Source organism: Gymnoscopelus microlampas (genome assembly GCF_963454915.1).
Source record: "Gymnoscopelus microlampas genome assembly, chromosome: 1".
Taxonomy (NCBI): Eukaryota; Metazoa; Chordata; class Actinopteri; order Myctophiformes; family Myctophidae; genus Gymnoscopelus; species Gymnoscopelus microlampas.
This window is the reverse complement of record NC_139962.1, coordinates 28,193,555-28,337,733: the sequence shown is the minus strand read 5'-3', so window position 1 is coordinate 28,337,733 and position 144,179 is coordinate 28,193,555. Positions and strand designations below refer to the sequence as shown.

The 144,179-nt window shown below is 40.7% G+C and overlaps 1 protein-coding gene and 1 long non-coding RNA gene across 3 annotated transcripts; both read left to right on the top strand.

Annotated features, from left to right (window-relative positions):
- Positions 1 to 32,746: 32,746 nt before the first annotated feature.
- Positions 32,747 to 37,819, top strand: LOC311063640. The gene is made up of 6 exons (XR_014602624.1): positions 32,747 to 32,827; positions 34,734 to 34,777; positions 34,970 to 35,100; positions 36,035 to 36,128; positions 36,218 to 36,279; positions 36,390 to 37,819. It is a non-coding gene; the product is annotated as an uncharacterized lncRNA (long non-coding RNA).
- A 10,506-nt stretch (positions 37,820 to 48,325) lies between these two features.
- On the top strand, positions 48,326 to 121,399 carry galnt18b (UDP-N-acetyl-alpha-D-galactosamine:polypeptide N-acetylgalactosaminyltransferase 18b). Of its 2 annotated transcripts, none has more exons than XM_084062974.1 (11): positions 48,326 to 48,809; positions 80,174 to 80,369; positions 81,582 to 81,748; positions 90,044 to 90,227; positions 92,176 to 92,373; positions 92,627 to 92,741; positions 106,879 to 107,064; positions 108,664 to 108,801; positions 112,992 to 113,087; positions 116,611 to 116,775; positions 120,550 to 121,399. In XM_084062974.1, the coding sequence occupies exons 1-11, from the start codon at positions 48,572 to 48,574 to the stop codon at positions 120,694 to 120,696; spliced, it is 1,830 nt and encodes a 609-aa protein (XP_083919100.1). In that variant the 5' UTR covers positions 48,326 to 48,571; the 3' UTR covers positions 120,697 to 121,399. The 2 variants fall into 2 exon arrangements, with proteins under 2 accessions (XP_083919100.1, XP_083919101.1); XM_084062975.1 differs by lacking the exon at positions 48,326 to 48,809 and adding an exon at positions 50,487 to 50,820.
- Positions 121,400 to 144,179: the final 22,780 nt, after the last annotated feature.

Genomic DNA, 144,179 nt, shown 5'->3' with positions numbered 1-144,179 from the left:
GCAGCACAGGCGGCAGAACATTGTTACATACAATATAGTTGCCATACTTGCCAGACACAGCGGACATAAATCATGGATAAAGAAAACAACGCCTCCTCCAAATTGAGCGGGTTCTTATAATAGCTGATACTGAGCAGTACAGTTGTTTACTGCTTGGCCCTCCTTTTTGGAGAGGCCGGCCATTTGTAAGTCCCTCAGAACAAACTTGTGCACGTGCCCGAGGCTACCAAAGATAAACACACACACACACACACACACACACACACACACACACACACACACACACACACACACACTCATTGGTTATATATAGAGCACATTTAACATTTATACACCGATATCTTGTCTCTCTCTGATGCAAGACCGCAGGTCTTGAGTGCAAGTATTCTCTGTTTAAATCAAACTTTACAGCTTTACCTGTACTTGTGGCTCCCTCCAACTTCATTTTGCCCCCCAACTGGAATGCCTGGAGCTGCCATCAATTAATAGTTCTTGTTAGCCTCCCTACTGTGTGTAGCCTCAGGGTTTGTATCGATGTCTGCAGTCAGACTGTGACTATTTTTGTAACCTACTCAACTGTGGATTCAGACAGCTCATTTTCCACATAATACAAGCATTCAAGTTACATTCACTACCACCCATCAAGAATTGCTTATTTACTGTAACATGACATGTTTTATGATAATTGATTTTGAAATGATATATTGATTGTTTGTGAGAATAAAATCAATATCATTTGAAAATCAATTATAATAACACCAGGCCCATTCATTGGTAGGGTGTGGTTTATAATCAACATTCAGGGGGAAAATTGATGAATCTAGGATTGTTCAGATTTGCCATAAAAATACCCTCACAATGAATGCAGGTATTTAACCACTTAAACCTTCCTATATCCTATGACCGTTGTCCCCCTAGGGCTCAATACTCGGTCCACTATTTTTTTTTCTCTCAACACCAAATCTCTATCTCAAACTATTTTCACTAAATGTTCTTCCCAAAATAGGGACATTAGGGTTCATGTTAAAATGTTGTCAATGCCACATGAATCCTACAGAGGAGTTTCATATATGAGCATTACCTATACGCCAATGTGTAAAATGGAAACTAAAGCATTAATCCATAAGACCCCGTCCAAACCACTTTATTATACCACAGTATGACATTCTGGTCATGTTTTAGTCCTACGTGAGTCATTCAAATTTGAGAGCAATTCCTGTTGCTAGAGGCAGCATTTCTTGTCAGTTCTATGAGCCCTGGTAGCCATTGACACACTTCACTGTATCCTACGGGCCCACCTATTTCCAGGTCTCTGTGTGTGGGGGTGTGCAGGTGTGTTGGTGCATGAGGGCAGCAAGGTGTGAGTGCAGTCCAATAAACTTAGGATGGGCTTGTAGTGTGTATTCAAATCCACAACATATGCAGACATTCACTGCAAAGTTCAAAGGACCTCTTCTGCTTGGCTGGTCTTTAACCTATTCAATCCGGGAATACATCTGTGTCATTTTAAGATTTCTTTGGCTATTCAAAAATAGAAGATCTAGCTCATAGCGTGGCACCGAGTGCCACGCTATGAGCTTGTAGATCTGCTATTTTTTTTAAATTGTGACAATTAATGCAAATCTTTGAATATATATATATTTTTAAAGCGAACATTTGTAACTCAAATCTTTGTTTCTGGGGGGTCCCTGGAACAAAACATTTTGAGATGGGGGTCCGCGGCCAAATACATAATCTAAAAATATTTTCTAAATCCTAACTGTATGTTGTTATATCAGTGGTGGTGCTCCAACTTTTCCTTGTGAAAAATTATATGTATTTGGCCGCGGAGCCCCATCTCAAAATGTTGATTTGCCCAAATTTTCCACGATTTTTCAAAAAATAGATCTACAAGCTCATAGCGCGGCAAAGAAATCTTAAAATGCACAGATGCGTTCCCGGTCTTAATGGATTAATACTCCAGACTCTGGGGACTGAAGAGGAGGGGGTGAGGGAGTAGCCAGGTAAATGAGACCATTAAGGTCATGGAAGTTCAGAGCTGAACAAAACACTGCTCAGTCAAGACACTGGGTCCTGGCAGGCAGTACACAGACGGAACAGTCCTAGAGGAGTATCGGTGTGCACTGGAGTCCTGGTAATGTAAGACCGTGTAAGATGTAAGGTAATGAAAGATAGCAAAGTCAGTTTTGTTAGAGGAACAGCAGCAATGTGAGTTTTTGATAGCCTGTGGATTGTGTCATTTGAGAGTAAAATGGCTTTCAATTTAAAACAATATTTATTCATTATCAGTGATGTAAATGTACAGTATGTTTCCACTCAAGTCTGAAACAGATCAAAACAGATAATTCAATAGAAGTAAAGAAAATTTTAAACAAAGAAAGAAAAAGAAGAAAAATAATACATGCTAAGATAATACAACAGTAACAGATCAAATAAATAAATAAAAATAAAAGCCAGAGCAGGCTAACTGAAAACATGTTTGAATGATGTAAGATTTGTAAAGGTACTGAGAGTTTCTGCCTCTCTGATATTGCCTGATAGGGCTTTCAAGAGCCGAAGGGCATGGAATATAATAGCTTTCTCACTACCTCTCTTGATCAAATACACAGTGGCGTTCCCAAATATAATGACAAAATTATGCTGAACAGAAATCCAATGTTTGACCTCACTGAGAGGAATATAACAAAACATAAGGTTACAGTAATATTCCTCTTAATGGAGTTGAACAATCAATTTACTTTGTGATATACTGTGGGCTAAACGTCGACGGGAAATGCTGAGATGTACCTGAGGCAGGCGGCAGGAGATCATATTAAATATTCCGACCATTTAAAAAGCTTTCTCTGCAGCTGCTTCTAGCTGTGGCTTGCATGACAGGATTACAATGTGACGACCCAGAATCTCAGCCACCACACACTTGTGTTTCTGATTGTTAAGGATATTTACATTTCTGCCTGATACATATCCTAGCAAAATCACAGTGCCTGCACATGCCCATGACTGTCGGTCAAGTGTGTTCATAGATGGCAGAGCAAAGAAGGTGATGAACTGTTGTCAATTGATAAAATGTTGGCCACATAGTTTAATCTTCATGAGTGATTTTCCCTTTTCCAGAGAATTGCACTGTTAGATCTGTTAGAGGAATACAACGTGCGCAGACCTAGAAAAAAGTTACTTTTATTAAATATGTTAATCGAGATACTTTGAATTTCACATCAAGATGACGACAAGACCTTCAGCTTTTTAAAAATCCCATCAAAGTTAAACCTTGATGTTTATTAATTGGTATTATTTGGCTGTGTCTGTTAATTCTGATTCACATCAATCTGGTTTGTTTAATGTTTTTCCCACTGACTGCACCATCCCCCAACCAGAAATTGGCGCATTATTGTGTCGTAGGGCTGGAAGATATTAGGAAAACATGTGATATACGATAACATTGTTGAATATTGCAATGATGATATGACTCGCAATAACAAATATTGAAGTGTACAGTTTAAATGTCTTTCTGCCTTAGGTTTGCTGCTAACATAGAACCCAGACAATGAAATGCCTACTGTATGCACACATTGAAAAGAATAAGAAGAAATAATGGATTACTGTATATTTCCATTCCAACAACATGTTTTTTACTAAAATCATTTGATTGGCAAATGGTTCAGCACCACTGCTGATGGACAGCGGTAGGTCACGCACTAGCACTTCTTTTTTTTTTTACAAAAGTGATGAAAGACCTGTTCTTATGGCCTATAGCCCTGAATCAGTCAATGTCATAACTTTACCAACCACATTAGGTACAAAGTACCTTCATTATAGCAAACTACTTTTACAAAGTAACTTGTTGTGTAGCCAGCTACTTATTTGAAAGAGACCTTTTTAATGGAGCTCAGTTACTTTTCTATGAAGTGTAACTAGTTGCTTCTTGCTACATTTTAAAGTAGACAAGGTAATCCAACACTGCTAGTTAGACAACCCTTAGTACAAAAAGAGCAGCTATATAATTGAAGTCCCTAAACCAGGTCTTAACCACATGCACCCAAGCGTCCCTATTCTGGGGGCGAACATTTAGGGTACGTTCGAAAATACAGCACTGAGCGCACTGGCCAATACAAACTAATAGGCGAGTGTGCTCCGGTGCGTAATTTTCGAACGCACCCTTGTTGAAAATTGCTGATCTGGCAGCTTGTAGATTAGCTATTTTCTGCAAAGAGATTTGGTGTAGCGGGGAAAGGGAGGGCAACATGTATAGACCCTGTGGGGGACACCGGTCAGCTTAGTGTTTAAGTAGTTAAGGTATCAAAGGCTATGACAGAACAAACTAGCAGGTCTGCAAAACCACTGAAAGAAACTCTTAAAGAGGAGAGAGCCAAGCAGGAAAAACTGTGCAAACTAAGCATCCATGGGGAAGGGTCAAGACTGAAACTGCCAAATTTTGCTGTCAAGCCTTCTGAACAGTGCCAGACAATTTCATAGTCAACGAGACGGCTACCATTGACTTGCCAACTGGCCGCAGCTGCCATATTACAGAAGGGCAAATTGGTCATGGTTCCAAAGAGTGATAAAGCTTCATTCACCTACAGCAGCAGCATCACTCCTCACTACCTCCTCACTAACCTACACAGGATCACGTATAGGTCAGCGGAATAAGTGACTCCTCTGTAAAGAAATGCAGTGCAGGCTATAAATATAAACAAGACTGACCTGAAATGTCATTTACAGCTTGGCTACCACTATAAAGAAAACAAGTGCATCTGTCTGTGAGCAGATGCATGGCGTGAGCCAACCGTGGAGAGACGTGGGGTACTGAACGAAGCCAAACAGTTTCTCTTCAGTACTTACGACACCATCAAAGGGGAGGAACTGATGGAGAGTGTGCGTAGAGTGCAGGCAGCGCAGGGTAAAAGGCAGCCTGGAGGGTCATCAATGATATGACTGGGCGGAAGAGGACAAAGGAGGGACAGGTCGAGGGACACAGCCCTGAGGAGAGGGTGTCGACCTGGTTCAACCACTTCCAAAGGCTTCTGGGCACAACAGCGGAAGGAGCTGAGGAAAATATACCAGCATTCCTCCAGAACCTGCACATCAATGATGGTCCCTTCACAGCCAGTGAGCTTGTCAGGGCGAAAGCCACAGTGAGGCAGGGCAAAAGTGCTGGGCCGGATGGCATACCCGGGACTTTAAGTACCTGGGCTCAACTCATCCGAGCAAGATCTTAAAGTGAGGAAGGCACTTGCATGGAGGGCCCTGAACGGCATGACCAGTGTATGGAACTCCAACCTCCCCCGTCAAATCAAACTCAGCTTCTTCTATGCAACGGTAGAGTCTGTTCTCCTCTATGGCAGTGAATGCTGGACCCTGAAGTCAACCCTGCAGAAGTCTCTAGATGGGTGCTACTGTACACCAGAATGTTGCGTGAAGTACGTAACATCAGCAAGAGTACACATGTTACCAACAAGACCTGTCTAGCCTGTCTAGTTAGTCGAGGGCCCTGACAGACCGAAGTCCGCCTTATTAATCTAAGGCCCAAACGTCGGCCTATCAAACACTAAGGTAGAAGGGCATGAACAAATCCTACATCCGTTCTAAGCACCTATACCCACCTTAAGGTGGAAGCCACGCCCAGGACTGTGTCATGGAAGACGACGCCACGTCCAGGCTGTAGAAAACAGCGAAAGTCGATGGAGACGACCAACTCGCTGCTGTGCAGCGAGTTGGTCGTCACCCCTTTGAAGAGGGCCCAGGACACCCCTTCGAGGAGGGCCCAGGACCTCGATACACTTCTAGTAGAGTGCGCCCTCAGACCGTCAGGCACTGGGGCTCCCTTACTAGTGTAGGCCAGGCAAATAGCCTCCACAATCCAACGGGAAAGTCTTAGTCACCGCCATGCCCCCTGGCCCAGGGCCCAAGGAGACGAACAGCTGGCTTGGACGGTTCAGGGCCGCAGTCCTCTGGACATACAGCCGCAGGGCTCTTACTGGACAAAGACAGTGCAGCCTCCGATCCTCCTCTGAGGCAAACGGAGGCGGATGAAAAGCCACCAGCTCAGTTGGCGTAACCACCGCTAGGTGGTTCTTGGGGACGAAAGTCGGGTTAGGTTTGAGAACAACCCTACTGCCATCACCTGCGAACCTCATGCACTCTGAAACCACCGAGAGGGCATGCATATCGCTCACCCGTTTCGCTGTTGTCAGCGCAACCAGGAGTACCGTCTTGAACGTGAGGAACTTTGGTTCCACCGTCTCCAATGGTTCAAAAGGAGGACGAGAGAGTGAGTCGAGCACCAGGACCAAGTCCCACGTGGGATACAAGGACTGTGAGACAGGATATTCACGCAACGCGCCCTTCATGAACTGGCACACGAGGGGCTGTCCCATGGTTTTCCCATTAAAGCCGACATGGTTGGCTGAGATGGCCCCCAGGTACACTTTGATCGTAGAGAAGGCATTCCGTATATCCAATCTAGGGAATGCCTTCTCTAGGAAAATCAGGATGTCAGCGACTGAGTTCTGGAACGGGACCACAACCGGGGACCGTCCCAGACACCACTCCTCGAACACACTCCACTTTGCCCCCTGCCGGAGCCACCAGCAGCACCGTCAGGCCTCGGAGCCTGATCCGTTTGTGGGGTGGATCAGCTCCAGTGGAGGGAACGCATAAAGCAGCCCCCCTGGCCATTCGTGCGCCAGGGCGTCCAGGCCCAGCGGAGTCTGACCGCTCATCGAGAAGAACAGTGAGCATTTTGCGTTCTCCTCCGATGCAAAAAGGTCTACCTGGGGCCGTCCAAATCTGATCCATATCTGGTCCGCCACCGCGGGGTGCAGCGACCAGTCTGGATAGCGAACCTTGCACCTGGACAGAAGATCGGCTCCTCTGTTCAGAAGTCCAGGTACATGAGAGGCGCTGATTAGGGGTGTGCCGATACACTAATTTCACGAAACGATACGATACGATATTTGGCTCACAACTTCGATACGATTTCGATACGATACGCACTTTTTTATTATGAAAATAAATAGGGGAGAAAAAAAGGAAATGCAAACAAATAATTCTGTTTCAGACATGCAAACTTGTAGCTTTTCAGCCGTTTTGAATCCAAATAGGGCAATAGTGTGACACCTGAGCCGAAAAAAAACAACATGTTGTCACCCTTTTCACCTCGGGGCTGTTTGCATGCCTGATTATTTTGATTGGTAAAAAAAAAAAAAAAAGTTTTTTTTTTTTTTCCAAAACGATACATATCGTCGCGAAAACGTATCGCGATATATCGCGGGACGATATATCGGCACACCCCTAGCGCTGATTGATTTCAGGTGCGTGTCGCACCACAGTATCAACCTCCGCGCCAGACCGTCCAAAGTAGGAGATCTCAAACCTCCTTGTTTGTTGATGTAGGCCATGGTCGTGGTATTGTCCGTCCTGATCAGAACGTGACAACCACCGATGTGGGGCTTGAAGTGTTTCACTGCCACAAAAAACAACTCTAAGTTGTTGATGTGGGCTGTCCTCGTATTGCGGTCCCACAGACCCCTGGCCGCCCGGCCCTCGCAAGTTGCGCCCCAGCCTGTCAGGCTGGCATCGGTGGTGATCATCTTCCTCGAGATGACCCTCCCCACCGGGACGCCCTCCAACAGAAAGGAAGATACTTTCCATTGTTGGAGGGATCGCATGCATTCCGCGGACACCGTCACGCGGGGAGAACCCTGAGTTGCCGGCATCCTGAGGGAGCCCATCCATCTCTGAAAAGGTCTCATGTGTAGCCTGCCCAGGCGTACTAGGGAAATGGCCGACGCCATAAGTCCCGCCGCCCTCATGCAGACCCTGTACTGGACCTTGTGTCCCAGTTGAAAACTGGCTAGACATCTCAGGAAGGAAGCTATAGGGAGGGAGTTAATGTGTGTGTGTGTGTGTGCGTGCGTATGTGTGTAAATGCGGAAGTCTTGCAATCAAAGATTTGACCACCAGGCGACGGCAGCTTCACTGTTCTACCACGGTTCTGGAGGCTTGGTTCAGAGTATGGGAAGCATTGGCGACCCCTCATTGGCTGGCCTTGGCTTTAGCCAATTGGGAGAAAGTGAGAAAGTAACAAGAAAGTGACGGCTAGTTGCAGCGTCTGTTGTGGTTGAAGAAATGTAAAATATATTTTGTATTTGTTTGTATTATAACCAATTTAATGCTTTTAGACTTTGTGAGTGAGTGAGTGAGTATGACCACTTGATAGCCTTAACTATCAACACCCACCCAGCTCAAGACTGCAATCATTACATAAACAGCTTTTAATACAGTGTTATGTAACTGAACTGAGATATTTTCCACAAGGTGGTGAGTAGTTTACACCCATGTTACAGCATCAGAAGTCACCCAGCACAGTAGGCCTACTTGGCCAGCGAATGAAAAGGAAGAGATAATGTAGGAAACCAGGGCTGACAATTACTGTACTTGAACAGTGGGAATACATAGAGCAGAGTGTATAGCTCTATCCCATGGGTATATGATAAGATAAGATCAAACATTATTGATCCTCACAGGGAAATTCTGGTGTCATAGCAGCAATAGAGAGAAACACAAGAGAGGTACAGATAAGAGTAGTAAGTCCAGGTGTGCTGTAGGATTTTGAGACAACCACAGATTATTGCAATAGTATATAAAACTATATAAAAAGTTAAGAATGTTTTATTTATTTACTATCAGTACTTTGTGCGCACTCATTTACCAATACAGAGGCAAATTGTATACCCTAAGAAAATATGTTTTAACCACTTTCAACCTGCCGTCCGTATTAAAGGTGAAAATTTCAAATGTAGGCTATTATAATTAATGTGCCTTCGGCTCATAAAGTTAGACAACTACGACATTACAATATGACATCCTAGCCCATGAGAGCTGAATGAAAAGTGCCTCTACTACCACGACTACTGTGTAGTCTACAACTACACAGTAGAGTCTACTGAGTAGACAATTTATGTCACTGGTGGTGAATTAAGCAATATTACACGAGAGGGTGTGCTTTACCGTCATTATTGGCACGCCAGTGATGCGGTCAGGAACGAGGCGAAGCCGAGTTCCGCCAGCATCACTGAAGTGCCAATAATGTAAGGTAAAGCACACCCTCGAGTGTAATATTGCGATTATACAACAGTTACCAACAAAATGTATTCATATTGTGGGGCAATTAATAATAAAAATGTTTCGCTATTGTCCGTTTCCCTGTAAAGAGAAGAGTTTTTGACTGAGAGACATTAAATAGTCCCTGTAGCAGTGCTTTGAGTTTGAGGCACAGTCTCATCAACACAGCTGAGCTATCAATGCTTGCGCAGTGGAATGAATTCCAGTAGGCTATATGCTCCGTCGTACGACCGTGTCACGCGGCCAAAATAACTGATCTACAAGCTGACAACGCGTTGTGAACTTGTAGATCGGCTATTTTGGCCGCGTGACACGGTCGTACGACGGAGCATATAGCCTACTGGACTGTTAACGAAATGGGAGTCATTTTACTTTACACAGGAGGATATTTATAACCTTCTAACCATTGATCAACCGTAAATCCACCAAATTAACAACATAGTCCATTTTGCATAGCTGTTTGTTCTCCGGTGGCGGCGGTGGGTCAGGCTACTGTGTTTGTTTTCCTACCGTGGGACAGAGTGACTTCACAGCACAGCTGTGCCATATAATGGTCTAATCAGGTGCGGACTGGACTGCACTGCGGAGTGATTTATTAATGTGATTAGGCCCGTGCTATGATGCTGGTTTGAAGCACGGCTAGAAAGCTATTTCAACCAATCAGATTGCTTGGTCGGAACTACCTGTTGTATAATAGAAGTTCTGATTGGGTTTCATGAATGTACCTTAGGTTTGGGTAATGATTTTCTATTTTCTTTTTTAATATAATGAGGTGTAATATACTTTCAACAAATCCCTCGAGAGCCATTTCTATGTCTGTAGGTGATAGAAATGGTCACAGTGGTTCCCAAACACTGGGTTGGGACCTATGCGTTTGGGTTGCAATGTCGCAAACCTATTTTTTTGGGGGGGTTGCAAGGAAATATTCCTTTTTTGTTTCGTACATTGAATTTGCTCAAATAAAAGATGAAAATTTAATTCCATAAATACATTTAAAAAATCATCTATAAGCTCTCAACGCATCACAGTGCAACGCATTGTGAGCTTGTAGATCGGATATTTTCACTAGTTTGGGTCCCGAGCAGATGCCAAATTTCTCTTTTGGGTCTCGAGCAAAAAGGTTTGGGAACCACTGCTGATCCTGTATCAGTCAATCACTTTTTCATTTCATGTTTCAACATGTACTTTAAATCAAGGCATGATGAAATAATGTGAATGATAGCAGCTGAAATTCATCCACGGCAGGTTTATGGTTTTCTGTTTTGTTTAGTTTTTTTATCCGCAATTTAATATGGATATAATAAATGGTTCACTGTTTTCTGCTACCCGGCTGGAAGTGACAAGTTGATTTATGGGACATGGAGAAACGATAATGGATTAATTAGGTTCTGAAGATGTACGGTTCAAGGTCACTGTCCAGTGTTTCCAACTAACTGCAGTACACTGTCCTCCCGTAGAGTGGAACTATCCACGTAGTGTAATGCTATTACAACAACTGAGGAGAAGCAATCAGTGGGAACTAGGGCTGCACAATTCATCAAAATGAATAGAAAATCAAGATTTTTATGCAATGCAATTATGTAGTCATGAAACTTTAACATTAATTCAAACAATTTATTTGGTCAGCTGTTGCGCCTTGCCTTCATCGCCTCATTATTACACAAGGCGTAATATAACCAGAACAAAGTACAAACCTCATACAAACCTCTCCCCAACCATCAGGCTCACAGAGGAACAATAAAATCACAGCAGTCATTACATAGCCTACAATTACACCACAGATATGGTACCACAGATATAAGTACAATGAAAATTTAAAAAAAAAAGTTGCATTTCTACTGCAACTTTCTCCAAAGTGCTTTACAATGTGCATTTACTTCTTTGTGGAGTTTGCATGTTCTCCCCGTGTCTCCTAGGGTAGGTACCCTCACAAAAAAACACGCAGTAATCCTGGTCTCTATACTGCCTCCCCCTGGTCAGCCGGGGCGCCTGATAGAGGGGAAAGGAACTGGTTGGAATAACATGTTCCTCCACGCGCTACCTTCTACTGGGGAAACTCTCCCCTGTCAGGTGATAAGCGGCCTGCTCACTCCTCATGTGTTGAAGGAAGCATGAGCTCAATTCGGGGCAGGGGGAGAGCAGCGCCCAGGATTACAGTTTAGGCATTGGCACTGGGTGAAAAAATGGGTTCCAAAAATCGTGGGATGAAAATGTAGAATTACATTCACGCACGCACGCACGCACACACGCGCACACACACACGTGCACGCACGCACGCGCACACACACACACACACACACACACACACACACACCGATGGCAGAAGCAACTATGCAAGGCAACAACCTGCTCATCGAGGGCAGTTAGGGGTCAAATGGATCAAAGCCAGGAGCTGGGGATCAAGAACCTTCCAATTTCAAGACAAGCTATATAATGCCAACAAAGTCTTGGGAGTGAGACTGTGTTGACAAAGCCGTTAAGACAATTATATATATATTATGACAACCAAAAATCCTCATTATCAATAATTAATAATTGTGATAATATAAAATGAGTAATGAGATTATCAATCAATCAATCAAGCAAGCAAGCATGCAAGCCATATTTGCTCAGCCACAGTGGCATGCAGGAACAGATTAAGACTTAAAACATAAGCTTTGGACTGATGACTTTAAACAAATCAAATGTAGCTCATCGTTAATGTATTCCTGAAAGAAGACAATATCATGTTTTAATGCTTTAGTTGTTTCATTGCAGGATCTCATAATGTAAGCCTTGATAGATAGATAATAATATTGTCTCAAAATGCTGCCCATACAGGATTTATTCTTTTAATACATTGAGCCCTCTTAGTGTTGAAAATGTATACATATCTTTTTGCTATCAGCTTCCTCTTCGTTGCAGTTATTTGCAGCAAACCCGTTGCCCCCCCACATTAATTTGACAGCTATGCCGTTGGGAAATGAGAAATAAGGGCTGTTCAGCTCTGTTGCTCTTTCATTCTCTTTTCCCACTGGTGATCCTTCCACTCCCACCCGTTACCTCTCCAGGAGAACGGGCTAAGGAACCTGTCACCTGTAGTAATCAGCCACTGCCACAGTTAAAGAAGAATGTGGTGGCTGTGGAAATCCCAGTGACAATTTAGGAATAGGAATACAGACTTCAGTGCGATGCTTCATCCCTCTCAACAAGCCATAATATCCCTCCTGCAGAGGCAATTAGCACCATGATCTTAGGCAGCATGGATAGGAAAGTACTCAGGGGGCTGAGAGAGAGATGAGTGGGGTTTTAAATACATGTGACCAGTGCTGTCCAGTGTTTGTGCTACTGGAGATGCTCAGACTTTGTGCAACACGTCTGAGTGACCCAGCAGGGAGCTTTGAGGGAGAAGCTACTTAGCTGGCTCAGCATGTCTACCAAACAGCCACCATTACGTCCCATTTGCAAACACAGGCACTTGGAATTGATGTTGTTGTGTCAGGGAGCCAATTTAGCTCGGCTGCAAAGTATGCCTCAAGGACAATACCATTTAGTTTGTCGACATGGATGTCTTTGCTATGGCTTTTCCGCAGCTGCATTTCTGTGATGTTTTTCTTTTTTTTTTTTTTTCTTTTTTCTGTTCTGTGTGAATAATGAGCTATCAATTGCCCCGAGGACAAGCAGCAAAGAGAGGGGTGAATATTCATCAGAGGAAAGAGACAGAGTTGAAAATTACACTCTGCCATCTTTAACAGTGGGAGATGTTTATCAGAAGTGCCGTCCTTGATGAAAGGCGAGTGTGTCAGCGTAAAACAGCCCTAATCAACAATGTTTCCAGGGTGTGATCCAGGATGTGGCCTCTACAAGACAGGTCTCTGCACAGGGAAACAAACTCATGTAGAGGACACCGCAGTGGAAAAGAGCCCCAGTAGCTGACAGGATAATTGAGAGTCCCTCTGTGGGCTGAAATGTGAACAAAATTACATTTCTGTTGTGATTTAGAATCCGCTGTTGTGATCCTGATCGCTCTCCGCTAGTCGGAGGTGCTGACTGCATGGTCATTCGATTGAATTACCCTTCTGCAAGCAAGTGCGAGCTTGAGGAACAAGATGACAGCAACACGGCAGTGTCATGACAAGCATAATTTTACGTTTGCAGAAGCTGCATTATTTTTTAAATATGATATATGATATGACTGATACACACTGTAGGCGAGATAGGATATGAACAGGAATAGATAGGATGCATGATGTTCTAACAAGCAGATAACAGTTGTACTTTAACAGTAAAGGTCATTACACACCAGCGATTATGATTATGCTGGTGTGCTTACACAACGTAACCACTAAAGCCATTCAAGTCGTTATAAGACAATAGCTAAAATAGACTATCTACAAGCTGTGTCTACAAGATGTGTCGCATCTGCTATTTTTTTTACAATTTTTCAAACATTTTGAGATAAAGAAAATGTTGCGTAAAGACTATGTACAGATAATGGGAAGAGGGTCAAGCCTTGTACATATTACAACTATTTCTACCTGCATTTCTCAAGAAATGGGCAGACATGCTATCTCTCGCCTCGTGTGAGGAGGGGAGGTATATATTTGTTATCTCAGCTGGTGTTTTACCTGCATAAAACAACTCAAAATCAAGGGGGCTTCCTGCAAACCAAATCTAATGTCCCATGTACTGTAGGAACAATATGTTTCCAGTATTATTTTACCTTATACAGTAATATCTTGGATTGTCAAACCTTAGACCTTCACCCTCCAGTCCAGGCTTGAGTTGTCACTTGGATATGAAAGGACCTCTTTACTCTAATCATCCCAAGAATATATCTCTCCTCGGATCATTCCTACTTGAATCACTGATAGATACCCTATTCATTATTCAAATCACACTGTTACTGCCTTTAATTTACAACCCCCCCTTTGGCCTTCTATCACTACCTCTGATCCCACTCTAAAAACTCTATTCAACCCAATTACCTTTAAGAACAGAAACTAGAAAAAGTGCTCCTCTGAGTACAGGTCAGCAATGTTTGGAATTCACCAATCAGGATGGCATATGAAAAATTGGACTGATCACATAACTAGAGATACTGTGTACCAATTTATGTGATGTTTAGACAAAATCTGTAGGAGTAATATCCCAAAAAAATGTTTTGCAAAAATCGCCGTCCTGGTGGCGCTATAATAGGCCGATGTCACAGGGAGTGTGTGTGCACAGTTTCACGTCGATCGGGCTAACAGTGCCGGAGATTAGCTGATCACAGACAGACACACGGATGGACGGACGGACGGACGGACGGACGGACGGACGGACAGGGTGCAAAACATAGTCAGCCGAGACAACAATAATTCACTTGAATGTCAAAAGCTTACTTCAGAAAACAGATCATGTAAATATATGTATTATTTTATCATCAAACTAGCAAAGAAAGGAAATCTCAAAGAATGCAAGAACTCGAGAGGCATAACCATACTCTATGTAGTGGGAAAGATACTTGGCAGGATTGTAGATCGCATAAGAAATGGAATCGATTGCAGGCTGAGAAAGGAACAAGCAGGTTACAGAAAGGCTAGGGGAACAACAGAGTTAGTCTTCATACTGTGAAACATCATTGAACAGGTTAATGAGTGGCAAGCAACACTATAACTGAACTTTGTAGACTTCCAAAAGGCTTTCGACTCTGTCCATCATGAAAGCCTGTTGATGATTATGAAGAATTCAGAGTCCCAGAGAAAATTGTGAGAATGGTTAGAACGTTTTATGAAGACTTCCAGTGTGCAGTAGAAAATCAAGGAGAAATATTTAAGTGGTTCAACATTAAAACCGGCATCAAACAAGGATGCAATATGTCAGGATTCTTGTTCTTGATTGTGATGGATTGGGTAACGAGAAGAACATTTAGACAGGGAGAAAATGGAATTGGATGGAAGCTGACATCAAAACTCGACGATCTGGACATTTTATTATTTTATGTTGATGTTTATCTTGTCACGTTTAGTGACCACGTCTTAAGACGTGGTCTGCGGCTAGCTACTGCTCCATCCTGTAGTACTGCCCAGTGAGACGTTCATCCCATTGACAGACAGACAGAAATGCATTACATGCATTACAATGATACTCCAGCAGCTTAAGACATTATACTGTGGGGATGTCGTGTCAGAGGAAGCACTATGTTTACTTTTATTCTGGACAGTGAGAAGCTTACAGTCACAGCAGTATTCTCTGACTTTTCAATAATTAAGCCCCACAGCAACAGAAATGGCAGAGCAGCAGCTATAGATGTTAATGTATGCAAGCTGGTCTCTGTACCCTGATGAGGTCAGTGAGAGCATTCTTTCACCCACTCACCTACAGTACCTCACAAGATAATTCAGGTCAAAGTAATAATTAAAAAGGTTCTCAGACTTGACATTTTTGGGGCTGGAAGAGGAGCTGCCTGTGTGCATGTGTAATTGAGCTGCATGTGCAATTAAATGTTTTAAAGTTTCTTATTTTTACAGTGTATCCAACCATAATTGCTGTGTGAATAACTAGGCACTATTCATAAGACAATGACACAAAATTACAACATTCCCAGCTAAATTATTATCTTGTTTCAGAGCCTTTCAACAGCATTCAAGTTTGTATGTCATTTGCAGTATTATACTGTAGTAAGCGGTTAATGAATTGAAGATGTGTCATATTTTTATGAATCCTGAGTTGAGGATGGAATCTAAATACAGTTTAAGCCTACACATCCCATATCTTACTGTCATGTCTTCTAAAGTAGGATTTTGCATGATTTCAGTCAAAATGGGATGTAATGTACTGTACCAATGATGCTATAGATTATTCTATAATAATAATAATAATAACTAGAAAAAGTGCTCCTCGGAGCACAAGTCTCCGCCAGGTCAGGTAGGTTATTATGGCCTCCTGGTGGCGCTATAATAGGCCAATGTGAAAAGGGTGCCATTTGTTCTTAGGCCTTGCACGGCAATCGGACACTGCATTCATGATTTGAGGCATTTTGTTCCAAAAATGTGGTTTGCTAAATTAGACCAGCTGGTGGCGCCATAACAGGCCAATGTGAAAAGGGTGGCATTTCTTCCTCGGCCTAGTGGGAATTAGCCTGGTAAACCCTCCCTCCGGAAATCTCATTTCCATTTGATTTCAGGAAGGAGTCTGGCCGGAACCGCCTTTCTCCAATAATCGCTCTGTTCGCCGAACCGACGAGCCTATCAGCGTCGTCGCTCATTGTTCTGTGATTGACAGCTTACGTTGGCCAATCAGGTGGCGAGTTCGAGTGAGCCCGAATGAAGCCGAGTGCAGCCTGAGAGCCGCCGAAAAAAAACGAACGGCAGCCATTGTTGTTGTCCGAGTGCCGTCACTTCTTAGTTTCGTTCTTAAAACGGTCTCAAACTTCTTTTTTGAGGCACGGAATTTACTATTAACATATCGTTTGGATAGAATTTTGTTGTTTAACTTCATATATGTGGTCAATTAATCATGACAGAGCCTATTTAAAAATATAAATTTAGAGAACCGGCAGGGGCGGGGAGTGACACGCATGTATCCCAATAAGGCAACCTATTTTCGGCATGGCCGTCCCAAAAGTCCCGTTGCGTCACATAGTCTGGAGCTCGTCAAAATGAACTGCTGATTGGCTGAAGGGGAAAAACGATCATTGGTTGAAGGGGTTGTCAGTCAACGGTATTACTACCGATTTGCGTGATTTTTGAACAGAATCTGAAGGAGTAAGAGCAAAAAATGTGTTTTACAAAACTCAGCCTCCTGGTGGCGCTCTAAAAGGCATACAGTATGTGAAAAATGCAGGGAAAAGGTTTTTCCTTGGCCTCGAAGGAGTGTGCAAAAGTTGCACGCAGATCGGTGCAGTTATAGCTAAAAACGTGAATCGGCCTGTTATAGCGCCACCATGAGGCTGATTTGAAAAATGTGGGGCAGAGGTTCTGCTGTGGCATCCAGGGAGTGTGTGTGCGCAGTTGCACAGCGACCGGGCCAACGGTGGCGGAGATTAGCTGTTAACAGACAGAAGGACGGACGGACGGACACACGGAAGGACGGACGGACGGACGGACGGACGGCAAAACATACTCTCTCGCCACGCCTTTCGGCCTGGCGGAGACAATAATAATGAGTCCAACCTCTGTAGACTCTCACCAGTGTGCTAAAGGTGTCTGACCTGAGCCACAAATAATATATGGGTCTGGATTTTTTTATGTGTATATCTGGGGGTTGAGTCCACTGCCTTCCATTTACAGTGCAACAGAGAATATAAACATTAAGGAGGACAGTAAGAGCCAATAGCCATGAAATAGGTACAAGCCTATAACCCCAGTTTTAACTTACCCTTAATACTTTGTGGACCCGGGTCTCCCAAGGGGTCTAAACTGTACAATGGGAGTTCCACCGCACCTCATGCCAAGTTCAGGCTGGTCCGGTCTCCGCATCTCATGGTGCAGGACTCGTAGGCATGAAGAAAGAAGGCACTGGAGCAAACTCGAACAATTGATTCCAATATTCACAGGGTTTAGGCAAATAAAACGTGACAATATTTCGATGTCACCCATATTTGCCTGCACCCTGTGAATAAAAGGCTTCAATTGTCCAGGTTTGCTCAGGTGCCTTCTTTCTTTGGCTCCAAACTGTTCTTGGTACCCACCTTTTTTCCCTCTACAGCAAATCTCTTCATCGAAAATGGCCACTCCACAAGCTCACAACACGTTGCGTCACTTTGCGTCATGTTGCAAGCTTATAGAGCTATTTTCGCGTTGTAGATCAGCCATTTTCCAGGATGTTCACCTATTATGACGTGCCCATAATAGAGACGCTAGGGTTCATAAAATGGTTAAAAGATTGAACTAAGTAAGTCAAAACATGCCTGACTAGTTCCAGTAGTGTCATAAAGTATTTATAGTGTGACTTTAGCAGATGATAACACCTTTTTCTCTGATACACCTACTTTAGTAAATGAGACAAACAAGTAAGACGCGCGAACGCTGGAAGCGAACGCAGCTCGAAAATATTGTATATTTACAGACTTTGTGTGTGTGTGTGTGTGTGTGTGTGTGTGTGTGTGTGTGTGTGTGTGTGTGTGTGTGTGTGTGTGTGTGTGTGTGTGTGTGTGTGTGTGTGTGTGTGTGTGTGTGTGTGTGTGTGTGTGTGTGTGTTTGTGTTTTGACTGTAGCTGCACTCTGGCGCACTCTGTTGGCCGCACCCAGGCAGTGCACTGCACACAGACACACAAGCCGAGCAGACTTTCATAGTAAGCTCAGGACTATTTAATGTTCTGTCAGTTACTTTAACACCTTTGTTAATGGATGATATGTTAGAACCTGACTAATGAAACGAAGACAGTTTAAGTTTGTGCAAATTGGCTTTAAAGACAGATAGCTGAGAATTGTTTTTGACATGGCTAGTGTTGAAGATGGTTGGTACATTTTTTTCTTTCAGTCAGTGTGGGGTACTTGTCGTCAAGTTTTCTTTCTTTGCTTCTCCAAACTGAGCCCTGTAAAAAAACAAAGTTCCCCAGGGTGATGAATCTCTTTCATGTTTGATGTTCCTCTGAACATCTGGCCATGATTGTATACAGTGAAAAATCAGAACACCAGGTGGTCCCAAATTATGTGTCAGACACTATAAAAAGAATGGACAGCGTTACGCCCCCTCTTTCAATAGCGCGTCATATCCTGCAGAATGACACCAGACCATTATTGTTTGGGTAGCTTGTCAATCAAGAGCGGGGGTGGGGAATGAATGCTATTGGTTGTGTAGCTTGTCAATCAAATCATCCTGTCCCTCCTAGAGCATAATCTACTTTATCGTCAATTTTAAAATAAATGGGACCATACAGTAGTTTACCAAAACGCATATCATGATGATTGAAAGGAGACTTTAAACTAGCGACTGGAAGCATATAGTATTTATGACAATTTTTATTAAGAAAATCTAGTCTAAAGTGTGTCAAAAACGTATCCGCTTGCGTGAAGATAAATTATTTCTGACACCAGCAGGGGTAAAACAGTGAAACTACAGGCCATTCATATGAACTGTCTCTTCCGTATTAACCTCAATGTAAAACTTTCAAGCTGGGCCCTTGGTCGGACAAGGTTTATGCTGGAGACAGCCTCAGACAGGTAGTGGTTTGCAAACAAAAAACACAGTCCTTGTCTGGCTGCACAGTCCCCACAAAGCCTTACTGTGGTTTATGGGCTCAAGCTTATTTTCTTGTTTGAGAAGAAATTTGACCGTTTCATACTTTCCTCATGATATATGGTTGCCCAATGTAAAATGAAAAACCTGCTTAAATGCCTGGCATTTGGTGGTAGTTTATCATCATTTACTCAATATTGTAATAACGTTAGGCACATTTTAATGAGGCATGGTTACATTCTGATCAAGCTGGTCACCAGTTTATTGTTATAGAACCTGGGGGAAAAATTGCATTATGCATGTGAGTTTCAGAATAATATTCTCAAGACAGCAGAGACAGCTCTGCCAGTGGTGGCAGAGGTGAGTTGCTTACATTCCTTGAAGCAAACACAGCATTGTGATGAAAAGTTCAGAATCAGTTCACACTCACAATCTACACACTGATAGCACATGTCATATTGATGCAATACTAGATGGCCATGATAGATTACTGAAAAGTAACAATAGTATCTACAAAAACAATCCAAAAGTAAATAAGCATGGCATAGTAGTGTGCCAGTGCTACAAATAAATAAAAATATACCGGAAGGTCCTCCACTTTTTTAAATTAATTAGAAGAAATGCATTTCGACATTGTCAAAGGCTTGAATAATGAAACCCATATCTCTCTCTCTCTCTCTCTCTCTCTCTCTCTCTCTCTCTCTCTCTCTCTCTCTCTCTCTCTCTCTCTCTCTCTCTATGCATGGCAATATGTAAAAAGCCCTCATGTCAGAGATAAAACTTAATTTCACATCCTGTCACTTACACAAAAACATGAAAACAAGTGACAGTGACAAATTAGAGAGAAAGATGAGAGATGAGCAAATGCTGCACTACTGCTGCTAAAAGCTTTGTCTTTTTAACAGCTAAATCCATTCTGCAAATGATGCTCCCCAATCACATAAAGTAAACATAAGTCCTAGTAGAGGTGGGTGAATGGATGGCACAAAAATAAGCTTGCACACTTGTAATGCTGTTTGATGTGGCAATAAGGACTTGAATTATTGTCAGGGATTCTCAGGGCTTTAGCATATCCATGTCCACTTAATCTTTACAGGATGTACACAATAACAGCATAGACAGTATATTCCCACTAGGATGTTATTATTCAGTCTCCATTTCCATACCAACACACCTGTCCCTTGTGGAATAATGGTTGAGATAGCAACAGCAGTCAGAAAATAGTGCAAATAGCAATGTGCTCTTTTACTATTATGGTCTATTTCCTATTGAGTTTATATAGTACAGTATCGAGATCTGTACATTTAACCACTTTCAAACTGGCATCCCTATTTTGGGACTCAGAACTCACATTTTAATCTCATATTAATCATGTTCATCAATAAATGTTTTATATAGATGCAGGAACTGCTTTTCACTTATTGTTCGTAAGAAACTGGCTTTGCAAATAATACTCCCACCACGGTTTGATTATTGTGACGTGGTTTATCAAAATCAGATCTTGTTCCACTTAACACAGCATACAATAGACTCGTCAGATTTGTCCTTGGTTGTCCTTTTCTCACGCATCATTGCATAATGTATGACCGAATTCAATGGCCATCTTTAAATGTAAGAAGACACGCACTGGCTTCAACATATATCCATCCATCCATCCATCTTCAACCGCTTATCCGGAGTCGGGTCGCGGGGGCAACAGTTCCAGCAGAGAGCTCCAGACTTTCCTCTCCTGAGCAACATTTTCTGACCTTGGGGATCCCGAGGCGTTCCCAGGCCAGTGTGGAGATGTAATCCGCCCATCTGGTCCTTGGTCTGCCCCGGGGTCTCCTCCCAGTGGGACATGCAGCAAGGACCTCCCTAGGGAGACGCTCGGGAGGCATCCGTACTAGATGCCTGAACCACCTAAGCTGGCTCCTTTCCAAGCGAAGGAGCAGCGACTCTACTCCGAGTCTCTCTCGGGTGACCAAACTTCTCACCCTATCTCTAAAGGAGATGCCAGCCACACGTCTGAGAAAACTAATTTCGTCCGCTTGCACCCGTGACCTTATTCTTTCGGTCATGACCCACACTTCATGACCATAGGTGCGAGTAGGAACGAAGATTGCTCGGTAGACGAGAGCTTTGCCTTCTGGCTCAGCTCTCTTTTCGTCACCACAGTGCGGTACAGCGACTGCAATACCGTTCCTGCTGCTCCGATTCTCCGGCTGATCTCCTGCTCCGTACTCCCCTCATTTGTGAACAAGACCCTGAGATACTTAAACTCCTTCACCTGGGGCAAAGCCTCATTCCCTACACGGACTGAACATGTATTCAAATGTATTTATTTCAGTTATCCTCCTTACGTGAAACTCTATTTAGTCCCCATTCCTACAACACTATATACTCAGGTTTACTTTTCTGTTCCTTTGATCAGTAAGGAAATTGGTAAACATGCCTTTATTTTCAGAGCTCCTCCAGACTGGAATAATTTACCGGCTAACATCAGATCCCAGTAACATTCCCAGTTTTTAAACATGCACTGCTCTTGTTATTACTTTGAAGTTGTATGTTCTTGTTTTCGGTAAACCTGCCATCATACCAGCATGCCATCATCATACTATATGATTTCATTATTTTATTTTTGCACTGTATTGAACAAAGCGTTTTAAAATGCGTTCTATTACTGGATTTTATGTCATCCTAAGGCTGTGATATTTTTCTGTGATATTTTTCAAGATTCCCAACGGTTATTTTATGTGTTTTTTGTTTTGTCCGTGTAGGTATGTACAGTATGTATGATTTGTTTTTGTGTACTCTGTATACATGTAACATGACATGTATTTATGTTGGGACCCCCTCGAAAACCAGATGACACATTTTTTTTTCTTTTCTTTTTTAATAGCCGATCCACAAGCTCACAACAAGTCGTGATGTGACCCATAGTGAGCTTGCATTATGCTCGGGTTATGTCTTATACTCATGGGATAAAATATAATATTTTATGCCATGAGCATAACTCTTTTTCTCATCTCTTACTATGACATAACTATGACTGTGAACTATGACATAGCGATGGTGAATGTTCCTTCTGTGTGTTATTATTGAATGTGTCAGACGTGCATGTGTCAGGGAGCAGAATGCTGTTGTCCAGAGTGTGACCAATGGCCATAGAGCTGTAAAGGAATCACTGGACCGTACCAGTGGTCTGGCAGCTTTAGTCCTTTGACTACGACTCAAGATTTACTTGACATTACTGCCAACTATTTGTTTGATTTTCACAGAAACCCCTAGATTCTGTTTATTTCAGTACAGTATGAAAATCATTTGCAGAAACTTGAAACTTGCTTGAAATGAGTAATCCAACTGTAAAAAGTTGGTCTGCATTTTTCTTTTCTAAGTTACTGTATGTTAGCATTGACTTTTAATGCATTTGAAAGCGATTAAAGTAGTTGAAAACAGCGGTAGTCTCTGGAGATAATATTGATTTACAAACAACATTATAATGCGTAAGCAGAGGATTTCAAGGCAGGTTTATCACCTGAAAGTTTTAATTAAAAAATCAAGGTTGGTAGAGTCATGGTATAAACATCACACAACAGTTGTGGTCCTTTAACCACATGAACCCCTACTTTCCCTACTCTGGGATGTCAGATCCGTCAGATTGTCAACAATGACGAGTCTGCCTATAGAGATGAGATAAACTCACTGGCACTCTGGTGCCAGGAGAACAACCTCGCCCTCAACACAAGACCAAGGAGCTGAACTGGACTTCAGGAGGCTGTGGAGAGATCATGTGCCCATCCTCATCGATGGAGCTGCAGTGGAAAGGGTCAGTGAGTTCATTTTGAGTACATATCGAGGAGGAGCTCAAATGGGAGACGGCAGCGACTGTAGCCTACTGGCTTTGCCACCTGAAAAGTAGGACCCTGCATCCTCAGGCTGTACTACAACAGCTCAGATGAAGGCGTTCTATCAGGCTGTGTTACGGCCTGGTACGGAAACTCTACTGCCAGAGAAAAGAAAAACCTATACAGCGAGTGGTGCGGTCGGCAGAGCACATAATGGGAGCTGAGCTCATCGCTCTCCAGGAATTGTACAAGAAGTGGTGTGTGGTCAAAGCCCAGCTGCATCAGCATCAGAATCAGAATCAAGTTTATTGTCACATCACAGGTTTACAAGGTAAAAAAGTGGGTGAAATTCGTTTTAGTACATCGTTCCCATCGCAACGTTATTTCCATAGAAAGAAGAGGGGGAGGAAGAAGGGCGAGGGGCAAGTGGGGAGGGAGATCAAACAAGAGAACAACAAAAAGGCCAAACAAGTTATCTACATATTTACACTAGTACCTGAGATAAGAAATATGACGAAGGTGCCTGAGCATAGCAGCAATGTATACTGTGCATGATATACTTATGAACGTTAAGGTGCTTAGAGAAAAGGAAAAAAAACACAATAAAAGACAAAAAAAAGTCAGTGCGTCATACTGTACATGGGATTCAGGTGCAAAAAGTCAGTGCGTGTCGACCGCATAATCCACATAAGGTGGACTGACCCTATACAGTAATCTGCAAGTAGTTCCATGAGGGAGAGCAAAAAAAGAAAGTCACTTGTACCTGGTGTAATCCACAGGTGTGTCTAAGGAAGAGCTAAATCCAAGTAATTTTGTCCCTGGTATAATCCACAGGTGTGTTCAAGAAAGAGCAAAAAAGGTCCGAGACCGGCTGGACCTATTGTCAGGCTGCTGAACAAGGCTCATGCCTCATTCAGCAGTCTGACAGCAGCCGGATAAAAACTGCACCAGAACCTGGTGGTGGTACTCTTGATACTGCGGTAGGGCCCCTTGCCCGGTCGCGGTCGTTGTAGGGTTTTGAACAGTTTGTGACTTGGAGCTCGCCTCCCATTATACGCTCTGCTGATCGGACTACTCGCTGTAGGCAGATCTTTTCTCGGGCAGTACAGTTCCCATAACAGGCCGTGACACAGCCTGTTAGGAGGACGCCTTCAACCGAACTGTTGTAATACAGCCTGAGGATGCGATGTCCAACTCCGAACTTCTTCAGGCGGCAGAGGCAGTACAGTCGCTGCTGAGCCTTTTTCTTCACGTGTGTGGTGTGTCTCCCATTTGAGGTCCTCCTCGATGTGTTCCCTGAGGAACTTGAACTCGCTGACCCTTTCCACTACAGCACCATCGATGAGGATGGGCGCATGATCTCTCCGCGGTCTCCTGAAGTCCACGATCAGCTCCTTGGTCTTGTCGACGTTAAGGGCGAGGTTGTTCTCCCGGCACCAGAGTGCCAGTGAGTTGATCTCCTCTCTATAGTCAGACTCGTGATTGTTGACGATACGGCCTATCACTGTTGTGTCATCAAGGACGCACCACCCCAGCCACAAACTGTTCAAACCCCTACAACGACCGCGGCCGGGCAAGGAGACCTACCGCAGTTTCAAGGGCAACACCACCAGGTTCATGAACAGCTTCCCCCGGCTACCGTCAGACTGCTGAACAAGACATGATCACCGCCTGTTAGGCTGGTCTTAGACTTTTGCTCTTCCTCTTGGACCTACCTGTGGATTATACCAGGGACAGTGACTTGGACTTTTTTTTGCTCTTCCTCATGGACCTACTTGCGGATTATACCAGTGTTACGTTATGTGGACTATGCGGTCGACACACACTGATACTTTGCACCTTAATCCCACAGAATGCACAACGCACAGTTTTTAGGTTTTTTTTCTCGCACCTTAACTAATGTCCATTGTGTATCATGTACAGTAAATATCTGCTGCTACTATGGCACGCACCTTATGTTTTACCTCAGGTACTTACCGCACCTGATAGATATACGGTACTATGTGTATTCTGTATGTTGATCGTTTGTTGTCTCCGCCAGGAGACTAGGTTTTCGTTCTCGTCCTTCCGTATGTCCACCAAGCTAACATTGGTCAAGCTTCACGTGACACGTGACAATATGTTGAAAGGGTGTGCTTTGATTGGCTAGCGAGAAGCATGATAAAATAGAGACCTATAAATAGGTGTGTCACTTCAAAAGATCATTTATATCTTTTGAAGTGTAAGACAGGATTAATCAGGAGCAGTACTGGCGGAGACCTGTGCTCCGAGGAGCACATTTTCTAGTTTTTATTGAACTCTCTCCCTCTCTTCGCCCTTGTCCCCCCTTCTTCTTCCCTTTCTCTCATGGAAATAACAAAAACAATGTAGCTTGCACAAAACTAGTTTTGCCCACTGTTTTACACCTGTAAACCTGTGGTGTGACAATAAAGTTTACTCTGATTCTGATTCTTAATAGGTGAACATTTGGTGAAAAAAATTGAGAATTCTGCAAAAATAGCAGATCTGCAAGCTCACGACATGACGTGTTTCGGTGCGTGGTGAGCATGTAGATCAGCTATTTTCACTATTGACGTACACATACAACAAAGTATATCGTGTTTTAGTGGTTGAGAGAACAAAATAATGAGCAGTTTTGTACCCTACTATTATGATGATTCTGTATCTTACAGTATATTTAACAGCATGTCTGCATGGGGTTGGATATATAAACCTTGCAACCACAAGAAAAACAATTTAAAATTGTGTTAAAACTAAATTATTCAAAGCTACTTAATATATTAAAAGAGATTTGTTCCACAGCATTTGCTCAACAATTTGTCCTGTTTTACAGGGAGCATAGTATTCTATTTGCCTTGGTGGGGCAGGATGGCTGACAAGGAAATAAATAAATACAACCTTACTGTCACAAAATATCTTTTTATGTTTTTACAATTTAGGATGAAGTCAAATTAATTGGGTATACCATAGGAATGTTTTCTCTTAGAACACATCATTTCCTTTCAAAAGTAATTTAATCAAAATGGCACTTGCAGGATACTGCATGGTAACTACACTAACCCAGAGTATTTATAGGCAAATCTTCTGTCAAAGGCTGGTCTTATCAAGTCCTTCCTCTCTCCCTCTCTGTGAGCCCACCCCACACCCACCCTTCTCCTTTTCCATCTATCTATGTGTTGTGGAGTGGTCTTCTGGAATGAAATAAATAGAAGACAGCATAAGGACTTACTAGTGCATTTTTCTGAACTGTGTCCTCTCTTGTGCAACAGAGATAGCATTATTTGAATCTTTGCTGCCTGCAAAGAAAATGCCTGTTGTCTTTAGTTCCAGACTGCAAATGTGAGAACCGTATTACTCAAATCCTGTTTGAGATCATCCACTGTTTTCTTCACATATTTTGCCAAAAGCATACTAATACTGTATGGTAGAATACTTATGCGTCTGCAAACTTACAGTGGTTTCCTTATTATTATTATTATTATTATTATTATTATTATTATTATTATTACACTTACATTTATTATTATTATTATTATTACACTTATTATTATGATTGTTGTTGTTGTTGTTGTAGAATCAGAATCAGAATCATCTTTATTGTCGCATCACAGGTTTACAGGTGTAAAACAGTGAGTGAAATTTGTTTTTGTGCAAGCTCTTAGCGCTACAAAGAAAGAAGGGGGGGGGGGTGCAAGGGAAGTAGTAAAAAAAAAAGGAAGGAACCAAAAAAGAGACAACATGAGCATGTACATGAGCATAGCAGCTAGTACTGTTCATGACATATACAGTACATTAGTGCAAGAAGAGTATCAGTGCTTAGTATATGAGATTAAGGTGCAAGGTGCACCTGCAGAGTATCGGCAAGTGTCAATTTCAACCACAAAGTACACAAAAGGTTGCATTATTGGTATAATCCACAGGTAGGTCCATGAGGAAAGCAAAAGTCTAAAGTCCAAGGCGGTGGTCATGCCTTGGTAAACACTCTGAAGGAAGCTGTTCATAAGCAATTGAAGGATAATCTAACCAAATTGTTTCCAGTATGTTGCACTGTGAGAAAATAGAAGCAAGCCCTTTCCTTGATGGCCTATAGTGACCGTGTGTTCCCTCTATTTTGAACAATCCTCTGAGCTCATTTATGTACTCAGCAGTAATCTGATACCCAAGGAATCTGGAATACTGGCAGGGATTTGAAATGTAATATCTTTGTTCCGTGCTAATATTATCACATCTCTGGCCACCCATCTAACAGGTCAGCAGAATGTGGTATCCTACTATAATTCTAGTAACCTCTGTCTGTAGTGGGAGTAGGTGAACACTGCAAATAATGGATTTTAAGAAAGTAAAAAAATCCTCGATCCTAGCATATTAGTCTTATATTTTGTCCAAAAAGAAAAAATGTGCTTGTCAAAGAAAAAAATTGCTTGTCAAACATGTTTCAAACAAGAAGTTATTTTCTCATTTTAGGGAAATATAACTTGCATTTTCTTAATAGGGAATTTAATCCATTTTTGAGCAATATCTAACCAGTAACAAGCTACAACAATGGTTTGCATCATATCCCAGCAGACGCACAAGATTATTTTTCCTTATTTTAAGAGTAAGACCAGTTGGAACAGCTTCTCAATTTAAGAATTGCTTTTTTTAATTCAACTTTCAATCTAATGCGACTTCATCACATAGAAATAACATGTTTCAGATCAAAAAAACATGTTTCAGCTCAAACCAATCATTTAACAAAGTGCACATTGGCTTTGGTAAAAGTGCAAGCTACACTTTAAAATCAGGGAACAATAAAACATTTCATTATCACATCTTAACAAAACTCGGCAACGCTGTGCATGCATGTTACTTTCAGATGAGAAAAATAAAAAGTGATATAAAACAAAAAATAGAAGTTTGGGTGTTAGGGTTCAACTGGTCACATGCACACTACAGTTTCATTCCCACCCCCAGTACATTAATTTAATTCAACAATCTGACATCACATAAAGACTATGTTTCAGATCGCTCAAACCATTTAGCAAACATAGTGCACATTGGTAAAAGTGCACGCTACACTTTAAAATCTGGGAACTATAAAACCAGTCTTAAACTCTGCAGCAACGCTGTGTAGTTTTATGCATAATGTTATAGGTACTTATTGGACAAAAGAAAAAAGGATATAAAACAAAAAAATGTAAGTATGATATCAAGCACGCTCTGTAGGCTTCAACTTGACACACTACAGCCCCCCCCCCCCCCCCCCCCCCACACACACACACACACACACTCAACACACACACACACACACACACAGTACAGTACACACCAAAAGAAACGAACATACAGGCAGGACAGTGTCATAAAAAAATTATAGTAAAATAAACAATAATAATAAAGAAACCACATCAGTCACCAGTCTCAATTTGGATCAACTCGCCATTGCAAAGAGGAGTGAGCTCTAATGGGGTTTTACACTGACAAAACAAGGGACATTCCATTCATACAGGGGACCTGGGGAATTGCATGGTGCTGCAATGCTCGAACATGCTTTCAATGCCGCCTAAACAAAGGTGCAACCAAATCAAATGTTTATATACTATTTGTACAAGGCAGGAAGATGTATAGCTAAAAAGCTATAGACTAGTTAATCCAAGGCATTGCTCCATTAGAAAAGAAGAGTGTCATAAAATGCCCTTGCCCATCATACATTGTTGCACTGACGGTGATCGGAGACGTGCTTATTTGAGCCACCATGTTATCTAAAGAGCTCTTCTGCCGACTAATCTCCCGGGCCCCCACACATCTCCCCACGGCACCGACACGATCCCAGCCGACCGAACCAGTGGCGGGTGAGCCACAACGCAGACAGTGTCGTTCACTGCCTGAGGAATGGTATGGGAGACCAAACAATTAAAAACCTGGCCAAGATAAACACCACGCACGTAACAGTCGCCAGCACGCCCCGTCCAAATAGGAAACACCCATCCTGTAGACATCACAGGTATCACAGTCGGCAGCGTGCACCACCCAACCAGACAACACGTGTTCAATGGACATCGGGCACAACCCGACAGAGACCGGCCTAGTCAGCAGCACACGCTACCAAGTTGGATAGTGCAGCATGACAAGTCAACAGCATACGCTACCCAGTCAAACACCATGTGCTCTCCCAACTCGACATCTCAGCATGGACTGGTGGACATGCACGATCTGTCCAACTGCACAGCTCAGCCCTTCCCAGTAGACCGCGCAACCCGTCCTGCGGGGCAGCCCAGCACAACCCACTACACAGTTAGAAATGTCCTGCTGATATAGTGACCAGGATTACTGCATGTTTTTGTGAGGGTACCTACCCTAGGGAACACGGGGAGAACATGCAAACTCCACACAGAAAGGCCCTTTTGCCAACCCCACCTAGGGTATGGACACAGATGACGCGGAGGAGAGAACACGCCCCCAGTGCCCACAGTGTCCCCTGCGAAAAAAAACCTATGCCTAACCCTAACCCTAACCTGATCAATAATCCGTTGTCTGATTGTGTCAGCGCCCCCTTGTGGCCAAGTTATTCAAGAAACCCTGTAACCAGAACCGTATGTCAGTGTGTGAGGAAAGTTATATGGGTGCATCCGGGTTGAAGAGTTGATCAATAATCCGTTGTCCGATTGTTTCGGCGCCCCCTAGGGGCCGATATAATAGTGAAAAATGGTTTGAAAGGAGTAAAAACTAAATTGGACACCACATTCTGGGTCAGCGCGTCGCCCCGAACGCGCCCATATAACTCTCCTTGCACACGGCCTTACCATTCTCCTTAATTGGCTAGGGTCAAATGTCAAGTTATTTCGCGCAATAAAGCAATATATCTCGAAATCGATGCATTTTTAGAATCCACCTTTCGGATATGTTGTACAGCTCGCCAAGGCGCACGAGTGGATGTCTTGTTTGTCCCGGTACGACACTCCTAAGTTGACCTCCTACACTTTCAGAAGGTACATAGAGTCTTATATCTTAAGACCATATCAGAGGACAAAGTCAGAAATAGAAATGTGTCGTAACGGGACAAACAAGACATCCACATGTGCGTCTCAGCCAGCTCTACAACATATCCAAAAAGTGGACCCTAAGTCCTTATCGTATTCGAGATATTGAGCGAGATAGAGAAGCCGTAACCATAGCCAATTAAGGGATAATTAAATCATGATTTGATATTAGGGTTTAATTATTTCAAATTTTAGCATTGTTTTACGTGTAGATTTGTAAAAAAAATATATCGGAGAAATCACAGGCTTGGAACACCCTAAAACCAATTAGGAAGTGGCCTTTTGAGGCACTTCCTGTTGTCCGAGAAAAAAGAAACTTGCATATTTGGAATCAGCGCCATCACATTAGTCTAAAGCCAGAGTCTCAAAGAAAAATACAATTTCTAAAAATTTAACGAGGGTTGACCTTTGCAGTCTTTTCGCTGACCTTTGAGCTTTATCAGTGTCAGAAAAAATCAGGGCCGGTGCCAAAAAATCTGGCTTACTCTCAATATGGATTGAGAGAAGTTTCGGATTTTAAAAAAATATCTGGAGCGATTAGTTACAGATTTTGTGCTCAACAAAATCAGTTTTTTATACAAAAGTCAACGTCCAATCTTTTTGGTGACCGTTTGTATTTCCCAAGGTCCTAGAAAATCGAGACCTATCCCATTCAATTCAACGTCTTTTTTTGAGTCTGAAAAGGTGTTTTTTAATTTAAAAATAAAATATTTTTAAAAAATGTGAGAAAAGCTAAACTTTGAACTATTTCAAAAATCTATAACTTCTTATTAAACAATTCTAGACTATTGATGTAACCTACCATTCGACTCAATATCATATAAATAAGAGGGTGGAAGGGTCAAAATAAAATAATAATATGTTTGTGAAAAAAGCTTCAAGTTTACTCAACTTTAACGCTTGTTTAGACCACTTTCTAAGGGTCATACAAAATTGAGACCTAGCCCATTCGATTCAGCGTCCTCTTCTGAGTCTGAAAACGTGTTTTTTAATTTAAAAAAAATATTTTTGAAAATTGTGAGAAAAGCTTAACTTTGAACTATTTCAAAAATCTATAACTTCTTATTGAAAAGTTGTAGACTATTGATGTAACCCACCATTCGACATAACCAGGGTTGACCTTTGCAGTCTTTTTGCTTTTAGCTTTATCAGTGTCACATGTACATATGCATATACGTATATGTTATATTATGCATATAAATAGATAAATGCAAACACCAAAATTATCCTCACTTATAATGTTAAGTAAGGAAGGGTTACTGAAAAGACATTAGTTTAATACAAATCCTCCTCACTTATAATGTTTAGTAAGGATTACTGAAAAGACATAAGTTTAATAAAACACTAAAAGTCATCCTCACTTATAATGTTAAAGGGATATTTCACTTTCAAAAAAACTTTTGGTCATTTTATGGTCTACTCAGGCTTTAGTGAGCCCTCCAGACCGTTTTTAAGTTGCTTTATTCAGTATTTAGATATTTGATATTCATTTTACCAGCCACGCCCCCTTCCTATACAAACCCATTATAACTTAAAACTCAATTTTTAACCTGTTTAACCATCAAAAACACCCGTCCTTGGTTCTGGTGACTCACCCTGCCCTCCTAATGCGTGAGGGGGCCGTGTTTTTTTGATAACTTTTTTCATTTATTTTTAATATTTTTTTTTGGAAAATGAAAAAATTAAATACAAAAAATATATATTCAAAATATATGAAAAAAGTAATAAAAAAAACACGGCCCCCTCACGCATTAGGAGGGTAGGGTGAGTCACCAGAACCAAGGACGGGTGTTTTTGATGGTTAAACAGGTTAAAAATTGAGTTTTAAGTTATAATGGGTTTGTATAGGAAGGGGGCGTGGCTGGTAAAATGAATATCAAATATCTAAATACTGAATAAAGCAACTTAAAAACAGTCTGGAGGGCTCACTAAAGCCTGAGTAGACCATAAAATGACCAAAAGTTTTTTTGAAAGTGAAATATCCCTTTAAGTAAAGATTACTGAAAAGACATTAGTTTACTTACAAATCCTCCTCACTTTATAATGTTAAGTAAGGGTTACTGAAAGGACGAAGTTTAATTACTTTCCTCACCAGAAAGTTGACTCTACTAGATTTCATCTAGTAGAGTCAACAAATTAAGCCGAAATGAGTAAAGAGTACTCTTTCTTTTAAGTAAGGTCTACCATTACATGAAATCAGATTTTACAGTGTATTTGTATTATATTGATTATATTATTATGTATATTATAATTATAATTATTAATATCATCTATCTATCTATCTATCTATCTATCTATCTATCTATCTATCTATCTATCTATCTATCTATCTATCTATCTATCTATCTATCTATCTATCTATCTATCTATGTATGTATCTATCTATTTATTCTTTTATCTAATATAATATAATCTTTAGATGTAACTTCCTTCTGTAGTTCACACGTCACATAAAAAAACAATTCTTATTGAGTCAGCAGTTCAAGGGTTAAGTGTCCAAACATTAGGGGCTCAAAGGTTACGTCAGTGACATCATATTTTCCTTTGATCTGCATGCAACAGTCAGCAGAGCTCCATGGGAGAACCTCCTTTGTTATTCTACCTTGGAACTGGCCAGAACCAGTTTGTGTTTGAAAGCAAACGAAGCACACTCACTGACTCACAGCTCTGCTCCTGCCAGCTGGACTATGGAGTTATTTCATTTATCCCTTTTTGGTAGGTGAAACTTAAACAACACATTACCACTGGATAATCTAACTGTTACCTGTATGTTAAGAATATTGTCTGTGGTATTTTTGTTGGAAATGTGTATTATAAGAGGTCATGCTAGCTAGCTAGACACATACTAAGCATATACATGCTAACGGGAGCTAACGCTAACGGATGCTAACGGGGGCTAATGCTAACGCTAACTGATGTCTTTACAGTACATCCTAAAGGAACTGCATGTTCAAACTGTGTTGGATAGCTCATATTATGATGCCCTTTTGATAGAAGGAACCGTTTTTCTGTTTAGTATTGCCTTAATGTGCTAGGCTGTGTGTAGTAACTGAGCTAACTGAGCTAATATTAGCAGAGGCTAGCAGAGGCTTATTGGAAACCAAATGGACCCTTATGGGTCCATTTGGTTACATTTGTACACTATAGGGTAGTTATGGGGGTTCATTGACAAATGTATTCTAAACTGGGTAATGTAACTGGGTCATGTAACCAAATGGACCCTTATGGGTCCATTTGGTTACATTTGTACACTCTATAGGGTAGTTATGGGGGTTCATTGACAAATGTATTCTAAACTGGGTCATGTAACTGGGTCATGTAACCAAATGGACCCTTATGGGTCCATTTGGTTACATTTGTACACTATAGGGTAGTTATGGGGGTTCATTGACAAATGTATTCTAAACTGGGTAATGTAACTGGGTCATGTAACCAAATGGACCCTTATGGGTCCATTTGGTTACATTTGTACACTCTATAGGGTAGTTATGGGGGTTCATTGACAAATGTATTCTAAACTGGGTCATGTAACTGGGTCATGTAACCAAATGGACCCTTATGGGTCCATTTGGTTACATTTGTACACTCTATAGGGTAGTCATGGGGGTTCATTGACAAATGTATTCTAAACTGGGTAATGCAACTGGGTAATGTAACCAAATGGACCATTTGGTTACATTTGTATACTCTATAGGGTAGTTATGGGGGTTCATTGACAAATGTATTCTAAACTGGGGGTCCTTGAAATTAAAAAGTTTGAGAACCAGTTTTAGACCCAAAAAAGCTCCTATTTTTCCCTATTTTGAAAAAAAAATGAAGAAAAAAAGGCTAAAGTGGTTTTAATAGTATAGTTTGATTATTACTTTATACAGTATAATGGTATTTTTTTTCATCTCATTTTCCTCTTATCTTTTTGTTGGGTATTAAATTGTCACTTTACTGTCAACTGGGGACCCCCCAAAATCATTTGGGGAACCCCCTGGGGTCCTGATCGACAGGTTGAGAACCAATGATATAGATATTCTGTATTTTCACAATTTTTGCCACTTTCTTATATCATTTGACAAATTGGCCAATGTTTGACCAGTTTTTATAGTGTAGTTTGTTGTTTACTTTTGATTCAGTAATGGTCTTTTGCTTTCCTTTTGAGGTATTAAAAAGGTCTAAAAGTCCTTAAATTGTCACATAACTGTCATTGGGGGACACCCCCTCAAAATCATGTGGGGACCTCCCTGGTGGTCCCGACTTATCCTTGTCCCTAACTATTAATACTGTATTGTACAACAGTGGCGCATCACAACACATTGTGAGGGTGTAGGCTGCCAATTATTGAGAATGTTGCCCAAAATAGGGACACCAGGTTGAAATAAGACTATTATTATTAGTAGTAGTATTCGTATTATTATTAGACTGTGGCTTATGTAGTTTGTATATTTGGCTGTTTGTCTTGACTGGCCCTTTGCTACTGTCTTGTCTAGCTTCATTTATACATATGCCAGTGGTTGCCAGTGGTTATTTGTTTAATTCCCTTTTTTACTATTACTTAGTTATTTCTTATTGGCGTCTAGGCATTACCAAACATTGTTTCTAATGTATATTATCCTTTTATCCCTTACCTCAGTGCTACCCAATGTTGCAGGACAGATATGCAGCCAGTGGAGCTAAGTGAGTAAGCCACTATTCATGCATGAATAGTTAACACACCACTGATACCTGGCAGACAAATGACAAACATCTGACACTCATCATGGCATGATGTGGCAACATGTGTATGAATTCAGTTTCTGCTATTAGAAACGTAATGCCAGGTTACACTTTTAAATGGTAATTGTTTATTTTTGTTATGTTTTCTGGCAGTCTGGAAGAGTCAACTGAGAGCCTAAGACCAGACCCAACAAGAAGGATCTTTCCCAGGTCTTGAACCTTGAATAACAACCCAGATGGGCCTTCATTGACTCATTGACCCATACTTCAGAGAACTGGAACATGTAAGCAAATGTATTCCTTTGAAGTAGGCCTGCATGTGCTTCCTTCAGTCAGTTGAATATTAAGAAAACTAAGCAGGTTGTATTTGATTTTAGGACTAGTGCTCATGATGTACACCAGCAAATAGTTATTGATGGGGATGGGGTGGCGACTGTTGAGGAATACAAGTATTTGGGTACAACGATTCCAAGCTGATATGGAATTCCAACACTGATGCCATCTATAAGAAAGGTCAACAGAGGCTGCATTTTATGAGCAGACTGAGACAGTATGGCGTGGAAAAAAGTGTAATGGTACTCTTCCATCGATCCTTTCTGTTTTGTTTCCTGGTATGGCTCACTATCATTGGTTAATAAGAACAAACTCCATAAAATCATCAATGTATCCAGCAAGATAGCTGGGGTACGACATGAGAGTATATGGCAGCAATGTATGAGACCCGGGTGCTTAGGAAGGGGAGAGCTATTGCTAGGGATAGAACGCACCCGTTATACAGTCAATACCACATTTTACCATCAGTACGACGGTACACAGTGCCAATGCTGCAGGCTAGGGCTTCAAGATAATTTGTCCCTACAAGTATAGGACTCCTGAACAAACACACCCCATCTCAGTTCTGTGCATAAAATGTAACGTGATGCCTCTTGAATCATGACTGGTGGCCTTTTCTAGTTTGTATGTATTTTGTATTTATGTTATGTGTTTGTGATTTTTTTTGTGGTGTTTTTTGCTGGTGGCTGCTTGGCACAAAATTAATTTCCGCAAGGACAAATAAAGTATCTATCTATCTATCTATCTTACCTGGTTAACACCAGGCTCTACTTTTCTAATATTTGTTGTCTCTGTGATCTCTCTCTAGTTATGGATGAACACCGGTAGATCCTCATTGGAGGAATGTGAACTGACCTGCTCTCTCTCTTTATCTGTCTGTCATAGGATGAACTCTGACGAATCCTTGATTGACGGAACTCCTACTTTGTACCCAAAGTGATCCGCTGTGGGACCTTTTATGATAAGCAGCTGGACAAAGGTAATTACTGTTTCTGACAGAGTATCTCATGAAAGTATACGCTTGTTTAAATAACTGGCTGCTGTAAATTAATGTTTTTAACTTTGCAGCACGCCTGACATGTCTCCATCACATGAAGTTAGGACATACATGCTCTGCTCACATCCTTGAGGTAAGAAATATGCATATATGGCAATTTTCATATTTGACTATAAGATTCAGAATGCAACGCATGCATTTTTTGTGATATTTTTTTGTTTTTTCTGTTTGTCTTTGTGTCAGTCTGCAGAAGACCCCAACACCTTTCTTCAGGCTAGACCACTCCACTCAGCCCTGCCGCCTGTGAAACCATCTGTACATGCCATTGGAGCCATGCCTGTGTTGACCGTCCCAAAAGAGGACACTTTTTTTATCTTACATTTTTTATCCCACGATTTTGTAACCCCTATTTTTTACACCCAGTGCGAATTGTCTATGTAATCCTGGGCACCCACTCCCTCTGCCAACCTAGGGAGGCCAGGGCCGAGCTCATGCCTCCTTCAATGCATGAGTGCCAACTGACCTTCTTACCACCTGACAGGGGAGAGTTTCCCCGGTAGGACGTGGAGCGAACACGTTCTTCCAACCAGTTCCTTTCCCCTCCATCAGGCGCCTCAGCTGGCCAGGGGGAGGCAGTATTGTGACCAGGATTACTGCATGTTTTGTGAGGGTACCAACCCTAGGAGACACGGGGAGAACATGCAAACTCCACACAGAAAGGCCCTTTCGCCAACCCCACTTAGGGTATGGGCACTGATGACGCGGAGGAGAGGACACGCCCACAGCGTCCCCTGCGGGAATCAAAACCAGGACCTTCTAGCTATGAGGCGACTGCGCCACCGACTGCGCCACCGTCCTCCCCCCAAAAGAGGACACCTATGCCAGCATGATGTATCTCATGGCATGTGATTACACCGTTCACCTCACATACCCCAAGTGGAACATGACTCTTAGAAAAAGACCAAACGCCACCAGCTCACTTCCTCGATGTTGCTGTAATACGGTTAGTTGATTACTCAGGTTAGTCACCAACAGAGCTTGGTGCTTCTTTATTACCGCCAAGACGTCTTGGTAACAATTATTCTTGAACTGATGGACCCTGTGAAGTAAGGATCAGTTATGCCTCTCCTTCAAAGCACTTTATATATACGTTGTATTGTCACTCTGGATTCCAGTTTGGGGTCTTTTGTCTAAAATGGATTCTTTTTTCGGGTCTTAATTGAAAATGGACATACAAGGATCATTCCAAGTGCACTTATATATATATATTTATTTTGTAAGAATAGACATATTACTTTGTGCTGTAGTTTTTTTTGTTTCACGTGTGTTTTCATATTATTTTGTCAAATATATTTATTTTGTTTAAGGATTTTGTTTCAAATGTTTTTAGAATTGAATGTTTCCAGTTGAGTGTCCGGACTTGAGTGTCTGCTGTGTAAACTGTGAAGTCCTCCCCCTGCCCAACTTTGCAGTGGTTCTCAAACTTATTCTAGTCCAGGATCCCCAAATTAATATTTGGCTTTGGACCACCATCTGAAAATAATATGTGCCAGCTAGGGCGTCCCCATACACGATTTGGGTTGATAAAATGATATCAGTAGTAAAACTGTCATTGAGGCTATGCCAACAAATGTTCATGAGGACCCCATTTTGAGAACCACTATTTTATAGCATGTGGGCCTGATCTGCTTTATAAAAGAAAATAAATGCTGAAAATAAGAATGCTTCTGGTGTCTTAATTTAAGACGTTTCATTCTATTATTTGAAGGAATTGCTTCTTATTGTAAGAGTTTTGGGGCTATTATTATTCTTAGATTTAAGGAAAAAAATCCTCAGAATCGGCTTAATCAATAGACGAAAATACCACATTTAAGAAGATATTTCCTAAATAACAAAGTCTTCATTGCTTGTATTAAGCAAGAACTTGCTTCAGATGTAGGCATTTTTGTCTAGTTTTAAGCACCAGTATGCTCTTTCAGTGGCTAGACTTTGTTTCTAGTTTTAAGAATTCTAGCATAGAAACAAATGCTTACCCCATTGGCAGTTTTTTTTCCTTGATATAAAAACATTTGTCTCAATTTAAAAATATTTTTGCTTGTTTTAATCTGGCCATTATTTGCAGTGAAAAGCTACCCGTTTCTCCTCAGTGGCTGGACCAATTGCTCTGATTTTGCACACAGCCATTGACCATTACCATCTGAACTTAACTGTGAAGCCCGTTTTTCAATTTCATCAAATCTCAGCTTCTTATTAGCGTTTATGTGTGAAAGAATGTCGCCTCCCGGGTTGCCAGATCATGTGCGCATATCCCCCCACGGATGCGTCGACCGGGTATGGTCTAGTAGACCAAAATACTGTAAAAAGAAAAAAAAAGAAAAGAAAATATTGCATGCTTCTTTCTTTATTTGTTTTCAATGGAAAATATAATTCATGTTGTGTTAGGAACACAGCATGATATTGCTGCTCAAATTAGAAGATAGATTTTTGTTTTTGTTTTTGTTTAAGGCCGCCACACAGCCAAACTGTTTTCAATAGTCCCATAGCACCAGCAGTAACTTCACCCATGAATATATTTAGGTCTTCTGATTTCAGAGAGGAGGAGATAGCTCTCAACCGCCTGTGATTGGGTACAGCCAAAAAAGATATAAAAAAACTTAGGATACAATAAATTATGTACTATACCAGATATAAGGCAGCTGTCCACAAAAGTAATTACATCTCTTCTGGGAACCTGGGAACCCCACTGCCCAGAAGAGATAAATAACTTTCCCACAAAGTTTCACGAAAATCCGCCCATCCATTTCTAAGTTATTTTGTTCACATTCACACAGACCTGAGCTTTAGGCCATTGTCTAAATTATTTAGACCATTATCTGTCTTGAGTGAGTTTCAGCATGGTTTTCGTATTCCTATTTAACCACTTCCCGCAACACTTGATAAAACTGTAAATCCTCCAAATATCTTGAATTGGGATTGTTTTTCACTGGCATAAGGATAATCTTATCTTTCAAACTGATTGATTGATTTGTGTGTGTGTGTGTGTGTGTGTGTGTGTGTGTGTGTGTGTGTGTGTGTGTGTGTGTGTGTGTGTGTGTGTGTGTGTGTGTGTGTGTGTGTGTGTGTGTGTGTGTGTGTGTGTGTGTGAACAGCTAATCTCCGGAGCACTTTTTGTCTCCGCCAGGAGACTATGTTTTCACTTTCCGTCCCCCCCCCTCGGCCAAGCTAACATTGGTCAAGCCTCACGTGACACGTGACAATACGTTGAAAGAGTGTGCTCTGATTGGCTAGTGAGACACATGACGTATAGCGGCCTATAAATATGTGTCACTTTGAAAGAGTCTTGATCTCTTTCAAAGTGAGGTAAGACAGGAATAATCACGAAATGGCTGAGAAATGGCGGAGTAACACTTAAGACAGGATTAATCAAGTAACACTTAAGACAGGATTAATCAGGAACAGTACTGGCGGAGACCTGTGCTCCAAGGAGCACATTTTTGTCTCCACCAGGAGACTATGTTTTCACTTTCCGTCCCCCCCCCTCGGCCAAGCTAACATTGGTCAAGCCTCACGTGACACGTGACACGTGACAATACGTTGAAAGAGTGTGCTCTGATTGGCTAGTGAGACGCATGACGTATAGCGGCCTATAAATAGATGTGTCACTGTGAAATAGTCTTGGTCTCTTTCAAAGTGAGGTAAGACAGGAATAATCACGAAATGGCTGAGAAATGGCGGAGCAATACACTATGTAGACACACTGGTGTCATCACAATACGTAATATAAATAGCTTAGACAGGATTAATCAAGAACAGTACTTTCCAGTCACAGTTGATGACACAGTGCAACTAACTCTAATTATGCAAACTGAAGAAGCTAATCATTGTCTGCAAACTGATGAAGAAGCAAAGGCGCAACGCCTATCATCAAAGTTCCAATCTTGGAATAAATTCCAATATTTGCTGGCGGAGACTTGTGCTCCGAGGAGCACATTTTCTAGTCTAGTTCTACTTCTCCTTTCAGTCAGCGACCAAGCAACCCACCACCATCCCCAGCTCCACCTCACCTTCAGCTCCAAGTCCTGGAGCTGAAGGGAAGGTTAGGTGCTTCATCTGCACTGGCACCACCAGCGTCCAGACTCCATGGGGGTTTCTCTCCTATCCATAATCTATGCACGTTAAATGCTAATGGAGTGGAATCGCCAAAATCTGCACTTTTTCTAAATAAACATTTTGCTTGTATCAATTTGGTGTGATCTCTCCTTTAATTGAAATTCCGTTTCAACTTCATCCAGCTGATGGCTTGCATAGGTACTAAGGGGTGGAGCTCTTAGGGGTTAAGTGTCTCGCTTGGTGGGCCGGGAGGTGATCCGGTGACCTTCTGATTAAGGCTTCTCTACCCACTAAGCTCCTCCAGCACAGTCTCCCTTCCTGGCAAAGTGATTAGAATATTGTGATAGTGATTTAAGAGACCATACAGTACAATGGAAAATATTTTAACAGTATTTTGTGTGTGGAATTTCAACAAAATCTTCCATTTAAATGTCCATGAACTGAAAACAACAGCAAAGTTCTAAGAAAGGGTTTGCACAATAGATCCAAAACTTCTTTCAAACATTCACTTTGTGCATTCATTTCAACAGTATCAAAGCCGACCTATAAATACAGCTGCCCTTCAGGTGTAATAGATACAGCCCTGGGGAGTGTGTGGTTGGTTGATTAATGGTTCCTGTCTATATCACTAGGGAACTTAGCAATGTCTCTGTCTTCCAGACATCACAGTGATGATTGCACGATAACCCCTCCTACGTTGTAATTAATCAGTGTAGAAAAGGAAGATTCGATGGCAACCAACCGTGACATCTGATTGGCTGGGTGGGTCATTCAATGAATGATGTGCTCCTTGTTTGATTTATACTTGTGCTGATGTTGCGATGAGACGTGCTGCGAACTAGATCTGCTATTTTTGGTGCGAGATACAAAGTGCAACCAAGTATAAATCAGGCTTAAGACCCATATAGAAAAGAAAAATCTGCAATTCCCTTTTCACCTTTCATATATTGTTGTAGGAGGCCTCTATAGAAGAAATGTAAGTGTTTAATTTACAAGTTTGTATTTACAAGTTATTGATATTCTAATAATTTGATCAATTCTCCACATTCAATGGCATTGCAAAGGTAAACAATAAGAATCATTAACTATTGTTACCAAGTGGGATTGTGTATAGGCATTTTAGTCAGTGGAAAACCCTTTAAATGTCATAGATCGACCAGGAGGCAGGTTTGCAGGTAAAATAATATAATTTGTTTGAGGCCTGGACAACAATAATAACAAAAGAAATAAACAGTTCAAAGGAACATAAATAACAGAGAGGTAAGGTGTCAACCTCTCCCCATGGCAGCTCACACTCCACTGAGCAGCTCTCCTTTATATAGTCTAACAGACCCCACCCATGGCTACAATCAACCAACCCCGTGCATTCAAAATCCACCCAAGCTGCTCCCCATGTAGCATTAATCAGCTCCTCAGGCTTCAAGGCAGCTTCCCCTTTACAGCATCTGATAAACAGATAAACACAGGTATATTAGATTCCATGTCACAGCAGAATGTGCACCTTCTGTGGGACTGAGAATCTACAAGTTGTACAATACAGCATAATATACAATGACTGTGTAACATTAGTACATTAATCAAGCTGCTCTGTCACAACTATGTAAATGTGAACTTGAAAAAGAAAAGTTTATATTTATTTATTTTAAAATAGCAAAATTGTATAAATTATTGTATATGTGTTGTGTATTATTATTATCATTATTATTATTATTATTATTGCTGCTACAATGTAGCCTGGCTCCAGCCCGTGAATCACTAGCCACGCCCATTAAAAAAATATGTTCAGGCGATTCTGGTCTGGTGACGCTCTCATAGGAGGTCTCAGCCTCGGTTGAAAATCTGTACGACGAATCGAGACCGGGATAATCCAGTATGAACCATCGCCAAAGAGTCTTTGAAAAAAAAAACTTTGGCCACGCCCCCATCTCAGCAATCTGCTGCATTGAGAGGGCTTTCAGACTGAAGAATGGAGTGAAACGAAATGAAAATTCAGGCTGAGTGTCAGGCTAGCTACAATGCTGTCAAAAACCAGAACAAAATATTTTGTACTCTTGTGTACCGGTACACAAGAATAGTTAAAAGTGATGTTGTAATAGGCTTATTACAACCGGCATTTTGAAATTCATATTTCCATAAGGGGATCTTCGGATAATCTACTGTATCTATGATTGAGGACAAGCCAAATTTCTCCTGTCATTTTCTGTTTGCATGAAATGAAGAAAAGAAAAAAAGAAAAAAACCTTTATGAGCAAGTTTACTACAGCCGAAAAGGAAAACCGGTAATAGATTGTGTTTGCATTATTCTTGACAAGGTTGACAGGAAACCATTACAATCATTTCAAGGATTTGCACCGCTGGACATAATCATCCGGGGAACCACAGATTGGTCAAAGCCCATAGAGAATTCTATCTGTTCAATATTTTCTATCAGAGAAAATAATAATACAATGAAGAGTGCTTGCTGCTTGAAAGGCATACAGTAGGTCAACTCTATTAAAAGAAAAACAAATGTTTTTGTTTGTTTGTTTTTTAAGCAGCAGCGACAAAACCTACACCACTACATCAAAAGGATCTATAAAAAAGAAAAACATGATGAAAGATATGGGTGACAAATTAAAGGAAATTGGAAAAGAGGGTTTGTTATTTGGGCATGGGTGGCAGGGGCTTCAGTCACAAAGACTACTCAACTGGCTAGTGATTCAATAAGAACCGTTACCAAAGTGACATCTGCATTTTGATCTGTGGGAAAGGCATCAGTAAATAGGATTGGAAATTGTGGTTGAATGCACACAATTTGATTGTGATGCTCATGTATTACTGCAATGTCTAAGGAAAAACAGAAGAACAACTCATTCTCAGGTGACTGAGAATGCCATTGCTCAATTTGATCAGATTGTGTCAGCAAGAACAAACTATCGACAACTACAACATAGAGAGGGGATGTTATTGTATCCCTACCTGCACATTTGAGAGTAAAAAGGCGTAAAAACAAGCATAGGCACTGGTCTACCGAGATGTGGAAACAAGTTATATGGTCAGATGGGGTGCATTTCTCCTTTCCGACATGTCGCCTTTCCGACGTTGACGAACCCTATACCTAACCCTAACCCTAACCTTAACCGCACGCGGAAGCCACTAGTCGGAGTGGTGAGATGTCGGAATGGAAGGAGCACCCCGGTCAGATGAGTCATCCTTCACCATATTCTCCACAAGTGGGAAAATGCATGTGTAGTGTAGACCAAAGGAAAGGTACAGGCCTGAATGTTTGACCCTTACAGTGAGGGTGTGTGGTGGCTCTGTTATACTCATGGGGGGCATTTTCCTGGTATGGTTTGTGCCCACTTGTCCCTTATAGAGGAAATATCTCTCACACACACACACACACACACACACACACACACACACACACACACACACACACACACACACACACACACACACACACACACACACACACACACACACACTGTGTATATCTACTTTATATATTAGATATTTTGATCATAGTGATTGTTGAATCAATATTCTAACATCCTATAGTACAAACCCTGTGTACTGCCATTCAGTGGATTCTCAAGGAATAGCTGACAGCATAATGTTACAGGAGTCATCGAGCAATATTGATTTTCACTGACTAAATGAAATATGCATTTTCTAGACATCCAAGTAACCTTACACTAAAAGCATTCTCTCCCTGTAAATCATAAAGACAACCTGCACACTATGCATGCCTGTTAGCCAAGACGAATGGTGCAGGACGCTCTTTCATTGATCATTTGAGGAACCAGCCTCATTCTCCCATGAATGACTTCTGCTGAGGACATACTGTAGGGCAGAGGACAAGACCAGAGGTTGTTTGTTAGTAACTCTAGATTATGAGGAAATTGATGAATTCAATAAAAGTCACACATCTTTCCTGACAAAAGTAATGTGAAATAATTAATGATGCCCTAACATTGATTTAATGTTGTTAGATAGGTTTGCATCTATTGCATAAAAGACAATCTCATGTTGTCAATTCCGTTTACAGATTTTGTCTGTGCTCTCGCTAATCAAGCTCACAACTGGCTGGCCGGAAAAAGAAGGGAGATTCAACAGCTTTTTTTCTCTGAAAAGGCAGTCAGATACTGTTGATATACAGAGACTGTGTGTGTGTGTGTGTGTGTGTGTGTGTGTGTGTGTGTGTGTGTGTGTGTGTGTGTGTGTGTGTGTGTGTGTGTGTGTGTGTGTGTGTGTGTGTGTGTGTGTGTGTGTGTGTGTGTGTGTGTGTGTGTGTGTGTGTGTGTGTGTGTGTGTGAGAGAGAGAGTCAGAGAGTGAGAGTGTGTGTGTTGTTTTTCCCATACTAAAATAGACTTGCTGTATTTAATAGTATGGAGAAAGGTTCTGTCATAATCCCATTGATTTATGATTTCCTTTGTCATTGGATATAATAGAATTGTAACACCATCAACCTTTCATCTCACGCAGGGAAATTTAATGACCAAGGCTATTAGAGCAATCGCCTAACGCAGATGACATTGAAAAATGACCCTACATTGAAAAGTGGTTGCATTACCTTTTTGTTGTTTCAGATTGTTCTAACAGATGGAACCATACCGCATAATGAACTACGGTAACAAATTGCAAACACATTATGAAATGACTTCTATAGAGATATGAACACGGAATACTGTACCATTCCCATAGGTACAATCAAAAGCTGATCAGATGCAGCTTAAGATATTGAGAGCAGATGTTCAATCAGCTACAAATAGAAAATTAAGTATTGTGAGCACAGCTACAAAAACAGACAACATTCAGAGACTTTTCAACACCAAGACTTTATTTTCAGCAGATAGGAAAATTAGCTGTTATGCCATATAATTGAGTCTTCACTCTGCCTCGTATTTAGAGGGCTAGGGAATAACATGAATTGGGACCAAAGACATTCATAAAAGGCCTTGCTCTGTTGATGCAGATACCAATTTACCAAATTAAAATCGCATAAGATTATACAACTTGAAACTCAATAGCCATCTCATAAAAGCAAAGGGGATCTACAGGGGCAATTAATATCAAGTGGCCTTGTGCCTCAAAACTGAGTGTAAGTATGAAAGAGCATTCTGAGCAGTACAAATTGGATTAAATTAACATCTGGTCTCCAATGGTATTATAAACCTGAAAAATCTACTTAAAGAAAGACAGAAAGAAAGAAAGAAAGAAAGAAAGGCAGATCCACACAATAATAGGCCTACACATGCATTTGTGCTACATCCCTTAGGATGCAACTCAAAAGATTGAGGGCCCTATTTTCGCTGGTGCCTTACCCGTTGGCATTACCCGCTACCCGTGAATTATGCACAAGGGAGCTGGCACTGTCCCTAGTATTTGCCTGGAGGTGTGCATGTGAGCGTGTTGTTGCGCTAAAATTGCTATCTTGCCCACACACGTTTGGGAAAGTGCATAGCGAATTCTAAAACCACCCGCTGTGCCAAATTTGATTGGTAGAGTGTCTGCAATGGACATGTCTGTAGTCGGCAGGGCGCACAACAGTCGAGGTCTCCCTCTCTCCTAATTCTCAAAGAATCTCCGTGATTCTAATTTTCCTATAATCAGCAGAAGTGAGAGTGTCAATTCCTTAATTAATTCAAGACAATTTGTGCTGCATGCGATGCCATGCTCTCCGAATTACACACTTCAGTTTTATTCATCCATTGCGCAGGAAATAAGGGATGGATTACAATAATATAACATTCTTTATAATCAGTAACATGTAGGTGATACTCATGTCTATCAAATATGGTTTTATTGAAACAATCAACGGCTAGAGCCTATGAAGCAAACATCGGGTGTATGTTGTCCAACGTTATCGGCGCCCCAGTGCAGCAGCAGAGTTCATGTCGGAATGAAGTGATTGTGAATGTGATGTTATGTGTCTCTGCAATGTTAAAGGCCGAGAAAATATATTGTGACCTATTAGGTCGTGTAGGTAATGGCATATACAGTAACATGACATGAGATAAGCCTTTCTAACACATCTTCTAAAATGAATCTATTCAGTAGCCAATAGGCCTGTCAGCGTCTCTGGTATCCATGTAGCTCCGACGGAACCTCTCCCTCCGCTGTATAGCCCTCGGAGCTATACAGCGGAGGGAGAGGTTCCGTAGGGGCTAGTATCCATGGTGAGAAGGATAACATTTTGTCTCACGAGCATCTTCTATTTCACAAAATGACTAGATCTTATGGATTGTATAGCTACCCACCACACCGTGCAATGAAGTCCCATTGTCTCTATCTTGTGGCTTACTTAAGTATTACATCATCATCAGGTAGCATAGTCCTATTAGTCTTGTACTCTTCCCATTAGTTCCACAACCCAAAGCTTATCAACGTTATACAAAATGTAATTGGCCTATTTTTGGATGAAAACAAACTAAAAGAAACAAAGAAACAAAACAACAATAAAAGCAATCAGATTTGGTGAACAGGTTTCTGTTCAAAGAAAAATGTATAATTTTAAGGGTAAGCTATATGTAACATTATTAATCATTTTTATGTATTATTATATTAGTTGGTATTTTAATCACCTGAGGATATGGACTCTTAACCACCCACATTGTCAGTGAATCAATGCGCAAGTGAATGCATACAGTTACAGGCTTCAGCAGAGCAGAAGAATACTAAAATGCTCGCCCCAAAACACAGTCACCCCGGGGCAAATCCGGCAACCTCGGAAAGGTTGCCACCTGGTATTCCTAAACGTAACTTAAGTAAACTATGCCTAAACCTAGCCCTGGTCCAGAGCGTTAGTAAGCTCTCTCTAACGCCCTGCCAGGCGCGCTGCTCTGCTCATAGACCGAAAATTCCACTACCGTGCAAGGTCAACGTCTTAAGTAAAAATGAACAAAAATATTTAGCTACTCACCGAAACAAAGGCTGTTTTGTGTCGTTGAAAGTATTTGGGAAGCCTCTCAGGACCCCACCTTCTCTGTATAATACACTTTAGGGGCAGAAAATAAAATATGTCCGCCAGACGGAAATTATTTTAAGTACTCCGCTGCGCCCTCTACAGATCTGGTCAATATAAATTACCATTGAACAGATCTGTAGAGTAGAGGGCAACACAAAACAGCCTGTTTCGGTGAGTAGCGAAGTAGTTTTGTTTATTTTGGCTAAAGACGGAGACCTCGCACAGCAGTGTAATTTTCGGTCTATGAGCAGAGCAGCGTGCCTGGCAGGGCAATAGGCTCTATTCACAGCAGCCATATTATGAAGACATTCACAGGTGTTACCAATGATACTAATGAAGGCTCTGTTCCATTCTGGTCAAACAGAGTCAGGGTGCTGATATTGTGTGCATGTTGGCTCACTGGAAACACTCTGCTACACCAGTGGGTCTAAAGTTGGGGTCCAGGGACCCTCATGGGCTTCCAAATGGCCCCTTACGGGTGTGTAACTCTGAGAGTGTACAAATGGAGCCAAATGGAGTCCATTTGGTTCCATTTGTACACTCTCAGAGTTATGGGGGTCGTGGAAATCACTGTGCTACACTAAATGGAACAGAGCCTTCATTAGTATGATTGGTAACACCTAGGAAGGAAGTGATAGAGCTATGCTGTGCATAGAGCCTATAGAGAGAACTCACTAATGCTCTGGACCAGGGCCTAAACCCTAAACCTAACCGTAATCCTATAAACGTATAATTTGGTAAACTATACCTAAACCTAACCTTATTCCTAAACTTAACCTCAGTAAAACGGTGCCTAACCTTATTTCTAACCTCTTATCCTCAGTAAAAAAAATCACACCCTGTGTGAAGAGAGTGGTGCCTTTGATGAGCCCTGTATTGATGTTGTCATCAATGTTTGTTTTTTGGACATACGGACGGACACACACACAGACAAAGTCAGATATAGGAGTGGTTGGCACCACTCAAAAATACTACAAGATATAGATAAGAATATAAGAACCGCTGGGGGCCGCGAAAGAAATGGGGGCGAGCGTGTTTTGGGGCGAGACTTCTGGCAACCGAGCAGAATACATAGCGCTTGGCGTGTTTCCTTCATCCTCACATTGAGCTGGAGCAGGACAGCGGCTCATTGCAATGGAGCGAAACAGGCAGCGCGACTTACCTGTAGATATTTGACACATTCGCAAATAGTCAAACCGACACCATTTGACATCCATCGAAGACTGGGACTGCAGAGCTGCATGATTGCAGGAATTATTATCGACTCTCCTACAATAACTACATTCCAGGTTGTTGTTATTCATTGTCGCCTTGTCCTCTGGTTAAACGGAATATTGCTGTACTGTATGGAGGGATGAGATCGGCATGGCTTGCACCAGAAGAACTAAAACTTTGGTGTCCACATGCGTGATCCTGAGTGGCATGACTAATATCGTGTGTCTGCTGTACGTAGGATGGGTTACTAATTACATCGCGAATGTGTACATCAAAGTCCCTTTGCCGATGCCTGAGAAAAAGTTAGAGAGTGACAAGAAGGGCGACACGCTCCGGATCATTGAGAGGCTGGACCGACTGGAGAATGTGGTCAACCAGCACATACAAGGTAAGGTCATCATTTTAGCTCTGTTTAGCCGCCATAAGGATACCATACATACACACCTTGTCGTCACCTGGTCACAGTTGATCCTTTCAGGCACTTACACTTTTTGGCTGCGAATTTTTCAATTGCAAGAAGTGGTACTGTAGGGGTGTAGTGTAGGCTACTGTTTGGCCAGTGGTTCTCAACCGGTGGTTCGGGACCCCCAGGAGGGTCCCAACATGATTTTTCCCCCCGGGGGGGACAATAAAGTGACCATTTAAGGACTTTTAAGACCATTTTAATAGCTAAAAAACGAAAAGAAAAGAAAACAGACAGCAAAAAGACATTACTGCATCAAAAGTAATCAACACAATATACTATAAAAACTGGTCAAACATTGGCGTTGTGAGCTTGTAGATCTGCTATTTTCACAATATTTATCAGTGGAACAGAGTCAAACTAATTGAATGCCTCAACTCCTACAATTCCAAGTGCTTGTCAGGGTGGGGGGTCCCCAGTTCAAATATGATTATATTGGGGGGTTGTGTCCTGAAAAGGTTGAGTCACTGCTGTAGGCTACTGTACTGTACTGTAGTAAAGTAACAGTGTACTGTACTGTCTGTAGTGACTGGACTGTAGTAACTGTATTGTACTGTATGTACTGTACTGTAAGGTGCGTTGAGTGGCTCGATTTAGAAAGTCCTGGAACTGCTTTGACTCTCTGAGGGGGTGCTTGCTTAGCTTGTCTAGGGGATATGTTTAGAGGACAATGAAAACAGAACATATCCATCCATCTCTAGCCAGCATCCTGGCACATTATCCCACTAACCAGTTTTGCTCTTTTGGAATTTCTAGCCTTGGATCAAGACTATCATATAGATGTATTTTATCGATTTTGACATTTGAATATGATACGAAAGTAAAAGTCAGACTTGATAAAATATATCTATGATAGTCTTGATCCAGGGCTATTGTCTCTCTAACTTTGTTATATTGGTTATACAGAAATCAGAATACCCCTTTCTGAAATATGCGCTGCAAAGCTTTGTAGTTCACTCGAGGCTGTCTCTCTGCACTCTGACTCTAAATACATAAATCTGCATATTTTTGGGCTACTACTGTACAAACATTCTTTGTGCTGGCAGTGAAGCTCTTAAAGGTTAGAACATCTCATTGCATATTCCTTTATTTCTATTCAGAAACTTTCAATACCAGGACAGCTTGAAAAGATACACTAAGGCAGCTCTTTTGGTTGCAAACACCTCACTGGTGGTACATTAAAATTTAAAACCCATCATGTTTAGTCCAGCACTGGCCTCACTGTGACAGGTTTGCGAATAGTCTTCTTACACTTTCATTGGTACCTTGCTCTTGAGAATGTCTGGAATTCTCTTCCCTCAGGCCTTTCCATCACCTATAGCATACAGTTACTTGGTAACACGAGCGCTCACAGTTTTATTTATTTTTATTTTTTTTGCCATTATCAGAGCTGTTCTTGTCATCACAAGGGGTCTCATTGTGTGAGTGTTCCAATCAGAAATGGCACTGGGCACCTACAGAAGTTACATGCAGACAGAAACATACTCATGCTGTTTTGAGCAACAAGGCTGTGTGCTAAGCCTGAGTAAACATTCCAGCTGGAGCCAGCTCTGAATTTCACTGTTTGGCATCAAGAGGCTTCTAGTGTGGACGGAACTCTGTCAAGGTGCCACCGCCATTGCTGCTTCACCTTCAAAAGACATGTTTGAACTGTATTTGTTTGAAAATATGGGATTAGATCTCTTTTAAAGCTTAGGATGAAAAGTACACAACGGTAATATATGTAACTGGAACAGATAAAGTTGTATTTCACACATGAATTATTCTTAAAGAACATATTCTTCTGACTCGGCAGATTCATTTTTTAGGGTGAGGTTTTCTTTATTTGAAAGGATAGCTGAAAAAGGAAAGAATACACGACAACATAGGTCTCCTGCAGGATCGAACCAAGGAACCTTGTGAACACGGTTGGTTATTGAGTCAGCTACAAATAGTGGTAAGAGAGGAATTTGTAGTATCAGTTTAACTTTCCAAAATGTAATATTTGTTGTAACCCTACATAACAGAATGAATCACCTTCAAGGAATTTTAAGGAGTGCTGTTGGTGATTAGTACGTCAGGAGAATCTAACTGGCAAACTTTCTTCTGAAGTATATTGTGTGCGTCTTGACTTAGTGGGTACAATTGTTCTTTGGGTGTATAATGCTCTTTAATCACACTAGACTGTCAAAATGGAGCAGTTTGATATGAGTCTGCCTTCATTAGAGTCTATAATGTAAGTGAGGATAAATGACATTGAGAATTGGTGTCAACAGCTGACTTGGATGTCTCTAAAAATAACATCCCCTCCTTTTTCATCTTGTTGCTACAGTAGCATAAGAAAGTCTTGTGGTCAAGGGGAAATGTTATCATTTTGTCCATGAGAAATCAATGCAGGAAAAGGAAAATATTTTGCTTGCTCTTTTGCTCTTCAGTTAATCGACGTAATCCAATTAATTTATTTAAAAAAGAGAAAAAGCGGTTAATATATTAAGAAAATAATAATTAGAAAAAAAAGCTCCAAGATTATTAAATTAATCAAAAAAGTAATCAATAGAATAATTGCTAAGAAAATAATTGATCCTTGCAGCCCTACTCTTCACTAATGTACTGTATTCTGGCTTCCAGGGTTTCCATAGACAGCGCTGTAATGCATGTAGCCACATACTGTATATGCACTGCAAACAGAGTTATTGGACTTGATGCCCCATGTACATGAATTACCAGTGGGCATTACTGTACAGTGTGGAATGAAACATTTACTGCAGCTGGCTCACCATGGACAGTCATAGAAATGTTTCTGGTGTCAACTAGGTACTTAAGGGATAAGACAAAAATATTCTTTCTTTTAACTATTTCATGAAGCTCGGGCTTATGCTTAATTTATAGTACTTCGTTGTACGGCGGATCGCAATGCACGGTGAGCTTGTAGATCTGCTATTAGTATTTTCCTGCGAGCGGCACCATCATGACAAAGTACAAAATCAAATCAGGCGTTTACAGATTTCAGTCTTTCAGAGTGGAAAGCTAATCTAGCAGCAGCTCAAACGCCTGATGAACAGTTTCTTGTATCAGGTGTAGGCCTAGTCAATGAATGAAAATCTGTTGGATAGCAGACAAGTTCACACACGCCCACCATGAGGGCTGTTGCTGCACTCTCTGGTTTGCCAAAGACTGTGCTGAAAACAACTAGCTTAAAGTAAAGTTTATAAAAGAGATACATACAGTAGAGTACACCAATCATACCTCACTCGACAACAGCCTGAAATTAGATGGACTTTACATTTTCTATATTTTCTATTTAATTTATATTCTGTTTCCTCCGAAGCGTGCATTCTTGATAGTATTTTCATGATAATATTTTGAGTTGATGTGTGTTTGGAAATCGTTCAGAGATCAGCTTTGAGGTGAAAATGAAAGGTGCTGCTGGTGCCTTGACTTGGTCTGATGTTCTCTAAGAATAGAATATTTCGCCTCAATGGCCAAGACACCAGTTGTTCATTACAACAGCTAATTTAGCAGATTGTAATGACAAGTCACAAGATGGCCTCAAGCATATTGAACTACCAAATCAATGGAAACGCTTGCTAAATCATTAGTGAGTGTTTGCCTTTGAAGCTGAGGTCCTGTCAGCTTCGAGAGCAAGCACTCAAAATTATTTCTTGATTTCAAGTTTTTGTCATTCAGCTGATGTTGTTATCCAGTAAAACTAACAGAGGAGTTGAGGAGTAAGACAGTAACGGGAAGTGACTTACGGAATTTATACTCATGCTCCTACAAAAAATATGTAGTGCAATGGAAAGTAAAGCAAAAAGCTTCCTGTTTTAAATGTAGTCAATATGGCTGTTGTTTCTTAAAGGATACATATCAGTCATATTATGGCAGAAATTTAAATATTTTGCATTGAATAGCTGCACTCTTAATAGAAATAATTGGCGAATCCAAGAGAGAAATCTGTATTCAGGGCTGATTCGTTACATTACACAGGCACCAGTTTCTGTCTAAAGGTGATTGAGCAGTTTCGATCTGTCTTGTACCACCTTTGCCATAAAATATCTGGTTGGAGTTAATTACTTCAGCAGATTGGAGATCAGCTGAAAGACCCACAGAAATTATGTTATTGTAATAAGGTAGAAACTGTGTAGAAGTGTATCTCTGTTTCTATTTCATTACCCTTTGTGGGAATGGGATTATTATGTTGGTCTGTTGGTAGTGGAGAATGGTAGTGGTTATGTATTATTGTAAGTAAAAATACCTCATCAAGTGTTCAAGTGCTTTCCAACTAAGCATTTTTGCAGGGTTAGGGTAGAGTATAAGTGTTCATTCTGCTTATATGCCATCATTACATGAAAAACACAGATACGCACACACACACACACAGAGACACAGCAGACACACACACAGACACGCACGCACGCACGCACGCACGCACAGTGTTAATGTAAGCCTGGGTGTGTAACTGTTGTATATTCATCATGAACCACCTTCAATAGAATTACTCTAAGCCTGAACCATGTCAGCACTTGCAATTTGCAGCTTGTATAACATTTAAAAAGTATGAAATGTAAGAAAAAAATATATCCAGAGCCTTTATTAACTCGGAACAAATCAAATAATCATTGAATGGCTGGCACACAAATGCACTGGAGAATATTTGGTAATGAAAACAATTAATTACTCTCACTCCAGAGGGCAAAAACATGTTGAGGATCTGAATAAATAAGGCTACATGTTTAATGCTTTAGCAAGTGTTTTCTCCATTCAAGAGGTTGTCAGCGATCATTTTTAATAAACGGTACATGTCTAGTAAAATGTGTTATTTTTGCACTGTACTGCCAATATACCCCTATATATTACCCATTTTCATCAGTTCCTAAATCCGACTGTGACTGTGTTAGGTATGAGACGATTCAATTATTGTGGCCAAAAATAATTGCGATTAGCGATATTATCGTGATAATCAAAATTCAAAATATGCTTAAAACTCTAAAAATGGCACTTTTGTTAACCACTTGCACCCAAGGATCCATATTCTAGGGGGAAAATCTGCCAAAAATAGCTGACGTGTTGTCGAGTGAAAAAGAGCGTTTACATATCCGTTTAAGTATAGAGTGTTATATGCAACTCGGCAAAAGCAAATTGATCCCAGTATAGGAGGACAATTTCACGATAAATAAATCTCCTTGATATGATTATTGTGAGCGTTTTCATCATGATGAACGATGAACTTTTATCGTCACATCTTCAGACTGTATGCTTTTCACAGTACAGATATTATTCTAAATTATTTCCATATTCTAGAGAAATTCTAGGAGCTCAAAGATATTTATAAAATACATAGAATTAGAATTTCAGACTGCTTAACTCTTAAAGTCTTTAAACAGATTCTTCACATTTGGTTCCACCACAGATGTAAATGTATCTTTGTCAAAGCGAGGATAAGGAAAAAAGAGGAAAAAAGTACACAGCAAAAAGGCAAATTGCATGGAGGAAATATGCAGAGGGAGACTAGTCTGACGACAGTAAAGTATGTCTAATGCTATTCAGGGGTCATAACGAAACTCCCCATGGTTAAAAAAGAAGCTGCAGTACAAATTGAGGTCACCCTACTGTCAATGTCTGTATTCCCAAATGCATGTGGAAATATAGCCCTGACAAAAGATCTACAGTGGTCGAAACATATAGGCTCTTTTAAAGATCTAGGCTTTATAATAAATGCTTTTCATTTCTCTTTATCCTGCATGTGGAGAATGTTTTGAGCATATACGTTCAGTTAAGAAACCTGTGTTGGCAGCTGGTAGCTGGCATTGGCCAGCCTAATTATCGATCCACGTCACCAGTCGCGCACACTTAGCCAGTGTGGGGCAGCTTATTTAACACAGAGGCAAACTTATCAGGACCGTGCCGCTCACTCTGTGTTAGTACTGCAGTGGAATGCACTACTGCCTGCATTGAATGCAGTTTTTTCACCCAGCTGCCAGCCTGCCACCTGCTTGGAGCCGCTCTTATGCATGGGAGGTGTGGCGTGTTCACTTCACACAGCAGATTTATAGGACACAAAGCTACTCTATATGTGGAGGAAGAACATGAAAGCAGATGCAAAAAGAAAGCACTGTCATGGTATTCTAATTCAATGACGTATTTAATTAAGTGAATAGCATTTTGACTGAAACAAGGCAGAAAATGAAAAATATTGATTTTGAAAAAGGAAAGCTTTTGAAGTCCTAAGCAGAACTGTCTGTCTAAAAGATAAATGGCTCTGGCTTAGAGTATCTCTCTTGATTGAATCATCTGTTACCACATACGTCTTGATTTATATTAATCCAGGGATTTGATCCTGCTGTAGATGTCAGGGACTTGCTCTGTTGGAGACTGCCTTAGAGACAGAAAGGAACTAACACGGCGGCCTTATGATATTCATCATCATTAACCCTAATTAAGATGTTCCATCATAATGTATGGTTTCTTCTCACATTCTGTTCCCAGTGGTTATTTATTATTTATTCATTGCTGCGTATGAATTATCACTCAGGCATTCGTTTGTTGCCCGAGGTAGGCCAACTAGGCTGAGCCGTAGCTGCCGACCGATTAAGCCGGGTCCAAGGTTGGTTGCCGAGGGCAAAAACGAATGCCCGGGCGATCATTTGTTTATCAAATATCCATAGCCTTATTTTAGTAACAGTTATCAGCCCATGGGATGATTATAGATAATATATATTACATATTTACCACCCTCTGTGTCCTCTCTTCCCCTCACCCAGGAAATATAAAAGCCTGGGTAAAGTGATAAAAACACAGAGAAGTGACCTGTTTAAGGATTAGAGAAGTTATACTTAACGTAAATCCCATTCAGTTGCAGTATGTGGATTGACTTAATAATGCTGTGGCCCTCAGACATTCATGGTAAAATAAAAAAAATGTAAAATGTCACAGTTTAAGTGTTCTTGAACTATATAAATGATTTATCAGTATCTCGCTCACTTCATCTCTTCCTCCCTTGCTCAACTCATATTAATACCCCTCTCTCTCTCTCTGTCGCACGCACGCACGCACGCACGCACGCACGCGCGCGCGCACACACACACACACACACACACACACACACACACACACACACACACACACACACACACACACACACACACACACACACACACACACACACACACACACACACACACACACAGACAGACCCATGCACGCACATACACACTTATATAAGCCATAGCTGTATTGAGCTGTTAATTACAGACAAGCCACTTTTAAGTTTCTCCTATACTTTGAGCTTGACATACTAATTAGACGCAATAGGACATAATTGCTTATTAATCAAAAGGAGTGGAGAGGGAATCTGTAAGGAGTTATGAGTAAACTCAGGCAAAGTCCTGGAACTTGACAATGTAGCACTGTACTGCAGTCTCCCATGCATGCTGGTGAGCAGGGAACTGTGTAGATTATTATTTTACACCCGCTGGATGGTGAAATACTAACTTCACTTATCACCCTGTCTATTTTAATTATTCTTCCGGAAACTTAAGTTCAGTATGGTTGCAAAGTAAGACTCCTGCTGTTAGTTGTTGTTGCACAGCTCCATACACCTGTAGGCAAGGAGATCCTTCAGACTTACCGTAACTTTCTTACCGTAACTTTGTAAATTAAAAGAAACATCATCATTTTTGAGCGGTGCAACTGCTCCTATAAGAGGGTTTAGGACCCATCCGTGGCGAAAGATTTTCTTTCCGTCGTGAAAATGTGTCTTTCGCTGTGACGCCATGCTGTGGAAAACACGCCCATAGGCTAAGCTTTGCAGGACGTGCTGTGATTGGCTAGCGAGACACATGATGAAATTAACTTCAAACTTCGCAGACGCGCTGTGATTGGCTAGCGAGACGCATGATGAAATTAATGATAATGTAAAAAATGTAAGCACGTCACCTCGCAGGACGTGCTGTGATTGGCTACCGAGATGCATGATGAAATTAATAACTCATAAATATCACCGCTCACTTCACACTGGGTGTGATTTCTAGCGGCGCTATAAAGGTATAGAGCGGATCCTGCTCTATACCTGACTTTGTCCGTGTTCACCGTCGACGTTCTGATTGGTCAGACACGTCAACAAAGTGATTGGTCAAGCTTCACGTGACACGTGGCTATAAACACATTATAAACACATATCGATGACAAAATGTATCAAAGGCGCCGCTACCTTCACACAGGGTGTGATTTTTACATTGCATATGATGATAGTTATCTGATAGTTGTCTGTGGATAGGCACCCCAGATAATAAGTAGGAAATATAAGCTACTCAGTAAGATCTTCTGTGTTCATTTATTTATTTATTTGCTTTTCACCCCAATTTAGGTGGGATGCCAATTAATTCCTAATTAATTAATAATTAATTAATGCCACACATATTTGTATGTTGTCACTGCTGTTGTATCCTACTGGCTCACCTGCCAGTAATGAGGAGCCCCCACTGGGAGGATGTAGAGCCATAGAGATCCCAACACTCCCTCCTAAGGGGTGTCGCCCCAGCGCGTAGGACTACGTGCAATGACAAATATCACCCTCCCTGCCCGGCTTCCCTCCCCCAAACACGGGCCAATAGTGTTCGTCTAGACGATCGACAAAGCCGGATGCGACACTGAGCCTCCGCAGTGGTGGGTGGGCACTTTATCACTGAGCCACCCGAGCACTACAGTGTTCAGTGTTGACAGGGATTTGATCAAGACTCACAGGGCCCTTCTTTTAGCGTGAGTAACATGATTTACAGTCTATAGATCAGATTTAGATCAGGTCTGTTTTAAAGAGGTAATGCTGAGGAGAAAAAGCTTACAGTATTTAAATACAAACAAAGAATCTTAAGAATGCATTGACCCTGTTCATAATCCGTCCAAAGTGTATACATGTAACCAAAGAGGGTCCGTTTTTGGTTACATTTGTACTACACTATCAGAGTTACAAATTCATTCAGAATGACACATTTGAATGGATGGATGATTTTACTGATTGTTGGGCTGGCATTTCTAATTATATGATGCTTGCATGAATATATGGTTTTACATGGGAATATTCTTTGAATTTGCAGAACATCTTTTGGGAAATAACATTCTGGGAGGGTTTTATGTGCACAGGCAACATAAACTCATTTCATGAGTAAATTGTGGTCATCTATCTTTTTTTCACTCAGGTCATGGACAGATAAAAAATTTGCTCTGCTGTGTCTCCCACTGCCTCATAGACTAATTGAAAATACAGGTCTATGTTGTAGAGATATCCACAATTACGACACACACTATGAAGGTGGGATAGTTTATAGATATTTGGAAAAACATGTTTATATTTTTGAGACAAGTATGTACAGTACAGTCTAATATTATGACTCACCCATGTTTTTCCACACATCATGTGAAGTCAATAAATAATTGTGTTAAATATGTAACATTTATAAAACACACACACACACACACACACACACACACACACACACACACACACACACACACACACACACACACAGGTACAGTATAGGACCGGTTCATTTGCCCAAGTCCCTTCTATGAAATAATTTACAAGTTTCTACTGAGTCTATTATTTCTCATTCAATTACTTCAAAGCATTTTCTACCTCTTGATTACATTGCATCTGCATCACACACTCGTATTTTGGTCATACTATAGAAGAAAGTAAGCCTACACTCTACCAGCCCTTCTGGTGTCTCTCTCTCTCTCTCTCTCTCTCTCTCTCATCCTCGTGCAAGTGAAAGCCATCAAATATTCACAGCTGCCTTTAGAATGCAAAAGCTAACCATAAAAATAGATCTGATTGGTTTTAAAGAGGTAATGCTGAGGAGAAAAGCAGTTGTTACACATTCTCCCAAATGGTGATACTCAAAATTCTGTTTGTATTTGCACTGCAATGCCTCCAATGGGCTGTGCAGAAAGCAGAACAATAGCAGCATGGTTCCAATGCTTTATCTGTTATCCACTGGACCCTGCTAAAGGTGCTTAACGTTTATTTGCTGCAGTGGAAGATGGTAAGCACAATTTATGACTGTATGTGTGGGTATTACTCTGACCCCAATTCTTCTAGATACAAGCTCTCACTGTCCTGTGCACATTATTGCTAGTAACAGAAAGTTATCTTAGTGTTTTTTGTTTTAGTTTTGAGTTTTTACCCAAATTTGAAGGTTTTAAATTAGAGCATACAAAAGGATAGATTTGAGTAACAATACACAGTATTTTCAATTTGATTAACTTTTAAAGTGAAAAGAAAACTGTTAACTTGATTATTAGAGAAAAGTCCAAGTATTATCATAGTGTGACTCTTAAGAATGGCTTCTTTCTTCATTCTTAAACGATTTTTACCCCGTACAACCATATGCTTTGCTACATGTACGCTACAACCAGTTTTCGAGGAACAGAGCAAAGACTGATGTCTCTTACTGAAAAGGTCTGAAACTGTGTTTCCCAGGTCCATTTTCACAATAGTTTAATGCATTTGGAAAGCTCTTGCATGCTCTGACAAAACACGATAGGGGGATATTGCCAGCTTGGTACAGAGGGCAGTGGCTGCCATCAGCAACCAACCAGCGCCCATTCTCTGCCTGGCCTTAGGTGCTAACAAACCGACTCAGATGAAAAACTCCCCGTCATACGCTTTGCTGGGGCATCTGCAGAGTGATGATAAGGACCGGGCTTTCATTTTCTCCCCACTCAGCAGATGGTTTTAAGCTAATTATAACTGTCATTGTAGTCTACATTTCGGAACTATATAACAATTTGGTTCAGAGACTATGGATTTCTCAACAGAAGTTGTAGCTTGTGATACCAGTGCTGTAACTCATAACGTAAAACAAAAGGTATTTTGTCTTTGTAAAATGTAAAAGTAAGATCAACTTCTAGCTTACTCAAGAGTACTGAGAACCAGACCAGCCCTACATTGTAAATGCATACATGCTGTAAATCTATCAAACCCTACCTGTTCTTATGAATCATTCACAGGTTAAAAATCATGTGAAAAACACCTCATCATAGGCGCATTGGACTTTGGTGGATAGTGTTGTTTTCTGTGTTGAAAACATTCTTGCTGCCTTCTGGGCAGAACATTTGCAATTGGTTGTTTGGTTGATTTGGTTTATAGAGGCAGCTAGCCAAATGTCCACGTCTTATACTGTACCAAGCCGGAAGCTTTTTTTCAAAAAATTTCAGCACGTTCTCTGATGGCTGACTGAACAGTGCCCTACAGTATGTGGTTTTCAAGAAATGTGAAGTGTTGAATACATTCATCTCAATTTGAATAACAGAATACAAGAATGTAAGAGATAAACTGCAACATAATTATCTGAAAAACTGTGTGTTATTCCTGGCCTTACCCACGTGATTTATTTGCTGGCAGGCTTTTTCCACCATGTCCCATCAGCCTTATTATCCAAGTCTTATTGGTCTCTAGAGCTTGCGTTTTCACCCTTAGTGAGGAGTTTGGAGGTGAAATAACAGCCACCTGGTCTTGCATTCAGAGGCTCTTAGTATTCATGTCTCTACGTACAGTATAATGAGTATATACTGTAGCAGGCCAGTTCATACTGGCATCTGGCCTGATAAACCAATTTGTATACTGTGTGTGTGTGTGTGTGTGTGTGTGTGTGTGTGTGTGTGTGTGTGTGTGTGTGTGTGTGTGTGTGTGTGTGTGTGTGTGTGTGTGTGTGTGTGTGTGTGTGTGTGTGGGTACATAATGTGGGGATGGAGTTGGCTGAGAACAAGACAGGACCGAGCTACTGGTGAGACTTGAATTTGATGGTATGCAGCCACGCTGTGAACCATTGAGGTTCACTATTTTCTGTGATTCCTCTTGCACCTGGATAAACTCCAATGTGTCCTTAGCCGTAAGTGGATCCTTTTCACAGCAGCTATTCGACAGGAAACCACTGGTGAAGGTAATAACATGAATTGTGTGTGTTTCATTTAGGTGTTTCTATGTTTCAGCATGCAGCACAGTGAGGGCTCGGCCACATGTAAGCATCTGAAGGGAAGTAGCCAGCGCATGCCGAGTAAAAGGTGTAAAAGGCGTCAATTATCAATGTTGTCTTGCGGATTGTGGGCAGTGGCAGTTTTTTGGTGTATAGTTTGTTTGACTTATGTTGGAGTGGTTGGACTGCTGAAAGAAAACTACAGGCAAAAGTCCTGCAAAGTGGGGGTCAACAACTTGCTTCTTCTTTCCTGTTGGTTGATGTCTGGTCAAAGTTCACCAATGTTGAGCTCCTTGCTTCAGACGCATTGAATGTGACGTGTCAACTTGCCACAACCAGACGTTGGTTCCACCCCTTTGCTCGCATGGGTCTATCTTTATGTTGTATTCATTTTTTATCTTGATCTTATAAGTCTTAATATTTCATGTTTATGGATATTTTCACAAAGTTTTACAGCAGGAGATATGAAATAAACATAAGCCTATGCTATTACGCAGTCATCCATTGTTTCCGATCTGACTGGCGTACTGTATGTATCTCCTCACTGCTCAAGCGTCTGAAAAGTCATGGCTGCTTTGACTAGGAGGAAGGATCTGTTTTAGATGTAGCTGCAATATTTCCGCTACAGCAGATTGCTGGTATGATCAAAGGCATCTTGATACACGCTCAATGGCAGTGCTAAAATTACGAAAGTGTAAGTGTTATATTAACGCTATAGTTATAATATAATGGTATCATTTGGTGTAGAGTAAAAAAAGTGATCCAAGTACAGAGCCAACTCCGGTCCTATTTAAGTGGTTTATTTCATAAATACCAGGTGTTCTTTTAATAAATACATAATTAATGACGTGCTCATTTGCATTTTGAATGTCAGTCTACGGTCATGACTCATGGCTTGCATCAGTCGCGAAGAGTGTCGCCCACCCTTACATCTCTTACTGAGAACTGTTATCACCCTAGGGCTTATATGGCTTATCACCCTCTTCGTCTTTTTATCACTAGCCTCACCTAGGGCCAATAAAAGCCATGTTTATGTGATAAAATAATGCAGATTAAAACAGCCCTGATGCAGAAAATGTAATTCAGAGGAGAAATCCTTATGGGGAAAAAAGATCCTTATGGAAAAATGACACTTGAAGCATACTCCTATTTTCACATCCATGTGGCCCCGGGCGATATCAAAACTAGTTTTTAATCCTTAACAAGTGCTGCTTTTTTATACATTCATTGCAGCACCTTTCCGTGTAGACCTTATGATGCATGAAAGATCACCTACGGCACAGTATACTGTTACTGTACAGTTGTTAACTACATCTTGGTTGTGTATGAGGCATGGTGATTCTCCACAATGCAGTAGTTTGTCCATTCTACCGATTGACTTCTAAATGAAAGAAAACGAATTAGAAAAATGCAGGCAAAAGGCTACTCCATAATGTCATGTATACTACTGTAATGAGAGGAGACATGAGCTGCCGTGGTTCGGTTTATGTCATGGCCGAAAAATACAAGATGTCCTGAATTATCTCATGGCCACAACATCGTCATCATATTTTTAGGGGCCATGGACACTCTTTGCCTCTCTATACTTTTGTTATTATTCTTCCGCCGTTTTACGCATAACGCCGTATTATCTCTACCGTGCAGTCACTTTTTCCGGAACTCGGCTATATGGTAGAGGGCTATGTCAAGGGTCAGTGACATGAAAGCCACAACCATTGGCCAAACGGTGGCGCTGTAGCAATCAATTGAATGCAAAACTTTGAACAGGTACAACTCATGCCCTGTTTGACCTACATCCATGAAACTTCGATACACGTATTCGTCTCCTCATGCCAAACAACTTTCGTGGTCTGACTTTTGACCTCTGACCTTTAGATCTCCCACCATCTTGAATTATATGAAAAGCAGTTCAAACTCCTCCTGGGATTTATGATCAATCTGCACGAAACTGTTTACACATGAACTTTGGACCAATATCTAAAATCCCAGTGGAAGAGAAGTTTGTGAAAGTGAAAACATTAAGCTTTTATGAGCCAATGAATATTGTAGTTTTATGAAGATTATTCTTCTGCCCCTAACACATACATGCAAACTCACATGTTTTTGAAACTTTGCAGTAATATAGAGGGCCATTCCAAATGTCACTGAAACCAATCTTACTCCAATTGGCCAAAGGGGGGCGCTATAGCAATTTCTTGAAACTTCCTTACACATGTGCCTTGATTCATGATGAATCATCTATCACTTTGACCAGTAAGCTTCGCCCTTAGATTTTCCGCCATATTGAGCAGTTTGAAAAACAATTAAACCCAGGATCTTTGAGCAATTTGCGTGAAGCTGTGTCACCTCTGTGTGCTCCTTTTGCACCAGTTCAGGTGTGTGTATCGAATGGCTTAGATTGGCTACTTTCACTAGTTTTGGTACCAAGGAGACATCACATTTCTCTATTGGTAAATGGTTTGTGAACCACTGATCTTAGTGTTCGTAAAACAGGAGCTTGGTTCATGACAGAAGGCTCGATGAAGCCTTAGCTCAATCAGTAGTGTGGCAGCCCGTGAGTCCAAAGGTTGAGGGTTCGATTCTATGGCCATGGGTGTCCATGAGCGAGTTTCCTAACCCCGGATTGCTCCCCTGCGTGCTATATATGACCACCTCAGCTGGGTCGAGCTGAAAAGTAGTTTCCCCTGTTGGAATAATTTACGGTCTTTATTGTGGTATATATCTTCACTATTTATAGACTATATTCTTCTCAAAACCTTAGCACCCTACTCCTCCTACATACTTTCACTTTGAAACTCCATTTACTGTGGACACCTATGCTTTTTCTTTGAAATAATGTGTAGTTTTTCAAATATTTAACCCAATTCCACGTTAATGGCCATGGCCATTTAGAGGAAAGCAACATTAACAAGCACATGAGTATATACCTGTTACAATGCTCTACACCCCAGATTGCTCATATGCTGTGTTGCTACTGCCAGGATTCGATCCCATGACCTTGTGGTTCAGCGTCTACAGCTTTTCCAACTGAGCTACCCAGACACAAGAAAAATGACACATTGACATTCCATCAACGTGCAATTTTTACACTACAGATTCTTTAAAAAATATATATATTATTATTATCTTATTTGTTTCTGCATTATAAGCAACACAATACAAAGATACATTACAATATCCACAATCCCTCAGCACTCTGCTCAGCTGTTCAGAATGCTTATTTGTTAATTGCATGGGCTGCTTTGTCTCAAGTTCAATCTATTCTGTTTCTATGTCTTATTGTGCTATTATTGCATATTGCCTTTTGCCTTTCATTCCTTGGCTCCGTTTATCGCTGCTTGCAGCTATATTTTTTATTTATTTTTCAAACAAAATTACATAAATTTACAAATAAAATTACAAAAAAAATTATCTCATCTAGTGGACACTGGACAGACACCTTACAGTTCTAATGGAACACCTTATATCTCACCTTATGTTATTTATCAATTTATCTCTCTCTCTCTCTGACCCCCCCCCCCCCTCCTCCTGAAAACTACACATGATGGAGCTTGCACTCACCTCTTTCTTATCATATACAGTACCTCAGTGGTTCTCACACATTTTCATGTCAAGGATCCCCAAATAGATACATACTGTATCAAGCTGCGGACATCCATTTCAGAGGACTTTGTGCCATGGAACCCTCTAAAAGAAGATTGTTGTTGTGATTTAATTAGTACAGTATTCTACTGCACAACTGTCTATACTGTAGGTGGGGAGATAACAGTGAGACGACTAGTCATTCTTATACATCCTCTCATTGGACTAACTCAGTGGTGGAAATAATGGTGGAATTAAACCATTAAATAGAATGGTGGAATTAAATAGTCTCATGTTGATAGGGACCCCCTGGAACCCCCTCAAGGATCCATGGGGGTTCCTGGACCTCACTTTGAGAACCACTGATAATGCTGGTGCCCACGACACAACTATCTAATCAAATCTTGTGGCTACAAGATATAAGATGTGCTCACGAGATACTGATCTCATGGCCACAAGATTTAGTGGGCACACGGATTTCTGTGACAACACAATGGAAACAAGCCCTCAGGGCTTTTCTGTTATCATTTTAGCATTATTGTATAACTGTACCTCTGTACTTTTTACAAACTGTTAATAAAGTATTAATAATAAAAATAAACAATGAAATCAGGATCTCATCAACAATCAAGAGGAGTTTATTTGTCACTCACTCATGTGGATACAAGGCGAGCAGCAAAATGTTGTGTGGCATGTTCCACAAACTGCGCTAATGTAATAATAATGTCAATGTGAATAATATTAATTTGAGATCTAAGCAAGAACCAACAAACAGCCATTTACTTTATAGGATGAAACTCAGATTACGACTGACTTAAAGTGATTTCTCAATATCTTCAATCGAGCGGCTGCTAATGTACAGCAAAAACATTAAAGGAAATGCACCATGCCTGATTCATAAATCAAACAGATACTGATCAGCTGTGATCTTTGGTGCAAAAGATATGAATGTTATGTTTGGCCATGCAATGTGTGTTACTTTTTCATTAGGGGTGACACACAGTAAAAATCTGAACATACAGCATGAGAGCTTATTTAGCAGACATACACAGTAAAAAGAAGTGTTAATCAATCCATTTGTAACTCAGAGAGTACAGTACAAATGTAACCAAATGAACCCTTAAGGGTTCATTAAATTAACTCTCTTTTACAGTGTGCTGGACATTGATTCCAGATTTCCATGTCAATTTGTCCATGTCAATTTAAACTGGTAAAACATCCAGTTATAAATCAAGATGTTACCCTCCTGAAAAATTCATATCAATCCCCACACCAGCTGAACAACTGATGCTAGTACATGCTACGATGAAAGGTCTCTTTCTCTGTCCCTGTCACCCAAATTCATAAGACAATGTTTTATATGCCATGTGAAGTCGACAAATAACAGAAAACATGCACACTGACAGAATGAATTAATATATATATCTGTAATTACAAAGTGAAAAAGGTGACATAGTGAAAAAGTGACACAGGGAGTGGATGTTTCGGTCCTCAGACCATCATCATATATGCCATGTGAACATTGTTTTAAGATGAAGTGGGTGAGGAAAAAACAAGAACTGAGCAGCCTTTTAAATGCTACATGGTGACTGGATGTCATGTTGAAAATGCATTTCATGTTGTAATGTTGCCAGCACTACCTCCTGCAAATAGGACAACTCAACTGTGATTGATTTGGCACGTAATGTCAGAATCAGGTATTCACTCAGGCAATATGATGTATTGTTAACGTGTTAAAGTAATATTAACGCATGCCAGTCAGTCAACAGAAAATATCTGTTTGTTTGGCCTCTGATGCTAGATACTGTAAATCCTGAAAGTAATTTTCCGGTGGCAATTTGATCTGGTGCTACTTTATATTGAATTTGCTTGTGCCAGTTGGCCAGGGAAATAAAAAAGTTCAGCATAGAACCTACAGTTCTTTTTTACTGAGAATTATTGTTCAAATAACTCTTGTCCGTATCATAATTATGTCTACAATTGCCTGCTACATGACACCTGCACCCATATCAGCATACAGTACTTACAACTCCCAGGCACAGAGTCCTCTGCCTCAGTGCGTTTTACGTAAAACCCTCTGTTCAAGGCCTTATATTTATAATACCATTTTAATAGATGCCTAACATATAATAGTATGACACATTGTTACACAGCCTGAATGACTTAGCTCAAGCTATGCCATTACTGTACTTTCCTATGCCCCTAAGAAATAATGTCTAATCACTCTCAGTCTAGCCTAGTGCTGAGTGGTGAACTGAGATTTGGGTTATTTTTCCGTAAATACAACAATAACTGAGCGACATTAGTTAAATTATATACACACATTTCAGTTGTCAGTCATATTTAATGTTCTTTCTGAAAGTTGTAGTTGTAGTATCCAGATCAGAGAATGAGGCATGCTGCTTATACCGAAAGTAGATTACTACTATAGTCTAGTTTTTGACACTGAAACAATAGGGCTCTGTGCACGATAGGAGGATGCATCCTAGATTAAGTGAAGATGATAAACTGTAACCAACACTAAATCTGAGGAGAACATTTTTTATGTATTGTGTGATATGCTGTATCTCTTAAAAAAAATCTAATGATATGGATCTCACGATCCACATGGGAACGGTGTGGCTCCAGACAGTGTGATCACAGATTTCATGTTGCCAGCCTATGACATTCAGGCATGCATCCCAATCACACTGTAGAGAAAAATAACAAAACTAAAAGTGGGAAAATATGGGAAATTGTTTTCGGTAACCAAAATAACACAGACAACTTATCTTTATAAATATGGAAACTACTGTGTATTGCTGATTTCCATTAAATTAAATTAATCAAGGAACCTTGTGTAACATTGATATTAATATTATGACACTGACACTCTCATATTATTTGTAAACATATGCTTACAATAAGTAGTTCTGTCTCTTCATTTGGCACAAATCTGATTCACATTACTGTATGTATCATTAAGTATTTAGTCAATGTTTTTGTTCATTTCATACTAATACAAGAGACTTTGGTGTTCTAACCAGGCCACGGGCAAAACCTGAAGCCTGCGAACCTGTAGACAATGTTTAATGACACCAATATTGAATAGATTTTCAGAGTGATTTTCAGTGCCAACACGCATTTGGCCTCTGCACAGTACGATGGATGTAGTTTGCGATGTTTTAATTCAATTCTCCCACCTGTTCACTTGCCTTGGGCGGCTTCTGTTCATTTAGCCACTGTGAAGTGAACTCTGTGGTTTTGATATTATCCTGCAGTGGTGAGAATTGTCCAATTCCTGTCTGTACCATAGGCTCCAGCTTTGCCAGAAAACAACCCTCAAGGAGAAATCATGTGTAGAGCACAGCACGCAGAGGAGACTTCCAAGATGAAAAGAGTCAGAGAGCTTTTATTCAAAATCACATGCCCGTTGCTCAGGCAATCAGATGTGAGCGTGCAGGTTCTAGGACGTGTACCTCGACTGACTGGGGTCTCATTATTCTGCTATGTTCAAACGTGAGCATAGGAAACATTGCAGATGACTGAAATGTTTTGAATTGACTTTGTGTGAGTAAGGACTGCTGTATTTCCAAGATACCTGGCTTCTGTTGTTCAAAAGAAGCTAAACTATTTCAGTGTGTTTCCTAATATGGTATCATTATCCAACATGAATTTGAATTAACTTGAACAGGGATTTCTGCAATAGGCCTATAGTGCAAAATTTTTGGTCCGAGACATAGAAGAACGGGAACATCTTTGAAAATCTAAGTCACGTCCTGTAGGGCAGATGTGAGTACTTTAATGAGAAGAGATGAACAGAAGGTGGAGAGATAGACTGTGGGAAGTAAACATGACCCTTTGTCCAAATTCTGCCACTGCGCATCCCCTCTTAGGAATGAACAATGAGGGAGAGACAGAACCCCGAGACACACCCCTTACCCTCTTACAAGAGGGAAATGTCAGAAGAGACGTGCCAGCGACTGATGTGTTCTAACGAGAGAATTTGCCGCTCTTCCAAAGTCAGCCACGCTCATCACATTCTACTGAGTGGGAAGAACACAGAACACTGTCTCCCACCTGATAAACTTAACTGATTGACTATGTAACGCAGTTCCTGTTTAACCACCTTATATACTTTGTCATATAACAAAATAGTGAAAAATAGCCAATCTACAAGCTAACAACTGAACACTGAATGGCTCAAAGTGTTGCTCAGAGCTTCCTTGCATCAGTCACTTGCCCTGAAATAGAAAGTTTGACTAAACACATGTACGTTAATGTTACTTGACATTTTATTCAACAACACAGTTGGGCAATTATGGCTAGCCCTGGAGACCCAAACAGTGTTTGAAACCATTTGACAGTAAACTTACGTGTGGGTCCTGGAGCTATATCCTTCCACTAGCAAATCCCCTTGTAAGTGCCACTCCACTGAAAAATCAATTTCTGAAGGGATGGTCTTATCCATGTTGAACTGTGCAGTTGCCGAATGTCCACATACAGTACGATCTCACTTTAAAAGTGCCCCCCTCCTCACTGAGGATATTCAAAGTCCCGTTTGATATGGATGTTCAAAAAAATTGCCTCGTTTCGTGCTCCTGCTTGTTTTACCGTTTGAATGATTTTCACCTCTAAAGTAGCCAGCAACTTGAAGTATCACAGAGACAAATTACTGGACATAAGAGATTTGTCGATTGCTTTGGATTAATTCAGTGAGTTTTTCACACTGGGACCCCCTGCTCTCGCCAAATGCGGAAGATCCACACACCGCAGCGGCCCTACCACGGAGGTGTCGCAACAGGCCAGGAAGAATACCTGGTGTACTGGTGAGGCTGGGGCGGTGTGCCAACCATCCCCAGTTTCCTTCCCAGTATTCTACTAGCCAACGTACAATCCTTGGACAAGCTGTGGTAGTTGAGAACAAGGATCTCATTCCAGCGGGAAACAGGGTACTGTAACATAATCGGCCTCACAGAGACTTGGTTGTCGGAGGAGATACCAGACCACGCCATTTGTACCCCCTGGGTTCTCCATGTTCGCATAGACGGGTCGAGAGAACTCTCTGGGAAAGGAGAGGGAGGGAGTGTATGTTTCATGGTCAACAGTGCTTGTTGTGATCCTAGGAACGTGCATTCCCTCTGGGACAGCTCCGGGACAGCTTGTTCCACCAGGCAACCAGCTTATGAACAATAGACACTACCGGCCTGTTGCCTGTCTGCCTGTTACCCACACACACTCAGAGGCAGCTGTGCACACACAATCACACACAAAAATGTAAACAACCACAAACACATTTGCACATTTATGAAGGTAAGCCCTACATACACAGGCCCCCGACACTGTGTATGTATACACAGTATGTATGCACAGTATATTTGTGATTGTACACACACACACACACACACACACACACACACACACACACACACACACACACACACACACACGCACTGCTGTGTGTGTTGGTAATATATTTAATATTTTTTTTGGGGGGGGGGAAATAATAATAATACAATAAAAAAATATATATTAATAAAAAGCCTGAGTAGACGATAAAATTACCCAAATTTATTTTGAAAGTGAAATATCCCTTTAACTAATTCTTAATAGAGTATTGTTAACAAGCCCAGTAGATCTGCTATTTTTGTTCTGTGCAACATGCGGTGTATGGTGGAGCTCATAGCCTAGGGCCTAGGCTATTCTTGAGAATCTTCACCTGTAACAACATGCTCAAAATATGGACGCCAAGGTACATGGTTAAACAATAATAAGCATGACATTTTAACCCCTAACTGTTTAGTGGCTGATTCACCCGTGGTTGTACTTGGAATCACAAGTAAATCAATATTTACAAATCAACATATTAGCCTAATGTTTTATTACTTAACTTTGTATATCAAGAGTGCGCATTTGTATTTATTTTTTAAGTTGCCAAATTAAGCACGTCCATTGTTCATTAAGAAAACATAATAATAATACAGTATGTCATGTCATGTCTGGTCAGAAATGGGAAAATTAAACCTGAACCTTTGATGTCATGTCATGTACAATGATCTTGAGAAGCTCTGCTGTGACGACTTAGAGAACATATTCTAAAGATAGTTTTGAACACTTTGACGTTTTCTTCTGCTGCTGCTGCAGCGATATTAATCATGCAGTCTGCCCAAAACAGCAGTCTCTCATAAAACTTTAATGGGGACGATGACAGCTGTTTTGATAAATTATTGGCTACATCAAAATCTTGTTCTAATTGTCCTCAGCTGTTGCCAAAACTAATTTACACTGAGCTCTTCAAACATTTCAACTACAACGCACAGTTAGAGCTTTTGGTTCCACACTCATTAGTTTGGATGTGACATCACACGTTTATGACAATAAACTAACTTAAGACTCTCATGTTGCATTTTCAGGCATATCAGATGAAAAATCATGTTTTTGTTTGGTAGTGGTAGTTTATTGTGCTCTGCATATCTCCAAAGCATTAATATAGAGTTGTACTACTCAAATCTGTTTTTCAGACTAGCACTCACGTGTTTAACGCAGGACACGTAACTCAGATGCGGAGTGATGCGACACATGAACAGCAATCAGAGCCTCACTAAATGCAGCATAATAAATAATGCAGGTATGCAGGGATATTCAGTTATCAAAACAAGCACCCCATCGTAAGAACAGGGTGGCTCCTTTCAATAAGGACGTGACTCGTTTGTTCATGGTCTCGTCCATGACCCCAGGAACGGGAGAGCTGCTTGAAGCAAAAGTTGAGAAGTGGCCCAACTCTGGTAATGCAAGTTTGGGTCCAAAACATGAACGAGTAAAACGGGCTCGGCCAATGGGCTGGACTCACGACCTTGCACCTGGAGGTAGTTCATGACATATAGACGCATTAAGGACACTAATGCACATGCTAATGAACCCCTAATGTTATCGAACACTGCCGTTTGAGAGAGAAACCTCCAGGGGGGTTGGGGGGAATATGCGCTCGGTGAGCAAGTTTTCTGAAAAACCTATGTTGCTATATATCAGTGGTGCTCAAGACTTTTTCATGTCAAGGACCCCCAAAATTATATGTATTTGGCCACAGACCCCCCCATCTCAAAACATTTATTTTGTTCCAGGGACCCCCAGAAGCAAAGATTTGAGTTAAAAATGTTTGCTTTACAAAATATATATTTTAAGAGATTTGCACACATTTTCACGATTTAGCAGATCTACAAGCTCATTGTGCGGCACAAAGTGACATGCTATGAGCTTGTATATCTGTTATTTTTGAATAGCCTAAGTATAAAATAATGGATAAAGTGGTTAAAATCTAAAATGACACAGATGCTTTGCCGGTTCTATTTGGGTTAAAGATGCATTAGATTAGATAGAATCAGCCTCTTAAAACGCCTCTGTTGGATAATACAAGGGTTGTTATTTCCCTATGTCTACAAGGCAGAAATCATGTTGTTTGCAACATTATAAAAATTCCTGCCTCCAAGCATCTCTTTAGGGGAAAAAAAGTACAACAAAAACAGAAGCACATATGAATAATGGTGGCCGTCAGCTTTTTTCATTTCAGTTTATCTTTTTGAAAAACAAATCAGAATAAACTTTATTGTCACATCACAGGTTTACAGGTGTAAAGAAGTGGGTGAAAGCGTTTTTTGTTCTTTTCAGAAAGAGAAAAGAAAAGAAAAGAAAAGGGGCACTCTGATGGCTGCTATCATAGGCCTCTTTAAAACTGATTTAGGTAAATAATGAAACAAAGGAGACAATTGCTTACCTTTTAGCTCCTCGAGCTAATGCATATTCGGAGGGTACTATACAGGTAAAACATCTATATCACCACCCAATATAGCAGAGATTTACCCCCAGGGTGTCAGAAAGAATAATGACTTGTTTTTATAAATGCTGGGTATTTACCATTCCAAACGCACAAGGAGATGGAAACAGAAGAGATAACATCACTGTACATGGTGGGGCAGTCTTATCATTGTGAACTGACGAATATGAGCAAGTTAGATGAAACTGCCCACCCGAAAGGCTTCAGGCCCTGATCATGTTTCCAACCTACATTGCATTTGTCGAAATTGGATATTGTTAAATGGTCTGTTGTGCTCTGAAAAAGTCCATTTGGTTCCTGCAGTTTCACAGTAGCTTGCAGGCTCAGAGCATTTCTCTCTGCTGGATCTTTGTACAACAATCTTTCATACAATGAATAATAATAATTATTATTATTTGCCTATATGCCTTTACTTTGCTTTGTAAATAGACTAAGGTCTATTTGTTCTTGCTATTTGTTTGGAAAGCACTTTGGGTCAGCTGCTGTTGTTTTTAAATGTGCTATATAAATACATTTGACTTGACTTGACATGCACAAAATGCATTTTTGCACTCCGTATTGCCATTATCATTGCAATTCTTTTTAATTTATGCACCTTATGTTTAATGGACTTTGACTGTATCTTTTTGTTATTTGTCATGTTCTGTGTTCTCTATCCTCTCTTATTCTAACCATTTCAATACTTCTTGTGATTGCAATGTTTTGAACAAAAAAAAGCTTGCACTTTTTGTTTTGTTGCACCTTTAATCGTGTGATTGAGATGGAGCTGATTCTGATTCTGATATAGTGAAATGTAACCCCTACGTCTACATTTGGTTACATTTGTACACACACAGAGTCAAATGAACACTGAGGATTTTACTATGCAGTTACAGTTACCACGCACCAGCAGTGTTTGCCTGTTATATGTCCAACTGGTATCTTTCAGCCTCAGCCTCTCTCTACCGGTGAACAGACATTCCTAACAGACTCTCCCCTGCTGTGCACACAATAGGAGCACGCTTTCTGCTGCACTACGCCAGGCTTAGCTTCTGCTTACACGCACGCACGCACGCACGCACGCACGCGCGCGCGCGCGCGCGCACACACACACACACACACACACACACACACACACACACACACACACACACACACACACACACACACACACACACACACACACACACACACACACACACACACACACACACACACACACACCTCTCTCTGTCTCTCCCTCCCTCCCTCTCCCTATGTCTCTCTCTCATTGCCTTGGGCATTTTACTGTGGTTAACTTGAGGCTTGTCGTCAGCTTTGCTGACTCTATGCATCCTCAGTGGGGTTGGTGTTTTAAACTAGTCCTAGTCCCCCAACGACCAACAGTGTGTGTGATCTGGCTATACTTGTGCTACCTGAGGACAATGTAATCAGCATTCACCATGCCTCCTGTAGAAGCAGGGTGGTTCACAACAGTCAATTGTGCTAACTAGAGAGGTGGGTTCTTTCTATGGTTGATATTTCTATCGTGCCTGTCAACGGTAAAATGCTCATCGGGGGCAGTTAGGCATTCAGTGTCTCGCTCACGGACACTTCAACAAGCAGCCAGGAGGAGCCAGGGATCAAACCTTACGATTACAAGACGGCCGCTCTACCTCCAGTCCTGATCCACTCCTGAGGTCTGTGAGGCATGTAGTTGAATAAGTCTTCAGGTTCCCTTTATGTTTTTAAAGCAGCTTCCTTTGGGACAATGCACTCCGCTTGCACTGGTTGCCTAGGTTATCCTATCAACAAAACACTAACCCCAGACCCCACCCACCGCTTTGGAGTTTTACTGCAGGGGAAATTGCCTACGAAGGCCTAATTAATCAGCAGCACAAGCGTGGAATAAATGAGCCTTCAAGCACATTCTCTGGGATTGAAGCACTTTTAGAACTGTTTATCCTCCGCTTAGTCCAATCACTGGGTTCTCTTATCAGGACCTAAGATGCACTCGCTCTGCTTCAGGACACTGGAAGTTTAAAGGTTCTGTGTTCAATTAGTTTAAGAGTTTAACCACTTAAGCCCTATTTTACTTGATACTTGATACTGTGACCTTCAGCTATTTAAGCTGATCTACAAGCTCACAACGTGCCGTATCATGTCACGTTGTAAAATTGTTTGTAGATCAGCTATTTTAGCATTTTTTTTAAAAGAAAAAAGGGACACTAGTTGGTGTTCACCTACTAGGCCAATGCCCATTGGGAATGATGCCGGTTGGAAATGCATGCCCCTCGGTTATGCAATACCTGTTGTACCTATAGTCAGAGTGTGTGTGTGTGTCTGCAGTTAACCCCACTTAAACCCCAGCATCTGTATTGTGGGGAAAGCCACAGCGAAAGCTTTCCCCACAATAATAAAAAAAACAGAAAATACACTAGTGTAGAGCCCTTAGGGACTCCGGTCAACCATATGGGGTTTAAGTGGTTGGGCCCTATTGTATCTTGTGCCCTGGCCGCATTACCCACTATTTGGGGATTTAGCATTGAGCAAGGGGCATTCCCACGGCCGTGTCGCTATCTTGCGGCACCAGCCTTATCCCTAAACACCTGCACTACCCGTTACATTATGCATATGTGTGGTTTGGGTGTTACATTAATAAAACCAATCAGCGTGTCAGGTGCCATTGCCTCTAACGCAGAAGCAATGCGTTATGTCCAGTGCTATCGTACACTCTCTCCCTCTCTGCCCAGGGAAGAGGCAGTCCAACATTGATTGCCTTGGAATAAAATAATATTTGATACACAGAATTATCACTCACACATTGCTGGTTATAGAGAACTTTAAATTACAGCAATCGCTTGAGTTCTGGATTAATTAAACTGAATGGTCTGGTGTGGTTATAGCAAATTACATTTTATTTGTCTTAGATAAGCTTAACTGGCGACTGCTGATAAAAACACAACTTATTGACACAAGGAATTTACAGTCACACTTTTGTGGATCACAGTAAAATTGTAATGACAATCACATTCACAATCACTTCATTCAGAAGTGCCGGTGATCAGCTCTGCAGCCGCATTGAGGCACCTGTGTAATGTCGGACACATTCCGATGTTTGGATCATAAGATAGCCCTCTACCATATTGCCGAGTTTCGTAAAAAGCGTATGCACGGTTAGGCCAGAACTGCAAAAACGGCGGAAGAACAAGAAAGTCAAGGAATGCAATAAGGCTTCGAGCCTGATAGGCCTCGAACCCTTATTAAGGCTTTGAGCCTGATAGGCCTCGAACCCTTAAAAAAGGCCCAAGAAAAAAATAAGAAAACGGTTGGTTAAAAAGGAAGGTTTTTTTAAGATAGATATTATGTGCCCAAAATAACAGCTAGCACTTTAGTTGTTTAGTTTTTTGTTCTTTCATTGTCTCCGCCAGGCCGAAAGGCATGGCAAGAGAGTATGTTTTGCTCCCTGTCCGTCCGTCCGTCCGGCATCCGTCCTTCTGTCTGTGATCAGCTAATCTCTGGCACCGTTGGCCCGGTCACTGCGAAACTGCACACACTCCACGCAAAAGAGGCTGGAGAGGAGGTGTTCGACAGCGGCTACTGCGAAGAGGCAGTTGACCTCCCCTGCCATATGATTCTGAGTAACACATGGTCACTCAGGAATAATAGTACCGTGAGTCCTGTATCATGTTTTTCACCAAGACTTGGTTACAGATCCCTGACTGTTGTGTTGGTCCTCACACATCCACTCTGACAGAATTGAGCTGTCAGGGAAAAGCAAAGGCTCAGCTTGTACCCAAATGACAAGTGGTGCCGACAGACAGCACACAGTCTGAGAGAAAATCTATAATCCTCCTGATGTGGAACTGTTACTGTATGTGCGAGTCTCAGGCCTTTTTCCCTACAGTACCTCAAGAGTTTGGTATTAACCTCATATGACAGGCTAGAGATTTACCCTAAATCCATCAACAAAGTCTTTACGCAAATTGTCATTGTCAACAAGGCCACAAGTCCAGATGGTAGCTCTGCTTTTCTATGAAAAACAGGTGCAGATGGGTTTTTGGTTTGATGTAGTAATCAGATGCAGTGTTTTGCTCCCGGATATATCTTTGTCTCTTTTACAACTACACCCTGATTTTCATTTGAAATGTATATATAAAACGTGCTATTATGTATTTGGTAACTCAATGTTACGAAGAAGAGTAGAATTCAGAGCATCCACAGTAAGACTCAGGCACAAAGGACACAGCATTTCAACACCGAGACAGCAATGCCACTGACAAGATGGCCGCTAGCAATAGTGCCTCAACTGCTGTGACTGAAACAACACTTCTGATGCTGGTGTATGAACTTGGGAAGCTAAAGAAAATAATGTATAGCTTACTGGAGTGCTGCAGATACTGTAGCTATAGAGTGTGCAGCTACAGATTGCAACGGGAAGCCATGCCATTATTAGACTCTGGCCCTACTATGCAACGTGAAATCCTGTGAATATTCTACAATAGTCACCTCAGATCTCGCCACACATTTGTTAGATTAAGCTATGTCTCCTAAGGGTAAAAAGCAGGCGAACTGGAGATTCATCTCTGGAATATTGGCTTCAAATGAATTCTGAAAATTCATCTCTGAAAAGATTTCATTTTTTATACAAACCAATAAATCAAACTCAGTTTCCCCCTCCTCTGGGAAACTTTTAAAGCAGTATTGCAAGGAGAGATTATTTAATAAAATGCCAGGGTGTTGAAGCAAGGAAAACAAGGACAACAAGAGCTGATGGATGTGATTCCTCATGTGGACAGACAGTAGGCTACTCTACCTCCCCAAGCCCTGTGCTCTAAATAGAGAGATTAAAACTTCAAACTGAGTTTAATATCCTTTCCACCACCAACAAGGCAGAATATATTTTAAGGCGTACAAAAGTTACTTATTATGAATTTGGTGACAAAGCCAGCCGGCTACTTCCATTACAGTTACAGCAAAGCTGCTGGATATTTTTGGATTATCTATATCTTTCTTTCTTTCTGTCTGTCTTTCTTTTTTCTACTTCATACAGTTCCCAAACTTTGATATCCCATTCCCGCCCCTTCCTCCACATTCTGTGTGTTTTCACATCACATTGAAATAACAGCTTTATGCTAGATCTACTCTGTTCTACTCCTGCACTGTAAGATCAGTGTCAGCTTAACGTGACGTTTAACTGTGGTGGAACCTTGGGTTGTATAGCTACCTCAGCATGATATTTAAGTCCAAATAATATTGATTATCTTTATCTATCGCTTCTGTGCTCTGTGGTTGAAGAACCAGAATGTATACAGATTAGTTGTCCTGGTACTTACACTTACACATCACTGTTTAACGTAGCGTGACCTCACAGGAGCTGCTCATATTATTGCTCAGGTTGGTGACATCAAAAACCACCATTAGAGTTCAGAGAGTCAGGACATCTGGGGATGCATGAGTTATCTTGTCTTATCTTATCTTATCTTATCTTATCGTACCTTGTATCGTATCTTATATTGTACCTTATATTATCTTTGTCTCTTGAGCTTGAGCTTGATAGACTAACATAATACTCCTAACAAATTTGTTGTGCACTACATGCCCAAATAAATGGGCTGTGACAGTGGGAGCATGCACACACGCACACACGCATGCACACACCCACCCATGCATGCGCGCACACACACACACACACACACACACACACACACACACACACACACACACACACACACACACACACACACACACACACACACACACACACACACACACACACACACACACACACACACACACACACACACAAATCTGTGCCCCCACACACTATATAGAGATATCCAAGGGGTATTATTTCTGTAATGTGATTAATCTAATAATGTCTTGAAATTACATGAAAAAAGGGTCGTAGTCTGTTGACTAACACTGCTTTGATCAGCAAGTCTGGCTATCAAATGATAAGTCAAAGCTCATGTCCTTGTGTGTACTGTGGTATTTTAATTAGGGCTCACACAGAGATTAGCCTACATACAAGCGCAAAATTGTTCCTGCTGTGCCACAGTGTTCTGCTGTTCAAAAATATCACATTGAAATACATACAGTATACAGTGTACATACTGTCATAGCCGTGGGAAGTGGGGGTGCAGCACCCCCTGAAAATAAAGTATGAACAAAACAAACAAAAGTAAAAACATTTTTGCATGATGTGCCTGTTGTTGTTGGTCGTTATTTGGGGGGGATTTAGTGTAATAAGTGTTCTGGAACCGAATTAAGCGAATTAAATTAACATTGCATACAGCACCCGTAAACTATAACGTCTTCCCACGGCCCTGCATACTGAAACAGCTTTATTCTATATCTACTCTATTCTACTCCTTGCACTGTAAGACATCAGTGTGTCAGCTTAACTTGATGTTGAACTTTGGTGGAACCTTGGGTTGTATAGCTACCTCAGCATGATATTTACATGTAAGTCCAAATAATGTTGATCATCATTATCTGTCGCTTCTGTGCTCTGTGGTTGAAGAACCAGAATGTATACAGTATATATAGTCCTTGTACTCACATCTGGGAAAGTGAAAGAGGTGTATATTATATTGTCGATGATGGGAGTTCTCTAGTGGCATAGAAATTGATAGGTTGTGTGCGCCACACCACCTTCAGAAGAAGGAATTAGGTGTGTGTGTGTTGGGGGGGTTTCCAGGTTTTCATAGATTGTTAGAATCCACTTTGTTTGCATCCGTTTATGTACTGAAAGTGTCATTTTGATACCTATTTATTCACCATACAGTGAAAGTAAATGAAACCGCCACTTCCTTGATCACAGAGAACAGAAGAGATAGATAAGATAAGATAAGAGCTTTATTGATCCCGTGAGGGAAGTGCAGACACGAAAGGCGGCACAGCAGATACAGTTACAGGGCAAGAAAAGCACTGTAGATACAGCAGGGTAGAAGACATCACACTAAAAAGAAACAACATCAATAATTAAAAAAATATACAACTATATACACACCCTCAACAGTGCTTGCATTGATAGAGAGGACTGACAATATTTTGACTTACAGTATTTCATGTCTGGACCATACATCCCAAGGTACCATGGTTCAACATTGTTTTAAACTGCAAATGTGAATGGTGATCTTTTCTGGTCATGTAGGGTGGACAAAACTAACTGCACTTTGAGTACTCTATTAGAGAATGTGTAATTTGCTGTGTTCTATGTTTTCTTCATGCTAACAGTTAAAATGCAGCCTAGGACTGTGGTTAGTGTTGCTCATTCATTTTTAACTCATGGCCACTGAAACAAAAAAAAGCTCACCTGCTATTTAGGCAGATTTTCTTTGCCAGTTTATGTTTTATTTAGAGGAGAGCTGTCGTGACACAAGAAACTGAGAGTAGACATAGAGAAAGACGTGCAGCACAGGTCTGTGGCTGGAATCCAACCAGGGATTTTGCTGTGAACGCTTTTCACTGCAGCCATTTGACAGGTAAACGCAGCTGCCAACAGGAAGTCAGTTAAGCTGGCACACAGCAAACACCTAAATGAAACACACCCACAATTAGGTTATTACTTTCAGCTGTGTTTACCTGTCAAAACCGCTGTGCAAATGTTCTATGGCACATTTCATAGCATAGCACATGAATCAAATGTACTAACTATACATTTTATTAGCTGCAGCTGTGTTTACCCTGTTGAACCTTCCTTGACACATCTGTGAAAAGGGTCCATTATGGAGTCATTGCACCACCAGATTCAGCTACCAGCATGCTCCTCACCTGCAAACATACACACATGCTGACACATGCTGTGACACCAAAGAATGATCTTATCAGACTGCTTTGCTTGATTGGCCACTGGCAACTTCCTTATTTTGCAGAGAATAAGAAAATAATATTCAGCACAGAGATGTTATGTTAGAAATATGTGTAATGTGTTTCACATTCCATAATATGTTGGTATTTTTGTCTTCTTGCACCTCCTACAGAGACTCCAGGGAGGGGAGAAAATGGTCAGATGGACACGTCATTCTCTGATTCGTCACTGTTTGCCCACTGGGGCCAGGAGTTGGGCCCGGAAAACCGAAGGATAGCGTTGAAGTTGTTCCAGTACTATGGTTATAATAGCTACCTTAGTGACCGTCTGTCCTTAGACAGGACCATCGCAGACCTCAGGCCTGATGGGTAAGATAACACGTAGCATTCAGGCAGATTGCTGCAAAAAACAACAACATTTTAATTCATTTTTGGAGCAGCACTTATCCCTGTGTGCTTCTCACTGTATACTTATACAATTAACTTGATTTCATTGATCTACATGTACATACTTATGTAGATCAATGAAATCAAGTTAATTGATTGATTGATTGATTGATTGATTGATTGAATTTATTTGACAAATTCACAATTTAGCATACAGTATACTGTACATCAAGATATTACAAAAAATATATTGACCTGTATGTGAAAATATAAAATAAAAAAACCTTGAACAAAAAAAAAGAAAAACCAAGGAAGTGCCACAGAATCTCTTCAGGAAGTTTTAAAGCATCTTCTGTGTATACAGTCCTGTTGCGTTGACCAGTTATTGATGGATATGGGTTGATACTCCCACCCAACAGACATGGCTGTGGACAAGCCTTGCTTCTATTTCAGTTTCCCAGTTTGACATCATTATAAAATTTCAAGACCATCAATAAAGGCACACACACACAAAAAAAAAAAAAGATATTACAAAAAAGATATATCTTGTCTTATAGTGTAGTATCACTAGTAGTGTCCACTCAAGTACAAATACAATTTAAAATAAAAATACAAAGGAAATCTATTAAAATACAAATAAATACACAAATTCATAAACAAAATTAAATCATCACATTCAAATGGTTCACATGCCATTTTACTCCACTTCCCATTTTTGTCCCTTAAAGCTATTCAAGGTACGTATGCAGATTTTAAAACATTTGGGATTTCATTACACCCCCACCTGTGTAAAGAAATGTGTTAAAACACCCTAGCCCTCGTATTATGGCCATGAGTGTCTTATCATTCTGAAAATACCCAGACAATTAATGCGGTTATGAACCCATCAAATAATACCATAATACATTTTAAATGCAAAATCGGACTAAATGGATTTTGACCCTATTTTTTCAGTGATTCTTTCCCACCCAATGTACCCTAAACTATATCTTATATAAGTTTATCTTCCAGAGATATTTAGCTCTATTTGCCATGTATTGCAAGTTAATTATTTACTCTAACTGTAAGTGCTATGAGCCATGAAAGTCTCCCAAGACAGAAAATCTATAATTTGACCGCTATTTGAGAAATAAAGCCTGATTTATCTCCAGTACGCTATGATATAATTTACAAATTATTTATCTGTCCCCACAGATGCAGGAACATTACATATCCTTCAAATCTCCCTCAAGTGAGCATTGTTTTCATCTTTGTGAACGAGGCCTTGTCTGTCATCCTGCGGTCTATTCACTCCGCCATGAACAGAACACCTTCTCATCTTCTCAAAGAGATCGTACTTGTAGATGACAACAGCAACAATGGTAAGAAACAAGCAACTACCGTAAGTGGAATGAATCACTCAAACCCTATATTCACTAGTAAGAGACCACACCTGTACTTAAGTTTAACGATTTATTGAAACGAAACGAGATGAACGTGGAACGGGATGAGGAACCCAAGGTGGGGTGACACTGAGGGCTTATTGGGGAGTCGTCTCGGGAGCTGACGGCCATCGTTGCACTACTCGGGGAGCGGTCGGTCGTCTAGGCTCCGTCACTGTCCCCCCTGGAGAGAAGTAGAGACAGAAGGGAGAAGAGGGAGAAGAGCGAGAATCGAGGGGGAAAGAGGAGGTTGGGGTGGAGGAGGACTAACTTGAAAGCAATGAAAGGCAGAAAGAGCCAATCTACAAGCGCAGTACTCACAACCCATGTTTGGTCTGTTGTGGAGCAGAACGAACAAGAGTTGAGAGATCACAGGTGTATTTATACTGTGGTTATTACAACAAGGATTGGCTGAGGTGAGTGGAGGCAGGTGTAGTGGATAGGGGTGATTATGAATGGGGAGTGGCTAATGAATGAAGGTAGGTGTGGTACACAGGGAAGCGATAGAGGACGGGGAGTGGCTGTGATAAGCAGAGGGTGGTCTCCACTCCTGAACCTAATGTTCGTTGTTGACTAGGTCTGCTCCTTTGTTTTTTCCATCAACACTAGCCGATCTATACAAGCTCACAATGCGTCACTTTGCAATGTGTTGTGAGCTTGTAGATCCGCTATTTTTGCCGATTGTTCGCCTCAGAAGAGGGACACTTGGGAAATGAGCAACTATAGACGGATTTCCGCGCGACGTCATCACAGAGCAGAATGCGCAATCTGCGCATGCCTGGGGGAAAGCATAGACTGAGGCGCGTTCGAAAATACAGCCCTGAGCGGCAGTGAGCGCACTGGCCAATACAAACTAATAGGCGAGTGTGCTCCGGTGTGTAATTTCCAAACGCACCCATAGGCTTCCCCCCGCAGCTGCGCGGTCATATTCCTCTCATGTTTACTAACAGGAAACCTCCCTATACAGAGTATACATGTAGGACTGAACGTGTATTCTCTAATAGAGTGTTGTATAGTAGGTGGTCCTTGGTATAGCTCACATCTCATTCTGCTCCGAGCATATGGCACACTATAGGCTAGTGGGATTTGTCATGGTGGATGATGCACTGTTAGCCTTCAGCCTATAGTGTCTGAGTGGTAATCTCACGTTCTTAATAATTACTCCTCTGCTCTTTGTCTGCTTCCTTTCCACGGTCTACTATAAGTCTTTCATGTTATTAATTAGCGGTTGTGCTCATTGGATTTAATACTGTAGAAGAAAAATACCAATTAGTGGGACAGACAGACAGTGAATCTGCCTCGAGGTAGACGAGCATTCAGGAAGGTAATGAAGGGTTTGCACATATCTTGTCTGCATTCATGATCCCTAATGATTACAGCCCATTTGACAGGGCGTAGCCTAAACAACGCAGAGTCTAGAAGACATCCGGCTTAATGCTCTGAACATTGGATTGCTGTGCTTTGTTAACTCAGTGCTGTGCTATTAATGAGGAAATGGTTGGCTTCCAGTTTGTAATAATGGCTACTGCCACCCCTGCTGGTGCACTGAGGACGGATGATAGAGTTGAAGTCAGCTGTGAAAAGTAGCCTACAGTAGAGTTAGAGTAAGACTTAAAATACCTTTTCATGGCAGCAAGCCATGAAAAGCCATGCAAATGCAACAAGGCTGTGTCATTTGTGAGGCAAAGCACTGTAGACTGTGGTTCTTGTAAAAAGGAAACTGGAAGTTAGAGGTGAACCAACATAAATAAATGAGGGCTTGCAGAATAGGTTTATCATGAAAAATATTCGTAGCGAAATAATCTATACAAACAATACAGTATATGTATCATTATCTCTCAAATCCCGCAACTGAAAGGAATCCTGTTACATGGCTGTGTAAGCTCAGTGAGCTGTAAGAACAGCCCTCCTCCCCCTCATGCCACTATTGTCTTACAGTGCCATATTACCCAGAAGGCTGAGACGTGATCCCGTATCTAAAGTTACCATGCATTGTTGTCCCGTGTATATTTTTGTTCTCTTGCTGTCGCTGTTTTGCTTTGCCTGTTTGTCTTACTGCTTGTGTATGCTACTCGTGTTGTTGTATTGCCTGATGTAGTAGATAGTCTGCCCGATGCTTGTGTGCTAGACTGTATATGATTTATGTAATGCTTGTTGTCATGATGTAGTAATGCTTGGAAATGTTTAGATGTGTGCTGCTGTCTTTTAAACTTTTTATTTAAACTTTTAACTTTTGACATTTCATTTATTTTAGCTCTTATCCCTTCCCTCAAGAGCCTTTGATTCTTTTCAGGCTGCCAGTTCTTAATGACTTGCCTGGTTAAACAAAGGTTAAAAAAAAGAAAAAAGGAAGGGGGGAAAGAAATCATTCAAAAAGTGAGTGGAGGAAAATGCTAAAAGGTTACTCCCTCGCCTCCAAGCTCAAGTGGATGATCACATCCCACAATGTCTCAGATTTTTATCACATCATTGTAAGGCAGAGAGAAGCCCCTTTTAGCTGCTTCGGGGACCCAAGTCACGCTTTGACATTTTGCTAATGACACTTCAACCTGTTTGCCTCAGCACTGTCAGATGCCTTCTGGTAGGAATCTCTCTTTATCGTCATTACCATGATTGGAAATCTTATCTATGCTAAAGACTGTGAGCCACTGCTCTGGTCCAGAGGTTGTTTAAGGCATCCTCCCATGCTTCTAACGTCCCAGACATCCGACGGGTTATAATAGTCATCTGCCACTGCCAGAGTTCACCCCCCAAAAGGACATTAGCATGCATGAGACAATGTAACCACCAGGGGAGAGAAGGGCAAATTGACCTAGCTGATTCCTCCTTAACCTATTAAGACCGGGAAAGCATCTGTCATTTTAGATTTAACCACTTTAACCATTATCTTGTACTACTTTGTCTTTAAATCCTAACAGTTTTTTGAAAAAACATATGTTTCTATATCAGTGGTGCTCCAACTTTTCCATGTCAAGGACCCCCAAAATGTATTTGGTCGCGGACCCCCATCTAAAAATATGTTGTTCCAGGAACCCCCATATTCAAACAAATTTTCCACGACTTTAAGAAAATAGCAGATCTTCTAATATCTGCTATTTTTTAATAGCAAAAGAAATCTTAAAATGACACAGATGCGCATTCCCGGTCTTAATGGGTTAATTGGAGGATGTCTCTCGAGCAGTGACATGCATGACTGTTTGGCTGTGACAGAGCAGGGGCACATGTGTTAGACAGACTGCCGCACGATTCATAATTTCATAACTCAAGTGAACGGAAAGGTTGTGTGTGTAAAGCTCGAGTCGTGCTTTGGAGACAATGAAAATGTGGAGGTTCTTCCTTTACTTGCAGAAACAAACTGTGTCATTCCTCAGTTGAACCTGTGTCTCACTCATGCTGCACATCTGCAGGAGGCACATCTGTCGGGGGGGGGGGGGGGGGGGGGGCGTTCTGACAATCAGACTCATGAGTATAGAGGAGATAATAATAGAGGAAGCCCAGATCACAGCTGCATTGAACACTGCATCGTGCGCACATTGTCATTTAACAATAAGGAATGATATCCACACTGCTGTCCCACCCCACCCACTGCCTCTGGATTATAAGATTTGCAGATATAACAGATGTTAGAAAGGACCTGTTTTGAATTTAGAAACGCTTAATGATACATCATCGGCCATGCACAAACTGGATCTCCATGTGTGCATTGAGTCACATACAGTACTATGCCTCATATTACACAAATATGTAATTGATTATAGTACACAGTGAAATTCTAAGAGTTAAATTAACACTCAGGATTTTACAGTGTAAAGTAAACCAAGTGACTAGTAACTTAGCATCCAGTATTCATTTTAGCTCTTATTTCATGTTGTATATTAATATTTATGAAGGGTAGCGTGATTATCACTCACCCTCCCTACTCTGTCACTTTTTGCCACACATAAATATAAGAATGCTCCTTGTTTGTTCCTGAATCCAATATATTGCATTCCAAAGCCTATTAGAGCCTATTAAATTCCAACTGAGCTTCAACTGGATATAAGTCATAAAAGATTGATGTTCTTGGTCATCAGGCTTTCCGGGGGTAATGAAGCTGTAACTCAATGTGCTTTATTATGATTTCGTTATGAAACATTACACTTCATCATTCTTACTTCCAGTTTTCACACTTCTGAATATTGTAATTATCGACACTGTTATATGCATCCATTTGAAACTAAATTATACATGAATGGCTAGAAGTGGTGAAACTTCATCAGCAGGCACCCGTACGACGGGAAAGTCCTCCTGTACATGGAGATAAGAGATTTTAGTTTTTTGTGTGAAACATCCGTCTGCTCTGATCAATCTTTGTAGGGAAGGGGGAAAAAAGCATTTGTACTTGTTACCCTGTTCCTATGGATTGATGAAGGACACTCATCGCCCAAGGATAAGCTTGGTCAAACAGAGGAAATAGAACAAATCAAAGTGTGTGTGTGTGTGTGTGTGTGTGTGTGTGTGTGTGTGTGTGTGTGTGTGTGTGTGTGTGTGTGTGTGTGTGTGTGTGTGTGTGTGTGTGTGTGTGTGTGTGTGTGTGTGTGTGTGTGTGTCTGTGTCTGTGTCTGTGTCTGTGCGTGTGCGTGCGTGCGTGCACTGGCTTAAGGCTGCATTTGCAATATGTATCTCCAAACAGAATATACCGTTATTCTTTAACATGAATGACTATTGCAAATAATAATGTTGCTACAATTCTATATTCAATCATTCATAATGAGATTCTGATTATCACCCTGTTGTATTGTTATATTCTGCATATTCAAATATATTCTGTCTATGCAAACACAAGCCACTAAGTAGCATATATGTGTAATAGAAAAATATGAAGAGATCAAAGGGCCAAATGTTGTCCAACCTCTATTGTGTTTTAGTAATCTTGTGGGAGATATGCTTTTGTTACAGACGAGAGAGATAAATAATGCTTATTATGCTAACAATTTACTTAAGCCACAGGGTTAGGGTTAGCCTAATAACCATAAAGATTATTTAGATTATTAAAACTGCTGTCAACATTGTCTCCTCTATCGAGCGCGAAGGGTTGAACACACAAGACACTTAAAGACACATAAAACAATAAACACATAGGCGATCTAAAAGCTTCTTAAAGCTTCACTGAACGTCCGTGCTCCACTGTCTATTTCAGGGTTTCTCAAAGTGGGTGCCGTGATGCAATCCAGGGATGACGCAGAATACTTTTCTATATTAATATTTGGAATTGATCAATATCACTTCAGTTTAACCACTTTGTACTTAAAAAGGAGTAAAGGACACTGTTTTACACTGTTCTCTTTTTTCTTTCTTTTTCGATCTACACCAAATCTCTTCTCCAAAAATATCAGATCTACAAGCTCACAATGCTCTGCAACGTGACACATTGTGAACTTGTAGATCTACTATTTTAACTCTCTCACTGCCAGACTTATTTCTGGCCGCTTTTGCCCACTGCCAGCGATTTTTTGATTTTCTTACCTTTTTCAAGTAGTCACAGAATATTTATCTCCATTATGATCGATCCCCTGATGATTGCTAATCACTGAGGGTTATACTGTGTGGTTTCACAAATGTCAACGAGGTCATCGTGACCTCGTTGACATTAATTGTCTGCCTTTGAAAATAGCATGTCTGGATCAAAAATACATAGTAAAAAAAAAAGTACGGTACACAGGAGCCGAGATACAGCCCTTTTAAGTAATAAGTTAAACAAGAAGTGAATGGAGCAGTAAATCTTCGGATCACGAAATCTTGGATTCTGAACATTTTTTTCCAAAAAAAGAAAAAAATAAATATTTTTATCTTATTTTTTTATCTAAAAAAGAAAAACTTGTGATAACTCGTTCTTGGCAGCCAGGGCATTCAGAAAAATACTCGTGATAACTCGTTCTTGGCAGCCAGAGAGTTTTAAGATATATTTTTTGGCTTTTATGCCTTTATTGATAGGACTGTAGGCTGACAGGAAATTGGGAGAGAGAGATGGGGAGTGACATGCGGTAAAGGCCGTCGGGATCGGGACTCGAACCCGCACCACGCTGTCAGGCTACACTGAGCCTAGGTGCCTAGACCGCTATGCCAGCGGCCCAGGCCAGATCTACTCTTTTTGGTGAATGTTCCGCCCAGAATAGCGATGCTGGGGTTCAAGTGGTTAAATGTCAAGTATAAAGATGTTTTAGGTCTGTCCTAATGGAAACTTGATCTTCTCTCAAGTTTTCCTTGTGACATACTGTACTAATGTTTGTGTCCAGAATCACTGCGCCGCGGCAGCCTACTCACGCACAAAATATATGACACAAAAAATAGTACCATGTGACAGAGGGGTCGAAATTGAACGAAACCTGCTCTATATGGTAGAAATAGGTCAACAATACAAATGACGCTAGTTTTTTAAATTTATTTATTTTTAATGAGCGGCCCCCACCAAATCTACTAATCTACCGGAACTACATTCATATTTATCAGAAACGGACCATAACTCTGACCACGGGACTCGGGCAATCAATTAATACCTTTGCAACCACTACATTAATGGTAAGTATTTCCTACAGAAAATACTCAAAAAATCTGAACTAACCCTTTAATATCCTAATAAACAATGTTACAGTCTAATATAATGTAATTCTCGGATCTGACGGTAACGCAATTATGATTTACCAAAACAAGCTAAAATATAATTAACCATGTAGTAATATAACTGTATTTAATCAATAATACTGTCAGCCATATGAGGGCAGTGTGTAAATGGTGTCATGAAGAGTCTATAAGAATGTATATTATAAGAGTGTCTAATGGCTCATACTCCACTCCGTTAATAATCCATCATTGTCATGTGTCATAAGTAAAATGTTACTAGATATTTGCTGTGTTTTGCTGACTTTTAGGGATTTTGCTTTGTTTCTGTATGGTGGGCTTCGTGAGAAGTGATTGATGGGCTGTCAGATATAAATAAGCATGTGTCTGGTAGGGGTGTTCAGATCCATTTACCACATCGCTCAGACAGGGAAAGCAGAGTAAAAGGTGTTTTATAAAAGGGTGATGGTGATGAAACACGTCGTGACGCATGAAATCTCCCACACAGCTTCATCATTTTAATACCACAGAATAGTGTTGTTGTGTAATCGTGGTTTTGTGAAGCACCTGACTTTGTTGACATTTTGTATGTGACTCTGAATTTCAGTGTGTAAAACTTTGACTATGCTCCTCGAAATGAATGGCACCTCACGCTTCCATTATGGACATCTGTCTTCTAAGATGTGGTGATTCACTGAGATGTATTGAAAATCCATTGAAATGATGTTGCAAAAGACCAAGGCAACTCTAAGCATCACTATAAAGATGCAATGTTTTAATAACTTAAAGAAATATATTCAGCTAATACATTTTTACTATAATACAGTGATGAAGCATGCAATATATTGTTCCTCAGCCGATTCACGGCAGAAGTGCCTCCGTATTGGCCAGGCTCCAAAGAAAACAATTGCCAGTGTTCGAGGGTGGGATGCCGGCAAGGGATTGTGTGGGATTGTCGCTGCATGAGCGACTCCTACTGGATGCCGTGGATGGTCATGCTGCTTGTTCTGCGGGGAGGGGACCTGGGGGAAATGGCGTGAACCTCCCTGCATGTTATGTGTACACTCTCCTAGTGACATTCCTTGCCTTCAGGTGAAAAGAAGCGGTTGGCGACTCCATCCATGTGCAGGCACGTGGAGGCATGTGGTTGTCTAATTCCCCCCAAAAACCTCAGTGGGGCTTGGCAGCGACAGGGACCAAAGTACGTGTGGCAGGAACTGGCAATTACTAAAAAATAAAATCAAGTGGACTTTCTTCATTCCTTCACTTGCCCTCGTGTTTTTGAACATAAGTAGGGGCTGAGTCGTCATTATTGCAATATCCCCTTATGTACAGTAAGACCCATGGAATGCTGGAAAGCTGACTCAAGCTGCTTCCTGTTTGGTCCAGTGATCAAAGCATTGGACCATGAGTACTTTGACCTCCTAGCTGCAGTAATAATATAATAATAATAGTTATAGCAGTAGCAGTCGAAGCACCTCAGGAGGAAGAAGGAGGTCTTGTGGGGGGAAAGAGCGCTTCTAAGCAGCTATTTCTCACTTACTCACCTATTCCTCTCACGAGGAATCTTGAAAAACTGGCTAATGTTTCATGAACTGTATAGGTAATGTGTGTGTGTGTGTGTGCTTTTGTGTGCAGATGAGCTGAAGGAGAAGCTGCAGGACTTTATTTCAGAAACTAATAACCAGCGTCCAGGTTTTATTAAGATAGTGCGTCATTCCAAGCAGGAAGGCCTGATCCGCTCCCGGGTGAGTGGGTGGAGGGCTGCCACCGCTCCAGTTGTTGCCCTGTTTGATGCCCATGTAGAGTTCAACGTAGGCTGGTGAGTCACTCACAACACATCCACGCTCTGCTGCATTGGTTTAGCACTTACATTCTCCACACTGTTCTGTAAAGACGGTACTTGTTCTAGAGATGTGACCCCACTTCACCCACACTATCTCTCTGTATGTGCTCACTTTCATTTTAAAGATCACGAACTGCAAATACCGATTTATTTCTCTCTCAACCAACCACACGCACACACACACACACACACACACACACACACACACACACACACACACACACACACACACACACACACACACACACACACGCACACACGCACACACACACACAAGCTGATAGCTTTCACTCTGCTACATTTTAAATAGATATATTTGACTTTTGACTCCACTACATTTCTAGGAAGGGATTCTTGGGACCGAAACGTAAAAAAAAATGCTGTGAATTAACCACTTAAGCCCTATTTCAAATATAGTGAAAATAGCAGATCAACAAGCTCAGACGCGTTGTGAGCTTGTAGATCAAAAATATTCACTATTTTTGAAACATTCTGACAATTTCAGAAAATGCTCTTTGTAATTTGTACTTTTGAATACTTGAGTATACACTTATTGTCCACCACACACAAACACACACACACACACACACACACACACACACACTAGGCATAGGTAACCTAGGTGGTTGCCTAAGGTGCCACCTGCAGGGGGAACGGGAATTGGGCACGATCAGGCGCCAATTAGGAAATTCAATCTATATGTATTTTTTTATTATTATAACATTTTAACACATAACACGTACATTAAGACCTATTACTTTGTTGTGAGTGAGAAAATGACAAGAGACAGTGGAGATCAAATTTAAGGTGGAGACAGATCACTGCGCACACGCAAACGCGTGGGCGGGCACACACGCAGCACACACCAATGCATTTGCGTGCACTCTACATTAGTGTGTTAGCCCCTACATATCTTTCCCTGGAGTACAATCATTATTCTGACAGACTTCTCTTACTTTACCAGATAATTGTGCACTCAACAGGCTGACCCAAATCTGTCAGTGGAATTTGAACAACATTCGAAACTCTGCTTTTATTCAGCTGATGTGGAATTAAATCTCTGTTGCACAAATAGCATCACCTGGTACTCTTGTACCTAGGATCACATGTAATCTGGTCCAATTAAAATGCACCTTCGATTGTGACAGTAATGAGCACAAATCAATGTAGATCAGGGCTTGAGCTTTATGTAGCTGTTTCTCTTACATTTATTTGGCAGCAGCCTTGTAATCACATATAATATCTACTTGCTGTGTGTAGTTGATAAAAACAAATATCGGTAGCACTTGCTATGCATCCCATGTGTATAACGCATTATACACATACTTATAAGGCATTGTGATCTGATCATAATCCTTTATAATCATATTTATAAGAGCCTATAAATAATCATAATGATTTATAACCATAACACATTATAAAGCGTATTATAATGACTAATAAGTATAAATGCACTGTATTATGCTTATAAGACGTGATGATTACAGTTATAAATATTCATAACAACGTATAATGCAATCATAACACATTATACAACATGTTATAATGACTTATAATGTCAAGTATTATAATACTTCATAATTGCTACCAAAATGTCCACCGTGGACAGCTCTGAAAAGGGGCTTTGATTTCATCTGCCAATCATGCCATCGTATGGTGAATGTGCAGACTTGCACCAAAAGAATAACACTTCTAGCACCCGTTTTCCCCTTTGAAAGTAATTTGATTTAAATTGGTGTTTTCATTTCTCTCATCTGAGACTATACTGCAAACATTTCTGTTTTATTTTAATGCACAATACATTAAGCCATTTGAAATGCATTGATTTTGTGCTCCAGTGCATTTACATTACAAACGTGTTCACAAAGGTGATGGAGATAAATGCATCATATCATACTGAATACTCTTAAATGTCTGTTTGAAGGGCTGAACCAATTCTCCTGAGGATTAAAGAGGACAGGACGCGCATAATCTCCCCATCATTTGATAACATCAAATATGACACATTTGAGATTGAAGAGTATCCACTGTCTGCCCAGGGCTTTGATTGGGAGCTGTGGTGCCGCTACCTCAATCCACCCAAATCCTGGTGGCACAAGAGCAACAACAGCGCTCCCATCAGGTAAGCATCACAAAAACTTGATATAATCTTTATTTAGTTGCGGTAGGGTTTTGAAATCCAAGCTCTTTAGGGAAATAATCAAGTGCCAGTCTTCCTATCTTGGTCCAAATTCTTTCACATCCGACTGGCAGTAGATTTCTTCCCCCCCCCCCCCTCTTCTCACTATACAATGGGCACTTTGTCTTGCTAATATTACATGTACAGCGAGCAATACCAAATTGATTGTCCATTTTCATCCTCTTTGATCCTCCAGGAGCCCTGCCCTGATTGGTTGCTTTGTGGTGGATAGGCTGTACTTTGAGGAGATTGGTCTGCTGGATGAAGGCATGGAAGTCTACGGGGGAGAGAATGTGGAGCTGGGTGTCAGGGTGAGTAATGGTGTCACTCCCTCTGGCCACAGGCCATCGTTCATTCAGGTAATGGCCAGAAGGTGCACTCACAGTTCACACTGGACGCAACGTTTTCATTAAAGCTATATTTATTTGCCCCCCACACACACTGGCTGTTGCTCTGTTCACTTCGGCTTGAGTTAAAAAATGTTCAACTTGCGCGTGATTGCATCATGTCGGGTTTAAATGTGGAATATTGCATCGTAAAAACATCCTGTGTCTTTACAGTGACTTCTTAATTGCGTCACATCTGGTGTGAATGCCCCTTTAGAATTAACTATGATAATTTGACACTTAGAATACTGTTTTTGGCAGCAAAACCACCAAGAGTTGGGAGTCACTTTCTCCTTTTATGTAACACGTAACTTACTGTCGAGGTGCCCTTTGGCTCCAAGGAATCTTATGTTTTAATTGCAGCACAGTATCACGGTGTATTACAGATTATTACTTACATTGTTCCAAACTATACTAGATTTAAGCCTTTCTACCTAGAGGGTGGGGATCTAAGGATCAAACCACTCAAGTCACGTGGGGTGTAAGGAGCCCCCTCCAGAGGCCACTACAATATTGAGTAAAAGCATGGCCTATTTCTTGACAAAAGTCTTGTCGTTGTCCTAAGAAGAGGGTTCAACGTTGTTATAGCGACCAGCTATGTTGAGGTGGTACTATCTGCAGTGGATGTACCTGGTACCAACAGAGACTACAGTCAATTAGAGTCAAGTCGGGTTGAGTCGGTACCATGCAGTGGAAAAGTGCCATTACCTAGCATATTGAGTGCATTGTGTCCCCTGAGAAATGTGTCAGGTACGTCGCACACACCCTGTACCAGTAGCCACTTCTCTAGCTCTCCAAAACTTTGCATTCAGAATAGAGCACTTCATTTGAAGGCCTGCATTAGCTTTGGCTGGTCTGTGTGACCTCGGCTCAGGAGCGACATGATGAGCAGATGGGCTAGAGAGGGGACAGGCCTCCCATGGGATAGCTAATGATCACTCTGTTACAATACATCTGCTGTATACAGCCTCAACAATACAGTTATTAACGGCTACAAAAACATCCAGAGGCAAGGGGAAAATAGCCACCCCCGGCCCCCACCCCTCCTCAGTCAACACTCACTATATCAGTCTGCGAGAAGGAAAGGGCGAGGGGCTTGCAACAGGGCTCCAAATGTGGAAATATCCATCCTCGCTAATGACAGCGATGTAATCATCAGTAACTCTTTAGGAAAGAGGGGAGATTACGCTCATAAGTCATTTCGGTCCAGAAATGACATGCTTTTAGGATTTCAGTTCCTGATAATAGCCACACTGATTGCTTTTCTGGTGAAAACATTGATGATTTTATCACACACTAAATAAATCATTGTCCTCGCCTAGCCCTGTGAATGAACAGTTTGACGATTCCTTTAGGTTTACATCTGTTTTCTCCAGACCTCAGTATAAAGTTCAGATCTCAGTGTTGCCCCCATGCTGTTTACTGGTGTGGACTAGCAGTCCTATAGGAAATGGCCTTTAGTTGGGGGGGAAGGGGGGTGTTAATGTGCTGTGGAGTCCAGTATTGGATCTGGCTGTGAGGCATGATGAAACAGAGGGGGACACACACTGAGCTGACAACTGCAACACTGGAAGCGAGAGAGAGACCCCTGGGACCAGATTAGCAGTGCTGCAGATTTCCTGCCTCCCTGCAGCATACTGGTCATGTCTCAAGACCACCTGCCTGGACACCCTCTGGCTGAAACCATAGCAGAGCAGAGAATCTCAGCGTCAAGGCCAACACAGGGCAGTGCTGATGTTTATCAAAGCCTGCAGTCAGACTTAGGAATGCAAAGCCGATTAGACAAAGGGCAGAGAAAGAATAACATTATTATGGTGCATAATATCACCTGTAAACGTGGAGCCGTGCAAGTGACACTTTATCAGTGGTTCTCAAACTTTTTCATGTCAAGGACCCCCAACCCACATTTTTCTTTACGCCAAATTATAACAAAATTCAAGGTTGTCTGGGCCAGCACTTCAAATTGAGAGATCCACGGTGGAATGAATGATAATTGAGGTTGTTCAAATGTCAAATGATAAATTCATACAATTTACTGGGATGTGGTTGTGCTCCTGACGAACATTTCACTATTTTTCAGAATTTCATACATTGTGTTGTTAAATAGTATCTCAGTCAAAGTCATAGTAAACTTGCCATAAATGAACAAATAAATTATGAATGAGTAGATTATTTGTGTTGGTCCGATGCCAAGCAGGGAGGCATTGGATACCATTTTTATAGTATTTGGTGTGACCCTGCCTGGGATTGAACCCCGTCCTCCCAGTCTCAGGGTGGACACTCTGACCACAAAGCCACTGAGCTGGCTAGTTCAGTTTATGCTTCATTCGAAATAGTGAGTTTATCATGTTTTTGGTTGCTTTGAACAGATTGACAGACAAACACAAACCCTAGGCACCCACTTATGTGAGGGAAATGTGTTTTGAGTCCATATAGTAGAATATGAATCTATATGAGCTGAGGGGAATGCAGCAGGCTTTCATTCTACTTGTGTTCACCTGAAAAGACCTTGAAGCAAATTGATTCTCTATCAGAGCTGATAGAACACCCTGAGTAGAAACACACACACACACACACACACACACACACACACACACACACACACACACACACACACACACACACACACACACACACACACACACACACACACACACACACACACACACACACCACTTCAAGGTATGTCCTGTTTGGAGAAGGCTGTATTTGTTACCTTGACCAATATCACACACGCAGGCACGCATGCATGCATACGCCTGAAGGCAGTAACAAGCACACAAACGGTTTCAGTTCTTCTTGAATACTTTTACACCATGTATAAACAAGGTTATCCAGAGAGAATCTAGCACTATTTCCTAACTGCGATGAGATTTTACTGTAATTTCAAGATTAAATTAAATTGATAGCTTCCATTAAATTGATGCATTACAGCCCCATTTTAACCTCTAGAAGACTTAGTAGCGAAATTGGCACTGATTGCTTGCTTTAGATAGACCTTTATTGATCCCGAGGGAAATTCGGTTAGACTCTAGCTCATTACAACTGATAATGCTTCAAATGGCCCATTCAGCTATTTATCCCACCTTACATCATTAAGTACATTAACCACTTAAGCCCTACTGTTTATACTTCATCATACGAAAACTAGCGAAAATAGCCGAGCTTGTAGATCTGCTATTTTGTTTTCGTTTTTTTATAAAGAAATTAAAATTTGAGAGACAAAATTGACGTTTTGGAAGATTTGCCCAAAATAGGGACACCAGGGTTAATGTGGAGATTGAATAGTGAAGTCCATTAGTCCATGTAACATGTAACTATATACTGTAACTATGAAATACTGTACAGCCGGAGTTGTGGATGGTGCATGGCTCTAAATTCTACTACCCCTTGTACCCCAGCACAAACTCATGGAGCTGAGTGTGTCAGACAACTTGACCAGTACAGTACATGGGCCAGCTTTGGTGAGACCACTTTCTATCGGGAGGGGTCAGTCACCCAAAATAAAGTCCTCTCCCCTATATCAAGACTCATAAGCCTGTTTCTGGTGGCCCCCAGCTTCAACAAGAACTCCCCGGGTCAGTTTGTGTGCATAACTTAGTTCAGACATGCAAAAGTGTCACTTTTCAGCTACAGTCACCTTTTTGAACCCAAATAGGGCAATTGTGTGACACCTGACCCGAAAGAAAACAACATGTTGTCACCTTTTTCACCTGTTTGCTGTTTGGGGCTGTTTGCATGCCTGTTAGTTTCTCTTATAGCTGCGAAAAGTAGTCCAGCCCAGCCTCCCCCTTAGTTCTGGCTCAAGTGCTGGCCCAAACACAAAGTCCACCGGAGTCCACTCCATAGTTCTCTTCCAGACAGGAGAGCCATTGGGATTCAACTCGTAGACTCCTGCATTGCCGTTCTGTGTGCCCACAGGACCAGGCGCAAGTGGAGGTCCCAATATAATGGATGGCACAGGCTCCTACAGTAATCTCTCCTTTTCTCCTCTCCATGTGGTGGAAAGTTGTTCCCTGGCTTCATCCTCGAAGGCAGGCCAGCCAAATTGATGTTTCAGAGCACCCATAGTGTAGCAGATGACAGACATATTTAGGGAGAATCGTTCAAATGGTGATACAAGCGTGACATTTGGTACAAATTTAGACACAATTGTATTTGACTAGAAGTTCGGGCCGCTACGCGGCCCGAACGTCTAGCGTGACGCGTCGTTCACTTTGCAGTGCCACCTTACAGGCACCTCACAGTGTGAGAGAGAGTTTTGTGCTCTCCTAAATCCACGGCAGGCTTTGAAAGTACCCACTTCAGAAAGAGGTGACGTGCATCACCTCTCCAATGACCAAAACCCACTATGGAAGCCGTCGAACTGGTGCGATCTGACGGCATCCTAGAATTTATAGGTAGGATGTGATGTCATGTGATGTCATGCTGTCGTGAGATTACGTCACACTGGCGTTGTCATCGTGATGTCAGATTACGTCACACCGTCACACTGGCGTCGCATACGGACAACCGACATGGCGCATGATTCAAATTGTATATATAGATAATGAAATTAAAGGTGCCTTTGTCAATGTTGAGTCGACAACAGCTATAATTATTTTTTAACTGTGCATAGTACTCGACAATGAAAGTAGGCTAAATGGAAACTGCTGTTGGTCCACTCATAGATGGTCTCTTCTGGGGTGGGCAGCACTAAACAATAAAACGCTATCCAATTAAATTCTTCTGGGGCGTGGCCATTGCAGAAGTGCTTAGCCTTAGGTAAACAAATTACATGTCTCAGTCATAACAAGTCTTGTATCTTCTTATTTCCACGTTGCTAACTTCGGTACGGTTACAACTTAGACTGGCATACAGTGTGTTGTTGTTACTTGGAAATAAAGAACTTTGATCTAAGAACCTATGCTGTCATCAGACCAAACCCTTTTCTGGCATTCAGTGCAAACTTTCCCCACCAATGCTTTCCCTGTGGGAGATTGTGTGTTGATTCATCAGGTGTGCATCGATTAGTCTAATTAGTGTCTCTGGCTAGGTGTGACTGCTTAAATCATCCATTAGAATACGAACCCTATACATGGCTTTCATCCTAGACTTCTATAGGTTTAGTCAACTTTAACTGCAGCTTTTGTTTTTTGCTGTTATGGTGAGTCAGCAGTCATGGTCATCATATAGAGAGGACACAAAGCTGTCTGCTCTAATGATTGCTTCCATCATGAAAGCGAATGCGAAAAGGAAAATTGTGTCCCCTGACATGATGCTAATTTCAATGCAGTCCCTTCTCGTGGTGCATTTTAACGATCCTTTCACCTAAATTAAAAAGTGTTTTTGCTTTTTTTTTAATTATTATTATTATTATCATAAATGTTTTGTTTCATCCCATAAAAGCACTCGCAAGAGCTCCACTTTAAAGAGAAGTAGATAGCTACATAGTTTTATCTTCCACTGAGGCTGCATTGATGGGCTACTCCGTATTTGTCTTTTGAGCCGAAGTCTCTGTTCTGACATAAATAATGGATCTGTGTTTGTTCCTATCCAATCATTTTATATTTATATCAATCAAGGAAGGTAGCTGTACCCTGGAAACTCAAACAAAAGCAGCTGAAATATGTGATTCAATCACTATACCAAAATAGATAAGAAAAGAAAAGAGAGAGAGAGAGAAGAGAGTGACGGAAGTTCAGCAACTTTTTCAAAGAAATATCACCCTCAAAAGATTTATCTTCCGTAGCCCTATCGAAGGCTTTGTACTCAGTGAAACTCTTTCCTGAGCTCAATTCATTTCTTCAGGCTATTGCCTGCAGAGATTTTAAATGCTTTCTCACCCATCTCTGGCAGAGCTCTGCTAAGTTCAATACTTTTTTAAGCTGGAATGATTCATTGAGACATTATGCCAATACACAGGGTGTGATGCAAGTATCCCTTATGTCATTTGGAATTAGTCTCCTATGTAAAAACCCAAGTTTTTCTTAGTCAGAGGAAGAAGGAGAGAGTGGCTGTTTCATCGTTATGAACACCTGCAATTACCACTGTTTTGTTTGTTTAGTCCCATGGAACCAGCTCTCAACACTGATCATCAAACCAACCAACCATGCCTTTATTTACCCAACAACAACACAAACTAACCTTGACATTATCTCATCTAAAGCAGTGGTTCTCAACCTTTTCAGGCCACAACCCCTAAAAATAACCATATTTAAAAACACATTTGTGTTTTTTTTAAGTGAGTCATGTTGTGATGACCACACACCGCCCACTTCACACTGGGTGTGATTTTTCTTATTATAAAAGACCAAATACTCGGCTGGTTGTTGAGACCTGACCCAAGACCCGCTGTGATGGTATCCAAGCAGGAATTAAACCGATATGCCCCTTGGCGGTAGAGGGAGAAGGAGAATCAGTAGGAACGAATATGTGGGACGTGATTATGTGGGTTGTAAGGCCAGCTAGAGGTACGTAGTTGATGCCTCTGGGTATCGCCGATGGACCTGGGTTGTAAGGCCAGATACCATTGCTGGTAGGCTACATGGATCAGCTGGGGGTCATCCTGGGATCTGATCCAACTCTGAGATTCCCTTGCCTTTATATCGTTGACGGTGCGTGTGTCATCCTGGTGATGTCATATCCATATATGGAGTCCCAATATGCCCAAAGATGGATGCCGTGATGTCGGGACTTAGATATGTCAGTTTGATCCATATATGGAATACCAAGCATTCAGTGACATGGTCGGACCTAGTATCGCGTAACTATAGCGACCTATCCAATGAACCTGTATGATTTGAAAGCCTTTTCTACAATTATATTATTTGACAATTTGGCCAATGTTTCACCAGTTTTTATAGTATAGTTTGTAGGTCACTTTACTGTCATCTGGAGACCCTCCCAAAATCATGTGGGAACCCCCTGGGGGTTGAGAACCATCCAAAAAATCAATCCACATGACTACTCAGACGGCTGACCCCGCTGACTTCAAATGGCTCCGCCTTCATGACATGTAAATTTAACAGTGAAGTTGGTAAATTTACATGACAAACAAACCCACCCAACCATAGCTGGGTGGGTAGAGAGGCCATCTGGTAGTCATAAGGTCACTGCTTTACTCTCCCTGAGCAAGACACTCAACCCCTAATTGCTCCTGGTGTGACATATTAATGGACCATCCCACTGCTCGTAATAGTTAGGATGGGTTAAATTCTGAGGTCACTTATGTGCAAAAGTACAGTGACAAGTACCCCCCCACCCAAAAAAAAGAAATTAAATAAATAAATAATAATACATTCAAAAGAAAAAGAAATCACTCACGCAGTCAATCAATCAATCAATCAATCAATCAATAAAATAAAATCCACAAAAACACACAAAAAAACAACAACCATGCATGTATTGAACCAATACATTTGACAATGTAAAGTGTTGTTAGTTAAACATGTATAACTAATTTCTGCAATCATGGCTAAGCATGCATGAACTCCTCATGATGCTCCATTTCCATTCTTTTGACCTCAGCGGGTGTCTTGCCTCTTCCATTATGCTAATGTCAATGCACGCCTTTGCTCTGCTGCATTTTAATTATCTTCTCCTAAAAAGTAAACAGTGTCCTGCAGGTTTAGTCTCCCATTTGCTTTGTTTTTGTCCATTTCAAGTGTAGGTGTTTGAAATCGATTTGTAGAGACTTTGACTTGAAAGAAAAAACACAAGTTACTCTTCTTCATGAGAGAGGTGAAACCTATCAATGTTTTCTGTAATGTACAATTAAAGGTTATTTTTGTGTTTGTTTTTCACAATCATTTATTCACGTAATTCACGCTTTTTGAAACGCTTCCGCCTTCCGGTGAAAGCAAATGGAATTCTGGGTAGTGCAGGAATCCGTTAAAGACCTGCAATGACGGTAGTGACCAGCAAAGATTGCTAAAAATCTGTATTTTGGCACTTGCACAGTACCCCTTTAACCACTTATAGTCTTAAGTGGTTAAGCTGCACTGACATACAGCAGGTGTGTGTGTGTGTGTGTGTGTGTGTGTGTGTGTGTGTGTGTGTGTGTGTGTGTGTGTGTGTGTGTGTGTGTGTGTGTGTGTGTGTGTGTGTGTGTGTGTGTGTGTGTGTGTGTGGGAGTGGTAGGGGGTTAGATATTGTCATGAATCGTACAGTACCTGGCCTCCAATATGAGTTAATTTAGGATTCTCAGTAATTGGCACAGAGTTTCTGCATGTGGGATGGGCCAGGTATTCTCTTTTCTTGGCAGAGAGCAAGTGCAAAATATAGTCTTCATGCGCAGATGCCAGCACAGCCTTAAATCTGTGCTCTGGGCAGCAGTGGAAGAAGCAATAGTATTGACTGAGTGTTGCCTCACCAAAAGCTCAGTGCTTTGATGTGATTGGTTTATCATTCGTAAATACCACGGAGATTTGGAATGAATGCATTGGGAAATAATGAGTTATTTCTAAACCAGTTGGCCTATGGGAAGACAGGAAAGGATGCGCTGCAGGCTAGGAGATCTTTTAGAGCAGTGCACAAAGATGAAAGCAGAAAAGGTTTGATTCACAGAAACACCAGAATAAAGCAAGAATTTCCAGTAAATCACAGTGACTCACAAGCATACTGCTTATTAAAAAAAGGCTGTTCCTTCATATGTACATATATATTATACTGTAATAGTTGTGTTATCTCTGAGATTCAAAACAATGACGTTCATTTCTAGGGCCAATTCAACCACTCCAACAATGCTAACCTCAGTGTTACTAGTTATTTATAATACAACCCTAAATGTCTTTACACATTATACAAAATATAGTATTTCACATCAAAACTATTCATATATAAGTTGATGCCTTTATTCGGGGTAAATGTGTACGCGTTATCCCTGCGCAATATTTGCATTCTGTGTGGATGTACTCGTGGCACAAACAATATTTTGAAAAAATATATATTTTGGTGTGAATTAATTGCACACAAAAAACGCCCCAGGTGTGTAATGACCTTTACACACAGCAATGCTTGAGCCCACATGAGACAATGCTCTTGTTGTTGGATAGATGTTGGATAGCTCCTGTTTTTCCAACTCTAATTAATACACAATGGGGACATTCAAAAATCAAAGGTATATCATATATTGTGCGTGTGTGCATGTGTGCATGTGTGCATGTGTGCGTGTGCATGTGTGCGTGTGCGCGTGTGTGTGTGTGTGTGTGTGTGTGTGTGTGTGTGTGTGTGTGTGTGTGTGTATGTGTGTGTGTGTGTGTGTGTGTGTGTGTGTGTGTGTGTGTAGTTGTTTGTTTTATTTTCCTTTGCTGGACAGAATTTATTAAAGACCTCATTATGTGGCTTTCCATGGGCCCTTACAGGCACTAATCCTTGCAGAGGCTTTGAATACAGTACACTGTAAACTCCTGAATGTTAGTAACTGGACCCTTTCAGGTCCATTTGTACACTCTCAGGGTTATGTATGACTTGGGATTTTACAGTGCAGTCAGTGCCATTAAAATGGTTGTCACTTGAGACAGTCATTACCGCACCACTGATATCTCACATACCTTATCTGAAACCTCACATTCAGTGTCAGCAGCATTTACTTAAGTACAATTTAAAGGTACTTTTACTTTACTTGAGTTTTTCCATTTCTTGATATTTTTATTACGCCACTACATCTCAGAGGCAAATGTTGTACTTTTTACTCAACTACAATTATTATTTTATTTTATTTTATTTAGAGTAGCCAATTTATTTTGAATCCTCTTTTTCTCCCCAATTTAGTCGCTATGCCAACTAATTCCTCCCCACGCACATTTCTGTGTAGTCACTGCTGTTGTATCCTACTGACTCACCTGCCAGTGAGGAGCCCCCACCGGGAGGACTACTCCTCCCGCCCAACACTCCCTGCTGACAAGTGCCGCCCCAGCCTGTAGGAGTACGTGCAATGACCAATATCACCCTCCCCGCCCGGCTTCCCTCCCTTAACAAGGGCCAATTGTGTTCGCATAGACGCCAGACAAAGCCGGATGCACCCCGGTGGATATGAACCCACAACCTCCGTGGTGGTGGGCAGGGACTTTACCATGACAATTATTTTTTGACAGCTTTAGTTACTAGTTTCTTAGTTACTATTTTTTTTATGTCTAGTTTTACTTGAGAGGGAAGAGGTTCTACTCTGTCTGCTGGACTTCATATCTGGCTAGTGGCTACCTTTAACAGCCTGTGTCACTGAATAGATGTGTTTTGTCACGTTTGAGACACAGACAACCAATGTCGGGGGTCACACATTTATTAATGATGCAGTATGGTTACTTTCGTGATCAACAAATATAATCGATTATCTTTCGTTTGGGTAACATTATTACAGTTACTATGTGAAGTTAGGATGGACTCGTTGTGAGCCAAAGTACAATATTTGAAAGTTCTAAGTATCCAAAAATGGTACAGATACTCAAACAATTTACTTAAGTATAGGCCTAGTACTCAAGTAAATAATGTACTTTGTTATTATCCACCACTACCCGGGAGTCGGGAGATACTGTGGAAAGTGCTGCAGAAGTATGGGATGAGGAGGGGCCTACAGAGGGCCATTTCTGTACGTTCAAAGCGAGAACTGTGTCTGTGTCCTTGGCACGGCAGTAAGTCCGACTCATTCTCCAAGGGGGGTTGTCCTCTGCCAGGGCTCTGCATTGTCACCTATCCTGTTTGTGATATTCATGCACAGGATTTCGAGGCACAGTCGTGGAGGAGAGGGTTTACAGTTCGGTGGGCTGAGGATTGCTTTTCACAGATGATGTGGTCCTGATGGCATCATGGGCCTGTGACCTCCAGCTCCTACTAGATCGGTTCACAGCCGAGTGTGAAGCGGCTGGTATGAGGATCAGCATCTCTAAATCTTAAGCCATGGTTCGTAGCAGGAATCCATACACCAGACGAAGGAGTCCCAAGTAGCTCAGGGTCTTGTTCACGAGTGAGGGGGAGATCAGCTGGAGAATCGGAGCAGCAGGAGTGGTATCACATTCACTGCACCCCACCATTGTGACAAAAAGAGAGCTGAGCCAGAAGGCAAAGCTCTAGATGTGTCTTCGTTACTACTGTACTCACAACTATGGTCATGAAATGTGGGTCATAACCGAAAGAACAAGATCGTGGATAGGCAGGCCTGCAAGTGGCTTCTCAGAAGGGTGGCTGGTACATGTATCTCCCTTAAGCTCATTCATATCTCCCTTAAGCTCATTCATTCGGGAGAGACTCGGAGTAGAGCCGCTGCCCCTTTGTGTAGAAAGGAGCCAGTTGAGGTGGTTCGGGCATCTAGTAAGGATGCCTCTTGGTCACCTCCCTAGGGAGGTTTTCCTGGTATGCCCAGCTGGAAGGAGGCCACGCGGCGGACTAAGGACCAGGTGGAGGATTACATCTCCCTGCTGGCCTGGTAACGCCTCGGGATCCGCAGCCAGAGCTGGTTGATGTAGCCAAGGAAAGGGAAGTCTGGGATTTAAAGCTGGAGCAGGTGTGCTTCCTCTGTGTGCCTTCCTTGGCTGTGGGTGCTCAGCTAACACAATATATAGTCATGAAGGACCCACAATAATGAAAGTGGAAAAACGTTTACAGGTTTAGGCGGGTTTCTGAACCATCCACAGTCCTCCTCGGAGACACAGACCGAGTAGACAAAAATCGTACCATATGAGAATGAACATTAGTGAGAAACCAATTAAATGAAGATAGTTGAAATGGTCCTTTAAGCACCAAAATTACTTTATTTCTATCAATTACTCACCTCGAGAAGCCTTGAATTCATGGAGATATTTTGTTTGTGTTGCCTTCACAGTGAAAGAAGAATCCAAAAACAAAGAGAATACTTGATGAACTGGAAGAAAAATAGGGGTTCATGATTAACAACAGCACAACTATACGCACACCGAACCTAGTATTGAACATCTGCTTATGAACTCCAACACAGCTCTCATAGTAGAATCCCAAGTGTATCGTATCGTCATTACTTCACAAACACCGCTTTTTTTTAATATTCATATTTATATTGAATATTTATATTGTATTGAATATTTTACTTTTTAAATCGCTTGTAGTGCAAACCCTCTCATGCACAAGCAACGAATGCGCCTGGCATGTTGGGTTCAACACAAGCTGAGTTCACATGCACAGGCGTGTGCGTTGAACCTGGAAGTGATTTAAACTCATTTAACTCATCAATATACAGTACTTGACAACAGAGTTACAACTAAGTTATTGGTTTCTTCCACTGCATAATAGGTTATTTTTTTCCTTTTTTTCCTTTGCATTTTAGATGTATTTTTGCCTGTTAGTGGAACTCTACTTTGAGCGCCTGATTACAGTTTATCCCACAGATGCCCAGATGAATTCAGATGAGACTGGGAATTGATTTCACTGTCATGTTCATGGAACCATTCCTGCACAACTCTAGCTGTGTGGAATGATGCAAACAAAAAAAAACTCCATTCACAGTTGGTTACGCTGCCGAAATGAAGGAATGCACCTGGACTGCCAATGACATTAAGATATTCAAACATTTCTCATACCTTGATCAAGGGGCCTTATGTGTCCCATAAAAAACACATTCCATTTCATCATATCACCAGTGCCATCTTGCTGCGTTGACATGTGTTATGATGAGTGCATGTGTTTGAGATTTTCTGCAAACCATGGTTCTCTCATCAGCAGGGCTGGAAATATATCTTACCTGCTTGCCAATGGTGAGATACAACAAATGAACAAATGAGGACACAAAAGGTTTATTAGCCTGTCTGTAGCAAATAAAGTAGCAAATGTTTGGGTTCAGTGTGGTAGCTCTTGATTTTCCATGTCCAATTAGGCTCAACCAGGACCTTCAAAATCAAGGGTGTATTGTACAATTGTGTTTTATTGCTTTTCTCTGCTGGCCAGACATCATACTGTACGTATGTGGCATTTCATAGGCTCTTATAGACACAGAGCTTGGTCCAACCAGCAAATAGCTGTCTGTGGCCATATGTGTATGTCCTTGTTATTACTGTATGTTCATTGGTGTTGTTGGATTGTTTACTATCATTATTATTATTTATGTATTGTAGGACCCCCTTCAAAATCAGATTGGGCAGTTAAGGGAGAATCCCCTAATTACAATGTTAAATAAGAAGAAATTAATACAATTTCATAATTTCTTCTATTTATTTATTTTTTCTGGTTGAACTCATGTTTGAGGACATACAGTTCATATGTTATTATCATCATATTCATATTAGATAGTTACTTTGTGGTTACTGAAATCTGGACAGAATTAAAAAATGGCATATAAGACTGAATTCTGCTCTGAATTAACTTGATAGGCAATATGAAACTGGGCTCATACTGCAGGATTTCTTGTCCTGATGTTGCCCTCATTGGCTGTACCAGATATTTTGATATTTGCAGAAAAATCCTAAAGACCGTATGATTGTGATGTTTAGTCAGCACTGCGGCTGTTGTAGTGGGAGCACTGAGGTCAAGGTGTCCACCTCAGCATCCCTCAACCAGTTTCTGAGTCTTCTGGGATGCCCCAATTATCTCAAAACTGTTTGAACTACTCAGCATTTTTGAGGATGGCATATAGAAAATAAAGCCAGGGAGAACTTGGCACTTTTTTTCTGTCAATAAAAAAATACATAAACAAATTGAGCTGGAAGAAAGTTGATAAAAGCATTGCCATTGATTTTTTTTAATAGATTTTTTTTTATTGAAGGAGTAAACAAAACAGTTCTCCATCTTTCTTTTTTAAACAAAACATCCCCACATTGAAAATTGATGAAAGCATTGACATTGAAAGTTGATGAAATCATTGACATTGAAACTTCATAAAAGGAATAAATATTAAGGAATGTTTTGTGTAATGGCCCCCATTGCCTTGGCGCTGAATGTGAACTGTGAACCTGTGAATCTGTGAAATGTGAAATGTGAAAGAATTTCTGAGCAGTATAAAAAAATCTGTTAAGATCAAGGAAATGTTTTCACATGGTTCTGTAGTTGTTGTTTCTTTTTTCTTTTTACTTTTTTACCCTTAACCATCTCTTTTGATGTTCATCTCTTTTTGAAATGCTAGGTGTGGCAGTGTGGGGGCAGTGTTGAGGTCCTGCCCTGTGCCAGGATCGCTCATATAGAGCGTGCCCATAAACCTTACACAGAAGACCTAACTTCTCACGTGCGGCGGAATGCCCTAAGAGTTGCTGAAGTCTGGATGGATGAGTTCAAAAGCCATGTTTACATGGCCTGGAACATACCTCTGGAGGTGAGTGGTGTAGCCTTACATCAGGACATTGCTTTCTTACCAAGTAGCTACTGTAGATCAGATAAGATACTGCAGATAAGTAGAGAAAACATGGCAGTGATAAGAAGCTACACCCAGAGGTACTTATCAATATACGGTACATGAAACTTAAAACTGAAAATGTATTTGACCCTGCTCTCAGAAAAGTATGTTCTATTCAAATTATCCACATTGTTTTGCATATGCGTCTAATTTTGTTGTTGGCAGGATTAAGAGCAACCAGATGTCTTCCATTCAATCAGAACATTTATTATTTTTGCTTCATTTGATTTATGAATATCAATAAATTATTACTTTGTGGAATAACTTGAATTCAACTTTTATGAGGTTGTTGCATCAGCCTTATGAGAGTAGTTATTAAGCATCTCATAAGTAGATGATTAAAACAATAAAGTTCACTCTTGCTGTAATTTACTGGGGCCCATGAGGGGTTCAGAGAAATAACTAAAACACAGTGATAGCTCCAACAATTCACAATTCTAGAGTTGTCTACCAGAGTATTGCCCTGTTTCATTACATAACTGAATGATATTATTGTTACTCGCTGTGTTTATATAGTCTGAGATTCTATTTTTACAGCAATAATGATAAAAAGGTTATTATCCCACTGTAATCTGAGCATATGGGTATTGTTATGAGAGATAATGGATTAGTTTGCACCGGTAAAAATAAACAACGAGAGTAACTAATCTCATGTTAAATATTGCATTTGGCAAAGGCTTACTGTTCCTTTGTTTATTTCCATGTTCTGCATAATATCTGTCAATATGTAAATTCCTGCTACTGTATGAATGGATGAGCACATACATGTAAGTCCTTTTGTCAATAATAAGGCATTCTTTGTCTGTTCTTGGTCTGTGAATAAAGTACCTACCTACCTTCTCAAAAAGGATAGGATTTAGCTCCAGCTTTAGTTACAGGAATTCACTGTTTTAACATCAGCCCCTTTTATTTAAAAGCATAGCTGTTGCTTTTTTGTTCAATAAACAATAATTAGTCACTTAATAGTATTGCAGTTCCTCTAAATTTGCCACTTTGTCTTTGACACCAAAACTATCAGGTCAAATTTAGCATTCACATTCGCAAGAGCAAGCAGCAATTAAAATCATTTCAAAATGAATGCAAGTAAACAAGTAAGGTCAGACTGCAACAGAAGGCTGCTCCGGAGCGTCACGTTGGCTGTGTGAAGAGCGAGAGCCAGTGACAGATGGTGTTAAAGTCAGGTCAGGGAAAAAGCCTGTTAAGGGTTAGCTACGTGCACGGTACACAATACACAATGCGCAAGACACTGTAAATGGTTGCACAGTATTCTTCAATGGCTTGTGCTATCACAAGGAAAGCTTGTTGTGGCTTATCGGATTCCTTTCTCCACAAACCACAGTTAATCTGATTTCTGTACTGTGTGTGTGTGTGTGTGTGTGTGTGTGTGTGTGTGTGTGTGTGTGTGTGTGTGTGTGTGTGTGTGTGTGTGTGTGTGTGTGTGTGTGTGTGTGTGTGTGTGTGTGTGTGTGTGTGTGTGTGCGTGCGTGCGTGCGTGCGTGCGTGCGTGCGTGCGTGTAGGACGCAGGGATAGATATTGGGGATGTGTCTGACAGGAAGGCACTGAGGAAGAGGCTGCATTGTAAGACGTTCCGGTGGTACCTGGTGAACATCTACCCTGAGATGAGGATGTACACTGACACCATTGCATATGGAGTCGTAAGTATGGCTGTCACAATCATGACATTTTACTAAATAATTGCGATTAACGATCCAATTATATTTTTTGGCATTGAACATTGGAACATCATGAATAATAAAGTACATTTCTGTTTGGCTTTTAGGCTTCGTAAAACAAAAGTTGCCCAGGGCAGATATCGCAAATTACTTAAATACGGTGCACAAATAAACGTCATATTTAACTCTCTGGCGTCTGCCATTTTGTTTTAAAATACAAACTATTACTATCCTTTTTCGTCAGGGCTGGTATGGCCGACTTTAATGGTTTAATAACTATACTTTAAAAAATTTAAAATAACAGAAATGAACAGATCTGCAATGCCACTAGAGCCAATGATTGGGTTTTTTAATGGAGAGGTGACATGCAGGCAGCAGAGAAAAGTTGCTCTGGCCGGCCCTTCCAGTAACCAATTTTAACATAGGATAATTGCGATTAGGTGATAATGATGTCATAAGCTAACCCTTCACCATTAATCGCTTTCAACCTGGCGTCCCTATATTTTGGGCATGTCATCATGTCAAACATTTTCAACAGCAGTGAAAGTAGCAGATCTACAAGCTCACAACACTTTGTGATTCGACACGTTGGAAGCCTGTAGATGGTCTACTTTTGCTATTCATCGTATGCTGAAGTATATAGGACTTAAGTGGATAATTCATCTCAGCAACAGACAGAGAAGGGCCAAACCATATGAAAATTGGTATCACCACTGTGTTTCTCTTATTTGATTCTGATGGCTGCTGTTACAGTAGGAATATTTTAGATAATTTTACAGAAGGATGCTCTCTGTTGCCTCTCTCTGTAAGATGCTTGAGTGCCGGTATGCTAATGTTTGACAAAATATGAAAACATTAAAAAAAAGATTGCAGCTGTGACTCTGGCAGCAGACAGAACACTTGCCACTGGTTATACATAAGTCTGCCCTTGCGATAAGTTGGAGTGCACTCGAAAAAATTGTGAATATGACTTGAATACAAAATAAATACACTCCACCTATATTACAAAATATAATACAAAAGATAATGATATACTGTATTATGTAATATGTTATAATACTAGTAGGAGTTATTAGTTTACATTATGAGTTAATAAAGTTTAAAACCTAGTGTGGTTGAATATTGTACAATTTAGAATGGCACCTTCCCTGGGATCGAGGACATGCACAACATAGAGGTTAAAATTGCACCTTCCGTGGTTATTGAGGTAGGATTCTGTATGTCTATGTTGCAGCCAAAAAGAAAAATATACAGAAAAAGTATGGATTAATAAATTAGCGACTGAAGATATACATACATTCATGCAGCATATGGATAAATAAGTTAAATAAGGCAGTACACAGTGCAAATAGCAGTCAGTATTATGTGGTAAACTATAGCAGTTCTGCCCTATACAATGTCAATCTAAGAGCGCACAATTTATGCAAGGAGGCTGTGCAAGATAATGTATTGTACACATTGTTCTTGAAATTGCTCCTTTGTGTATATATAGTATTGTTTGTCAGCACTACGTTTGATAAGACTTACTGTATATAGCGCCCCGTCTCAAAGGGTGTGCAACTAAATAGGTTAGAAAAGATACAGTAGGCTGAAGAGAGAAGCTTTTAATTTGTTTCACAAAAACAGGACATATCAGCAGCATATACAATTTGCTGCTTCATGTTATTCCCAAACAATTTTATATCTAAATTGTGCCTGTATATACACAGCCAAACAAACCACGGCTCAGCCTCACTGCTCCGCTCTCCTCATTTTATGCTTGGTTTCCTCCTATAAATCTAGAAAGGGTTGTTGCGATGAGAAAATGGGTCAGCCGTATTAGAATTATTTCTCAGACTTTGTTGTCCTCATTACTCTGTTTGTTAGGCATTGCCAATCATCATGTTAGGGCTTGCCAATCATGGCAGTCCTTGACCTCATTGCACAGCAGTAGAATGGCAGCCATGTTCAGCATAGGATTACAGAATTGGCTGGAAAACTGATGAATGGTACATATTAGACTGAAAAACTGATCAATGGTACACAGGCCGAAAAACTGATCATTATGCTGGTCGGTCTAGGAATTGAGGTTAGATGGTTGGTTGGTTTAGTTAAAAAAGATAAGATAAATGTTTATTGATCCCCATGGCAAAGTTCAGATGTTGTAGCAGCAGTAAGCATGAAACACAGGATAGGTACAGATAAGAGTAGAGAGATACATTTTCTTAGAGTCTGGCACTATATATCTGCGCTTGGTCTGACTGAATTAACATGATGTATATTATATCAATAAATATACTGTAAGTACAATATATAACCAGGGAACATATGCATGAATATAAATCTATCTCCTATGAAAGGATATACTGTACAGAGGCTATGAACAGTGAATATGAGACAGTATTATACAGTATGTACAGTATCATTATGTCTACAGTCCATCAATAGGAAATGTATAACTGAATATAAATCATGGTTGAATAATGTACAACACAGTAGTCCATGTGCTAGTGTGCCAGCGTGGTCTGGGGTGAGAGGGATTGTCTCTTGATTCTTTGGCTTGGAGTCCTGGTGGTCTCTCAATAGTCCATATTCACACGGCGGCCATTTTGGAATTTACCATTGCGTTGCTGTGGCAACCTAGGGAGAGAGAGAGAGGGTGGAGAGAGAGAGAAACACACACACACACATACGCACACACACACACACACACACACCACACACCACACCCCCACACACACACACACACACACACACACACACACACACACACACACACACACACACACACACACACACACACACACACACACACACACACACACACAGAAAGAGAGAGATAGAGAAGGGTGAAGGAGAGATGCAAACTTTTAACTTGCGAGGAGTTCTGAGAAATGGACAGCTGAGATACTCATGTATGCATAAGTAACAAGCAGGAACAGGTGTCTGCTGTCAATTGATGTCTAATAAAACTATTCCTACTGATGGCAACAGCCACGTGATGTCTGCTCCCCAAATGTTAGCTTGGTGCCTGTTGTCTAAGATGATTTCCTCATTTTGAAGAGTTGAAAAGGGCACATGGTTTACGGAGTGCCTCTATTTTTAGAGGATGTGATACTAGAAAGGGAATTAATCGTAACAATGTGCAATTTTCTTTTCTTGTTTTTTTTTATGTCACCTTCAGTTAACCAGGAGTAGGCCCACTGAGATTCAGAATCTCTTTTACAAGGGAGTCCTGGTCAAGACAGCAGTATTAACTGTTGCAAATAAAATAAACAACATAAAGCAGCAACATAACAACATAATGTGAAAATAAATGTAAAAACAATAATAAACTAACTGATTTTAATCTCCTATTTACATTTCATATAAGATGATATCTGGCAACATATTGGATGTCTACTACTTGTTTGTCTTATGTGATGTCTTGTGTTGTGTCATGAAAGAAATTATAAAATGTAAGTGAAAAATCAATAATAAAAACTGATTTAGCGTTCAATAACGGAATATTCAGCGGTCAAGTAGTCCTTAATTCTGATTTAATAATCTTCCATGCTTTTAAATTTATGTACTTCAAAATGACTCTGTAGCTCACACCAAAATGAGGATGCTAAAACATTAAAAGCACTTTCACCAAAGACAGTACGAGTTTGAGGAATAACGTACATAAATTGTCCATGGGATCGAAAGGTTAAAAACACTAATAGGTCTAGGAGTCAGTGGAGAACATAAATAAGAAGGCAGCACAAAATGGCCCTATAAAGAAAAATGTACTGTTACACTATACGATTTTAGAAGGAGGGACCAACCGACTTTCTGATATAAACTGCCGTGCAGAAATCTGAACTTGCGATAAATCGTAATGCAGCATGATATACAGAATTTTCATGTGTTTGCATGCATATACAGTCTCATTTCAATGTGGACACCACAGATGCATTTTAAAGTGAAACTTAAAATGAAAGCTGTATAAATCTGCATATGCAGACAAGTGACATACAACCGTCCTCTCTGATGCGTGTGTGTGTGTGTGTGTGTGTGTGTGTGTGTGTGTGTGTGTGTGTGTGTGTGTGTGTGTGTGTGTGTGTGTGTGTGTGTGTGTGTGTGTGTGTGTGTGTGTGTGTGTGTGTGTGTGTGTGTGTGTGTGTGTGTGTGTGTGTGTGTGTGTGTGTGTGTGTGACTTTGTCCTTCAGCTGAAGAATTCTCTGAAGAATGACCTGTGTCTAGACCAGGGACCAGACACTGACAACGTTCCCATCCTGTATCTCTGTCATGGGATGACACCCCAGGTTAGAACACCCCTTCGTCATCTCAAAGCCATGTCACTGCCTCCAATGTCATCCAATATTAATACATCACTCCGTTGTTTGCTTCCAAGTCTTTTCTACACAGGGAAATGTTCCACTGTGTTGCATTCTACTTTGATATACTGTATGCGTGTCTACTTTGTGATTTGATTACCCTAAGACCTGCATTGCATATAAAAGCAGGGGTCTCTGTTAATAGCAACAATCCTCATTTTAAAGTTTTGCCCATTTAATTAGATTAAAGATGCTTAAACCCATTTAAACCGGGAACCCCAATTTGTTATACCTTTCAATCTGGGAACTCATTTTTGTAGAATTGCTATATATATAGCAAGCAACATATATATATTTTTTTTTTTATTAAAATATGAAGTTTTTTAGAAAACCTAGGTCAGGATTTAGAAGCCGATTTTAGAATCGTCCTCAGGTCCAAATGGGTTAAGTCTTAACCACGTCCACTTTCAACCTGGTGTCCCTAATTTGGCCATTATAGGCAACATCTTTGAAAATAGCAGATCTACAAGCTCGCAACGTATTGTGATCTAGTTTCACTACTCGTCATACAAGGAAGTGTACAGGGCTTAAGAAGTTAAAGGAATAGTTCACCCATAAATCTCAATTTTGTCACTGTGTGGACACACCCTTGTGGCCTCATTGCTTCAGAACTCTTTTTGGAATTCTTAACAATGGCCCAGGTTGCCATTGCTTTCTGTTGTTTTGGAGAAAGTTGCTACAAAGTTTTGCTGGCAAACTCCTTGTGTGCTGCATGGACATAGAAACTCTATTTATCTTTCAGCTGTCACGGCGGTGAGTCGATAATGACAGAATTCCTTTACAAAAGAAAAAAGTCAATTCCTGCACACACTTTTGACCTCTGCATTGATTTATTTTAAAAGAAAAAGGCAGCCGTTTCGCTCACAAACACCTTTCTCAAGACGACGGAATTGGATCTTCAGGGATTTGGTTCCATGCAACACAAAGGAGACAAAGCAAGTGTGTGTGTGTGTGTGTGTGTGTGTGTGTGTGTGTGTGTGTGTGTGTGTGTGTGTGTGTGTGTGTGTGTGTGTGTGTGTGTGTGTGTGTGTGTGTGTGTGTGTGTGTGTGTGTGTGTGTGTGTGTGTGTGTGTGTGTGCGCGCGCGTGTGCATGCGTGCGTAGAACTATTCCTTTAACCACAGATTTAATAGAACAAAGTGCCCTATTTGTTTTCCACCTTTTAGTTTTCAACGTATTTTTTTTGTATTGAAGATAGTCCATTTCTTATTGATTTTCAGTTAAAAGAATGTATTGCATTTCTGTAAATGGTATGCAAAGCTTTTCTTTATTCAGTGTACTTCACTTGCACTTAAATCCATAATTGGAAATGGTCTACGTTAACGTTCGTTCGCCTGATAAACATGAGCTGCTGATTCTGGGGGCTCAGTGGAGTTGATAACAAGACGTATCCCCCCTACACTCTATCTGGGTCATGCTGACAGATTGATCTCGGCTTACTGTAGATCATTATGTGTCACTGTCATCACACATTTACGCTGTTTTAAAAAGCAGAATTCTGGGTTTTTACCTTTGGGGACATTGATTTCAAAGCAATTGTTGTATTATTTCCAATTAAACCACTTTCCTCAGTTATTGGCACACCTTATATGTTGTTTACTTTCTCTATCTTGCCTTTGCTTCCTTTAAACTCTTATTGATCTCTAGATCCTATTATGCCTGAGGAGATTGGTTTCTTCTATAGCCTTGCTCTGACAGGTGTAAAGTGGTCCAATCGTATATAGTGAGACTAAAAGCTTACAGTCACATTATCTGGCAGAGATGCTTCATACTCATTGCACCTGCATTGATGTTTATGCCACCGTGCAAATTAAAACTGGAGAGACATCTGTAATAAGGACCTCAAATAAACTGTAAAAGCTTGCAGACACTGGCCTTGTCGGAACACTTCACACATTCAAACAAACCCAAATGATCGATACAAGTCTGCATCATATCCTGAAAACTAGAAAATATAATTGCCTTGTGAATCTTCTCTAAGAATATCAAAGAATAAAAGAAAATTAACTGTTTTTGTGGTTTCTCGGCTCTCTCGACTGTTTGTACTGACTGAGCTTGTAGATCAGCTTTTCACTATTTTTGCACAACACCTATTTTTGCGCGACCTATGACAAGGTATATAGTAGGGCTTAAGTTGTTAATCAATTCGTTTTTATATTTAGAAAAAATGATCATAAAAAATAAATGCACTACTTGATTACTCAATTAATCGAAAAAGTATCGATAATCACTAAAACAATTATTGATAGTTGCAGCCCTAGTTGAGTGTATAATTACACTTCTAATCCCCCAACCCACAATCGACTGGTCATCTAGCCCTCCAGCTGATACTTTGCTTCCAAAGTATCATTATTTATTTTATATTAGCATTATGGACAAGACATATTCTGTACAAGCATTAGAATTTGACACACCTGAACCTGACTAACTCACACATACCCCAAAACACACTGCTGATTCTGTTCCTTCCACACACATTTTCCTGTCTTTTGTTCTTCAAGTGAGGGTTTGTTGTCTAATGACGCACAGAAGTGCCCTTGGAAAAAGCAAATATTAATGATTACACCAGAGTGAGCAATTAGCGACTTCCTGTTGACTGGTCAATTTAGATCCACCATTCATAAATACATAATGAGCTGTTTACTGTACTTCATATCCTGCCGTTGCCTGTGCAGTTCAATCCCGATAGCTGAATAAATTGGCTTACTATGTGTCAAGGCCATCTCAAGAATATCAAACCCCAAAAGCAACCTGTTGGTTTCTCAGACCATATGTAATATTGCCGCTGCCAAAATACAGACAAATAATAAAAAATACATAAAATCCATTCAAACAACCCACCACAACTAAGTCATTGTTTATTCATTTCCCATAGCTCTGCATAAAACACCAGGGCCATTACTAAATGGATGGATTTGCCGCACAATGCAGCAGTGTTAATTTCGTCGTCTAAAACTATGACGAAAAATGTTTGTCGACTACCTTTTTTCACTGAGAAAATAAAAACTAAGCTATGATGACTAAAACTAAGACTATATATATTGACAATTTTGTCAACAAATAAAAACTTGACAAAAATGTTAGGGAGGGACTAGTGGAGAAGAGATACAGTAGAACTAAAAGACAATTCATTTTATGTTTGGTTGCGCTCGGGTGTTGCGCTCTGAAAATAGCAGATCTACGTGATTGTAGATCGGCTATTTTCAGCATGCAACCAAGTGTAAAATCAGCTATTACGACGCCATCAAGACCTGCCAAAATACATTGGCAGGTGACAAAGTCAGTCCTTGGAGTGGCTAGCACCACTCAAAAATCAACTGTAGATTTAGTCGAATAAAACTAGACAAAAACTTTTCAGAAGACATTTTATTCAAAAGGCTGTGACTAAAACTAAATAAAAGATTGCTGTCAAAATGAACACTGCAGTACTGGATGTTCTTCTGTGGTTCCAGAATGTGTACTACACCAGTACTCAGCATTTACACATCGGGGTCCTCAGTCCTACCATAGACGATGATGACAATAAGTGCCTGGTGGACGTCAATAGCCGACCACGTCTTATTGAGTGCAGCTACGCCGCAGCCAAAAGGATGAAGCTTTACTGGCTCTTCACTCAGGTGAGAAACCATATTGTTTCTTACCTCATACTCGGGGCGTTTGGAAACCCCATCCCGACGGGGTATACAGAAAACACAAGGTCACAGTTTTAGAGTCATTATTTGCAACCATAAAATGTGGTCATTTGCAAATGAGGCTGTAAGGACAACTGTGCATGACTGGCTGCTTGACCTGTCTGAGCTTCCCTCATTAAGGGCTGACATGGGGCACACACTACTGAAAGGGACTTTCATGGGTCAAAGAGTTCTCCACATTCCTGCAAAACCACAAAATGAAGAAAAATAAATCATAACGATTCTCTCTTGTTATTAGGAGACAGCCTCCGTTGTCATTGGTTGCAATTTCACCATAGCAACAGCCACAGCACAAAACTGTGAGGTTGGAGACTTTGCTTTGATTTGCTCACTGTTTGTTAGGAAAGGCAAATGCAATACTGTCAGCCATATAAATGTCACGCTAGTCAATTAGATTTAACCTATTGGAGCTTATATTGCTATTTTATGTTTGATGTCCAATAAACAGCTCATTTGTGGTGGTGTATTACATTCCACTGTACATTGTTCTTTTAGTCATGTAATAGGCCGCTGCTTAACTGTGTATGTGTTTTAAGACTGAGGTTGTACTACAGAATACCCCAAGTGTGAAAGGTTTTGTTTGCTTGATATTTTATGTATCATATTTTAAATGTGTGGCAGTCTAAATGGTTACTTGACGTAGTATTTTATAATTTAACAAGTAAAGGGTGGGACATTTAACCACACTGGACTACGGGCTCAATTATTCATGGCATGTCTGCAACATTTCTGAAACGCTCTTCTCTCAAATGGAAACCGCATAATTGTACAACTCTGGTATTCATCAGGGACACAGAAGTGCACATATAAAATAAACACTCAAATAAGCAAGATAAACTGCTATCACTCCCTGGTTACATTTGCAGGCAACATTTGGTTTCCTTTTGTCTATATAGTTGCAGAATTCCACATACTGATATTCCATGATAACACTTTTGAGGGGCCATACAGACACAAAATGATGTTTTCTATTATTAGATAATAATGATATTAGATAGAAAAGAAACGCTCCGATGAAAATAATGGAAGACCAAATTGAGCTGGTTCTAAATGGTCTGCATGGCCAGTGGCCACCCCTCCTAGTCTCTTCTGACTCATCTGACTCCCAAGCTGAGGAATGACCTCCCTCCTTTAGGTCAGGACTGACTCCCTATTTTCCATTGATAACCCTCCTCTTCAGACTCCACCTCATTTCCAGCTTTTCTCCTCCACCCTAACACGGGCACAATCCAATCATCCAACCGTCCCTCTTACCCTGTCGTCCACTTACTTACTGTACTTGTCGCCGGGTATATGCTAGATATCGTCGCTGTCGGGTGGAAACCTTCAATGTCTCATACTGTTACTTTACACAAAATTTTCATTGCTACAATATTTATCAAACCCACACACAGGCTTAACCACTTTCATCCTGGTGTCCCTCTTTTAGGTCATTATAGGTGAACATTTTTGAAAGACGACGCAAACAAAGTATAAAATAGTTCATTCATTTATGAAAAAAAGTTAATACAAGGTATCTCCCAACAGCAACGATATGTTATTTACTTGTTCATAGTTGCTTTGTCGCACCTGTGCTGTTGACAAAATGTTGACAAGACACTCTGGAAAAGAGCATCTGCTGAACGTCATCCTGAATCAGGCTCTACTGTATGTGACTTCCCTTGGTACCGTTCTAATCTGTTTTTTCTGACTGTATGTTGCACTCACATTATTGGACAGAGCATTGCACATTTATACTAGGTTCTCCACATAGTATTGACTATTGATGGCTTATTGCCCTAAGTTTACTTGTCTTTTGCAGATTAAAAAAAAAAAGAATCCTGCTCCATTTTGCCAGAAGAAGCTGGAATGTTTGTTTGTCCGCCTTTGTGCTCTCTCAATTGAGATTCTAGCAGGATTTTCATGTCATATTGAGTTTGTCACTCATCAACTGCTGGACATTGTTTTCATTTTAAATTATGTATTCTGTTCTTCCCTCCACAGGCCCTGGCTGTCAGTACAAATCAAACCGTTATTTACATTCCGTTTCTTCATTCTGTCCCAGGTGTTCCATTCTGAATCTTCTAGTTAGTACGTGATTTCAAATGATATGTGTTATCATAATGGCCGCTATTTAAAATAAATCCCACCATTGCTACAGCAGAGACTGCAGGCATATTCACCTCTTCTCTGAGAGGTTGTATAGATTTCTGCAGATGACCACTTACTTGTTTAGTTGTCTGCTGTAGTTTCAGTCTCTTGTCGGCTGCAGACCAGTTGTGGGCAAAGTGCTCAGCCCCCAGTACTTGAGTCAAATAATAGATACTCCTGGTCAAATATTACTCAACAACTCAAAGTTGTGCAGTCAAATGTGTACTCAAGTTAAAATACTGGAGTACTTGCTTTTAAAAACACTTAAAGGACGACTTCACCCATTTTCAACCTGTCTTCATATAATTGGTCCTAATGTTCATTATAATATGGTACCATTTTTGTCTACTCACTCTGTCTCTCAGAGGAGGGCTTTGGGCAGTTCACAAACCCACTTACCAGTGGCATCATCAATGGGGAATTGAAGGAAAGTTAGCATGCTATAATAGAAGCCATTGTTCTCGTCATTAATAAAGAATAAAATAAAAAGTTTGAAATCTTGTTTGAAATGACCAAACCCGCCGATGATGTCACTGGTGGCGGGTTTGTGAACTGCCCATAGCCCTCCTCTGAGACACAGACCAAGTACACAAAAATTGTACCATATTATAAAGAGCATTAGTCAGGACCAAATATATGAAGACAGATTGAAAATGGGTGAAGTCGTCCTTTAAGTATTAAAAAGTACCTGATTTTACAGGTACAAATGTAAGGATAGAAAAAGTACATTTTATTTTTGATATCAGTGCATTGCTCTAAATGTCTAAATTGTTGAAATTTAGACATTTTCCTATTCTAAAATTCATAAAAAGTAGAAATATGGAGATTCAAGGATTCTGCTCGACAGCAACGATATGTGTGGGGAGGAGTACATGTTGTTTATCTTCTTCCTTTTTGATGCAATCTGTGCAGCCAATCTCAAAATCTTGGCTTCCTATAGCGAGGGTGTCTCTGCAGTGGCAAATAGATTGTTGTGGTTTGTTTTCCTGGAGAGTAGCACGTCGATGCTATCAGGTAGACCTGATAACAAAGTCACTGTGGAGAATCAACCTAAAGGTCACTGAGCTTTGGGTTCTTGTTAACCACATTTACCATGGCGTCCTTATTTTGGGCATGTCGTTATAGGTAAACATTCTTAAAACTAGCATAGTCCTATAATGCTTAATTTATACACATCGCCAGGGTTGTGGAGCAAAAATAGCAGATCGTATTGTGGTGTCAGGCTTCAGTGTTTAAGTTAGAGTGTGTGTCTTACCTGTACTTTACCTGTACTTTAACCTATTTTATTTTCTTATTTTTGTATTTTATTGTGTTTCATTATAGTCCACTACTATCATTATCTTGTTGTGTATTGTATTGTTGTTAGCACAGTCTTGCAGCATGCCACACACAACAGTTTGTACCTGTATGAGTGAGTGACAAATAAGCTCCTTGATTCTTGATTCTGGCGACTCACATCCCTATATCCGTTCACAATGGTACGGATTTGAAGAAGCCGACACAAAGCATTGTCTGGGAGAGCCACATTATAATTTGATCCATCCATGATTAGTTTTTGTCTTCTTTCAGGGAGGATCCATTCAGAACAAGAAGTCAAAGCGATGCCTCGAGCTGGTGGTGAACACTGACAGTGAGTTTGGATACCAGCTGGCTCTCCAGAAATGCACTGGACAGAATTGGTCTATCACTAATACGCTGCTCAGCAGTTCACTATGATGGAGCCTTGCAATGTACACTGGATAGCACACTGGACGAGAGTCAGCAGCTGAGGTGTGTGTGTGTGTGTGTGTGTGTGTGTGTGTGTGTGTGTGTGTGTGTGTGTGTGTGTGTGTGTGTGTGTGTGTGTGTGTGTGTGTGTGTGTGTGTGTGTGTGTGTGTGTGTGTGTGTGTGTGTGTGTGTGTGTGTGTGTGTGCCTGGCTGGCATATTTATGTGTGTAAAGAGAAGCGAGAGGAGTGTGAGAGGGAAACTAAACAGTGCATGGTTGAAGTCATTTTTAGCACCATGATGTCTTCTGATAATACGTTGACATCACATAATAAATGTTAAACATTTTGTTTTGCCTACAGGATGAGCACAGCCATCGCTGGCTGTTAAATTGCATTGCCAGATTTGACAATGCCTATATTTAGTATATTTTGTGATAAGTATAGTCCGTTTTTTGGTTGACTTGAAAGTTGTATTGGGTCCAATAGGTTTGTTTTTGTACTTTATTCACGGTGGCTACTATGTAGCAAACGTTATGAGCTGTTTCCTGCTGTAATCATTTTCATTCTAGTGTCTCAGGTTTGTAGTTTATTATGCGATTGAGCTGTACAGTTTTGAGAAAATGCCAACCCATTAGTATCTAAAAATAATGGATAATTTTCTAAATGTAAATATTCCAGATATTTATTATAAATAAAAGTCAAATAACTGATGGAGATGAGAGGATTGAAGTGTCTTTCTATTTATGTTTGTAGGTTTACATATGTTTTTGTTTTATTTTCTTAAAAAGCTGAAATGATCCATATCTTGAGTCCACTACTAATCGATTTTTACAGGAATTCATGCACATTCACTCATACGCATACACGCACGCACATGCTCGGCGCGCGCGCACGCACACACACACACACACACACACACACACACACACACACACACACACACACACACACACACACACACAGATACACAGATACATGTGTGCAGCAGACTATGCACATATTGATTGATTGATTTATTTTTTTATTAGGCAAAAGAATGTAAAACAACACAGTTACATTTATAATATAATAATGTAATAATACTTTTTGTCTAAAAGGTCCGACCAAAAAAGTCCTTGCGGACTTGTTTCCGTTGGGGTCCTTGATTCATTTCATAGACATATATGGTAGCAACCAAACAGTTCAAATTTCAACATAAAAATACAGATACAAAATACCACTATGTACAAAAAAATGCATGAAAAAAATATATATATACAAAAAAGGGGAGGGGGGTCGTCTACCGGGAAACTGGTACTACCTCCTCATATCACATAAGCATATTCACACACACCGAGTTAGAGTGAAGGTAGAGATTCATAAACATGACATCTTTTTTTTGTTTGTCACATAAAGTTATACTTTATATACTACATCTTGCACTGAAAGCTTGGTACTGTAGCATGTTCAAATTGCTGTGCAATAGACAAGGAATGGAAAACAAAACAAAAAGAGATAATACAGTCCCTCCTAAAAAATGTAACTGCAGTCCAAAAAACATCTTCAAAACAAAATGCAGGAGGACTTGCTTGATACATACTGTAGTCCCCAAGTGGTGCAGACAAAGGGAAAACTAAGGAATTACATCTTCAGCTGAAAAAATATTTTATGGATTTATAATTTGAGCATCGGCAACCAACCAGGCCAACGCGTATCGACTCTTAAACAAATGAACCCTAGCATGAACCCTAACCATAGCAAAGTAGGCGACCATTTGCCAAAAATGCACCAACATTCACCGAAAATAGCTGATCTACAACTTTGTAGAGCGCCTGTTGTCGGCAAAGAGATTTGTGTAGAAGGAAAAAAAAGACCCCTGGGGGACCCCCATAGTACAGTGTATACAGGGCTTAAGTGGTTAAGTGTTCATCAGGATCTTATTTCTGTTGTAACTGCTGTATGTACCAAGGGAGAAAGGGAGTGGCACAGTGACATGTTGAAAACAGACTGCGCTACAGTCTGTTTTCGATCTGTCAGTCCTCATTATCATTCACATACAAGCAGGCCCAGGCAAACCATGCCATTAAATATACATAGGAAACCCACTTCCGTTCTTAGGCCTGCACGTCAACACATCTTAATATATGAAATATGGATATTTATGTCTGCACACATTTATAACCGATTCTTTTACATTAGACTTGACATTTACAAAGAGATTCATATTAATCAAAATAAATTAAAAATAATAATAATAATAACCTATTCACAGAAGCCATATTCCATTGTAAATTTATGAAAACACAAATTCCAAATTCATGCCATATTAGAAGGGCAGGGTTGACCTCCATCTCCGATTACTTGCTGGTCAGAGTTATCACAGTTTTGCCCCCGGGACCATTTATTCCTGCTTTGTAACAGAGTTATTGTCTCCGCCAGGCCGAAAAGCATGGCGAGAGAGTATGTCTTACCCCCTGTCCGTCCGTCCGTGTGTCCGTCCCTGTGTCCGTCCATCCGTGTGTCCATCTGTCTGTGAACAGCTAATCTCACCGTTGGCCCGGTCGCTGCGAAACTGTGCACACACACTCCCTGTGAGTCAGAACCTCTCCCTTTTTTACATGGCCCTGTTATAGCGCCACCAGGAGGCCGATTTGTGCAAAACCCATTTTTTGATATTACTCCTACAGATTTTATCCAAACATCACGCAAATCAGTACACAGTATCTCTATAGTCATGTGATCAACACGGATCTGTCTGATTTTCCATATTCCATCCTGATTGGCTAAGGTTGGCTTCCAAAGTTGGCAGGATTGGTCCGTTTTGAACTAAATGCCTCAAATCATGAACGCAGCTTGTGATTTCTGTGAACTTTCGCACATTCCCACTAGGCCGAGGAAGAAATGCCACTTGAACATTTTCAAATCAGCCTCATGGTGGTGCTATAAAAGGCCGATTTGCGTTTTTAACTATAACTGCACCGATCTGCGTGAAACTTTGCACGCATACTCCCTAGAGGCCAAGGAAAAACATCTGCCCTACATTTTTCACATTAGCCTTTTATAGCACCACCAGGAGGCTGTTTTTTCTTTTTCATATTACTCCTACAAGTTTTGTCCAAACATCATGCAAATCAGTGCACATTATCTCTATAGTCAAGTGATCAAGATGGTTCTGTCCGATTTTTTATATTCCGTCCTGATTGGCTAATTCCGAACATTTCTGGCCCACAATAACCTACCTGACCTGGCGGAGACCTGTGCTCCGAGGATCACTTTTTCTAGTTATAGTTTTGTATTTTTCATTAGTTTACATTTTTATGTTCAATTCAGTTTGTTGTGTGAGTTTGCTTGCTTCAGTTTCAAGCTGTTTAGAAATGTTAAGTTTTAGACTAGTTTAGTTTATTAGTTTCAGTATTAGTTTTAGGTTGTTTTATGTTTTCTTGTTATAATATGGGGGGGTATGTGTCAGAGGCAAGAGTTAAGAAGTTCAGAATAGCTATTACAATTCAAACACAACACTTTGTGAATGCAATTGACTCACAGTCAATTGTAGACATCGAAGTCTTAATAAACACAGAGTAGCTACCAATACACCCCATGCTTGTCTTTAGTTGTAAGTTTGATAGCGTGACAGTAACGACTATAGTTTTACAACATTTTCCTTCATCAGTTACAGCCCCTTAATGCATTTCAATGGGATTTTAGGGGGGTTGTGAGATCAAAGACCCATTGTATAATGTGACAGTTATTTTCTCAGGAGTTTGGCATTCAACTTATAGCCATGCAGCCTCTTTCTTCCTCTTTACATTTGCCTATAATGTTACATTTTCACCATATTTTGCTTGTCTGTCTGTAACCAACACACCTCAAAAAGTAATGGTTGGATTGTGGGGAAGAAACCTATTGATAAAGGCGACTCTGTGACCTTTCCTCTAGTGGAACCATTAGGCCAGACTTTCAACTGAGCGTTGGTGCCACCAAGTTGGTGGAGACAATCTACTGAGTGCATTCTTGTTTCATACCGGTATGTTCCTTTTTATATACTGTTTGCCATGATTTTGTGTTGTTCCTGATTGGTTCTCCTCTGGTGTAAAGAAGTTCTCATTATTGTGAAAAGTGCAATGTAATGTAAAGGTACTGTAAGTGATTTTTTTGGGGGGCTTTTGTTAAAAGGTTAAAGCTCTATATTCTGATAGTATTCATAGAGTGTCTCCCAGTCTCTCCAGCTCTTTAGTAAACAGAAAATACATTTTCAAGTGGGACACAAAGTTCTTCAATTCAGGAGACAGAACCCCATTTATCAATTTTATAGTGTTCCAGTTCCGAATTTGTCTGCTCATTGTTTTGTTTTATCACTTCCAATTTCACTTCTACACATTTATCTTGTATCCTGTATGAGATCTGTCTCCTGATTGGAGGAAATTGGTATCCCAACCTGAAGATTTCGAAATATTTCAATAAAGAGCCTGAGAGATGTGGAGACCCCGTTTACTGAATAAACACTCTAGCAATGATTACTATCAGAACATAGAGCTACAGTATTTAACACTTATTTTAACAAAGAAAAATCACTTACCTTTAACCCTTCCATTGTGTTAGGGTCTTTTTTGACCCGTTTTCAAGTTTGAATAGGTAAAAAGTACCCTTTACATTTCTTTATTGGAACGAGGCTTCATGATATCCTCAGAAATAGCCATTTTAACCCAACAAAATTATTTATCATCATTTTAATTAATTCTGATGGTCTCAAAAAAAAGTGACACTTGTGGTGTTAGGGTCCGAAATGAGCCGGCAGAGAAGTGTGGCTCAATTCCCCCCAAATTGTCAATATTCAATGTTTACATGTTTGAGAGTGAGAGAGACTTGTCCTCAATTAGCATTTGCTATCAGGAGTAAAATAAAGTTTGAGTTTATGAAAAATAAATGACTTTTTACCTGCTACGGTATACGGGTCATTTCAGACCCTAACACCACTAGTGTCACTATTTTTAATATTTAAAAAAATAAATAAAGTTAAAAAACGAAAACAAGTATTTTTTTTTATTTTTTTTTTGCAAGTGTGTTCTAATTATTATTCTTAATTATTGTATTATAGCTAGATAACATCATTATCCATTGCCTTCATTATAGGAAATGTAATGAGTGAATTTTAACATTTTTATAATAGAAAACGAGATATATTGAAAGATGAAACCCTAGCCCTAACCCAACATAATATTTTAAAAAGTGTGTACATGGATATGAATGCATTAGCCAGCCATCAAATTTGACCCGCTAACACCACAAGTGGATGCAGTTTTCTAACACAATGCAAGGGTTAATAATAAAAAGAATATCATAATAATAATTATTATTATTATTATTTTATTTATCTTTAATTTAGTATTAGTTTTTGTTGGCCTTATAGCAACCTAGCGTTATTTGGAGTTTTCTTCAAAGTTTTTCATTGCCATGTTTGTCTCGTGCCTGTGTTAGCCGGTCCCATGACGATCAATAATTGAGGAGTCTGCCTCTCGGGAGAAAGGCAATGAGAGAAACATTAACATGCATTGTCACATTATTCTCTGTGCCCGACACCGGGAGACAGAACTGAGCGGATGGAGATGTGCTCTTGGCAGAAAGAAATAAGCTCGGTAGGATGGAGGGAGTCAGGAGAGTTTTGAAAACCATATGGCTAGAATAAGCAGCTCGTCAGAAGTGCAGAATCTCTGAACGGATCCTTGGATCCTGTGAGGACGGGCTGTCTGTTCGCTCGCTCTGCTGCTGCAGGTGTGCGGAGCAGAGAAAGCAGAGCTAACACTGGAAGACACAAGCTGGGAATAGCCTTGGCATACACAGTAAAATACTGAGTGTTACTTTATCTCAGAGAGTGTACAAATGTAACCAAATGGACCCCCACGGGTCCATTCCGTTACATTCCTACACTCTCTGACTACAGGGAATATTAGGCCCACACAAGTAAATCCTGATTGTTCCTTTAACTCAAGATAGTGTACAAATGTAACCAAATGTATGCAGGTCCCTTTGGTTACATTTGTATGCTCTCTGGGCTGAATTAACACTAAGGATTTTAGGCTACTGTCTGTGTAGAGAGAGCAAATTGTCTTTTGAAAATGAAATCTAAAAAACTTTACCAAAGATGAAGCTTTTCTTCACTGATTCCGTTTGGCAACTCAATAGAGATGTAGAGAACAATTTACAGTAATGGGAAAACAGATTTTGTAGAACAATAGTAAAACAACTGCATGTGGGTGTGAAATATATGTTCACCTAACTGTGAAACACTCAATTTGTGGTTAAATGTCACGTTTAATTATTTTCTCAGAACGTATCAAAGCAATGCTCTGGTCTCAAATACTTGCTGGTGTTGCCATAGTCACAAGTCCTACGCTGCATATTTGCAAATACCTCCAGCCAGGCATCACGCCATAGGTGAACATGAATCTAATCTCCCCTACACCCAAAGTTAATCTCTGACCTTTTAAAAGCACATTTGAATGCCATGGCATGCACTACTGTATGAAAAGGGGAATGAATTACAAATATCTGATATTTCCTTACATGCGATGTGATCTATGTGTCAACTAAATTAATAAAATATTCAAATTATAAGGTGGAGAGAGATTTCCGATTATATTGTATCTTTTTTTGGGCCTACTTTTGTTCGTTTAAGACAAAACCGTAATAGATAGACTTTCAACCATAACGAAAAATTGTATCTGCTTTGACTTATAACCACTGACATCAGTCTGTCTTTCCCTGATTGATACATAAGCTTATTTGTTTCTATCTGCAGCTGGTGAGAGTATTGAAGCTGGATATTACACATTTCTGTGTCTGTCACACACCTACACCATCAACATCAGAGACAGATGCACAGTCAACTCCATATAGTGTTAATTTAACTCTGAAGGGTGTACAAATGGAACACTATCTATGTGTCTGTCTGTCTGTCTGTCTGTCTGTCTGTCTAGGTAGGAAATTAAGGATCTAATAAGTCAGAAGGAGCCATCAACTAAACCCTAGTGTTAATTGGTGTCACCATGTGCCTTACACCTCAGGTGGAAGGTGTGAGCCTGTCGAGTACGACTCAGCACTAGCCTTCACATTCCATTATGAAATAAGGCACTAGTTTTGCCCTGTACCATACATACACACACACACACACACACACACACACACACACACACACACACACACACACACACACACTCACTCACTCACTCACTCACTCACTCACTCACTCACTCACTCACTCACTCACTCACTCACTCACTCACTCACTCACTCACACACTTACACTCTGCTGTGTAGTAGCATTACGCCTCACCCAGGAACACAAAACCAACATGTTTTACTCATACACACTCAAGTATATTTGTACAGTGCACAGTGGCTCAAGGCAAGCCAAATGATTCATCCTCCGTCAACCCATGTTCTGTATTCATTCAGAGTCTACTCCAATGGATCCACGGCTGTGTTCTAATTAAATTTGGGCTGTCAATTTACTGCCTGCCTCTAGAACCATTTCTGCTTCCGTTACACTTTGCTAAAGCTATTGAATAGTGCCTGTGAGACCTCTTACTGACCAGCATAAGAGCCACTTATTGAATCTGTGTGCCATCCAGTCTCAGACTTAAAGGACCAGGGCAGTGTAATTTTGACATCTCGTTATTACCAGAGATATAACAAACTAAATTAGCTTCATGTCGAAAAGTTGAGGGAAAACTTCACACTCACACTAAAATTACAGTACGGTACTCCAGGCCAAAGGTCGTTCATGCTTTCATTTCGTCACGCTTAGATTACTGCAATTCCCTGTACTCTGGGCTCAGTAAAAAGGCTACCGTATCTGCCGTCTTCAACTGGTGTAAAATGATGCCACTATATTATACCAATTATAAGATAGGCGACCATATTACACCCATCCTAGCTTCTCTTCACTGGTTGCCACTGAGTTTCAGAATTGATTTCAAAATGTTACTGATGTCTTTTAAATCCTTGCAAGGCCAGGCTCCAGTTACATTTTATATTATGTTGAACCCCTATGAGCCTCAGTGGAGTCTTAGATCCTCAGATACAGTAGGGCTCCAACTGAGGTTGCTCCTAAAACTTGCTTCATCACCTGGGGTGATGGGGTTTCGCGGTACGGGCACCTGGGCTCTGGAACGGCCTACCTAAGGATTTACGGCTACTAGCAAACTCAGTGTCATCTTTTATATAACTTCTGAAAAACTACTTTTATATCACAGCCTTTAAATAGTTTTTATTGTCTCTTTTATCCATGTGTATTTCCATATACCTTTGCATGTGTGTCTTAATTATCTCTGCCCGCCCGGAACGGCCATGGGCAGGAATTATGTTTTCACATCTGTCACATCTGTTTGTTTGTCTGTTTGTCTGTCTGTGAGCTGCTAATCTCAGGCATCGCTGGACCGATCAGAGTGAAACTTTACACACACACTCCCAGTAGGCCAAGGAAGAACCTCCAATTGACCTCATGGTGGTGCTATAACAGGCCATTTTACGTTTTGGCCTATAACACTTGACCCGTAGGTTATACAAAACAATTATTCCTTGAATCATGACGCAACTCTCCAAATAGTCCAGGCCTATATGGATAGCGCAAGTGCGATGAGGAAGAGCTGGTTGTGGTTATTTTACTTTAATATAAGTTAATTGTCACCTCACAAGTTTACAGGTGTAAAATAGTGGGTGCAAATGCTTTTCTGTACAAGCTCCAACAATTAGCAGTTACAGAACAACAATATGAAGTAGACAGGTTTGTGCGTGCCTACAAATGAGGCAGAATATCACACTCTCTTTTGCAAGTGAGAGACATCACTTAACAGCAGATATCAAACATGTAAGTATATCCATATTCATATACATAAAATGATAATGTCTGTTACAGCCTGTCGCCAAGACTGATAGTTGACTGGTGGAAACTGTTCCACAGTCTAGTAGTCCTATGGCTTTTGAAACATAGGCAGTGGTGGAAAGATTACTCCACATTATTACTTAAGTATAAGTATCAATACTTCAACCTACAAATACTTCAAGTAAAAGTCTGGTAATCAAAATGTGCTTGTGTAAAAGCACAAAAGTATTGGTATCAAAAGTTCTTAAAGTACCAAAAGTAGAAAGTACTCATTATGCAGAATGTCCCATTTCACAAGTTTTCAAATGTATAAAATGTTTATAAATAATTTGCAAATAGCAGATATACAAGCTCACAATGTGTCACATCTCCATGCATTGTGAGCTTGTACCTCAAAATTGTACTTAAGTACAGTACTTAGTAAATGTACTTAGTTACTTTACACAACTGAACATAGGTATCGCTTGCCTAGCGTGTCTGGCGGCAGTGATGTGGTCAGATAGTGGATTAGAGAGCTTTGGAACCAAAAATGCAAGAATCATCATATATTTTTAGTGCTATATATATATATTTGTGGTCTATTCTTATTATACCCGAGTGCGACTATTGTCTTGTTGAATCTTTGTGTCACTGCATCGAACAAATCAATGACTGGATATGGCCAAATTGTCTCCAACTAATCAGAGATGAGACCCAGTCTTTGGACCACAATGTCGACTCTCACCTTGAGTCCCTATCTCTCCTAACTATTAAAGTCAAGCTAGAGATCTTGCCATTGTCCTGGACTCACTCAGATTTAGGTTTTAACAGTCATATCGAATCTGTAATTTCATCAGCTATCAAACTATCAAATTAAAAAGATGCTAGAGTTAGAGGAATATTGTCCAAGCAAGACCTAGTAATGCTTTACATGCCTTGCTTTGTTTCTGATAGATTAGATTATTGCAATAGCCTGTTCACAGGATAATAGAAAAAAGCTTTTTGGTAACTCCAGTCCTGACGAACGAACAAACTAGGAAATGACGACCACATTACACCAGTTCTAAAATCCTTACACGGGATACCAGTCATTCAGAGATTCACTCTGTGGTTCTGGGCCCAAATACTGTACATTTCAGACATGCCTTGACCCTTAGGACACCTGGAATAACCTCCCAGATTATATTAAGCAGCCCAACCTCGTTTACGCCAAAAACATACACTGCCTGCTCTACCCAGCAATGTCTAACAAAAAATATTGCTTGGGCTAAAACATATATATATTACTCTTGACCAACAGTGTCTTCAACCGAGGCATCCTGGGCTCAGCACTGATGTGGAGAAGTCAGCTCAACAGAGCTCCAACAATCTATGTTTGTTTACACCGCCCTTCTGGCAGGAAAGCTGTCGTGCAAATTGAATTAAAATGAATTCTGCCACTATCAATTTCAAGCCTTTCAGTTCACAGAACATTTCAATTAAGAGCAAAAGACAGACAGAAATGGAATCTGCTACAGCCTTTTTTGATTATGTGTATAGTATCCAGGGCTGCTATTGCTGCATTCTAATACACTACCTTAAAGCATGGATTAATTTGAAAACAAGTCCTTGAGATTCAGATGTCCTTGACTCATTAGCAGCGCAATGATGTATATCCAACATTGACTCAACATTGACTCAGATAAGTATGGTCAAATTTGATGAAACACAAAATCAAAAAATGAAGTGGAAAAAATGGTTATGTTAAATGGTTTAAAATTGGCTGTGCTGTATGGCTGAAGCTGTAAATAGATATTGACATGTATTGACACCAGTATGGTCCTTTAAAATAATGTATGTATAATAATAATAATAATAATAATAATAATATGTAATAATATGTTACCATTTGCAAGTTGCTGAAGGGTTTGCAGCTGAAAAGATTGGTACCAATCAGTGGCACTACAGGAATTGTTATATAGAGTTGTCATGATTGTTCAGAAAATATGACAAATAATAAAGACAAAAAGCATTCCATTTGAAAACTTTTTTTTACACCAAGAATCAAGAAGGTTTATTTGTCACTCATGGAGGTACGAGCAGCTAAATGCAAGTGTGGTACTACGGTCTGCTATATTCTGTAACATCAACATAACAACATAACAATAATAAAGCTAAAGATAATAAGATAAGGAAAAAAAGCCCCATACTATAATAGCAATACGGAGTGGGATAGGGTAGCTTCAAGTCTGGATGTGATATCACAGATACCTTGTATGTACAACACAGTGCAATATTGGTTTTGAGCAATCAAATTATATATTGGCCAACATCCTTTTTAGTGTGCCCAAAGGCTTCCAGGACATCACACATATAAGCTGTGCATCAGACGTTTCTCGAGATACGTAAACTACAGATGCACATACGTACAGAGATTCCGCACATTTATAGTAGGATGAGACAGGAACAATCTAAATCAAGCCTTCAAATATCAAATAACTGAAAGATGAATTCTTGATTCAGATTAATAGGCTGCAGGGAAACATCTGGTACATCTGTCCCAGATATATCTATTACAGTCACATGAGACTCCAAATGTAAAAGTTTGCAAATCATCATCATAGGACTGGATCCAGGTTACTTTAATGATGCCTCTGGGTAACAATTAATTTCTTACTTGTGAATCAGCAATAAGCAATAAGCTAATTTAGTCAAAAATAAATTATATATAGGGAGGTGGTCAGGAGGTCTTCCATCGGGCTAACAGGGTTGATACATTTCCTTGGACAGCCGATAAGATTGACTCCAACAAGTGAATCTATTACTTTAGTCATATGGAGCACAGAGCGGCTCTGGCTTCGCATTAAAGAATCTCAGTCTGGATTGGATTTCCCCAGCGATGAAAGGGGGGTAGGTCCGCAAACCACCCAAGCTCCTGTTTTCATACAGCTGAGCTAAGGTTTACTGTGATGGAAAGTGAATGGAAACATGTCAGGAATACATTTGTCAGCACATCCCTGTGGAGGTGTCCAATTGGGACGACACAGCAACGAAGAGAGGTGAATAGATGAAAAGTGATGCAAAGGTGAACCTGCAGATTTGAGCTCAAACTGCGATGAGTAGCTTTTTGTGCACAGAGATTTAATTAGAAGTAACAGTCTTTATGAAGTTTTTTTTATTACGAAAAATAAGCTGTCAATCATTGGTGTGTTTGAACAGTTCAATCAAACACATCAATTTGAATATCTTTCAGTAGTTAGACTACCGGTAAATGTTTTATATTTTTGAAATCATCAATTCGGAAAGCTGTGTCAATTAGTCTCCAGTGAGCTCATTTAAGTGGGTTTGTATCAGTGTGTGTGTGTGTGTGTGTGTGTGTGTGTGCGTGCGTGCGTGCGTGCGTGCGTGCGTGCGTGTGTCCTTTTTTCAATGTAGGGATACAGGAATCCAAGGGCATAGAGAAAGACGCAGTCGGATTTGAACCCAGGCGGCAGCCCTAATGCTCACAAGGAGCATATGGTCTGTGCACTAACTGGCTGAGCCACCAGACATCTCAGCAGTCAGTCTTTTAATATGCCTCTCACTCTCCTATCCTCACAGAACACAATTGATCAGAGCAGCATGCAACACAGAGCCATTAGTGCCGAGCGTCTGTGCTGTTCTTTCACTGTAACAAGATAGGCAGCAGATTACAACAGATGCTGAATGTGTTTGATATGCCACCAATGTTACGGAAAGAATAGAGACATTTATAAGCCATGTTTGTGCTACAGTATGTAGAATGAAATATACTGTATAGACACCCGAGCACATGGGGGTAGGAACAAATTGAAATGCACAAACACGAACGTCCACATATAGAAACGATGCACAGCACAATACACTACTTTACTGTGATTTAAATGGCTACAAGTGATGTATATTCTGAAATTAATTTTACATACATTTTGATCCAGCTCTCATGTGTCTTAGTTCTTAGATCATTATCGCCCTCGTAGACCAGTGATAGCTGCAGTTAGCAAGAATTCACTTCCTTTACCACACAGAGCACACTACATCTAAAGTAAACTGACATAGCCCCCAACAACACACAGTGCTGACCCTTGGTCTCATTAGCCAGGAGACGCTTTTTATTTATTTTTTGAATGTGGCATCATTTCACAGATAGGCACAATATGCAGCACTGCACAGGTTTTGGTTTTCTTAGATGAGCTTCGTAAATTGCCAGTTTCATGGTCAGCATAAGAAAACTGTATTGAGCTTGAGTAACAAAAGCTGGTTATTAATGGTTATTCACTTTTCGTGACATAAGCATATTCCCTACCATCTGAATGGGCATGGCCGTAGCTTAGAGGCCTGCAGGTAATCAGAAGGTCAACGGTCTGACCTCCATAGTATACCTGTCAAAGTGTCCCTGCAATCAATCCTGCACTTTATTTGACAGCGTATCCTGTACTAATTGAAAGTAATACTTTATTTTTTGAAGCTAAGCTAACATTGGTCAAGTGACACGTGACAATATGTAATATAAATAGGTAAGACAGGATTAATCAGGAACAGTACTGGCGGAGACCTGTGCTCCGAGGAGCACATTTTCTAGTTTTAATTTATTTTTTATAATACATTTTTTGATAATAAATCGGTAAAATCAGGCAAGAATAAGAATTAAATAACCCTAACCTAACCCTAAACCTAAAACCGAAATAAAGTAACAAAAAAACGCAAATTGATGACTTGCAACTACAGCTGACAGACATTTCTGTCCAAATTCAGGATTTACCTTTTTACCTCTTGCTCACTCAGATGCTATGAGATGTGACTAGTTCTTTTTATTCCCTTTCAGTTAGCCCTCTCCCGAACCCCCTAGCTGTCTCTGGTCAGTGAGATAGGCAGCATGCAGCCCTGTGTCTGCCCGCAGCACCTGTGTGTCTGCAGGTATGTAACATCCAGAGTATCAGGTCACAGCCAGGGTTGTGACAGCTCAGTGACATTTCACTCCAACAGCATAACACAACGCCTGGGAACGACCTCCATCCTGTCATACAATGTGTGTTGGACTGATTGAACTCAAAAGAAAGACTGAGTCAGACGCTGGACTATTTACTTGATAGCTCAAATATAACTCAAAACCTTGCATTCAACAATAGAAGCATTGTGTAGCAAACACAATAGCATTGATCTCAGGCTCCAGCCTGCTCCAGCATTGAGTCATTTTACTCCCCATGGCATACTCAATTCAACTGTGTGAATATTATTACTTGCTCTCTGTTCACTTCTCACCACACAAATGTGCTGGTAATTGCAATGTCTTTTTTTGCCTCTTTTCTTTTCTTTCTTTTTCTTTTTTCTTCAAGTTAAATTGATGTATAATGACTAGAGATAAGTGACTTATTTGTCAAGAAACTAGAGGAAACTGCTGTACAACAAATGTGTTTCTGAAAGGACAAACTGTTTCAAATCTTTTGTCTTTCATTGTCAATTATTAGGAGACAGACCATTGAAAGAGCAAGGTCAAAATCTATCCATTTTCCACTACTACGTCCTCCGCGATATCATTTGAATGCAACTTTAGTGTCTATCAGTCTTAATGTCGCAGAAGTAAAGTCGATGGACAATGGCCAAAGCAAATCGAGCTGACAGAGGAAGGGGAGCATAAAGATTTTGTGCACACGTATCTTGTCTTTCTTCAAGCTCAATGTATTTGTTAAAGTATTGACTGCAGAGGATAATTCATAGCATGTAGTCCTACATTATGTCAGTGAGTAAAAAGGAATGGTTCTCATCGAATTTCAAATGAGCCCTGCAAGAAACATGCTGGTTAAAAGCTGGGCAAGACATCGATTATTCTCCCTTAACAAATGTGCATTTAAACATTCTTGTGAGAGTTTGCAGGCATCTGTCTAATTACATTACCAAGGCAAAAGATGTCATTGTTACCACTAGAGAAGAGCTTAATGAATATAAAAACAGAGGTATTGTGAAAATAGATCCTTTTAAATTTAGTGGCAGCAGAAAAGAAAAAAGGTGTTTGGAGATAAAGCCAATTCACTGTATGGATGTAGTAACTGTATACATTTCATTGTGGCTCTGGGTGTCACGTTTATTGAAGATGGTGGGTAGAGAATAATTTGGTCCACACTCCTTTGTATTATGCAAATTTGTATATTTGCATAATACAGGTAGCTAAATGAGATCTGCATATAACCCATAAGTATCACCCTAGGGGCCCTATTATGCACGTCTTAAATCCACGTCTTAGGCGGTAATTAGGTGATAATGCCACCATCTTATGCGCAACCCCTATTATGCAAGTTGCGCTGAACGCAAACACTTAAGGAATAAGACTCTCCAGCATATCTTAGACTTGGGGGAGTGTTCATATGTTAATTAAGGGCGCAATGCGGTATCTGCTATTTTGCACCTTGACTTAAAAAGACTCACCGCATACCGCTAAGATGTGTTCAGACCAAGTGCAAAAAGAAATGTTTGGTTGTAAAGACACCAGCAGTTTAACTAATCCGTGCTCATTCAATTCTGAACCGATCGTTATAATATTTAATTAGGTGTATGGATTATGATTTTATTGTCTCTCCATCAAATGATATCAAGCAAAAAGCAAAAAAAGTCGGCCCGGGACAGGTGCAGAGACCATGGATGTACATATATAGGCAGCCAAAGAGCACTCACATTTAAATAAACCAAAACTTGGTCAATTCTAAACCGATTGTTATAATTTAAAGTTCTCTATAATCTGTGAAGGGTCTATTGTCATTGTCTCTCCATCAAACGATATCAAGCGAAAAGGAAACATCGGCCAGTGAGAGCGCACTATTACGCACCTATGGATAGAACTACTCATCCCATTTCAATCCATCCGATCTGAAAGACTCCTGTTCCACTCTAAAGTGGCATCTAAAAGGTTTATTCCTTCATTAATCCAATGAAATAAAATAAAACAAAAGGCTTTACAGCTTTCATTATCAGAATGACTGCTGCTGAATCCTTTGATCTCCGCAACATTCTCCGCCCCTTCCTCATTAATTTACTTCAATACCTTCGGTTTTGGTCAAACTCCCCCCAACAAGAGCAACAGGAGGTTGTTGGTTTATAATTATTCACAATGAATCTTTGGATTTGATGATAACTCCCGTGGTCGCTAGTTTGAACTGGAGTCAAGGGTCTAATCACTTTCTGTTCTGACGTTTTCTGTATCACTTTGCGTTCTCGTTTTGGGAAGAGAACACTCGACCCAAAACACCCGCGCCCTGGGTCTAATCCGGCGGTCTCGGTCCGCGAAAAAAAAAGGGGCGAGTGTGTTTTGGGGCGAGCGTTCCGGTTACCATCGAAATGCTGCGCAACCCTAGGCAAATTACGCCACTGCTTGGAGATCAGATATTTTGGGCAGCAGTAACTTGTGTCTTTGGTCTCATGCTTAACACATGGAAAATAGCACTGCGTCTTGTGCTGATCTTAAAGGGAATGACAGCGGGTACTCTGATTGGATTGATTAAAGTAACGCCCAAACACACCCATGACTAATTCAAGGCTGCTTTACCGCATAGCACCTTGGTGCAGTGCACAGATTACCGCACCCATAATAGCAAAATGGTATTGGTCACACCTCCACATCTTAAATTAAGTAATAAGATTATTAACTAAGACTTCCTTAACAGCGCCCTAGGTATCAGTGGGTGCTACAGGGGCAGTGCCTTGGGGAGCAATTGGGGGTTAAGTGTCTTGCTCAGGGACACCTTGACTTATTGCGGGGGCCGAATAGAACCTGGAACCTTTGGTTCCCCAGGTGGGGTCTCTATCCATTCAGCTATGGCCCACCAAATACTGGTCAGGGTAGTCCACTGGAGCTAGAACATTGGGAGAACAAGTTGAAAGGGTTTTAGAAAAGGGGCTGTTTCTATCATCTAAGGTTTGCTGGCTTTGTGGTTTAAATAATGCACAGCAACTTCTTATGATAGAATGAGTTGGAAAGGGGGGTGGGCACCTCCACACAACTACCCGTATCGTTCATAGTCTTCTCACACACACACTCACTCACGCACGCGCGCACACACACACACACACACACACACACACACACACACACACACACACACACACACACACACACACACACACACACACACACACTAAATGGTTTGCATGATACATGAACATAAACGCCATAAATCATAATAACACATAAATCCCCCTATACATTCACCATGGAAAATTTGACAATAACGAACACAGACATACACCAAGGAATGCTGGGAAATCCCTTATCAGCCAACTAAAGAGCAATATACTCCTTCCGACATCCAAACCTTTTTTTTGTGTGGGGGGGGGGGGGTATAACTACAAATTGACGTCATTCCGAAGTCCAGTTCGGTCAATAGAAGTGGGCCCAAAGTCGTTGGAGTGTTGGAGAACCCAAAGTGCCATTGTCGATGCACAAGAGCACAAGATTCTTAACAGAACCTTCAAGTAGTGTCCTTTTTGCACACCAGGATGACGAGAGTTACCTAGGAACTGTTGGAGTGTTTGATTATATTTGATTAGGAGAGGTGCCATGGTGTTGCCATGTTGTCGATTCATCAGCCAATGGAGATGGAATTGGTTGAGTCTCAATTATCAAATCACATCAGTTTAGTGATGTTTAAAAGGTATCCATATCACCTGTGTTTTTTATCCTGATGAAGTTCCCTATGTGACAGAAACATTAATTAATTATTAAGGTAGAGACAAGTGTGTATATATTATGTAGGCCCTATATATATTTCTTGGAAGTAGGGTTTGATTATACCCACTGCTGCCATCCTTGCATTTTCTGCTCTGTGGCTGCCTTTTTTGACAATGGCAAAATATGGACAAAGACAAATGGGATGTGCATCTTGGTGTTGATCTCATGCTGAACCAGCTTGTTCTGTGTACAGTCCTCGCTAAGATTCAATATAATTAGTGTGGTTGCCCTAACAGGGCAACCAGACTATATAGTCCTTGGGCCAGACGAGATATCGCTACCACTAAGTTGGCAAAACCTTACCTATACTAAATTGTTTTTTGGGCCAATATAAGTAAATAAAAATATGATAGACTTTCCATAGGAGCAGCTTTTTATATTTTTTCACATGTTGTTATTTTTCTCTATAGGCGGATTTTCATTCATAGCCAACAACATATTAAAATTTATATAACACACTTTTTGGACATCACACTGCTCCTTTTTTTATAAATTAAACAAACCTGTGTCCAATTAAAGTAGTTGATGAAGTGGGTGTGGCCTATTTGGTGGTGGAGCAGTTTTTTCAGGAATCAAAGCTGAAGTAGTAGAGGCCCTAGGAGGGGTCCACGCACGACTGCTTATTCTTTTTTCTAGTTTTGATTTTTGGCATCCATAGGACCTCTAATATTGGGATTTTGATGATCCCAAGAAAAAAAGTGGTCCCAAGTGTGTTTTTTTCAATGTTTTATTAACCCTATGAGACCTGCGGGATGGCTGGCTGGAACGCCGGTGAGACTGTCTTTCGGAGACTGTGGAACACTCAAATTTAGACGTAGCCCAAAGATAGAGATACCATTTGATTCCAGACAACCTCAGGTTTCCAATGGGAAATGCTACCTTGTCGGGAAGGGGGCTAAATACCTAATGATTCAAAGTTAAGACAACATTTTGGCGAGGGAAAAACGACCATCTCCATTTTCCAAATGGTCCCTTGAGCTGTCAACTCAATATATGTGAATGAAAATGGGTTACATGGATACCTACAAGCCTCTCCTGTACAGACATGCCAAATGTATGCCTATCTCATGCAGTTCTGGGCAAGAACCATGCAGTGTTTTGCATGCAGTACAAATATGTAATTTCTGCCTATTGTAAAAAGGAGACCACTTCTAGGAGAGGAGACTGCATCTATAGCTGTATGAGACCACTGCACTGTATCTAGAAACCACTGTACTGTATCTAGACCACCACACTGTATCTATTGCTATATGAGACCACTTTAATGTATCTAGAGACCACTGTATTGTATATATATATTGTATATATACCACCGCACTGTATCTATTGCTATATGAGACCACTTTACTGTATCTAGAGACCACTGTATTGTATATATACCACTGTACTGCATCTATTGCTACATGAGACCACTGTACACTACTGCATATATATGAGACCACTGTATTGCATCTAGACCACTGTGCTGCATCCAATCCCACTGTACTGAATCTATAAAATACTGTACTGCATGTATAGACCATTGTACTGCATCTATAGACCACATACATTGACCACTGTACTGTATCTATAGACCACTATACTGCATCTCAACTCAACACAGCTTTAAACATGTATATATAAAGCACATTTAACATGACTATGTCGCCACAAAGGCTCGGTAGTAGTATGCAGTACAGTGATCTACAGATGCACTAGAGTGATCTACAGATGCAGTAGAGTGGTCTACAGATGCACTACAGTGGTCTACAGATGCAGTAGAGTGGTCTACAGATGCAGTAGAGGGGTCTACAGATGCAGTAGAGGGGTCTACAGATGCAGTAGAGGGGTCTACAGATGCAGTAGAGTGGTCTGCAGATGCACTAGAGTGCTCTACAGATGCAGTAGAGTGGTCTACAGATGCACTAGAGTGGTCTACAGATGCAGTAGAGGGGTCTACAGATGCAGTAGAGGGGTCTACAGATGCAGTAGAGGGGTCTACAGATGCAGTAGAGGGGTCTACAGATGCAGTAGAGGGGTCTACAGATGCAGTAGAGGGGTCTACAGATGCAGTAGAGTGGTCTACAGATGCAGTAGAGGGGTCTACAGATGCACTACAGTGGTCTACAGATGCAGTAGAGGGGTCTACAGATGCAGTAGAGTGGTCTGCAGATGCACTAGAGTGGTCTACAGATGCAGTAGAGTGGTCTACAGATGCACTAGAGTGGTCTACAGATACAGTAGAGTGGTCTACAGATGCAGTAGAGTGGTCTACAGATGCAGTATAGGGGTCTACAGATGCAGTATAGGGGTCTACAGATGCAGTATAGAGGTCTACAGATGCAGTAGAGGGGTCTACAGATGCAGTAGAGTGGTCTACAGATGCAGTAGAGGGGTCTACAGATGCAGTAGAGTGGTCTACAGATGCACTACAGTGGTCTACAGATGCAGTAGAGTGGTCTACAGATGCACTACAGTGGTCTACAGATGCAGTAGAGTGGTCTACAGATGCAGTAGAGGGATCTACAGATGCACTAGAGTGGTCTACAGATGCAGTAGAGTGGTCTACAGATGCAGTATAGGGGTCTACAGATGCAGTAGAGTGGTCTACAGATGCAGTATAGGGGTCTACAGATGCAGTATAGGGGTCTAAAGATGCAGTATAGGGGTCTACAGATGCACTAGAGTGGTCTACAGATGCAGTAGAGTGGTCTACAGATGCACTAGAGTGGTCTACAGATGCACTAGAGTGGTCTACAGATGCAGTAGAGGGGTCTACAGATGCACTAGAGTGGTCTACAGATGCAGTAGAGTGGTCTACAGATGCAGTATAGGGGTCTACAGATGCAGTAGAGTGGTCTACAGATGCAGTATAGGGGTCTACAGATGCAGTATAGGGGTCTAAAGATGCAGTATAGGGGTCTACAGATGCACTAGAGTGGTCTACAGATGCAGTATAGGGGTCTACAGATGCACTAGAGTGGTCTACAGATGCAGTATAGGGGTCTACAGATGCACTAGAGGGGTCTACAGATGCAGTAGAGGGGTCTACAGATGCAGTATCAGTGTCCAGAGATGTCTACAGATCACGACAGTAGTCTACAGACATACTAGAGGGGTCTACAGACACACTAGAGGGGTCTACAGATCACGACAGGGGTCTACAGATGCACTACATGGTATACAGATGCACTACAGTGGTCTATCGATACAGTACAGCAGTCTATAGATACAGTAGCTAGTCTATAGATGCAGTACAGTGGTCTTTAGATGCAGTACAATGGTCTATATATGCAGTACAGTGGTTTATATATTCAGTACAGTGGGATATAGATGCAGCACAGTGGTCTAGATGCAATACAGTGGTCTCATATAGCTAGATGCAGTACAGTGGTATGTATACACAATACAGTGGTCTCTAGATACAGTAAAGTGGTCTCAGATAGCAATAGATACAGTGTGGTGGTCTAGATACAGTACAGTGGTTTCTAGATACAGTACAGTGGTCTCATACAGCTATAGATGCAGTCTCCTCTCCTAGAAGTGGTCTCCTTTTTACAATAGGCAGAAATTACATATTTGTACTGAAAACACTGCATGGTTCTTGCCCAGAACTGCATGACCATCTTGGATGGCATCTTGAAAATTATGCCTTTCTGCTAAGTATATTTTCCTGGATATTTGGGATGTTCTCAAGCATGCCGAAAGGTACCAGAATCAATTGAAAACCCTTTTGTATCAATGTTTAGGGAGGTTTAGTGGTACTCTTTCTTATATGCCTATTGACCGGTCTATTTCTCATAAAAAGTGCTTGTTTAAGATAAGGCTGAAAATTACCACCCCAGAATGAAATACTATGGGTAAATTATACATTTCCTGAATCCTTAGGGTCATGTCAGTATTCCAGTTGTTGTGTTTTTTGGCTCTGATGTTTCTTGATGCCACAGAACTAAAAGAAAATATATGGTTTAGGCGGAAATTGTGAGAAAAAAAAGGTTATTAAAGGTTTGAAGAGCTCCAGTGACCACTGTACTTATCATACATAGTCACCAAAGGGCTCGAATGAAAGCTCAAAGTGTCCCCTTAAAAATGATACCAAACATAAAATATAAAACATTGTAATATGCCCTGAATGTGAGCCAATACCAAGATATGCACATGTGTCTAAAATGCCATTTTTCAATGGGGGGTGGTAACTTTAGCAGCTGATAACCCCAATTTAGCTGGGCCTCAGGAAGGTCTATCATACAAAAATAATATCTAGGGATGTATAGGAATAAAAAAATCCCAACTAGAATTTGCCATCCCAGGTGGTAGCGATATGTGAGATTTTGGGGTTTGGCCCAAGGACTAATAGTTCTAGGGATACTTCTTATTCTTTATTTCGGATAAACTTTTTTTGCCGCGCATCTCCTCCCACAGTTTATTTTTCCCAATTTTGTGCCATATGTCAAAATGACCGGCTTCACCGGCCGGGAATCGTGTGCATCCATTTTGCTAAGAGATTGGTTACATAGTTTAATTGATATTGATTTATTAGTGCATTAAATTTACCCATCCACTTTAATGGAAAAGTCAAAAAACTCAAATTCAAGTCTTTTTTTCTCAGAAACCGTAACAGCTAGAGTTACCAGATTTGGTGCGGAATTATAAAAAAAATAATTACACCAATCTGCCTCATGGTGGCGCTATAACAGCCCACTTTACGTTTTGGCCTATAACTCTTGAACCGTTGGTCGTAAAATTAAAATCTTTTTTCCCTAGATTCCTTGGGTCATTACGCAACTCCCTATATAGGCCACGCCCATTTGCGTCAGGATAGATTTTCCACCATTTTGAATTTTCTTCAAAACACACTTTTAGCTCCTCCTCCCACATATTTTCTCCAAATTTCACAAAAATTGGTACATATGATCTCTGGACCCATGCGATAATCTGGACTGAAACAGAATTTTGATAGTCCATACCGTTCGTCCGTAAATGGCTTCCAAAGTTAGCGGAAGGGGCCCGTTTTACAAAAAAGGCCACAAATCATGAACGAAACGTCCAGTCAATCCCAAATTTCAATCACATGTCATGGGTGGTTTACTCAACAAATCCCCAAAAGCATTTCCACTTTCATCCATAGGGGGCGCCACAAACGCTCAAAATGTAACCGTTTGATGCAAAAACCTTATGTTGGGGGGATCAATCCTCTCAAAATGAAACGCAAGTGATCTCAGGACTCAGGAGTTATGTGACAATGCAATTGGCGCAGCCTCCGACGCTATTCCTCCCGGCGTATTCCTCGAGTCCCGGCGGCAGCGACCCGCGACTCGCGTCGGCGCAACCACACTCTGCAATTGCCCTGAATTGCGACGCGTCCCTTGTCCTTGCATGTGCACTCTCTGCATGTTGGTAGTCAACCACAAGGCAGACAGGTGTCATATGTGTCTGGCAAGGTCCGTAGGCGGACCAAGGAGAAGGAGGCTCCTGTGTCAATCAGAGCTTGGCACTGAGTGTCATTATGTTCACAGTCCAGACATATAGCCTTTCACCCTGGCCTATCAAACTGAGTTGATGTTCTGGAATAGGGAAGGAGAGTTGGGTTGGCAGTTTCCTCATTGTGCCATATAGTTTAATGCCAGCGGAGTGGGAGGGCTCAAGGGATGTGCTATGTGCCCCCTTTCTCTACACCGCCAGTAGCTAGACTGGGAGCATTGGCCTTTCCTCTGTCTTTCTGGCATCTACCTGTGACTGGCAGGGAGAGACTGGAGATACCCGGTGTACTTTCTCTTCGCTGCCCACATTATTATCTCCCCACTCAACCTGTCTGATGTAGGAGGGGCAGTTGAAGCCCGGATGCTAACACATAGTATGGGCTGTATGCGTTATCCTTATTTGAGGGCATGTGAGGGCACAGCAACGAAGACGTTTATGTTTCATGTTGATGTTCAAGTAACCATGTTAATGAACAT

Bases quoted from the DNA above. Each gene is read 5' to 3' on its own strand.
- galnt18b (XM_084062974.1), top strand. From the start codon at position 48,572: ATGGCTTGCACCAGAAGAACTAAAACTTTGGTGTCCACATGCGTGATC. The intron at 80,370-81,581 runs GTAAGATAACAC...CTGTCCCCACAG, and splicing joins GCAGACCTCAGGCCTGATGG to ATGCAGGAACATTACATATC. The intron at 81,749-90,043 runs GTAAGAAACAAG...TTTTGTGTGCAG, and splicing joins AGATGACAACAGCAACAATG to ATGAGCTGAAGGAGAAGCTG.